Source organism: Melanaphis sacchari, unplaced genomic scaffold (genome assembly GCF_002803265.2).
Source record: "Melanaphis sacchari strain LSU unplaced genomic scaffold, SCAv2.0 Contig30_pilon_pilon, whole genome shotgun sequence".
NCBI lineage: Eukaryota > Metazoa > Arthropoda > Insecta > Hemiptera > Aphididae > Melanaphis > Melanaphis sacchari.
In genome coordinates, this window is record NW_020271183.1 from 73,096 (window position 1) to 188,914 (window position 115,819).

Below are 115,819 nucleotides of genomic sequence, written 5' to 3' on the forward strand. Positions count from 1 at the left end.
GTACGGCGGCGGCGGCGGCGGCGGCGGCGGCGGCGGCAGCTGCACCGTCAGGCTGCGGAGATCATAGAGCGACGCGCATTGCGATGCCGCCGACGGTCCTCGTCGAAGAGTGAGTGAGAGAGAGTGAGCGAGAGAGAGAGGAATTTTCGTCGTCGCCGTGTGATAATATTATTATTGTTGTCGTCGTCGTGCGACGGTCGCACGGCGGACGCGATCTCCGCGGCGAGCGATTGCCGCTGACAATAATTGTTGGCACGACGCGTCCGCGACCGAGAGACGAGAGATCGCCTTTTTTACGCGAAACGCTTGTTAGATAATATTATTTCATGAAATTTTCGTTATCGTCTACGGCGGCATCGTATTGTTTACCGAGCACTGCAAAGCACAATATTTTATTGCACAACACGCCAACCATGAATGATATTATTACGCCACACACTTCTTGTGTATAGGTGCTTTTATTGGTTTTAAGTAGGTACGAGCCCACAAGGCATTGTTGTGCACAAAAATCGTAAACGCACGATAATATAAATTATAATACGTAATTGTTGTATAGGTTTTAAATAAATATTTTTATCGAGAAAAAAAATCGAGTATCCACTTATGGAAATGTGCATGTAATATTACCTATGTATATGATATAGACGACAATAACCACCATGACCTAAAGATCGAAAGAAAATTGATTTTTTTCCCCGTTGCAAATTAAACGAGAACGAAATAACGTATAAATTATTATGATTACGCGTTATTGTATCGAATTTTTTGTTTTTCGAAACGAATTGACCGAAATTACATCATCGATGATCACGAAACAGAAATGCTAACTACGAAACGATTTGCGTTAGCTAAATAAATAGTGGTATCTAACGATAAATAAATAACGTTTTTTTTTTTTACTGATTGTTTAGTGTTTATACATATACACGTTGGTATTTGCATTGTTAATTAGTTCAGTTTATTTTTTATCGTTTAGAGATTGGATCCGGCGTAAATAAAAATAATATATTCACCGATATGCCCTATAGTAAAAACTTATTTTTCACCGATGGTAGAAAAATCAAAGAACATACCTAAGAAACTCATTTGCATGCGTGAGTGCGTGACCATACTGACCAGTGTAAGATCTTATAGGTAGGTACTATTTGTTATAGTGTATAACTGTAATTACTATAGGTAGGTATTTAAATGCTTGTAAATGTATGCATATTCGTAACCATGAAAAAATTACCTACTTGACTCTTAAGTTTCTAAATATTGAATATACTAATTAACCATAATATATATATATTTAATATTTATATGAAACCAAATGTAAACATTAAATAAAACCTAAAACATTTAAGTGATTTTTTCTATATGTTTTCTATAATTTATTCTATCAATAAGTTTTTTCACAAAAATGTTATCATTTTATGTAGTTCTGTCACAGTGTTACTTTCATAATAGATAAGGTACTTATATAACTTGTTTAATATATTTTTTACGATCTATGGCGTAAACGTAGGTTTGCTAAACACACATTTCCCTCAATAATTTACTACATATTATAACACGTTACTTATTACTATAACGAATGGAAAATTTCTTATTGGTATTTCGAAGCAGAAATAATTTAAAACAGTAATATTTTTACTGAGCAATAGTTTCATAGCGACTATTGAAATCACAAGAATAGAAAATATTATAATTTAAATATTGTTGATTCGTAAACGTTTGTATATGTTTAATCTATAGATATAGACTCTATATCATATCTAACGGTGAAAAGTTGAACGCACGTTGTTAATGCGTAGGTATATATAGTACTGAAAGTGAATAATAATACCTACTATTGCAATATTAACCGTTATCAATAAGACATCCGCAAAAAAAAATAAAATTCAAAAATAATTTTGAATCATTTACAATTTTTTTGATATATTTAAATTTAAAAATACATCGTTATTTTAAATATTAATTTCCATATAATCGTGTATATTATATCTATTAACATTTTTCAAAACTATTCAAACACAGAGATCGCCGCTTACTGGTGTCTGGTAACACCCCACCATCTAATATTAATGTCAGTCTTCCATCAACATCCAATAGAGAAAATGTTTTTCTCTAGATGATTTCAAATCTATCATCAACCCACTTCTAACACTCTTAATCTCCATCATATTAAATCTACTAAATGGTACAAATATGACAAATCGTTTATATTTTCATATTCCTCTTCACTCCTCATTTTATCGTGATATATAAACAGTGTACTAACTTATCTAATGACTAATTATATATAAATAAACTTAAAAGTACAATGAATAAAAAATATGTATTAACAAAGCTTTTATTTTTAATTAATAAATATGTATAGATAAACTTATTTTTATGTTTTTCGTTAATGATTTCTCTGCACTGATCATTTATGTTCGCATGTCTAGTAAAATGTTGAATAATCATGTCATATATGTATAATTTATGTATAGATTATAAATTTCAAGAAATTAACTTTAATTATATAAAAATGATGTCAGTGCTCAGAGTATATATTTTATTTGAGTAAAAAATATCACTATGTTGGTACCTGCAGTATAAGTTATTTTCTAACTGTTATGTTTTTTTTTTAAACTAATTTCACTTTAATAGCGGTTTGTCCACGTACGAATGAGATTTATAATCACTGCGAATAAAAACGCTTAGGTAAATTTGTTTACACTATAGCTAAATAACTATTATGGGTATTCGATCTCGTCTGTGTTTTCTACTAAAATATACCTATTTTATTCCAATTATTTTAGTCATGCATTCTTGCCAACTATCTTATAGTTATTGAATAAAACCTCTGAAATCATATTTTGTTTTCTCGTAAAGTTAATTTGAAAATTTTTTTTTTTTTATTTATTATAATTATTTTATTTTTTTTTTTTGAATTAAAATCCTTAAAGGTTCATAATTTAATTTTTAAATTTTAAATACGAAGAATTTAAAAATGTTAGTGATTTTGAAATAAAAAATATTAAGGTCCTCGATATGGCTTTATAAGGCACTAAGAAAATTGCCTATGTTATACTCATTAAAACCCAAAGTTAATATAATATAATGTAAGTGAGTTGTTTATCTATGGCTCACATTAAGAAATTATATAAACACGGAGTTGCGCGAAAGTTAGAGTTATTTTACCAAAATAAATGAAATTATATATGAAATTTTAATATTATAAAATAAATGTTTAAAATAACAATTATTTATAATTAAAATATTTGTGTGAAAAAAAAAATTATTATTCGCATTACTTTTATAAAATATTGTACCTACAATTTTAGAGAATAAACAGTTTTTTAATCTATAGAAAATATCTGATTAGGTACGTTATTTTATCATGGAGACTAAAATTTTCATTAACTCATGTCACTTATACTATGGAAAATAATACTTGTTGCTTTAACTAAATTTAAAATTACTTCAATTTAAAATGGTAGTAATAATTGTTTGATATAACTCAACAATAGCTATTATCGTAGTTACTAAGCTTATAATATAATATAAGAAAAAAATTGAATTGATTAAACGAAATGAATACCTATGTACTATAATATACAATCTACTATTTCAGTATAATTTAATTAAATAATTTTCCTATTCATTGTATTTTCCATGAATTCAACTTAAGCTAGGTATGATTTTTAATCAAATAAATAATTATATAGTATATATACGTATATAAAATATTAAAACATCAAATATAATATTAATTTTTAGATAGGTAAAAGTATAAATATTAAATTTTATTTAAAATAAATAATCAAGTATACCTAAATAGGTATAATATAAAAATCATATAACCAAAAACATTAATGTAGCATTCTACATAAATCTACGAGTCAATACAACTAATACATCATTATATTATGTATATTTTTTTTTTATCGTGTTTAATGATTTGTTTGTTTATCACTTAATATCTTCTTTAGGAGTGATTGAGTAAGAACCATTATTTTGGTCTTTAAGTGTGTATTTGGTGATTGTATGAATGGCGTATTCATATTTTCTGTATCGATGAACATTTAAATCTTATTGGATATACTTATATTTGTATAACTTAAAATTAATTTTTATTACTTAACTCACAATAGTCAGTAGGTACCTACCCGGCTACCCATAACCACGTAGAAAAAACTAGATACCATGTATTATTATGTTTGGATCATTAAATATCATAAATACTTTCATATTTTTTCTGATTTTAATTGGGAAATATACGAGCAATTTTTAACGTCCTGTCGACTGTCATCGTATAGCCGCAAGCCGTCAATGACTACTTAATTATATTTATTGTTCAGCCGGAAATATCAGTTTGAGTGATATTATTTCTCAGATTATCTCTATACACTCATTACTTACCTAATATGTTATGAACAATGTTATTAGTTCTTGTTATACTATAATTTTTATACAGTTATATATATATAATAGTGCAATGTGTAAATAATTTTTTTTTTAAAGAACATTTAGTTTCATGTTTCCTATTTATTTTTATAAAAGCTTTCTTACTGTAAAAATGCTATAAAACTTTTATTGTTTTTGTTGAAATTTAATTTATTAAACATTTCCTATTACTAATTTTCCAATTACTGTTGCATAAGCCTAAAAATATTTAATTAATCATGTTAGTAGTACTAATATTATAGTGGTATGTATATAATTTTAAAATTATTAGTGATCAATTAAGACAATAGTTACGCAAACTATGTCTAATGTCTAAAAATAGATACGCATACCTACAGTTAATATACAATATAGCACATTTGTTTTGTAAAAGTTAGATACCTTTATTTAAATTAGCTACAATAATAAGACCAATATTTTATTTGATTACGGTCTTTCATCAATTTCCATAAATCTATACCTAATTTATATTATATATACATAGGCGCAACTAGACCTCTAAAATGTGGGGTGCTTAAACTGTTAATACCTCCAGAGCCATGGTATTTCACTGAGACAATAACAGTTAGGTATATAAGAATTAGGGGTGCTAAAGACTCTTTTGCGCCCCCTTAGTTAATCTACTGGTTTTAACTGAAGTTCTGCAGTAGCAGTTATCAGCGACGTGTCCGTAATAGAAGGATAAGATGGTACTATAACTTATGGTGTTTCACCCGGAATAAATTTTTTTTTTTTTTTTAATATATAGGTCAGGATCTTTTTTTCCGTTTGAAACCGACAACGCCGCGGAGCTGCTTATTCGCTTGCCTCCGCAACACCGCCATCGCTTATTTGAAGTTAAATAATAAATACAGTATTAGAATAGGGTCAGACGGGGACAATCCTTCCGGCTTGCTCCCTTATAGTAATGTGTATATGATTAATTCGTTGATTGTGTTGACCGATGTCGGGATGGGTCGACCGGAGTTCGCCGCCCTGGTGGTCGTCTCGTGTCTGTTCCTGTGTTTTGGCAGGCCGGCCGGAGTCCGCCACTCCGGTAGTATTCAGTACCTAAAATACTATTATATTTAGAATCTATAATTATTGGTTTTTTAGTTAAACAAAAAAAAAAAAAATCGATTTTACATAACACGTATTAATTTCGTATTTTATATACCTCATTGGCCATAACTAGAGCTAGGATTTTAATGACTTGCATTTCATTTCTTCAAGTGTTATACGAGTACAGTTCTAACCAAAAACTAAATTTGTTTCTTTTTATAAAAATTTAGAATGTGTAATTTTTATTTTGCAATTTTTATATTTTTAAGGTCATTTTTACAAATATTACGTTACTTTTGTGTATTTAAACTCATTTTTGTTAATTTTAAGCTTTTTTTTAAATATTTGTAGTATAGGTAATCCCAATTTATCTACTCCAGTTCATTGATATTGTAAAAGTAGTATAATTAATTGTCAACTCAAAAGTCAAATTTGAATTTATTTGTTTCATTTACTTCTTAAAACAAATTTTTAGTATATTATGCGCCAAAGTAACTTCTATGATTTCTAGAGTCTTTTAAAAACAAAGTATTATCAATTATAATATGTGGAAATATACACTCGGACAGAAATTTTTATTTCAAAAAGTAAAATGATTACGGTACATAAAAGGAAAAAATCCCATTTTCTACAAGACTTCCTCAAAGGAAGATGCTATCTTTAAAAGGTTGAATTTATCTTGTACCAAAATGAATTAAACTATGAATGATATTATTTTATTAATGGCTTATAAATTATAATGATACTCTATCAATTACAAATTAAAAAAAAAGATCTATTAACACTATAACCATTAATACCTGAAGTTTTTCATGAATATTACCAAACTTTTAAAGCAAAGAAAGATATCACAGATCCACTTATTTCAGATGAGGAATTTGACTGGAGTATAATGATTGATTTTTTTATTACATAATGAAAAGTTTTATAATTTGTTATTTAAATTTAATTAATATTATTAAAAAGATTTTATAAGTGTTGTTAATGTTATTTTATTTTTATAAATGAATTATTAATCTAAGTAAAATAATTTAACTTTTTAATATTTTATTTTATTTTGCCTAAGTACATAATATTTTATATTGTATGATTTGATTTTAAAGGTTCATATTTTTATCAAGTTTATTAATTTAATGTTTAACATACTCTTTGTTACGTATCGATTATCGATATAGATTATTTAATTCGTAATCTCGATATTGTTATCGGCCTAGTTAAGGTGTCGACGCGCTCAAAATATGTAGTGATAAAGGCGTTTAATAAACTTCACAATTACTTATAAATAAAATCGAATATTATTTTACAACAACAAAATTGATAATTAATGAGTTAATACAGTCCACTCAAAAATTAAATGTTAGAAAACCGGTGTATTTAATCGCGGTTACAGTACTATTCTTAAACTTTATTATTTTATTTTACAGAAATATGTTACAATATTTACAATGTGTAAAATGTATATAATATTCATGTTTTTCAAATAAATAAATAAATAATATTGTAATAATGTTTTATGAAAAAGGGCATAAGTCTTCTAAAATTACCTACATGCAATAAGCCTTAAATCATGATGCGAAAGGGCTCAAGTCGAAACAAGTATATGCTAAACGGCATAAGTCATTATAATTTGAAGAAAATAAATAAAAACTAAAATATATTTAATAGTAAAATAATGAAATACATTAAACATGATAATGAATGCAAATTTTAAAAACATTAAATATTTACATAGTTATAAGTAAAGATCGGATTTATATGTATTTTAAATTGTAAAACATGCATTAAAAGTCAAAATATACAAGAAAAAATGCATAACATGCAAAATAAAATTTTTGTTTTTATTAAATTTTATATTTGATTTTAATTTTGCAGTGATAATTATTGTTTATTAATTTTATTTAAATTTTCATAAACAAAAAATATAAGGTGTATAATATTATAACAAATATGCAATACAAAATTGGAATTTGTTAAATTGTAATTAAATTTTTAATCGCTAGGAAATACATTGTAAAAAATAATTTATTAAAATTAAATAGTAGATACATTGGTGATAAAAATAGGAAAAAAGTGCGATTTAATGTAGTATGCTAATTGGAAAAACAATAAGTTGTCAAAGGATAACAAAATTAGATAAAATAGGTAAAACCACGTCTCTGCTATAAAACTCGAACAACCAACCTTTATAAAAGTTTAATAACTTATTTTTAGCGTCCAAATATTCTTTGAGTCATAAAATATTTGATATTGCCTTTACAAATTATAAACATACCTATAATCTGTTTTTTTTTGCTTAACACCTTTTTGGATCGTTTGGTGTATATTTGCACGGTTTTTTGTTAAAATATGCAAAATATGCAGTATAAAATTTTGATATTTAATCAATCAATTAATAATTTGTGGACACTCATTGAATGCATGCATATGATGTTGAAAATAGCAACATGCATTTTATGCAAAATCCGGTCTTTAGTTATAAGGTATTATGTGTTTCTTGAAAAATATCAATTTTTGACTTCAGCCCTTTCTCTTAAAATCCATCCATATATTTCTGAATTATAATACAGATAGAGCAATTTTTTTTTAATTTAATTAAACAGAGCATTTTTTTTTTTTTACTAATATCTTTAACTATAAATTAATAAATTAGTATATTCAATGGACATTACTATTTTCTACGATTTTATTCTTGAACTAGGTACTGCAGCGTCCGCCGAATCGTTTTCATAAAAATAATACAAATGTATACATTATTATTAAGGATAATATTACTACATGATATTAGGAATACACTGATATTTGGATAACTCAATGTTTTGAAATTACTGATTGTTATTTCAAATTTAAATTAACACAGAAATATTGATGTTTATAATGAGTTGCCATGCGATATATATATATTAGTTGAGCCATGGACTTTATGAGTAACTAAATAAAAGAATAGAATATTTTAATCATATATTTTTAATTGTAGCATGCATATATTAAATTTAAATTAATTAAGATATTTATAATAACACGATACATAATAATATAAACACCAAAAACACTTCGTTATAATTCCGTGTAATAAAAGCAAAATTAAAAAAAATTAAAATAAGTAATGATTAAATCTTTAAAAGACGTGAAAAAATATGGAAACTAAGTAAAATGCTATTTCATAACATTATAATTTACAAATACCGAAGACGACAAAATAAGATCAATTGTAAAGTTAAATACTTAGTCAACATATTGTTTATAAATAATTAATTACGAAAAATACTATAGTGGTTATTTATTTGTGTTTATTTAAGTATTTAAGTATACATCTTACACGTTCTTTCAAGTAGTTAAACAATAAACAATTGTCGGTGGATTAACAAAAATACCACGGTATTTCAATGGTACAACACTAGGTTTCCTGTTACTATACGTTAGTGGCTACTGCGCTATTTTTTTTATGTTGGATGGATTTTATTAGGAAAAAGGCTATAACGGTATTATCACTAGTGAATCGTTTTCTTTGCCCGTGGTATGTTTTTATCATTTTGTGGGTGGTTATACACTATTCATAGAACTGTTTTATATAAAAATAAAAAATTATAATACAAATTTATTTTATCGTATAAATTATGTCAGAAATCGATCGACAGAGAAATGTTTAACCTATTTTAAGGATATTATATATCATAATTATAGCGGTAAATAATATATATTTTAAAGATTAACACTATTTCTAAAAAATATTTTTTTTTTAAACTGAATCTTAAATTACAAATCAAAGTAGTTAAAAAATGTACCTATATTATTTTTAAAATTTTTTTATTTATCGAACTACTCCAAACATTTAAGATTTTGTGCTAACCATAATAATATATGTACTACTGTACTTGAGCCCACATGAGACTTTATGCTAATTAATAAATAGGTATGTGTAATTGATCGTTATTGTATCAAATTTAAAATAATTGAATTAAAACTTTGTCTATTGGAAAAAATGTTTCTGTACATGGAATTAAATCGAAGAGAAACAATATAATATTTCAAAAAATAACTACCTAAAATTATATAACGGGTACAGCATAGAAATCGAAATTATCGTTAAAATATTATTATAAATCTAATATTAAATAATTAACAATGATGATCTTTGGAAAAACAAATGGCCCAAAGGTTATTTGGTACAATATGAACGTACCTATTTGTCGCTGGCTACTGGCAAGTAATAAATGATACTGTGTAGCAGTCGTCAGGGAGATTTTCAATCCTCTTGTTGTCGGAAAATATTCAAATTAAATTTCATTAACGATTCTGAGTTCAAACAAAAATTCACTATCCCTATACTCAGTACACAAAATACACACTTTAAATAGTAATACAACAAATTACAATGGCAGAGATCATCATCGACATCGACGCAGTTTTTAAGCAAGCTATCGATAAGACCTTAAAGCTATCAAAAATTTCTTCTAAATTTTTTTTACTTATAATAAAAAAATTTTTCAAAAGATTTTGAAGTTAAAATTACTTTTCTTAAAATGTATAATATGATACTCTGTAAAAATAATAATAAAAAAAAAAAATGAATAATTTAAGACATTTGGAATTTTCACCAAACACGAACATTTTAAGATTGTTTTGTAGTTGAAAATTTATAAAATAATTAATTTTTATAGATAAGGATTGATAATTGAATACAAAATTCTTTATAAGGAGTTCACATTGAAACCAAAGAATCAAAAAAATATGTAACCACAATTTTTCTATAGACATTTAAAATCCAAATTTGAACAAAATTTATACATTTAAATTTTAAACAATGCAATTAACAATATTAATTATTTTTTATGTTTCTAAGTTATTAGTCATAGAGATTGTTTTATTTTATTATACTCTTTTAAGTTTGATGTCGTAGATTTTATCATACATATACATTATATGTTTGTCATATAATTTCCAAATTATATAGATCTATTTTATGCTATTAAAGCTATTATACTATGGACCTATTTTACATTGTTTTATTTACATTTCATTCTTTCGCCTTATACATCTGTTTTCTGCTTTTTCAGGTGCATTCCCCAGCCACACAAAAGTGAAATAATACGATTTTCAAACTCATTTCTTATGCCAATACTAAATATTATTATAATATATATGAGAAATCTTATAGTTAGGCCTAACCTACATAATAAATTATCCACCCAAATCAAAACTCTGATGTACACACATGACACAACGCACGTTGCGCATAGAGCCTATATACCTATATAGTACGTGTGCATATAATATTTTAACTACGGATGAAAATGCTTAAAATATTGTGAGACATTTTTGGTTAAAATTTTTGTACCTCAAAATTAATGAATTATCAATTTAATGTTGCGACAAGTGTGAAGTGATCCCCTGTAATGATGACTAAATTGACTTATGTTTTGTAAAATGTACAACATAAATATGTCAATATAAAGGTGTTTCGTTTTAATGAAAAATTAAAGAAAATTAGTATTTTATATAAACTTAAAATTTCTTTAAAAATATAAAAGTTAGTTAATTTTTAAAATAGAAAAAAGTTTATCTATCAAAGTTGAAAAAATAAACTATTGAAATTAGTAAGTTGAGTGATAAAAATACAACTTTATATTTTATACACTCGCGTGTTGACAGGTGAAGTATTTTGAAAATTAGGTCAGGATTTTGTATTTTAGTATGTTCTATATTTTCCTTATAATTCCCATTTCGATCTAAGGTCATCAGGTTCAAATATTTCGTGTCACCATTTATAGGTGTAATATATATAAATAAATGTCTATATCATATATTATGTATATACACTATACATATATGATAATAGATATAAATATATCAACAAAAAATATTTATTTAAGAGGACGCCCACCGCACCCGCATGTGTTGTCTCTGTCTTACATACATACAACATGGCAAATTTTCGTTTAACAGAATCCATTTTATGTTGTTAGCTTTAACATTGGAGTAAATTTACTTATTATCAAATTTAAATGTAAGAATTTTACCAAGGCAATGACATAGACTTGTATTAATATTATAATTTTTAAGTGAGTTATGAGCATTTTAAAGTTTCATTATTTTATTTTGCTATAACTCAGCTTAAAATTAAAATATCAATAAAATCCTATGTTATTGTATAAATAAAATTCTTACCTTTAACTTTGATAATAGATAAATTTAGTTAAAGCTAACAACATGAAATGGATTCTGCTGATCGAAAATTGTCTATGTTGTATGTATGTAAGACAGAAATAACACATGCGGATGCGGCGTTCTCTTTATATCTTGTAAATTAATATTTTTGGTAATAATAGCCAATAGCGTAGAATAGCCTCATGATTCCAACAAAAATAATGAATAATTGATTTCACCTATTATCCTATTATCTGCACGAATTAGCAATTTAGTTAATTATCTGTATACATGTTTAATATAAGTCGCGTTTATACAGTAACAGTAAACCTTAGTCGCAGTCACGGACCAAGGCAATCGTTGTGCGCCCAGAATATTTTCGTGGGGAAGGAGGAAGGAGCTAAGTACAATTATTTTTAAGTAGAATATATTTTTAAATATGTATACAGAAATCTGAGAGCACACTTATGTATAGTTGTGTTTAAAATTTAATCACTTGTTTATAAAATAAACTTTATTTGTAACTCTGTTTTTGGTTCATAGTACGCAATTAAATTCACTTAATAAAATAATTACTAATTAGTAATAAAAAAAGAAACATTTAAATCGTGAATACGTAAGCAATGACGGAGACTGGTACAGTTATACTAAAAATATTGTTTAATATATTAAATAAGTGATAAGATGTAAGTTGATTTTTTTGACGCAATGATACCTATGAGCGGCGATAAACCAAATTTTATCGAAAAAAATGTAATTTTAAAAACGTGCATGTTATGTAAACATGTAAACGTGCAAATGTATATAATAAATAGTATAAATGTATAAAATGTATAAAATAATAAAATTGTAAACATGCAACGTATGCATGCTTAAGTACATACTTGTAGTTTCGACAAGCAACCTTATTGTGACGACAATATTAAAGAATAAATATGTATGTATAATATTTAATATGCTAGTTGATCTTTTATTTTTTTTAATACATTAATTTAAAGTCAATACTTATTTAAGTTTAAAAAAATGTTAAGGGTCTGATGTGCCTATATATATATATATATATATAAAAATAACCGAACAGATGTCAATTGTCAATTATGCTGCAGTGAGGACGTTTGCGATGATGATAGTTGACGTAAGACGCACCACATACCTAGCCATACAGTTCAATTAAACTCATTAAGTTTTTTAAATCATTCATTAAAGCAATAATAACTAACATTATTCCATTGTGCGGTTCGCCTAACAGACGGTGACACAACTACACAAGTCTACAGAAGTAGATATACTCGTAAACCTATAGTTACGACGTCATAAACTTACTGTACCCACACCGCAGTCCTCGCCAAATTTGTTTTTCCGGAGCATCATCCACAGGTGTTTCAAATCGCCACGAAAATACTAAATAATATTATAAATTATAATCGAAGTTGTTGTTTCGTACCGTATTGATCGATACGGAATAACACGATTTTTTCGTGTTCAGTACCTAAATTGTCAGTGAATCAGAGGCTTGTTTAGTATAATATTATACTGTATGGTACTCAAGTAAAAAAATGTTAAAATTGCTTGTAGGCGTGATTTGTACAGGTGAATCATAATTCATAACAAATTTTTGGTTTTTCTTCATAGATTAATTTTTTTTTAATTTTAAAAAAGGCAAACGAGTACAGTATTTTGAAGTGAGTAGAGTGGGTAATGTATGAGGCATGTGACAAATTTGAATTCAATGATAATGATATGTCATTAAATTATAATTGTGTATTACATTGTATTTGCATACAAATACATTATATACGATATTATATAGTTATTACTTATTACTTATTATCTTTCACGTAAATACCACCTTAACTTAAAACAGTATATACCGTATATTATAGCTATTAGTTTCATGGTATAAACAACTAATAAGTACTAACTTAAAATAATATTAATCTATATCTATATGCACATATTTGGAAAATTACATAGCATAATATAGTTAAATTTTTAATGTACGTACAATTTTCAAGACCCCCGAGAATAGGTAATGTTTTTCAATTACAATAAAATAATTGTATTTATACACTTTTTAAATCTTTTTGTTTCAAATTAAAGTATTTATAAGGAATCTTGTAATACTCATACGTTTTCAAATCTTAATCATAATAATTGAACATTTTATAAATTGTTAATTACAAATTCGAGTATCAAACGTTTAAAAAAAATATTATATCTATTTATCTTTAATGTTTTTAAATAGCTACACAATAACAATTAACAACTTACAAGAAATCTTATATTCAACTTTTAAACATGTCGATTCTATGAGAGGTTTTTTTATCAAAAACAATTAAAATTGCAAAAAAAATTTTCCAATTTCAAGCAATTTCCATTACTTACTATAATAATAGCTCAAAAAAGTTTAAATATTTTGGAAATTGCATCATGATGCATATAGAATATTGAAAATGTTAGGTATCTATCTATACAGTTATTCGTTATATAATTATTAATTACACACAAAAGTATTTTATTTTATTCGTTTTTTTCCGATTATTTTGATTAATACTGGATATAGTGGGTACAAATATATTTTTTGATAATTAAATAGTACAAATTATTTCCAATTTGCTATCAAAAACCATCCTCAAAGTTGAAGATGGAAGCAATTTTTTAAATTACACACTCTCATCGTTGTAAAATACATACATTCATTGTTTTGCTCAGAATCTAAAAATGAAGCTTTATCACAATAGTTTTTATTAGCCATAGAAAATTAAGTATTGACGTTCAAAGTTCAAACGTGAATAACGATTTATTTTCAACTGATTTTCATTATTTTGTTATTATTCAAAAAATATTTATCGTAAAAACTTGAAAGTTTCAATATTAGATACCAACTTAAATTTTCATTTTCTATCTACAGTAACATTTTCAAAATATTTAGATTAATAAATTATAAACCTGTTACGAATTTAAAATTTTTTATTTGTTTAAATTATTTGATTAGTATGAATAAAAACATTGAAGATAGTCAAAAAGATAAAAAAATTAATTTTAGATATCTCATATTATGTTTTTTTTTTTTATATATAGGAATTTAAAAATATTAAAATACATTTACAAAATATTTTTTGAGGACATTTGAAGTTTAAATATTGGCAATATTTAATACTAAAACTATGAATAGCAATTTTAGTTATTTGATTGTAATTCAAAAATATTATTTGTGTTACTATTTTTTTTCTGTACACAATTGTATTAAAAAAAAAAAAAAGAAATTGAAATCCATTTCCAGTTATTTCTTACATGGACAGCATGAACTTTTCACACCACTTTACTGTAAGTTGGAATTATCTCAAAATCTAATAATAATATAATACATTTTTTCGTCAAAAATTGTAGTAATTAATATATTTACCTGATAAAGTTTCTGGAAATGTATTTTTATTCAAAGTTATAAACTTATTGGCATTTTTAATTCAAGTAATAAATACTTATGAGGAATCTTGCATTTCATTTTCAAGTTTTATTACTTGGTGAAATTTTCTTACTGGTATTTACAAAAAAGTTTTAAAAAACAATTAAAAAAAATTTCAATGTTAATAAATAATTTAATGTGGAAATATTTTAAAAATTAAATAAGATAAGTAGAAATTGGGAATCGCTAATATAAGAATTTGATAAAATTTTCAAGTACCTACAGTTATATGTTTTATATTGGTTACAATAAATAAGATAATTGATAAATCGTTGTTTTACGCATGAATGTATATTATATTCTGGAGTTTTTGACGCTCATAAAAACAATTTATGAAATAACGTTCAATTACATTTTTAATTCTATAATTAATCAAATTTTTAACTTACATTAATATGTTAACATATTTTATATTCAAACTTACAAGAATAAAAAATTAAACTTTAAAATATATTAACTATTATTGTGTAAAAAATTTTCTATTTTGTAAAATATTATATTTCTTAAACTTATAAAAATATGTTTTTATATCGACAGTGGCAAAGTCTTACCTTGTTGTACTCAAATGAAACCACCAATGTATTGATACCTTTTAGTAATTATTACTAATGATTACTTATTATCTTACAATTATAAGGTAAACACTGACCAACCATGGCATCCTTGGGTGTTGAGCTTTATATTGGTATACATGTTATAATAATCATGTATTTTAGATTCTTCAATGTCATTCTAGTAAAATTACATACTTATAACTCATTTTAAGTAAGAAATATGGAAAAAATTCTATTGTAGACCTCTACAGCCTTGTTACAATTAGATTTGAGAAAAGGCTAAGTTATAAATAAGAAGCATGTGTAATTGATAGCTTAGTTAAGAATAATTTGAATAATTCTTTAAGCAATTATTAAATTGTATTAAACATATTACGTATTATGAATTGTGTAGTACTAATGGATAACAATAAGAATTTAAAGAAAGAGTTTTCAATTTAAAGAATAATAAATAACAAATTTTGGGGTGTTTATATAATTGTGGAATATATATTTTTATTGATATATAATTCACATAACTTTACTTCGTATACAGTATATAAATATAAATAATATGTGGTTAACATAGATACTAAATTATATAAAATATTAATACCATATTTGTCTATAACAAAAATGTCAACAAAATTAAACTTTGAAAGGTTTAAAGATTTTTTTTTAGAAAATTAACTACCCTGTTCTACCTAAAAAAAATGTCAGACTTTAAAATGTTTCATTTTTTTTAAATATATATATACTTTTAAATAACAATAATTAAACTATCTACCATTAAAACAATAATATTATTAATAAATGAATTCTAAGTACCCCGTGATTTAAGTATTTATCATCGCTAATTTCATTACAAAAGTTTTTGTGTGCGTATTGTATTGAATAATTTAAAAAAATTGTATGTATTTGTTTTTATAAGAGAGAATAGAGAATATTTAAGGTTGCCCTTGGCTTTTCACAATATGCCCATTTGATTCTGCTGACGCAAAACATTGACTCCACCACCTCCACCTATGCCATAATATGCACTGGTCGAATTTAACAATCCAATTCGTTGTCGCTGTTTTCGTTGTTCTGTCATCTAAATCATACATAAAAAAAAGGAATAAATAAAAAATAAAAAAACCATTATTGTTGTAGTATTTCAATTGTTATAGAAATAAACAAAGACATACCTGTTCTTTAAGTTCAGAAAGCTGTTGTGATAATAATGCCACTAAAGTCTGTGTAGTTTCTAACTGTGTTTGTAAACCTCTAAGCTCGACCTGCTCTCCTTCGCTATCCACTTGGGCAGCCATCAGCAGTGACATTGCTCTTAGACGTGGAAACCAGTCTAAATTACGGTCCTATTGGAGTGTTTAAATAAAACACCAGATGAAAAATTTGTGTAAGTTATAATTAGAAGTAAAATAAATTCAGCTTACTTTGACCATGGCGTACACATAACTTTCAGGACCTGTGAACTCAGTAGGGTCTTTTACTTTGACCAAAACGATAAAATACAAATAGTGCCACATGTTGTGTTCACATTTAATGTGCTCTTCAAAACTTACGGTTTTATTGTCAAATGCGGATCTATTGAGTCCTGAAACATATTTTTATATTAACAAATGTTAACATAATTATGATAAATTTTTGACCAAATATTGTAAATTGTATTTATAAACATCTATCATTATAAAATGCATAAATCAGTTAAATATAGTAGGTTACATATGTCTTTAAATAATAATAATACACATATATTATAAATGCATACATTGGAACCTCTATTTAACAAATTTGAAGGCTCTCTGAAAAAAATTTGATAAATAGAAATTTTGCTATAAAGAAATAATATTTTTTTTTTGCTCGAAAAAAAAATCATTTTTAGCGTACAAAAGGTATACAAATAATAATATAAAATATGTATGTATAATTTTAATTAATAAATTAAAATAAAATAAATACATTTAAATCTTTAAAGGATGTAAATTATAATTTTTTTTTTATTTTTTGTTATAAGAACTTTCTGATTGAATAACTTTTGTACTATTCTGAATATGAATTTGCTTATACTTATTTAAATAAGTCTGATTGAAGAATGTATACTTTGTAAATATGCAAAATACAAAAATAGTTTTTAAATTTCTTGAAAAAATAATATAATAAAACATTTATTCGTTTAATAGAAACGTTTTTGAATGAAAATTTAATAGTTCCATAAAATATTTTGTTATTTAGAGTTTTGTTAAACAGTAGTTTGTTATATAGAGGTTCTACTGTAAATCATAAGTGTTTTATAATTAAAGTATATTGGGTGATATTAAATACAAATTTTGTATACTATACATACCACACACAAAACACGTGTTTTTCAGTATCAGTTCTTTTTGTTGCTTTTCACTACGTAGGTCAGCAAATGTATCGATGATGACACCAAAAATTAAGTTCAAAACAATAATGATGACAATGAAGAAGAATAGTAGATCATAAACAACGCGAGCCACAAAAAGAGGTTCCTGTTTATTATAAAACAATACTTTAGCAATAGATTACGTGCAAAAACTTAACTATTCAAATCTAAGTTTAAAATGCTCATTTTGTTTTTTTATTACAAAATAATTTTATACAGGAGATAAATTTTGTAACATTGTTAAACTAGTTTATTACCCAATTCATATTATAATGTGTTAACTAAATAATAAGCTATTAATATCACACAATTAATTAAAGTTTTTTTTTTTATAAATATATACAACTGATATTGAAGTATTCAAAAATAATCAACAATAAAATTATAAACAGTTATCATATATACCTGACTACTGGGTGCTCGAAGTATGTCACCTATGCCACCGCCGTTCCTTAAACCCTGGTTTAATGTTGTTACTATGCACATGATCAATGAGTCACAAGCTCTTTCTTTCCGATCACCACCCCCCGTATCTACAGACAAAGAAGATCTTGTTAAGCTGCTATCTCTTCCATCGCAGTTAAAATCATCTCCTGTTGCTGCAGCTGCCGAACAGGATTGCTGGTCGTCACTGCCACTTGTGTCTAAAAAAGTAATCAAGACAAAATGTAAAATCGTAGCCAAATGATAACTATATAATATAGAATATATTACGATTAATATCACAAAAAAGAACTATAAAATTTCTTAAAGTTAATAATTGTAATTTTAATAATAACATTAAGAGAAGTGAAAACGACTTTTAACTTAAACCGTTTTATATATTACTAGCGGATTTTTTCGGAAGCTCGTTTTGGTTTTATATTATAAGATTAATAGGGCTGTGAATTTAATACACTAAAAAAACTTAAAAAATGCATTAAAAATTCCAAAAAAATGCAATAAAATATGCACTTAAAATGCAAAAAAAGGAATATAAAATGCCAAAAATTATTATATAAAATTAATTTAAAGTGGTTTTTAATTTAATTTTTATATTTATATTAATATTAGGTACAGGATATTAAATATTAGTACAAAAAAGTGTTTATTTAATAAAAAAGTTAAAAAATTTGACATAATATATACTATACAGCCTGTGTAAAATAAAAAAAGTTTTCAAACAAGTTAATTGACAGAATTTGGTTAAAAATACTAGAAAATGAACAAAAAAAAAAGCAAAATATGACCAAAAAATGCGAAATATGACCTAAAATTGCAAAAAATGACCTAAAAAATTAAAAACGTCAAAAAAATGCAAAATAAAAGTTTCATAGATGGATTCGTAATTACATAATTCAAATTATGTACTTACAAAGCTATGTTTTACAATCACCAAAAAAAAATGTACTTTTCTATAAATTCACAGCCCTGATTATTATTATTAGGTATACGATTTAATAATTATTGTCATAACTATAGGAAGTTAAAAATAATTTAGAGTATAACAAGTAACAAATAGTGTACTCACCAAATACGACGTCGTCGTCAACTTGTACCAGAAAATCGTCTTTGAAGAACATGTAGCCGATTATAGAGAATAAGTAGACCAATATGAGAGCTAGAACGGCGGTCAGTATTATAGACCGGCCATTGCGTGTGACCGACCGTATGACATTCAATAATGTTTCTTCACGATACACAACATCCAACAACTAAAATGCACGATAAATACGAATATACAATATGCAATCAGTATAATATATTATTTAAATTGATTTATTATAATTTACATAAAATTTTATAACCATTTATTATGATAAGTACCTAACTATAAATATTGATTAAGATATCACAATATTATTGTCGCAATAAAGTATAATGTTTATAGCTTACCAATACGCTATAGAAAAACGGATGCATGCACAAGCCGAGTATGCAAAACATAATGTACATCAGATGGTAGAGAATTTCGGCGGAAGCCAATATCTGACCCAGGCGCTTGGTAAAGGTACCCTGATTGCCCATGATACTGATAATGTGCACACTTTTCATTACAACCTGTAATGAAAAAAAAAAAAAGTCATATTTGTTACTTTGCTATAAAATGAGTGAGTTAGTTCCACTGTGTACTGTTTTCAAACGAATGAAAAGAAAATTATATTATTTAAGAAGCGAAGGCGGCGATGAGGTGAGTATAAAAACGTACCGTGATCGCGCCTAATAACCAAAGTGTGGGTTCCGGGCCAACAGATAATATTAACCGGAGGATGGCCGTGACGACCAAAGTGGTGCGTACTGCCGCAGTCCATCTTCGTCGGCTTGTCCGGGTCGTCAGCAATGTACGCCTTCGCCTGCGTCGACGCTGCTGTCTACGGCGGCGAGTCGTTTTCCGTTGTTGTTGTTGATCTCGATCACCACCTCCGCCGCCATCTTCATCTTCGTCATCGTCGTCGTCTTCGACATCGTCGACATCATCAGCGTTATCATCGTCTCTAGCCCACAACAAAAATGCAGCTGCGCAGATTGAAGCCAATAGTCCGAGCCAAACAGCCGCAGAAACATGGCCACCCAAAGCTGTAACAATACGATACAAAACGATTCAATTTTATACTATTATTTATTAGAAAAGATTCGAAACATGATTTTTGATATTGGATCACCTTAAAAACGTATACCTTTCGACTTTGACACAACGCAAGAACAAATTTCACATATTATTTACAATCATTGATTGTTTATCTAATGAATACTTACCAGATATCATACGACGGCGTTGCCCATCATCACTGTTGTTACTACTGCTACCACTACCACCATTGTCAAATGGATAGAAAAATGCTACGATAAGATTGATGATCACAGCGCAATTAAACAAAATGTTACTCCATAATGACATAAAGCTGCTAACCCAAAACAACGACGGCCGAGCTGTAACATAACGCCAATACGCATACTTAATATTTGTTGTATTAATAAACGTGTTTGAATGATTACCTCTCAGCTTTTTTTGCCACATCATCTCGTTGAACATGTCATCAGTCTTCTCGAAAAAGTCAGAAACTTTGGACCCTTGATCATCACGTTCAGCTGTATTGTAGATCTTGATTTTAGTGTCGCGGGTCAAGTATTCACAAATCTCGGGGATAGGAAACACAATTTGTTCTAGGGTTCTATCATGTCGGACAATCTGTAAAATAATGTAATACAGTTACCACAATATATTGATACCTTAAATTACTATTGGGGATGGAAAAATTTAAAATAACATTATTTCATATACCTAGTTGCTAATCCACACTATGATACACACTTGTATATGATTCAATCGATTTACTATACCTCTATTTGAGCTGTATGCGATGCATAATAAACTAAAGCTCGGTTGACACGGGGGTCGACTTGGTTTTGTTGTTGTAGTAGTTGTTGCTGTTGCTGCTGTTGTTGTTGTTGGTTTTGTCCACCTGTCGCTTGAACACCTTCAACTTCGCTACAGTACAAGCTATTAGGTTTTAGCAAACCAGCCAACTCTTTATTATGTTGCGCTAGCTGGTGACACAATATGTAAATGTTGTGGCCAACCTAAATATGTATAAAATATAATTAAAATTATAAGTAAAATGTTAAACTCTTAAAAATTAGATAAATAGAAATTTTATATTATACAATATACTGTTTACATAATACATGAATAGTATAAAACTTGTCTAATACATAATATAATTAAGTATAATAAGGATTCTCATGAAACTTTTTATGTTATTTGTAAACTTGTATTTATTTCGTACTTCTTTTGGCGAAACACCGCTATCTTCATCATCATCATCGTCACAATCACCGTCTATACCACCTGCGCCACTGGTACTACGACTGCGACCACTACTGATGGACGTCCCTTTGCCTAGTCTAACATCTTCAATATAGCAATCATCTTCATCACAGTCTTCTTGGTCATCGTCATCTTCTTCATCATCATCGTCGTCGTCGTCGTCGCAGTTATCATCATCGACGCCGTAATCCATGGCCAGCCTACCACCAAAACGTCGGCGCGTTAGCGAAGTCGTCACGTTGTATTGCTGTTGATAGTATGCCCGACATGCCACATCAACCTATATGGAAAAATGTAACAATTCGAAGAAACGAATGGATAATAAAACTAAAACGGTGCAACGATACTATAAGACTTATAGTATACTTAGTATACATTTATTGCTCGACGTTTAACTATTACAAGTGACATATAATTATCATTGAAAAATATTAATTACCAACTGCTTAGGATTCATATTGTAAAGAATGCGTTCAGCATTTTCACCATCCCCTCGGCTCTCCATAATAGCCAGCAACAATTTAGATGCATTGTTTTTCAGCTCCAGTACTAAATCCATGCGTGTTTTGCCTAGTGGGTTTATATCATTCAGTATAAGTGCTGTGATTATATCTAAACCGTTAGATTCATGCGTAGCGATACAATTTTGATTGTCATGGCAGGGCCCCTAAATAAAATGTTGTTAATTATATTATTTGTATTTATAAATAACTATATAAAACACTATTACTAATTGAGTCATGTGTCGGTTGCATAGCATTATAGTTGATATTAAATTTAAAAAACAAACCTGACAGTATTCAGTTAGCGTTTCTAGTGTTTGATTAATGAGTGATACATTGTTTTCGTTGATATATAGACCCAATAATCCTAAACCACCTGTTGTTGAACCACATATACAGTCCAAAAACATCAGAGTTTCGGATACTAGATTATAATTGACTTTGTTATTTTGATTTCGAAGTAAGTTCTACAAAATATAAAAATTGGTTTATATCATGATAGCATAGTTAAGACATTATTTTTTGTTAGATTTGTATTTATAGGAGCTTACTTCAATTAGTACAGTGTTAAGAGATAGAAAAATAGGTACAAGAAAAGTTAAATTATTAATAAAATTATTTTTTTTTTTTAATAAAAAACAATTTATAGTTAGGCATTTGTGAAACATCATAATACATCAACAAATCGTACGTTACTAATAAACCTTATAGACTTAAACCTTTTTGGCAATAATAGTTTTTCATGTTGTTAATAACAGATAAAAAATATTGATTTAATAAAAAGAGTTGAGGTCGATATTATATTATAGAATTGTAAGAAAAATGAATGAACAAAGTCATAATATCATAATACCTGTAGATCACGATTGTGATTTTCACACAAAAGTTGCAAAAAACGCAAAATAGGTTGCATAATCAGAATTTTAGGTGAAAGCAGCTGTTGTTGTTGTTGCTGCTGTTGCTGTAAGTACTGCTGCTGCTGTTCTTGTTGTCTGTGATAATAGTAGTAGTATGAATCGTCAGCTCGCTGAAGTCTATCAGCTGCAGTGCTGTTAACATCATCAGTTATTGATGATCCTTCAACGTTCTCATCATAGTCTAATTCACCTGTAATAATGTATTGGTTAATACGTTTTAATTTAAGAGTTATTTTTCATATTTATATAATTTGTACAGAGATATAACAGTAATAAATTTTAATTTGTAACCTTTATGATAAAATAATAAAATTGTATAGTACAATAAACATCATTAAAATTTATAGAAATTCAAATTTTCAAGTTTTATTCTAATACACGTTCTAAGTGAAATTGTAAAAAGCGATTCTTTAATTTTTAATGAAAATAAATATTGTTTTTAACATACCAGTAGCAGAATTAGTTGGAGACGTTACTGATAAATTTCGAGCACCAATCGCATACGCGTGGCTAGTAGCTGCTGCAGCTTGCGCCAGTTCTTCATGCAACTCATCTGTCATTATTACTTGACGCGTTCTGCCAACACCTCTAGATCTTGTAGTTTTACCACCTGTATGTATCCAAGTATAACAAAAACGAATATTTTTAAATTTTATGGCCATGATATCTTATTAAAAAATAGTTGTACTAAGTTTGATGACTATATTATATAACCATTATGTATTGTATAAGTTTTGTAAAACTGAAAATAAAATAACTATATGCGAACCTTTTTTACCGAGACTTCGATCAAAACCGTTGTTTTGTCGTCGCTGACCACTACGGTTTTGTTGACCATTGACAGATGGCATACGTCGTCCACTTGCAGCCATTTCAGCCTCTTGCTGTTGTTGAGCTGCCTGAGCTGCGGCTGTTGTGGCAGCTGTATTTACCGATACTATAACCGTCGACTTTATTTCGTTTTGAGCGTCACGCATTTTGTCATAAAATACTCGGAAAAATAGTTGGCAACAGTTCACCGATGGATCAGTCGGACTAGCACCACTACTTCGCCCACCACTAGCACCACCGCCGGCAGAAGCTGCAGCTGCTGCGGCAGCGGCTGTACCCGGCGGCAATGGCGACAATAGTTTATTGTAAACGCTACGCTGGACAACGGGGTTGCCACCTTCTAACAGGGCGACGCCCAGCTGCACAGCTTCGACAAATATTGAGTAAGACGGGGATGCAGAGAGGGCTGCAGCTGACGCTGAAGCCGATGGCCCAAAACCACTTGCTCCTGCACCACCACCAAAGTAGTAATTGTTGCCAAAAAAATTACCACCAACGCCACCCATTGAACCAAAGAATCCACCGACAGAACTACCAACACCACCATTTCCACTAGACATTGATGCCGCAGCTGCTGAAGCTGTAGCTGACTTTATGATGAGTTCGACAACTAAATCGGACGCTCCTTCTCTGTCTAGATGGGTCTGTACTTCATGTAAAGTAAGCCCAGCTCGCCGCAAGAATTTTGCTGCAAAAATATGTAAATATTATTATAATAAAGTTATCGATGTCATTAACACATAAAATATATTCAGGAATAGATCTAATACTCTAACAAACTAGTAGGCAAACTATATTTAACCCGTCGTATTAATTATCAACATTTTTATTTTTGCATCAGTGTGTAAACATCTCATATTTAGTTTAAGAAAGATAATAATTATTCACCACCAGGTCCATGAGTGACTCTGTGTTGTTGTTGTTGTTCAGATCTAAATGATATTGGTGGTGGAGGTGACCATGAAGTTGTTGATGGAGATGGAGGTAAATGTTGTTGATGATTGGTAGCCACATTTTTTGTCAAAGGATCTTCAGTAGCAGAAGAACCCATGAGATGGCTGCCAGAAGTCGTTGAAGCATCATCATTGTTACCTTCATCGTCATCAGTAGCGTTAGCAATACCGCCGTTGCTTTCTTGATCAGATGTGTCTATTCCACTATCACTTGAACCATCCATACCCATTAGGCCAGTGCCGATAGCGCCACCATTGAAGTACCTTACTAGTAAGCTTTGTCTCAGTGCATCACCCTATAACAACAAATACATAAGTAATACATTTCATAATAATTTTTCACAGTATTTTTAAGTTGGTCATTAAATTAATAATATATTAGTATATAGAATAATTAAGCATCACAACTATTTTTCAGAAATGTAAATTATGATAAACATTTTTATTTATATCAGCATAAATAAAAGTAGAAATATCACATTTTTAAATTAAATTGACTATTACATTTGAATAATATGGAATCGTATTCATTACGATAGTACACAACAATATGTGTAAAAAAAAAAAATAATAAATCCGCTTTTTATATAATATATTCAATGATGGAAGAATTGAGTCTTAGTAATAAATAATATATTTAGGAGTGATATACCTTGATGCCGTAATCCAAATCTATAGCCATCATTTCTTGCAAAGTTTTTAAGACTTTAACACATAATTTGTCTTCTTTTTCTTCTAACAATTGTTCAGTATGTTTAATTAACCTAGGAAAAAAATGGTTAGTATATAAATAAGATGAATATAAAACAAGAAAAATCGTTGGATGCAAAACAAAAAGAAAAGATTGTAGAAGACAAATGAGATATGAATTCTGTAATACCTGCTGATGAAACCAGTAACTCCACACGCTGCTGCAGCTACTGTAACGGAAGCCGTGTCACCAATAGCAGCGGCTGCAGCTACGGCAGGGAATAAGAGTTCCGGGCGATAGAGTATATCGACAAGTAGAGATAGCTCAGCTAGGACCAATGGCCTGAGCTGGTCTTCTAATACCAGAATTATGTCCTGCAGCCCTTCAACGATGCTCTTATCTAATCGTATCAACTAAAACAAATAGTTTAATATTTAAACATATGATGATAGGTAGTCAATATGAAGTCATAGTTTTAATAATACATAATAATTATAATGGATAATGGCTTATAATTATGATACCTGCGATTGTGATCTTTCGATCATTTTTTTAGGCGTTAACTTTGCCGCTTGCAACCATTTAGTTGTTTGTCTTCGAAGTAATAGCGCTGATGGAGATGAATTTCCACCAGATATCCCTCCACCGGTAGAGTTTTGTGATTGTCTGTTGAATATACCATTAATGTGAGTTTGTAATTGTGAAGGTAGATCAATTGACATATTCTTGGCTGTTCAAATAAAAACCAAAGCTTTAAAATGTTATTATATTATTCATGCTTTAAGATGCAGCAATTCAGTGTAATATATAATTTAAAATAAATAGATAGTATAATAGACAGAATTTCAAATGAAACTCACCATAATCTGAAAGTATGCGTATTGTGTTTTCTACGTTAAATCGCTGTTGAATTGTCAAATGACCAGCAGCAGTTAATTGCTGATGTACCCTAACTGCGGCTTGTAAGAGTTGAACAAATATTGGTTGTCTAGCCTGTAAAAACAATAGAACGAATACCAAATTAATATTTGGATATTGTCATTTCTATACCAAAATACAAATGAGTTAACTACAAACAATACCTGTACAACAGCAGCAGCATTAGTATTGACAGTCGAAGTAGGAGATGCTACTATGGTCGAAGATGAACCACTGCCACTTTCATCAGCACTAGTTTGCAATCGGTGGTGATGATGTTGATGGTCCGATGATGATGCAGTTGATACAGCTGCTGCTGCAGCAGCTGCTGCGGCTGTCGTTGAAAATGGACTGCCAAAAAATGAACCAATAACGGTGATCAGAGAATCACATACATATTTTACTAGCTTGCAGTGTGATTTTGTAAGGGTAACACTGGTAATGGTCGGCGGCGAAGTAGTCATAGCCGCAGCTGCCACTTGGTCTGCTACACGGTTCATATCAGGCAAGAAACTCTTTTCAAATACTGTCCACATATGATTTGATGCATATATTTCTTTCATCTCAACCTCAGTGTCAACATAACAGTGATTCAAAAAGTTGACATAAGCTTCTTTTACCTGATTCACAACAATTTATAAATAATAAGCTTGATGTCTCGTATGATTTATTCACAACTAATGAATGATTGAAAACCATTAATTACCTCTAATATGCAGTCTGGATGTGATACCATAGAGACAATATCATCTAATGATAATAAGCTGTGACATTTTATTTCTGTGTACACATTCTTACCCATAGTACAATAGGCCAGTAGTTTAACTAACTCAATGTGGTATCTGAAAATTCACCATTTCAAATGTTAATATTATTTAACATGTTTTGAATAGTATATTTCATAGAATTGTACAGCAATAACTAATAAGAATCACAACTTTCTAGACATCATTGGCGATAAATAATGTGTTCAGTACATTAAAAAAGCAGTTTAATAGATAAATGAACAAACCTTAGAGCATTATGATCATTATCATTTTCATATTCAGATTCTTCAATCATTGTCACTTCCTCTCTCAAAGAACAGTTTTCTGTAGATACTGTATCCCCAATATCTGTAGCTAACATGGGATTAAGATTGGCTTCCTGATGTTTATCAGATGCACTTCTACTATTGACTGCCGACACTACCAGCATTTGCACGTCTTCTCGATACTGTCGATCACGCTCTTTTCGCATCATTTCTACAAATTGTTGGAACGATGCCTTATTGTCATTATAAAACACCAATACGTCTTCACCAGCATTAAGTAGCTAATTAAAAATGTAGGATTCATTAATTTTATGTAAAATTATAGTTAAATATAAAATTGATATTGTAACTTGTAAATGAAATGGATATGTAATTTATTTATACTTTTGAATATCAAACAATTGTAATTTTAATTTATATCGTTATAATTCTTATATAAACATACTTCTTGCATAACCATGTCCTGTGATTTCCTGATAAACTGCTGTTTTTGTATGGCAGCAGCTGCGGCTGCAGCTGCACCATGACGCTGTTTCATACCACCACTACCATAGTAATAATTTTCAGGTTCCTGAGCTGAGGGATCTGACACTGAGGTGGATCCAAGTGTAGGCGAACAACAACCTACAATTGTCTGAAAAAACTCCAAGTATTCGACACGTTTTCCCTGTGACTCAATACAATGTATAAAATGTTGGACAACTTTATCACCACCGCCGCCACCGAAATCGTTACACAGCACAGGGTTGTCTTTAAATATAGCACAAACGGTACGTGCATCACGAATCTGATGAAACCATAAAATTAGATTGTTTATTTATTTATTTTGTAATGGTTAGCTATTATTTTTGACGATTATTATACCTCAGGGTTAAGAAATAGATCCAGGTGTGCATGTAGTAAATGTTGGTTTTGCGGGTTACCTAGGCAAAACGACTGAAGAAACTCATGTGCTAGTTCCATCAGACCATCCATACGCCGGTCTCCTTTTCGATCGTATGGCACCTGTAAAAGATCCAATACAACGGTATGTACGCCTACATTGCGTAATAGCCGTTGTTCGTGCTTTTTGGGTTTTTTTATCATTGTTGTGGCCAAGTTAGGTGTAGTTCTAACGGATAAATTCGATCTAGAAGATGATGACTTAAGTCCAGTACCCACTGCTATAGGTACACGATTAACGCACAGTTCATTCATTCTGATCAAAATCTATAAAAGCAAAAAAAAAAAAAAATTATCATTTCATTTATCAATAACAAAAACAATTGTTGATTAATCAATTACATAAATATTAACTATATATTTGTTTATACATTAAACAGGCTTGTTTCACTTTGTTGTACACATTGAAGCTTTTTCAAATTATTAATTTTTGAAATAAGATTGGTAAATTATAACAATATTATAATAGAGAGTGATATATTTATTGTAAGTTGCAATATTTTATGATTTGCAAAAATGTATTCTGTTCAACACAAAATAAAAATAAAAAAGTTGTTTTTGTGGTTTTCTTAGAAATCTTGGAAAATTATTCATATTTAATTATTTTAAAAGTTCAATTTGTAATAAACGTTAAGTATTCGAATATTAATATTGTATGCTTCAAAGTATGGATAGAGTGCATAGGTTAGGTTAATTATCATTACTTTTATCACAGGATATTGTTACCTTTTGTATTTTTTTGTATTCATCTTCTTCTTCTTCTTCTTCTTCTTCATTTCCAACATCATCACCGCCAATTGTAAAAGTGTCATAGGCTCCTTTTTCAGTGGTATTTGAAGGTTGACTTGGAGTTGTAACATGGTCATCATCTACTGTTATTGGTTGCGATGGTGTAGTTTCGATGGCGTTTGTAGATGGCGTAAAGGCCACTGGTGTGGTAGTATCTGTCATTGTTGTAGATACTTGGGTGATAGATGCAGATGTTTGTTGTTGGTGTTCATCACTATCATTATGTAATTGTTGGCTACTACCAGGAGCTACTGTAGTATTAGTTGGTTTATTTGACTTGTAAACCCACAACTCAGATTTCTCAACACTTTGCCGTAAAACATCTAAATCTGATTTTATCTGTTTATACGATTCAACATCAGCGTCTGACACAAGAAGTTGTACCTGTTAAAAAATGAATAAACAATCAGATTGTATTAAATAATAATAATAATATAGTATTATACATATTATTATACTAATAAATGATATTTGCTAAGAAAAATTGGTCACAATATATTAAATTTGTACTATTTATATTATATAACGTGTATATAATAATATGAACATTATCTTCAGAAATAATTTCGATTGATAAATCATTATTTAGATGACGTACCTGTTTGAACGCTTGTAACACTTCCTGCCGTTGGCTAAAATGCCGGAACAACAAGTGTAATGCTCCCGAGACTAGTGCAGGGTAATCATGCATGGTCAGGTGCAGGAGCACGCGCAAAAACATTCGGCCGCCGTTGTCGTCAAGATCCAAAGCAGCACCACCACACTCTTCGCTATTGTTAAATTAATCAAACACACACACACACACACACTCGAGTTAATCATAGTTAGTTATTGTGTTTGGGTTGAGGAACAACAATCAGAATGAAAAAATACTACTAAAAAATATCAAACCAAAAAATCAGAGGCGAGAATAAAGTAATAAGATAAATACCTTTCTCCAAATATTCCTTCAGCTTGAGCGCCGACCCGTTCCAAATCAATTGACTTATGGTAAAGATGATCGATAAACGCCGATGACGACACAGATGATGATGACGATGATGTTGTGGTATTGGAAGAAGTTGTTGGTGATCCCGTACCTGTAGTTGTCTGTTGCGATAAATTTGAAATGGATGGTGCAGCAGCCACTGCCGCAGCAGACTTTTCAATTTCATCAAATTCCCGTTTGAAAATAGAAAGCAAACATCCGATACGATAATCTAAGCGGACGTCCAATATAAACTGTATACACAAAATTTTCCACGTGAGTAATATTACAATCATAATAAATCTAATTTAGAAGGGAACATAATATTATAATTCAAATTATGCACGTATCATATAATGATTTTAGCAATAATAGTTAACATAATATTTGTCAAAAAAAAAAATAATAATAATAACAAACACACTCACCTGTAATATTTCAATAATTTTCAATTTTGTGTCCATGACTAGGGGATACGCTTCACCACTCACAATTGTTGAACCACTGCTACCAGAAGTTTGCTGGTGTAGTAGTGATGAGGACGATGAACCTGTCGTAGCTGTGGTAACCATACTCAACGCAGATTTCGACTTATTTAACAGTGGTGGTGGATGCCTGCGCCCATTACTTCCACCAAGCGTAAGTCCAGTAACTACAGCGCCAACGTCTCCGATGGCTGATCTCATAGCACCAATTCCTTCAGCTGTATAAACATTTATATGAAACCCAATTATAAAATTGTATGATAGATTTCGTTTTAAAACCATGTTATGTTTAAGTAAAATTGTAAGAACAAAAATTATCTTAAAATTGTATTTCTTCTTACCTTGTACATCTACTGATTTCGATGTTGTTGTTGTAGCTGCAACCGCTGCCGAAACACTGTTAACAATATCACTTCCATTTCCACGGCCAACAGCAGCAAAATCGTTTTCTGATACACAATCTAAAATGCTCAATAGTGTTTTTGTGAGTCTGAGCAAGTCACCAAAACTGTAGAATCCAAAATAAATCAAGTCTCTGGCCAGCTTGACCACCTATATAATAAAAAAATGATGAATTAACCAAAGACTTCAAAACTTGTTACACTAACAAAAACAGTAGAACAAGAAAGTATCTAAAACTTAGGTTTTAAAAATATTTGAAAACACAGTAACTGTCAATTAAAACTAATCTCAAATACTTGTCAATTAACAGCATTTTTTTTATATATATATAAATAAGATGATATTTAATTCTGTGTTTAATCAAATCTAAATTTTATATGGTAGTTTATTTTTTTATTTTTTGTTGACACTTTGTTAAATGATGATAGAAAGTAACATTTTAGAAATAAGTTTTGAGTAATATTTCTTAGATAAAGATATAATATACATTATAATAATTGATAATATTTTATTATCTTTTGTACAATATTTAGAATATTTATGAGTAATAATAATAAAGAAATAAGTTTAATAAAATATTTAGACAATTTTTTACACTAATCAGGATGAAAATGTAATTTATACCTAAGTTAATATATTATAGTCTAAAGCTCCATAAGCATGTCATGAATAATAATAAATAAATAAACTAATGATTAACCTCAAAAGTCAATTTGTTTTGTTGAGCATCTTGGAAATTCCACATCTTGGCCACTACATTAAACAAATAGTCTTCAACGAATGCTATTGTTGAGCTGAATCGGGTACGTACTTGTTGAGCGGCGGCTGTATCATTGTTTAATCTCCTATTATTATCATAGCTGAAACAAATTTATATCAATTAATTTATTCAATCATTATACATAATAAAATCAATCAATAGTTTTGTATTACTCACTCATCAATACTTATTTTCAGTGGAATCTCAGACCACAATCGAGCGTATTTGACAGGAGTAACAGGTTCCTGAGGGTCACGGTCTACATGCAGATGTAACATGAGCCGACAAAATGAAGCACGTAAATCATAACGAACATTTTCATCAGCCATACATCTGTATAAGTAAAATAATAAAAATAATCATTTAATTAATATTCATAATTACATAAAAAATACAAAATGGTATGACACATAATAAAAAAATAAACGTATTAAAGAATATTTTGATGAACTTTAAGTTAATAGCGGTTTTGAATGGATAAAAATAAATTTAGAATCAGTTATACAATTTTAACATGGTACATATATAAATTAACCTACATATTTATTATGATTTAAAAAGTATTAACTTATAATCAATGTTAGCAGCTTTAAAAAATTGTAAAATTTATAACATCGACATTAAAACTTGATTCACATAAAAATAATAATACTTGTATTTAAAATGCATATCAATTTCAATATAATAACATATATCAATATATGATTGGCAGTGTTGGGAAGTAACTTAAAATACAAGTCACTAAAATAAAAATACTTTAAATGTATTTTATAATAATTTGATTACATTTTATTTAAGTAGTTGATATGTGATTATAGTTACTTCAATAATAAATTGATAACATATACAAATATATTATAAGTATGACTTTGACAATAACATTTTTTTAATGAATAGCACTAAAGATATATTAAAAAAAAAATAAAATAAAAATAACTTTCAATTTTAATAATGTTGTATTTTTATTTAACTCAAAAGAAATGTATCTTGAAAAAAACTAATAAAAATAATATAATTACAATTTTGATGAGCAATTTATAATGTATTAGTGATATTTAATTACAAACAAAATTAACTTCTTCAATATTGAATTAATTGGTAATCAATCTTTTTAATCCTATATTTCGGAAGATAATATTTTATGTTAAAAACACATAACAACTAGGGTTTGTAAATTATAAGAGTAACATATTGTAGTAAATATATACCCTTGATTTATAACAGACCAAGCTAGAAATCTGAACATTCTGAACTATACAATGATAAGTTTCAAAATTTAAAATTTAAAATGCATAATATTTTGTATAATTTATTAACTTAAAGGAAAAAATATATGTTTCATTTATTTTCATACACATATTAACTGTAATTAATATTTTCTAAAAAAAAGTAGTTTTTTTTCTTACCCTGTGTATTTTAAATAATATTTAATATTAAACTCAATATTATTTTATTAAATATTTATTATCATCGTCGCAGTCAAATATTTATTTGACGACAACAATGTGATGTTGATTTTACTTATACTATGATAATATACTGAAATATTATCTTATCACCAATAAGCTATTGACTTATCATAAATCTATTTATTGTTTATTCATTAGTAAATTTATCGTATATGATTTTACAGTATTTATTCTATAATTAATATTTTTTCGTGTATATTTTACAATTTTTGTTCATATTTTGTCTATTTTAATGCCTACAAACTAAGCCCTATAAACTAACATAACCAAATAACTATTAAATTTAATTACTTGTGCTACATTAAGGACAAATAATAAAGGAATATCTTTTTGAGAAGTAAACTATATTTTGCCAGTGTTCAGAATTAACAGTGTACTAAAGTTGCTTTGAGAAATCAAAAGACAACAATGATTTAATATGTATTTAGTATGTATTATGTTTTATACATACTTCAGTATTAAGTCGATGTCTAGATGTGGTGAAAGATTGTTCAGTGCCAAGTATTGACGGTTTAAGCACATATTTGAGAACAGGTCCAATTGATGTCGATAGTATTCAAGCAGATGCCAATCATCATAACCATCACAATTTTTTGCTGCCGCAATTGCAGCAACACCAGCTTTGTTGTGTTGGTGTAAGTGCTGCAGTTGCTGTAGCTGCCAGCGACGAGCTTCTGCTGATAAGTCAACCAATGATTTGGAATTCTATTTTAATATAAATAATAAATATGTATAAAATAAATCTATTATTGTTATATGTTACTTATTTTTGCAGGTTTAAAAATTTACTAAGACAAACCTTTCCATTATTCCAAGATAACATGACTACTTGGTCATCATTTAAGTCAGAATTTGAAAAATCAGTGGAAGTCTGTTCGTGACTATTCAATGGAGAAGCTTTTCCACCTTTACTTTGTTGACGCTTCACCAATTGCTTCATCATTCTTTGATTTGAATAAATTTTAATACGCAATATAAATAAATGTTTATTAAACAGAAATAAACACAAAAAACTTCATTAAATATAAAAAATAAAAGTTAAGAAACAACTTACCGAGTTTCAATAAGAATATCTCGAGAACCACTTAACAGCACACTTTTACAGATTAGTTCCTGTGTGATGGCAATAGCCTTCTTATTCGATATGCATAAATCACTTAGATAATCAAGAAATCTGGGTGCTGACTGGCTGAATCCTCCACCACCACCATTTTTCAACCTTACTAAACCAACAAATGTTTCAATTTCAGCAGCTGTGATGTGTTTCTCAAGCAATTTTCGATTGTTATGCAATAGTGCTGTTATTGTGTCCTCGGCAAGGATGTCAAGACCTATTTGTTTTTGCATGAACCCAAAATGTTTGGCAATGTATTCCTATAAATTTTATATTACAATATTTATTTAAAAGTATTAAGACTTTATGATAATATTAAAATAACACTAAATAATAATTAATATTGATATATCATGTATAATAAGCAACACCTGATTTTTCCGATAATCATGCTGACTAAGCCGCAATATACGATAACATAGACGAAACATGTATTTATATGCAGTTGCATATTTTTGGTTATCTCCATCTGGAGATTCAGTTGTTGTTATTAATGTAGCAGCAGCTACTCCACCACAACCATCTCGCACACCATTACTTCCATTATTGTTTCCTCCACCATTAGAGTTTATGACATTATCCATGACAAATGGAGCTTGTAGTATCTTAAAAAGTTGCTTGAGAATGTCTTGTTCTCGAAGCAATTTTTGCCGGTCCCTATTTATAATAATAATTAAGAGTAATAACAGTATAGAACATCATTAAACAATTTAATAAAAACTTACCTGTTTGGATTGGCCACCACCAAATCCAACGCTTCTGATTTGTTTTGCTCATTTTCCATATCAGCCAAAAAGTACACAATATCTTGAAGCAGTGTTGTGACAGCCCTTTATTTAAAAAAAAAAACAAAAATGCAAGTACTGTTATGACAACAACATTTTTATAATTGACTGTTTTATTTTTTAAGTTACCGTCTCTCATTAGCTGATATTGAGCCGTGTTCTAATAACTTGGCACTGTTACATGCCAACACTTTACATGCATCATTGGCAAAATCCAAATCACGTACCTCAGACGGCGATACTGGTATTAGGGCAAATGCTTCCTTATCATCTTTGACTGGAGCACAGCCAACCTTTTTTTTAATTCATGCATAATATTTTAATCAGAGTTGCTATAAAAAATAACAATTAAAAAAAAATTAGGTACTTTAGACATGACTGGTTTATCTTCATCCTTATCGATAGGAATTGAAGTGCTGTGGACCCAAGTATTGGTACACAAATGATGGAGACGAACGTATGATGACTGTGGCACTATTGAATCTAAGTTGGCTGGTTGATGATGATGTTGAAATGCAGTACTATAACCTCCTCCATAACCTGAAATTGCAGGCGTTCCAGATGATCCACCATATGCTGGAGTGCCACCTGATTGTAACTGACGAGCAACCATCCTACTTTGACCACTTCGGCCTTGATACAACGTTGTAGGATCAAGTTCAAATAAAGAAGATATCTCGTTTGAATGCGGCACTGACACCAAATGATATACAGGTCCACCATGAACATCTATGTATATAAATTATTACAAAAAAGATTAAATATTTAACAAATAAATTAATAAAAATATCAACAAAATTGAAAAACCTCTGAGTTTTGATCGCATTTGATCCATAGTCTCATCGTCATCTATTTCAGCAGCTAGATAGTGACCGGTAGCAAGGTGTTTAAACCGAAATAAACAGTTCCAATGGCCAGCACCACCACGACAAGGGTCATGTTGTACTACCTATATATGATTAAAAAAAGAAAATATATAATTAATACTTAAACACAAGGATATCTGTTTATAATTTATTATATAATATGAAACAAAAAAATTGAATTTATTCAAAATATAAAGTAACTAAATATTTGTAAAAAATAAATCTAGGAAACAGTTATTTATGTAAAAACAACATATCGACAATTACTAAGTCTACAACTAATACCAGGGTCAGCATGATAAAAATTCTGCCAAGATGATAATAATTCCATCTATATTATTTTATACACACATATTATGATATAATATACAGACACACAATCGTGCATGAACCGAGTTATAGTGATTCATGTTAACAAATTACTATGACGTTTTTATGATAAAAAACTATATTAAGATAAATCATATTATGTAGAATGTAAATTATACATAGCCGCGTAATCGCAGAGACAAACAATAAACAGAAACATTTTAAAAGTAATTTTAATCACACGGAAACTAATTATGAACAAATTAGAACGAGTTTATTCAGGGTTTAATACGAGATAATTTTACAGTGTCTTTAAAATAGTAGAGATTTTGTTTGGAGAGTCAAAAAATAAAAATGTACGATAGACATAAATTTAGTATTTTTTTTATTGTATTTATTTATTTTATGACTTAAAATCAGTCAAATTTTCGAAGCGAGTCATAGTTTTCCTACCATTGATCTGTAATAAGCTTACAGTTAATATAAATCATAATACTGATAAGTTAAAATTAAAACAGTAATTAATATATAATGCATATACAATTAGTAGTAATATTTCATTTATTTAAGTCATTTTATCATAGAAAACATTAATATTGATTTATATAAAATACATAATGGTTACTTGGTTCATCATCAACGTTTTATAAGAGCAAAGTATATTAATGATCTCATTATAATTTGTTAAGTTGTTCCTTTAAATCAATGGTCCCAAACAGTATATTTTATAATATAAGCATAATTTATTGTTGTATTGAACTTCTAATTTTATAAAAAATGAACGGTTTAATTTTAAACATAAATAGTTGTAAAATGTTAAGAATCCTATTTTAAATCATTAAAAATAATATATACGTAATAAAATATATATTATTTCCTGCATGCACATACGAATCATACGTAATTTTTCTTGAGTTTTAAGAGAACGTCACACCCGCATGTGTTGTCTCCGTCTTATACACGTATAACATGGTAAATTTTCGTTCACAAGTTTTAATAGTGTGTTTTTAGTTTTGATATTAGAATTAATTAACCTACAATCAAACTTTTAGGTAAGAACATTATCTGTGTTCTCTCATTGGTTTTTTATGATGTTTCAATTTTTAAGTGAATTATGAGTATGAAAAATATAAATATTTGAAAATGCATATAGTTCACTTAAAAATTAAAATATCATAAAAAAACCAACGAGAGAACACAGATAATGTTTTTACCATAAAGTTTGATAATAGATCAATTCATTCTAATATCAAAACTAAAAGCATACTATTAAAACTGGTGAACGAAAATTTACCATGTTGTACGTGTGTAAGACGGAGACAATACATGCAGGTGTGACGTTTTCTTATATAGATATAAAAGTATTATATGCTTTAATTAGCTGTTAGGTACCTAAAACCCAGAGCTTATAACTATAGTACGTATGATATAAAAACCTAAATATGTGAATATATACCCTGTATAATAATACGATATTATTATTTATTATTTAAACATTGATTTACATGGAAATAAACTTTAATTTATTCACATTTAAAAATGTATTAATATACAGTTCAGAAACATATCTTAAACCTACTTACGTATATTTTGTTTTAAGATATGTTCAAAAGTATTATAGGGCAGGTATACACAAAAAAATCTATTATTTAATTTATAGATATAGATTGGTTTCAAACAAAAATCATACAAAGATGCACCAGGTCAACATTTATTATACTAGGATAGAAAAAAAAAAATGACCCAAAAACTACGTTAATATTGTTTATGATTGTCTAAAGATTTTGATGAAATAGGATATTCATGCGTAAAATAACGATTTCTTATCAAACAATTTTTTTATTTTATTATTGTTTAAAAACAAATAACAGTATATAGGTTCTTGAAATTTTCACAAAAAGTTGAAATTAGTAATTTATTTACATAATACAATATCAAAATATAATAACTCATTTTGATTTAATTTTAGACATTTTACATTTTTTTTTCTACAAATATCAAAAAGAATATTGTCGAAAAGCTTGAATAAAGTTTCTCATACGATAATTCTAAGACCAAAAACTCTAGAAAATATATAATTTCATTTAAAAAAAAGGATATTTATTTTGAAATTCAAATTTGAAAAACCTATTTAAAAAATAATTTCTTGAGATATAAACAGGGTAATTCTTTTATAGAAAAACACTCATTATTTCAAAATCTATAGAAATTATTAAAATATTTTTTTAATTTTTTACTTTTTTGAACAACAACATACATTTTTAATCTCATATTCTAAAACAAAATAATTTTCGAAGTATTTTGATGGACATAAGTCAAAATTCGGACCATTAGTTTATGAGTTATAAACATTGTAGTAAACCAACATTTTACAAAGTATTTCTATACCACTCCGCTCACCTAAACTTTAAATACTCCAAAAAATATTCTACTTAAAAAAAAAAAAAGTAAAAACTTAAAAATGTATAACAATAAAAATATTAATATGTATATATATTTTAAAAAAAATATTTTATTTCAACTGGAAATTATGTAAAAAATATATTTAAAAAACATTGATGGATTTTGTTCAATAAAAAATTATCCAGTTTAAATTCTTTAAGTTCTAAGTCCTTAAATATTGAAATATAAGAAATACTTAATTAATGGCCTTAAATTTTAGTAAATAGGAAAAATATACTTTTAATCTAATCTAAATATTCTTACAGCAGTGTAATTCTTTAGAAACTTATAGAAAAACTATAATTCATTGTAATATCTATAATTAATCAATTTATATTTTAGTAAATAGTGGCAATAACTATATTGAATTTGACATACCTCCACTTCCCAAAGTGCTTTGCTTGATGTGGCAGCCGTGGCTGAAGTCCGTCCAGTAGTTCGTAAGAATACATGTTGTTGTCTTTTATACTCGTCCATTGTAAGAAACTTTTCTTGTTCAGCATGAAATAACCTTAGAACATCTCCTCCTTTCAACACATCATCTTGATTGTCTCTGTGTTCCATAAATAAAGTGACCTTCCACGACTGCTGTTGATACTGTTGGATTTGTTGATTGTTTCCATGTTGAACATGATGATGGATGGATGAGCCTGTGGCAGCATTGACAACATTTACCTAAATTGCATAAAATTATAATATTGTGTGTATAATAATTGTACTATAAAAATATTGAAGTACTCTATTTTTTATACATATTATATTATATTACCACATAAATGATTTTTGTAATAGATAAGTGATCAGATAATTTTTTTTAACTGACTAGTATCAGAAAATGAAAATATTATAATATTTATTTTTTAGTTATTATTTACCTATAATTGATTTAACATATATAATACAAATATTTTTAAGCAATTGAGAATAAATAAAATAAAATTGAAAAAAAAATTTATAAAGCTTCATTATGTTTGACAAGTAATTAATTTATGAAAATTTAAAATGTATACTAACAACATAATCAAATTTATTTATTTTGATTGTTGAAAACTAATGCTTATTTCTCTAAGAATATTGATGACCAAACCTAGAGTTTTAAATAAAATAATAAGAATAAATGTATTTACTAAAAAGAATAATTTTTTTTTTATATAAACTTTTAACCATATTGGTTCATAAATAATAAAAAATCTATCATAAAAGTACACTTTTTAATACTTATTCAAATAAGTATTTATCTTAATATTATTTAAGTTAAACCCTAACCAAATATGTTGTGGTTTAAACAACAACAATTTTTTTAATTTTGATAACATTTATACATTCTAGTAATGGTTATTTTCTAAAAATGTTGATGGTTTAATTAATTTTATTTATTCTGATTATATTATTTGATATGAACAGAGTCACAACTAGCAGGAGTGAGGTGAATTGCATTCTCAAAAAGACCTTATAATTTTATAAGAAGGCCTCCAAGACTTGGACTTTAAATTATATTAATTTATTTAAAATTTGATCTGTACCTAGACCCTCGAAATCCTAGTTGAGGCACTGAGTATGATCATCTAAAGTTTAGTAAATTTATTTAAGATATTTTTAATTATAATTAAAAATTACATAGCTGTTTTATTTTCATGTTATGGTGTGAAAAATACCAAAAATAGCTTAAATACCTATTAATTATTATTTATTGTAATTCTATGTTTGAATTTATCAATCTAACTGTTGTGTTTTTATTGTAAATGAAGTAAAAAATATTTAATTATCTATAGATAATATTATGAATTTTATATTACACAAATAGCATACAATAATTGTTTAGGCTATCTTGTCGTATGCGTTCTACCGTAGATCGCGGTCTACCTGCAATTACGGCACGCTTGTTGTATACGCTCTACTACCCAATTTATCTTTACTATCGTGACTTAATGCTAATAAAGATTATCACTTTCTTTTACTGCATGATATAATTTTTGATTGTGTATTTAGTTATTGGCCGACAGTTCTTGAGTTTACACGGTTTTTATTTTCACTTTTCAATATGCTTGCAAAAGAATTTTATACCATAATTCAAACGAAGAATCAGCTACTAATTTTTTTAATTTCTAAAAATCTTTTAGTAAATGTAGAAAATATATTGTGCGATAAATGTATATATAATCTATAAATTGTAATCGTAATCCGTGCCGGCCCAGTTAATATTATCTTCAAAATTATCTAAACTGCGATGTTTGATGGAATAAAATAAATCTAAAAATACGGTTTCCAAATATTCCTATAGTTCGGCTTATTTGTATATAAAATTAATGCTTGTACCTATCACCTGTATATATATATATATATATATATATGGTGTAATAAAAATAATAATTACTTATATTACTTACAATTAGAGTGGTAAAAACGGTAGAGCGCATACTGCAGTTGTAATGTCGCCGGTAGAGCTCATACAAGATAGCCATTGTTTATAATAATAAAACATCATTTAACAACAATATTAAACATGTCATTACGTACACACATTAAGTGATATAATAACCGTTTAAATATGGAAATATAATATGAAGACAAAAATATAACTGACCTCTTTGCAGCCTGGATTGTCCGGAAGCTCATAATTTCCAGCAACGTGCAATGCAACTTGTTGTTGTTGATTATAGTAGCCACCACCTCCAAAGCCGCTACTGCCAAATGAACCAACACCACTGAATCCACCTCCTCCACTAAATCCACTGCTTCTGCCAAAGCCAAATCCCATTGTACTACCCATGGAATCTCCTAAAGCAGGTGTACCGAGTGACACGCCACTACCGCCCACACAGGCAGGCACCATGGTAACCTTATCTCCGAGAACAACATTATCACCAGTGGAACGCAGCTTATAAAATGGCATCACATACCACCATGAACCCTCATTACCATTTGCATCAAGGTAAACACGCATAGCGTTTTTTTCTAACAGGGCAGGTAGGCGTTTGTTCACAGTCAAGTATTTATTGGATTTCAAGTGTAATAGCTGTAATGATCAAAATGATTGTAAAAATAACTAAGTAAAAATTGAAATAAATTAATATTGTAATATTGTTGTAGTGTACCTGTACAACTGTGCCATACTGGATTACAGTCCCCAACAATTTACGGTTTTCTAACTCATTCTGACGCTTCTCAATCTCAGCAGCATGCTAAAAAGTGTGGCAGTAAAATTTAATGTTCAAAACAGAAAATAATATGTGTTTTAGCAAAATGTATAATTTTTGAATTTATATATTCTATGACACTATGTAAAAAAGTAAAATAATGTAACATTTCATAAAAATATATCTTATTTAAAAAAATAATTCTCAGATTTAATAACATGTAAAAATAATCTAATTTAAACATACTACATTTACAAATTTATTATTTAATGTTTCATATATCAGTAATTTGTATAAATGAACATTTAACCTGGATTTAACATCTAAAATATTATATTCATATCAATAAAACTCACTAAGAATTTAAATAAATAAAAATGCAACCATTATTCATTTTGTGCCAACATATACAGTAATCTATATATTAAAGTCTATTATTATGTATAGTTTAATAGTAATACCATAATCATACTCTTACTTACTAATAAACTTATTAAATGTGTAAAAGATACTTACATGTAGTCGTTTAATCAAGACAGTATCTGTAGCTATCGGAGGTCCTACTATTGTCGTTGATCCCAATGGTCCTATTCCAGGCGGAAATCCATTACCACCCAAACGCTGATGCTGTTGGAGCTGTTGTTGTTTAGCTGCTTTCCAAAATTGCTTTTGTGCTGAATACCGATTCATTGGACACATCATAAAAAGGCAATCTAGCGGAAAAATATTAAAAAAAAAACCTCATATAAATATCATTCATTAAGACACAAATATTATTGTATTATTATTATACTATATATTTATATATATACACACCACGGAACTTTTTAGGTGGATTATTTAGATCACCTGCTTCAGGACAAACAACAGCTCTATCATCCACCAAACTATTAATGAAAAAAAAAAAATTACTATAATGTACAGTAATATAAGTACTAAAATATAATATTTATAATTACCCTAAGGTGCTAAGAAAGCCTGATACACTGCCTTCTGAGTAAAGCGATACTACATCACCCAAGTGTAGAAAGCTACTGGCAGCTGAGGAGGATGAAGATGCAGCCGCTGCTGCTGCAGATGAAGCAGCAGCTGCAGCCGCAGCAGCCGCTGCAGCTGCAGCAGCGGCTGATGACTGGTGTCCGCCACCACCTCCTGGTGAAATCATCATCTTAGTGATTTGTTTATGTTATCTATAATTTTTGAACATGTGTTATGTGCTATCCACTTCTAATTGAACTGAAGATGAAATAATCCATGATAGTCTGCACTTGGTAATAGGCACTATATAATAAATAGAAAACACATAAATTATTGTTGTTTTCTTATCAAAACCATACACTATAACCCTAATCAATAGATCATTGTATACCAATCAGAGCAATTTAATCTATAATTGGTTGGGAGAAAAATGAGTATACAAAAATGGAGTGAAAGTTGGAAACACAACAGTGTATTATTAATAATTGAATTACACACTGAACATCAATGCAAACTAAGTCTGCAAACGCCCAAATTGAAAGTTAATTTTTCTTGTGACCATACGGGTCTTAAAATAATTGCATGGAGGATATATTACTATAATAGGAATATGATTAATTGCTTATGAATTTGTAGTTACCTGTGCGCGGAAAAATACAGATCAAAAAGGAAACCGTAAGGTATCGAAATCGAAGGGTATTTCGATTAATATTGTCGTACAAAGGCGACGTGTGACGAGTGATTTTCAGTATCGATAATATTCGCTTTGTTTTTTATTTCGTCGGAAGCGTAAGACCAGCACAAAAAGTCCGATCCAAAGTCCATAGACGAGCCAGCAAGCGCGCACGTGAGCACGGTGCTAAGACGAGCGACCGCGGCACCACCACCTGCGAACTCAAGACTGACCAACAAGACCGTCTGCAGCTGACGTCGACGTCGTAAGCAGTTATGGTCCGAAAAACTTCAATATTCGACGTGTGGAAAACGGACGCGAAAATCACCACGGGTGTTGTACAATTATTATTGTAACTGCCGCAGTCTTAATACGACTAAATTTAATTAAGACTCACGCACACACTCGAACAAAGTAACACACACACATACACGTACACACACACTCACACACAGACACACATGCACACATATAAACGAAGTAGTACGAATCCGACGTATTAAAATCACGTTGACGGTGAGCTTAATATGCGAGCCGTCAAAACCGACGACAGTATTAGTTATATTTTATATTAGGCGTTATTATTATTGTTATGATGCACGTAATAATTACATGTAAATAGTATATATATATTTATCTTTATTTGCATATGTGTGCGTGTATGTGATATCAGATGCCAATCGCTCGCCGACTTTATCAGGTCCGCGGTGGCCCTACGGTAAGCGGCTACCGCTGAGTCGGCGACGTGGTTATCAATAGCTACTGTTATCATTCACGATATTGACCTACATACCTTTACTAATATTATTATTATTATTATAATTCGTTACTCCGTTTTTATCACCGCCGACTGCCGAGCACGGATTGACGGACGGATGGACTGCAGCCGCAGATCGCAGGACGAGCACGGAGCGATCTATCTCGCGGTTCGGAGCGTAAAATTCAAAAAGAAACTCTCGTGACGGTCACGACCAAACACAATGATCTTGTACGTCGTTGCGGCTGTGGTAACAATGACATTGATGTTTGTTTATTTGCTATACGAGCAGCCGACAAGGACGATGACGGCGACGACGACGAGTCGTACAAACAAACCGGTCAACATAAGTCACGTTATGTAAGTGTAAACCGTGTGTGAGAGTGCGCGTAGCCCATCCAAAATTGAAAAACTAACATTTAGTGCGGGCTATTTGAGATAATCTGGGATTGGGTTTTGCGTAAGCGTGGCGTCTGTTTGTTTGTTCGCCTGTTAACGCGCGTTATCTGAAAAGTTAAAGGTCGACGAGTTATTTATGACGGCGCGATACGAGTTTGGGTACACACAGTGTCTCGTCCATTACCTACCGCCGCCGCCGCCTCTGCCTCCGACTCGATGTACACGAAAATAACAGAGCAGTAATCAGCTAACCACGACATTATGTACATGAGCGATAATGGCGTTATCTCTTGTCCTTTGTAACATCGCATTAATAGTGTATAATATAATAATAATGAGAAAAATTCGTCATAATAATATTATATAGGTGTAAAAGATATTATGTGTAATAATATATCACATTGTTATCATATTATATCAACACCGTTAACCTGTGGCGTGATAACGCCGTTGCAATCGCGGTTGTAGTGGTATCGAGCGGGGGTTATGCGTGGAGGTGATCACTGTTTGGTGGAGGTTGTAACGTCCGAGTTGGCGGCACCGCTGTACCGTACCGGCGCGGCGGTCACTATCGATCATTTTATCGTTTACTATCGAATACAATTCGATAATTTTCACGAACAATGTTGACGATTTTAATTAAACATTACCAGTGGCGCCAAACCTATACACGAATTAAAACGATCGCTTCATATAATAAAGAGGGTGGATAATTTTATTTGTATATGTGTTTTGGTTTTTACATGATACAAAACCTATACTAAATAATTAAATAAACAACTAAAGTTTTACCAAACCTATACACGAACTAAAGCGATCGCTTCATATAATAAAGAGGGTGTATAATTTTATTTGTATATGTGTTTTGGTTTTTACATGATACAATACCTGTACTAAATAATTAAATAAACAACTAAAGTTTTTAGTTATTAGAGGTAGACAACATATTATTTTTTAATCCAAATACCAAAATATTTTGATTTTGCTTCACTTAAATTTATGTAATTCGGCGCCACTGAACATTACGATTTGATTTTAAGTATCAGCGTTTACAGTGTTTAAGTGTCATCTAAATTTTTAAAAATTGACCATAGAAATTCGAATGCGTTAACATAGGTATATTATATGAATAGACTTTTTTTGATCGAAACACATTATTTATAATTAGAGTTACCAACGGATAAAAATAATAATAATAATAATAATAATAATAATAATACACTGATATCGTTCGTCGCTTTTAGACTATCGAATTTTTCTGTTTGTACTTCTTATCGAAATTTTCGATAGAACGATTCGATTGTGCCCATGTCATGTTGCTAGTCGGGTGAAAGTTTGCCGACAGCAGTCATTCGAATTTTGCACTCCGGTGTGATACGTCGTGCATTTCTTTTATTCTTTCCTCGTGTACGTAATTTTTCCCTCCGAAATTATTTACACGCTCTAACCATTTATTTTAAATTTTTCTCATAGTTTTTTGTTTTCATTCGTGTGATTGCTAATGCAGTCTTATAATTAATTTCTGTCCCGACCACAATCTACCCTGGAAAGTGTCGTATCACTCGATCGTATCGTAATTTTACGATTACACTTTGGTATCGTTTCTTTTCGTGGATTTTGGTCATCAATTTAAATTTTCCATATTTTTCCTCTGCCAGGGCGCTACTTCGCGCCATATTCAGTGGCTTGTTCTCGGACCACGCACGCCTTTCCCGATTATCCACCAACCGACGACGTCGCACAAATACCAGCTGTTCTTTTACGCAGGCACTCGTGTTGAAAATTTCATCGGACATCATTTTTAAACTTTGATACTAATTACTAAAAATATCACCACCGTCACCATCACTAATACCGATACTACACACTAAATATCACCAATAGGTAACTATTATTTAGATACCGAAATAAAACCGTTTCGTATTACTATAATAGGCACAAAATACCTAAAGACGGGATCTTTACCAAGGTTAGACAACGGCTATCGGTCGCCATCTGGGCTACACCGATCTTTGTTGCACAGACCTGTACCAGGGCTACTTCCGTTGCAGACAAGACCGGCAACGAATCGACCTCCACCCAGACTGTACCGGATATTACTACAGGAACCAGTACACCAAGAGTCACAAAGATCAGCACTTCGACCACCACCAGAACTACACCGGTTACCTCCTGGACTTTCACAAACATCTTCTCTACCGTTACAACCATCAACACAGTGAGTATGCCTAAACCGTTTAATCGCCGTATCAATGAATATTGGGTTGATAACGAATCGCGAGAACGTGGGCAGCACAGATTCTATTTATCATGTTTAGATAACTATATGCGAATGGATGAAAACGATTACCGCCGTCGATACGGCCTCCGTGTCGTACAAGGGCGACCTTGGTTACTTCAACGCATGGATCGAGGTCCGGTGACGTTATACGAAAGAGGGGAGGAAGAGTTTTTATTTACCGTTATATTGGTTCAGTCTGATCTCGATAATTCCACCGAAGAACTTAGGTTTTTGCGCAGCAATCCGCTTAATCTAAACCGTAGCCCAAAATTCAACTTTCATGCCGACAGCACTGTAGCAAGGTTGTACGAACGCATCTTCTATATGGAACGTTTGATAATCGACGACCCAATGTCTGTAGACGCGATAAAACGGTTGCGAGACACGCTGTCCTCGCAGGATTCTTACAATTGGATTTTATTGCTTGTGATAATTGCCACGATGCACCCGTATCCGAACGATCCATTCGTTATTCGGTCGAGCCCGGGCAAGCTGTCGATCAAACGTGCCGCGCGCATGTTGGTGGGTCCCCGTGGTATAGTACATGGTTGGGCCGGTAACATTCCGAACATAATTAACGCATTACAACAACACGGTGACATTTCATCGTTCTTGTGGTCACACGAATGTACTATTGACTCTGAAACGGATGGAAGCAGTTCGTACGACTCGGATTCCGTCGGTTACGAGAGTGACAGTTGGAAAAGTGGACCGCGAGGTGTGGCTCAAGGGCGTCCGCCGGTTACTGGTATGTCGTCGTTGAGCGACACATCCAGCGGTGCGAACAGTGATGAAGAACTCGTACGTAGTATGAGCATGATGGGGAACCCCGATAACGCTGATTTTAGACTTAAGAGATTTAAGGGCTACATGAAACGGTCGGCCACCGAACGACGTGAACGTCGAGCCATGAGGCGGGCAAGACGCGATATGCGTAAAAACTATAACTGGGAGCGCCGTCTAAAAGACTCTGCTTACGACATGGAGGCTAGGCGTGCCGAGATACTGGCTGCCGAAGGTTTGCGCAACGAGAGCCGTTCTCAAGAACTTTTAAATGCTGAACGGAAAACGGAACGCGTATTACACTGGTGCCGGTCCCAACAAGCCGTATTAGCTGGTATAGATGGCGAGTTGGCACCCAGTGAGCAAACAATGGACTGCCGACTGAAAGAATTGAGACAATCACTTTGTGATCAGGTCTCTCAGACTTGGAAGCAATTTTATGGAGACCAAACAACCGCTAAAATGACACCCGAAGAAATCGATGAAATGGTATTCTATTGCTGGGTAACGCCAATCCGGTGGATTCGACAAACTGGCCCCAAGTGAGTTTACTTATACATGCGATTTTATACCTTATTAGTTATTAGAAATTACTTGTAGTAGTAATACATAATAATTATAATAATAATAATAATAATAATAATATATTAATATCCAAGACTTTGCACTTAAATAATTAATTCGGGTTTCTGGTGTTGGATGTATTAAGATGTTCTAATAGTGTGATGAAATTATTAAACAAACGTTTGAGTACTTGTAACCGTTAATAGGTGTATACAATTGTTAGTAGTTCAAGTAAAATTTAATTTGATATCAAGTTAATACCAATTGTTTAGATTAAAAAGTGCTTCTAAGAATATTATTTTATATCATAAAATATTATTAAATTGTAGACGATAATACTGAATGTAAAGATGACATGAAGCATAATGTATACGTCATATTGACTGATTAATATCAATAATTTCTAATCTAATCGAACTTACTGAAAAAAATAAATACAAAATTACATATTATCAAATTAAATTTGTAAAATAATTAGACGTCCGAGATTTTAACTGAGGTAATCATCGTATAATCATACAAATTTCGAAATTCTTGAATATTTTTAAAACACAATCATTAGGGTTAGGTTATTCATTATAATTGTTTATGAATATAATGGGTTCCAGTTAATTGGAGTGCATGGTCCTGTAATATTTTTTTACGATTCATGTAGTTCAAAATTAAACTTTAGTGCGTATATTATTTTATGTTAATTTTGGTTGTCAAGTAGATAAGTTATATTAAATATACAAGATAGCTTATGGGTGATTGATGGTATTACATGTTGAAATGCGTGAAACACCTATTATAATAATTAAAATAAAATTTAAAAATATGTGTATTAATGTATTATGTATAATACATTGAATAAAATATTAAAAGTAATAATAGAAAATAATATTTGTTAATTTAATCTATATTAGTACGTAACATACAATTTTTTACTCAAAACATTACAAAAATAATATGGAAAAACGGAAATATTTATATATTATTAATATATACATCGGTTTTTGCAGTGATGTAAACTGAGTGGTGTAAATGTAACACTTGCACCACCACATCAAAATATGGTGGTGCAATGGTATGTTTTTGCACCACCAGAGAATCATTGAAATAAAATTTGTACACCTATGATACTAATTTGGATTTTGTAACTTTGTATAATATAAACATAAACCGGTACGAAATTGTAATTTTCGTGCATGTATTAGAGCTTATCAATTAAATTATTATCCCTATTTATATTCTAAAATTGTGTAACCATCATAGATAATTAGGTTATTATCAATGATAACCACATAATTAAATGGTTACTAAATAAATAATTATAAATAATTCAAAATTGATATATAATTTAAAGAAATTTATGGGAAAATATATACTATATAGTTTATTAGGAAAGATTTTACTTAAGAGGAGGCCGCACCCGTATGTGTTATCTCTGTATTACATACATAGAACATAGAAAATTTTTGTTCAGCAAAATTCATTTCATTTCATATTGTTAGCTTTAACATTAGAATAAATTTACCTATTATAAAACTTAAAGGTAAGAATTTTATCTAAGCAATGACATAGGATTTTATTGATATTTTAATTTTAAGCGGAGTTATAGCTATATAAAATATTAAAACTTTAAAATGCTCGTAACTCACTTTAAAATTATAATATTAATAAAAGCCTATGCCATTGCCTTGGCAAAATTCTTATATTTAAGTTTGATAATAGGTAAATTTTCTCCAATGTTAAAGCTAACAACATAAAATGGATTCTGTTGAACGAAAATTTTCCATGTTATATGTATGTAAGACAAAGACAACACATGTGAGTGCAGCATCCTCTTAAGAAATTGGATTATTGGTGTGTCGGAAATTATAGATTGGAAATATATGCCTCTGAACCGCCAGAAATTGGTTAAATTTACACCACTGGGTTTTTGCAAAACCAACTTAATTTTTTATAGAGTTTAGAAAGGTTTACCTGTACAAACATGACATATTTATTATATTTATAATCTTTCCAAGTTAATTAGATATACAAAATAAATGAAATAGAATGAAATAAAAAAAGATAAAAACAATATAATAAAATAGATATACGTTTATTCATAAGTTCTTTTATAAGTGGTTTTTTATACCTTTTAAGCTATTTATAGGTATTAGAAATAATTTTAAATTGATTTATCTTTTACTTGTTATTAAAAAAAAAAAACTTGAAAATGTTAATATAACAATAAAATTTTCATATAAGCTGTAAAATATACATATAATAGTTTTAAAATATAAATAATACGAGTACAGGGTATTAAATTATTTTATACATTTTTAAATTTTAAATTCTGAATAAATTAATAAAAAAAAATTCCGTTTTTATTTTATCAATTTGATTATTTAATTGTAATTAAAATTAAAAATAAAATACATTAATTGCATTGAGAATGGAGACTTTTCTTCGTCGCGAATACCGTTATTTTTTATACACAATGAATTTTCAAAACATTTAGATTAATAGTATATTAATTGTTATAATTTATGTATTTATTTTAGTATTCACTCCTAGTAGCGCAACTAAGACTTATTTTCGGTAGGTGTAATAAACAATGGTAATAAGCAATGAGGAGGAAGTTGATGTGTGGTGGTACTTTAGAGTTGCTAATATATTTTTAACAAACAAAAGAATGATCTAATTACACGTAGGTATAATTTCATATTTTACCATCGATAAAAAAGTATAAATCTGGCACTGTCATGTACTATCAATTGCTAACAGATAATATTCACACAGGACCGAAAGAAAAAATGAAATAACTTAAATATTGAATAATTAGGAACTTATATATCGTACTTTTATTGTATAAATTATAAGTCATGATATTAAAAAAAATAATAACAATAAACACTACATAATTTTTTTAAATGCATTATTAATATTATCATCCATAGGAGGTATATTTTATACTATCTATCATGGTAAACTAAATAAATTGGTGTGTGTATAGACCTAGAGTAAAGTCGATAGATCTATGATTAATGTCACTATTATTTCTACAAACGACGTGATCATACTATATCGTTTCAAAATAGATAACAAATGGTTATACATAAAACTTAACTGTACAAAATTATTGCGTTGAATGCTATATCTAAAAAAGAAATTTGAATTTAAAGACATTTTTCTGGTAAAGAGTATTACAAACTCCGGGTAAACTCACTATTTGTGTTATATTTTTGACAGTTATCATAACACCACCGAAAAAAAGTTGTATGATCTTTATAATTATTATTGTTTTGTTTTGGGCGTCGTAACTTAACCCCTCTAAATACAGACGCGTTACAATTGTGTATAGTCCTTTTTCACTTTTACGATTATATAAAATTATCCAGATTTATCCACAAGATTACCCTAATGTAGTATAAGGATGCCATTTTACACAATCGTAAAAATGTATAATATAATAATTTATTTTAGGAAATTATTGCTTATCTTTGTGAATGTTTTATAAACGTTACTGTGAATATTATTACCAGTGCAATACTTTTCGATAAACTAATTATCTAATGCTATAAAGTACAAGTAGATAAAAATAAATGCCGATTATTTTAACGGATTTTCTAGTGTATTGCAGTTTAACATCTTTATAATAATATACGATCAACTCCCATCAGATTAGTTTCTGGTATTTTTTTAAACAGTATTAATTAATATTTTAATTAATCACAGAGAATAATTTTAAGTATTTTTACTGATGTTAACAATTCCAGAGTATAAGGCATTCGGAAGCTAGAAAAATTGATCGTCAAGGTTTCTTAGAAAATTTCAAAAGTAAACCTTATCTTAAATTAATAATATGTAATTGTATATGTAAATATTGCATATTAAAAATGTGAACCTTTAAAACTCTATTATGCCAATCACCAATGGCCATAGTCGCCGAGATTTATGTATGAATAAAAAAATTCAATTTCAACTTGATCAAGCAAAGTTATACGAATAAAATTACCGAGAAATTTAAATACAAATATTGTGGGTATGAATATATTGTCTTCAGTACGAAAAGTCATTTAGGTATATGGTAAGGTGAAAAACTTTGCTTCTTATCTAAAATTTTTTAATAAATTATAGATAAAATTTAAAAAATGCAAAATAATAATGTTTTTAAAAGTAATAATTAATAATTCTTTCACATTCCGTTAAATAAATTATTTATTTATATTTAGTTGCGTTCAGTAGCTTATCCAGAATTTTTAAATGGGAGGTAGGGTTAAGGTTTAAGTATATACGTACCAAGGATGGATAACTCAAAATTGTATCGGGCCAAAACATAGAAAACAAAAAAAAAAAAAAAGGTCATTTAAAATTTCAAAATATGAATTTTAATTATAATTATTTTGCTTACAATGTAAATGTATTTGAATTTCATTACATTAACCATATTCTTTTTGTCTTGATTGCTAATTTACTGATTAATTAAAAATATTAAAATAATAAAATAAAATCAATGGGGAGGAGGGTACATCTCCTCCTCCGGCAAAGCCACTGGTTGTATTTAATTGACCATGTTTATATGAACATTAACTATATTGATAAACATGTATAAAAGATTTATATTTGTTGCTATTTATGCTTAATACTAATGGTAGCTATACACTTACATTCGTATGCAATCGTAATATTTTTACTACTAAAGGAGACATCGTACGCAATCGTTAATCACCATTAAATATGTATCAAAGTATCTCCATAATTTTATGAATTAAATGTATTCTAAATATGTACCCATTGAAATTTTAATTTTTTTAAAATAATTTTTGAATTTTATAGAAACTTATTTAAGCCCTCGTACTCATCCTAGAAAGACATTTTTTCGATTTTTTTTCTCCATAAGACCATAACAAATTTTTAAATATCATGCATATTTTTAATTATCTTTAAACGTAAAAAATTTCTAGTACATTTCTTGATAATTGATAAAAATAAAAAATATAATTAAGGAAAAATGAAAATTTTTATGCTAAACTAGTTTTTGAAAAAATAGATTTTTCCCCGTTTTAATAAAATTTTAAAACTTACAATTTTTCATATACCTAGATGGCATAATTTTTAAAATATTTAAAATATTTTTGAGCTATAAGTATTTATAAACTATTGAAACATTTGATTTTTTCCATAATTCTCAATAAAATATTTTCATACTTGCTGAAAAAAGAAAATTAAATATAAGTTTCCTCATCAAAAATATAGATGTGTTAAAAGTCAGTTAAAATCATAAAAATTAGCAAATTATTTTATGGTAACTAGTTAAAAATTCATAATATTTTTAATATTTTGGTATACTTAAAATTTTAAAATTTAATTAAAGGTTCTTAATAAGTTTTTCATCTTATATTAAACAAAAGTATTTTTAACAGAAAGTCAACTAGGTACATTTTTATGACCGTTTAAGTTTTTACGACATATTTACATATAAAATAACTATTTTTTTTCAAACGATTTTTGTTATTATGGTCCGTAAACCTATAACCGCGGATACGTGAAATTTTAAAATGTTTATTTTATCATTTTATTCACATTTTATAATTTTCTAAATATTTAATTAATTTTGAGCTATTTATATGCAAGACATTTTTGAATTAATAACATTTTTTTTTCTATAAAATTCCTAAGAAGATTATTCACCGAGTTAAATTTTTAAAAAATATAATATAAGATTCTTCATAAGTTATTTATGTACTAGTAAAAAATATATGATAAATAATAATTCAGGATTTTTTTTTCACAAGTATTTTTAGTTTAATATCCAATGAAATTCGTTTAAATCATGTATATTTGTTAATTATTTTCCCGTTTAGATTTATAAAAAGTTCAATTGTTATATTTAAGACTTGATAATTTAATTGAACGTCCAACATAAATAGTTTTTATTGAAACTAAATTGTTTAAAAAATATATAACCAGAATATTTTTTATAGCTATTTTAAATTAAAATTTGGACAAAAATATATGTTTAGACAAAGAATAAATACAACTTAATTTAATTTTATAAATATTAAAAAAAAATTTAAAAATATGTAAAAATTTTTGAAATAATGTAGTAGGTACAGAGTTTCTCATAAGTTAATTTATCAACAAATAATATCGAAAATGTATAACTAATATTTTTTTTTAATCATCAGTTAAAATTTTGATATACACCAAAATCATGAAAATGAACAAATTATTTTTGAGTTAGAAATTTATTAAAACAATTTATCGAAGATCATTTATAGATTTCTCATTAGTTTTTCTATTTGTGTAAAAAAAGTTTACTGGAAAGTCACATTAATAATTATAAGCAATATAAGAAATCATATTAATTATTATATATGATTACTTATATATTACCATTGATATTTACATTAATTTTTTATGCGTGATAAAGATATGGACACATATTTCGAATATTTTAAATTTTTTTATAAACTTTTGAAATTTGTTTGTTTTGTTTCTTTAAATGTCGATTACAATTTTCACTTGGTTAAAAGCTTGAACATTCAGTACAAGATCCTGCGTAAATGTTTTTAATATTACTAAATTATTTAAAATACATAGACACAATTTCATTTTATGAACATAATGAAGTTTAACTATGACAAAATTAAAATCATTTTTAGTATACAACATTATATTATTGAATTTAAATTTAGTACACCATCGTAGTGAGTTACTCGACATACGTATATCGTATAGCAGAGCGTATTTACTTACTTACCTTCTTAACGTTAAATTTTATACATAGGTATTAAATTTTTGAGTGAATTTTACAAAATATTATTTTTATTTATTTCTTTTTAGTTTTTCTTTGTCTATTATCACCTTTTAAAGAAGCGAAAAAACTTCGTTTTTCAATTTTGAGGAAGGTTTTTAATAGATCTAGTTTTAAAAGGTTAAAAGTAAAAATCCTTGTTATAAGTACTTTCTGAATAACCGGAGGATATAATGAAAAAAAAAAAGAAAAAGAAAAAATTGGAATTTTTTATACAAAATCAGCTTTTGAAATTTACTAAAAATGTTTTCATTAACATTTTTCTATACATGATAAAATTTTCTTTTAATTGCCTTTAATTTTTTTTTCTATTAATGTTGATAAAAAACGTTCAATTGGCCAATAACTTTGAGAATAATATTAGGTTTTTTATAATTTGTTTATTAACCAATTAAAAAATACCAAAAATCAATAGCCTTTAATTTTTTTATACGCGTTTTAATTTTAAGTTCAAATTTTGATGAAGTTCCTCATTCTGTACTTGTAAGGTTCATACTATAAGTTATAATACAATTGTTTTATGGTATTTGAAACTTTTAACGCATTTTATTATATTTTATATACCTACTCGCAATGATATTTTTAAATGCAATGTTTTTGTCAAATATAATTTAACCTACCGTATAACTAATAATTAGATAAATTAAACTTTAGTATCAATATATCAACATAAAATATTATAAAATAATTAAAATATACATAGTAATATACATCGACTGACCGTCTCCGCCCAGAATAATTTTTTATACACAATATTTTATCATTAAATTTAAAACATACATTACAATGATTTACTCAATGATGAGGTGTCGTGATACTTCGAATATTCAATAATCTCTGTATAGCAGAGTATACTTATCTACTTATTTCCTCCTTTTCATTACACTATATATACATTTTATTATAATGATAATAATAGTTGTCTATAGTTATATATAAATATAACCCATAAAAAAAAAAAATTTGTATTAACAATCAAAAAGTTTTAATTAGGTCCTTAGCGAAATTGTGTACCTACATTATTGTTTGTTTTTACATTACCTTTTACTTAAAACTATAAAATAAATCTCTAAATGTAATGCAAAACAGCTTTGTTAAGTTTTAGATTTGAAAATGATTGAAAGTCATTCATTATTTAAGATTACAATTTGAAGTTTAAAATTGCTTTTCTGTACAGTTTGATTTTTTTAAATAGCATATTTTGTTTTTTAGCCCTACAAATGTGACTTAAATATTGAAGTTCATTTACATAGACACACAGTTTTATTAACAATTTAAAATTATTCAAAATAAAGTAGATAATTAATTGTAAGGATAGATTTGTAATTACGTAATTTTTTCTCAGATTCATAATCACTTACTTTTTTAAAGTTGTTCCATGCTTTGTCTTTAATAATCTTGCTTACTTATTTAGTAAGTCTAATTATATATTTACATTATTTTAGTTTTATCTCTACTTATATTCTATTTGAAAATCGTGAAAAGTAAAATATGACGATCATAATAGAATAGTAATAATATTTTGATTCAAGAAAAACAGTTATTATAAAAACAACATTTATTAATTGATTTATTTTATTGTATTAATAGTGTTAATAATATTATCAATAAGGTAGAGATATTTATGAACAATATAAAAAAAAAATACAAACAAATATGTAAAAAAATGGCTTAAAAAGACCAAAATATAATATATTTAAGTAAATAATATTTTATAGAGTGCCTATCAGGTAACTCTATTCTTATTCTATTCTCTGTTCTATTCTTAAGTAAAATTTTAACAATGTTCAATGAAATAATTATATTACCTCGGCTTTATTAAAGTATGCATTTTAATAAATACAACAAGAAAATTTAACATTATAATGCAATATATATTTATCAAAACAAGTATAAGATTTCTTTTTTTTTTCAAATTTATACACATTGAAAATAGCATTAGTACCTAGTCCAAACTAAGTATGTTAATTGCTAATAATTTCCTAAGTAATTTATTTTATAGGTTGGATTTAATATTGTCATATTTGATTGTAATACAGAGTGTAAAAACGTTAGTAAATGTAAAATATCTGTGTGATATTTTATCACAGATACCAGTATGGTAGATATGAATAAGTTAGGTAGCTTTAAGTTGTATAGAATGTTCGTAATATAACTTTTTTTTCTATTAACAGTTGTGGATTGGCAGTTCTTGCTATGGCTGCACGTCCAATAATAACTTGTGAGGCTACGATGGGTGATGTTCATGAGGGTGGTAATAACTATAATGAAGACAGCGATCTAAATGAGGTGGTGGAAAAAGCCAATATTGAGTTGTCGGAAAAAGAGCTGCGAGATGCTGAATCCTCTACATCTAAAAGCAATACCACTAATCCGTCAGAAATTTTTGTACCAAATATAGCAGACTTTCAAAGGGAAGCTATAAGATGTGGGTACTCGGGTCGTGGTGAAATGTTTAGTGCCCAGGCTATGGTCAATTTGGCTAGGATGCATAAGGCCGGACGATATAATGTAACGTTGGTAAAGAATGATTTATTGGATATGACAGAAGAATCTAATGAAGAGGACGATACTGAACCTGAATTAATAAGATTGATGGCTGAAGGATATGAAGACGAATGTATTTGGTCACCTGACTTTTACAAGGATTTTGAAACTAACGAGTTTAAACAAAACATCAATACACATAATATGAGGATGTCTAATAGCGGAAATTTAAATTCCTCGTCATCTGCACTAACTGTGGTCGAGCGTCTGATGCGTGGTCACCTTATCGCTGTTTGGTAAGTATTATATTTTAGCTATTTATTCATTTTTACTTATTCATGGATATAGCTGGTAATAAGTAAGGACCGGATTTATATGCACAAAAAATCCTCAAAATATGCTTCTAAAAATGCAGTAATATGCTACAAAATATGTATATATTATTAAACATGCACTAAAAATTGAATCTAAAATATTTTATTTAAAATTATATAAAAAAATAAATATTAATTAATTATTAAAAAAGGTAGCAAAGGTTTCAAAAGTATAAAAAAATATTTTGTCATTTAACATTCTTTATATTCAATCTATAAAATATTAGGGCGTAGGTAAATTAAGTCCCAAACTAAATTACTGTTTTTCAAAAGTGGTGAATTAAGTCCCTTGTAAAAAAATTAAAGTGGTGAATTGAGTCTCTTGTGAAAAAATTATAGTGGTGAATTGAGTCTCTCGTATATTATTAGACTAGTTTTCAAAATTTCCTATACGTACAGTTGTGCATCATTATTTAGTTATTGCGAGCACACCAATGTCACGTATTAATATGATACTTATCTTATCGTATTTATCCACGATTACTGTAGATTATTATAATTTACAATATTACCTATACGCACAGTCGTGCACCATCAGTTATTGCGAGCATATTAGCACATCTATTTAAACATTATAATGGAAGTAATGAAAATTGAACGTAATAAAACAATTTTTATTTCTAATGGTTACAAATTTCGATATCATAAAATGCTATAAAAAATGAAATCCAGCGGTAGACTTGCTCCTTAAGTACGTGTAAGTACTATTTGAAAATCAATGATTCCAATACAGTTATTGATTGTTTTGAAGATCACAAACACAATAAACTAGATGAAAAAACTTTGAACCGACAAAAAATTAGCAATGGTTTCAAACGAAAAGCTATCGAAGATATTTCAAGTAAGCCAACTAAATTTTTACATACTGAATTACAAAGAGAAAACGTAAATACATTAACTTTGTCAGATACGACTCTTATTAAAAGAAATATACGAAATATTAGATCAACTGTTCACCCTAATTTACCAAAAACTGTAATTGAAACTCATGAAGTTTTTAATTAAATAATTATTAAAATAAATACGGACGAACCCTTTATAATGGTCAATGATCACGATAATAATATTATCGGATTTTTAACAACTTCTAACTTAATGGTTTTATGTGATTCAAATACAATATATGTTGACGGTACTTTTAAAAGTTGTCCCAAATATTTTTTATAAATCTTTACGATTCACACACTTGTGAATGAAATGTATGTTCCACTAGTTTTTTTTTATTGCCAAATAAGGAAATCAAATTTTATTTTTATTCTTTTAAGTATACGGTGGATCAGTGTACAATTGTTGGTTTAACATTTTCACCAAAATATATTTTTATTGACTTTGAAAAATCTATACATAATGCCGCGCAACAAGTTTGGCCAGAAATTTATATTAAAGGTTGTCGTTTTCACCTTGGCCAAAGTTAATGGAGAAAAATACAATCCCTTGACTGCTTAAGTTCAAATTATAAAATACGAAATTCGGAGGAAAGCAATTTTTAAAAAAATTCTTTGCTTTTCCATTTTTAAGTCCGAAAGATGTTTACGATTGTTTCATTGAAGATATTATGCCAAAGCTTCCTGCAAATAAAAATTTAAAATTATTTACCGATTATATTTTAAAAACATACATTGCATCAGATTCTACATTTCCGCTTAATATTTGGGCTGAATTTTCGACTATATCTAATCGTACAACGAATAGTTGTGAATCATTTCACGCGAAGCTGAATAGTTTATTTTATACTTCACATCCAAATATTTATATTTTTATTGATGCACTCAAAGAAATCCGATCTAATACATATATTCAAATAAGAAGTAAAGAACTATGCAAAAAATCAAAACACAATATAGAAAAGAAGAATATACTAAGAGAACAAATGACAAATACAAAAATAAAGAAATCAGTAGACTTGACTTTATTAAGCTCGTATCATTAAAATATTTGCCCATTTAATATTAAAAGTATTATTTATCTATTATTATTATTGAAAAAAAAATAATTATTATAAATAATTATATCATGTATTATTCATTCAAAATTTGATTACCTATTATTATTATTATTGGTAAAATTAATTATTCATTCACTAATTATAGTAATTAGGTACTAATTACTATAAGAATTATTAATTTACCAGGATAAATATTTACAATAAATATTTATATTTATAAGGGACTCAGTTTACCTCTTTCATTTTTTTACGAGGGACTTAATTTACCTATTACTTTTTTTTGGCGGGACTCAGTTTACCTAAAAATAATAATATGGGACTCAATTTACCAAATCCGAAATATTAGCCCACAATAATAAAAATTGAAAACAAAAATTTATCTATATTAATATATTATGTATGTTGCATATGAGTATGTCATCTTATCTTTAACAATAACGACCGGCCGTAATTTTATCGATATTATGTGGCTGTAAATGTGAAAATTCAACAAAAAACAAATATCTGTATGTGTTATAAATAATAATATGCACTATTAAACTACTAATATACATTTAACATGTAAAACCGTTGAAATATGCAAAATACAATTAATGTTATTTTAATAACAATGAATCGGAGACAATTCTCATCAGATTTCAAAAATCTTATTCCAATACATATATATATTTGCATATATGTAAATCCGGTCCCTAGACCAATAAGTAAAATAGTAAACTTATTATTTTTTGTATTGTGTTTTTTTTTTTTTGTAGTTTTGATTGCGATAGGAATATGATGCCGTCTACAACCAACGGTGGGAGCACCGCTCATTGGGCACTTTTATGCGGTGTTATCATTGGAAAGTCCCATAAAAAACAAAAAAAGAAAATTCAGCAATACGACTGTGAGGCTTCTAATTCGTTAAGATATGAATATGAATATGCATATAATTCGAGTGCGGCCGATCATATCTCAACTTGTTTCAATGATAAAAATATATTCGACATTAAAAATTATTATGGTAGAGAAATTGCCAGATCCAGTCGAAAGTTTATGCGTGACGTATATGTTAATGGTGCGGGTATAGCGGGAGAAGATTATTATGGCGAAAATCAAAATATCAACGAGGAAACTAGTTCTTTTGATATATCTGATCTGGATTTGAAACGGGATGCTGACCGTGTGTGGGTGGTAGCACGACATGGAAAAGTAGGTGATCGGTATTCTGTGTGGTCACTCAAAGAGCTTGCTAAAAGCAACTGCCAGTTACGTACACCTGCGAATAACATTTTGCGTACCATCCCGTACGAAATAAAAATGTTATGGAACAACGAACAACACCCCATCGATTACACTCCTGCCGAATCGAAATCTATTTTTACTGCTCATAATAGTAGTACTAACTATTGTGATTTGGATTCAACCGAGACTGACATGTTTCAACAACCAGAGAGCACTAATGTCGAGTTACCGGACAAAAATAAAAAAAAATCGGTTTTAGAACAGATACAAACGGAAAAACTATCACTACCACAATCGACTATACAAACACCACCAGAAATACAACTATCACCATCACCAGAACTTTCATCACTATCTCATCCTCCACCACCACCACCACCACCACCACCACCATCATCACCATCCACATTAGTAGTTATGGGCATAAGATCCCTGGATGATGACGACGATGAACCACCGTTCGTATTACCGGAAGGACCTAAACTCAACATTTGTTTGGCCCATCAGTTCATTTCATTTGAACCTATCCGAACACCAAACATAATAACTGACAAGAATGATCAAAAAACACTAAACGTGAGTAACTTGTACCAAATTATTGCCATAAATTAAAATATTGTTTATCGTCAAAATATAAATAAGTTTAGGTATACAGTCGACTCTCAATATAAGTTGGCGGGACTTTTGAAAAATTCGAATTACTGAGAGTTAAGAAGAAAATTTTGTTTGTTTATTATTGCACACACATAATTATTAAATATTTCAACAAATTAGGTGGTATTACAATTATTTATTGTTTTTTAAAATGTAAGTTAAACTATGTAAATTAAATTATTATTATTAGCAAACGATTAAGAAATAAAATGCTTACGATGATAATTCTAAAGTTATCGAAAATAATAAACTAAATATTTACACAATTATATTGTAAATTATCAATGAAAAGATTATAAGTAATATGTTTGGTGAATAATGAATATACTTCGAATTACCTAACGTTGACCGGATGTAACTTCAAATTGTCATATTTTAGTGGTTAGTTTTTTTTCAAAATTTAATTTCGAATTATTTAGTATACTTAAATGAATGGTTTTTATTCGAATTACCGTGAGATTTTCAAGAGAACAAGCAATTAATTCAAATTACCAAAAATTTCGAATTTCAGAAAATTTGAATTATCGAGAGTCGACTGTAGAATAATATTATAATGCAGTAGTGTTATGAAACAAAACTATTTTATAGTAAAAAATAGTTTACCAGTTAGTTAAAATTTAGGTGACTATAATAGTTGCGTTCTACAGTAAAAATTCTTACCAAATTTTTAAGGTATATAATAATTATAGCCTTAGTATTTTTTTTAGATACATACTAATAAAAAATAAAAAATATGAAATTGGGTATATAATTTTAATTTATTTGAATAACATACGTATACATACAGGTGAAACCTTTAAAAATATATTTACATATTATGAAATTATAATAAATAAATTATATTAAATTATAATAATAAATCCATAGTATTATATAATATAAGGTAGCATATACAGTGAAACCTCTGAATAGCGGACACTCGTCATCAAAATTACATCCACTATTCATAAGAATTACATATTTTTTAAAATGCATAAAGTGTAATTGTGTCAAAGGAAAAAATATGCGCTAGGTTAAATTAAATTATAATATTATATTATTCAATCTTTTAATGATATGATAATTTTAAAATTTTAACAATATTTATTTAAATAAACATAATAAAAGTAATGCATACATAAGTATTGTTTAATTTGGTGTAAAAATTATTTTTTGTCGTTTTTGAATGAGTTCGTTTTTGTTGTATATTATAGTGTAAGCGGGGATTTTTGTCGTTAGTTTTTTATTTTTAAATTAAGATTAAAATATATGTTTATTTTTCGGAGATTTTCTTTTTGAAAAATAGTAAAAAATTCTCTATTCTCAAATAAAAATCCGTTTTTTGGAAATATCTGTTAGGAGAGGTTTCAATGTAAACAGTAAATTAAAAATAAAAGATACTTAATGTATTAATTTTATAACAACTATGTTTATTGTATAACTTATATTGAATAGGTAAGTTAAAAAAAATAAATAAATAAATAAATAAATAAGGTAGTTGTTATAAAAAGAAAAATATGTTAATAGTTATTACGATAGGTTGATAAATAGTTGAAATATCTTATTTTATTTTTATTTAAATATTCATAATAATTTAGATTCCAAGTGAATTGATGAATATATTGATAATACAATATTACGAGTGTTGTTTTTCTATCTGTTCAGTAACTGGTAACAAATTATATATAGTTGCTACTTTGTGGTGATTAAAATTCAAAAAATTCTTGCATGTATTTTTCAAAATAATCAGGAGAAAAAATTATAGAAAAATAGTAATTTTCACAAAAAACTTAAATTGAGAAAGAAAACTTGTGTCATTATAATAATGTTTATTTTTAGCTTAAAATTTAAAAATAAAATTGGCCAAAAAATAATAATGGTAGAGTGAACGTTTATTTTAAAAGTTAAAAGTGATTAGTGCAATTCACAACATGTTTTTCGTGAATACAAAAATATCGTAAGAACTATTGGAATGTTTCATTTAAAAAAAAAATTCTAATTGGGAAAATTTAAAAACACCAGTTTAACCGGACTTGGAAATTTTAATCTGTGCGTGCTCACTCATGTAATGCATAAATATTAACTATAATTTTTCATTTTTTGTTTTGTATTCCTGTACAGCCATTGTCTACGTTTGTGTGTCACTTTTCATTTAAAATGAACCAGAACTTAAAAAAATTGAAAAAAATCAAAAAAACTTTAAGTTATTTACCAAGACGACACCATCGTCGGCGATCGGATTCATCTTCAGAAAGTAGTACATCTTTGGATCGGCAATCGACACGATCACACCTACGTCGGCGTCGTCATCGACTAGAGCGCAGCTCAAATATAGAAGAAATGCAATGGTCCCCAAAAGAGTATGCTGTTCAGTCAAAACCAGTAAAACAAATACCTTGTCCACAAATAAATAATAAATGGTTAACGGAACAAAACCAACAGCAGCCACAAAATGCGGTTCATTCTGAACAAATTGAATATGTAACCGAACCCGTAGATCCTAAATTATTCCAGCCGTTAAATATCCCTACAATGTCTAGAGTTTCAAATCCTGTGTGTTTGGTGACGCGGAGACAGGCGTTCCGTCGAACCAAAGAAACCAAAGAAAACACTAGAGCAAATCTTTGATGTGGCGATAATATGATAACACCTATCCCCTATGATCTACTCACAACTCTTACTCTTAACGTCACTAATTCTCACTTCATATTCTATATATGTAGTATCAACGAAACCAATCCCAATGACTTGAGTATTCCTCGTCTAAATTTTCTTGGTGCATTTGCTTACAACTTATTTGATGACCTGCTTACCAACACAAATTTGCCATATCATTTGCGATTTCGATGTTCATAGTAACTCCGATGGAATAATTATGAAAAACGACCTTTAGTAAGTAACATAATATAGTTCATGATTATTATTTATAATTTGTATGTGCGCCTAAATTATATATTAAATTTAAATGTTTGATTAATTTTAAATTTTCTGTATAATTATAGTAAAATTATGATAATCTATTATTATAGGAAAATATTATAGTATAGTATAATTTTAAATCGTAATATGGTTATGATCTGATAGTATTATCAGATGTGTGTGTGCGGGGGGGGGGGGTATAAGGGATGTTAAACTAAGTCAGCCGTATGTATGCATAAAATATATGTTACCTACTATATACTCGTAATTCAGATTTTCATAACATAATATTAAGTTGTCTTATGTTTCAAATTAGTTTCTACTTCATATTTGATATTTTTAATATGAAAATTAATCACTAAAATTAAGAGTGTATAAAGCCCCTCATATTTAAATATAAGAATAAAATCTTTTCTAAAACAAATGCTATTAGCTTGCGTGATACGTACATTGGTTAGTCTTGGAAAATACTGACGTAGGATTTGCTTTAGTAATATTCTAATATACGTTTTTTATCCGCCGGTGAGCAATCAATTATTAGAGTGATATATAATGTAGTTATAACACTTTGAGCCACTGACGTGTAAATGATGATTTCTTATAGTTATAAGAACAAAATCCGTGAGTTACTACAGGGTAAAATCAAGCAGGTAGTATAAAATGATATTAATCCAGAATTTGGATAATTAGTTTTAATATAGTATCGGCGTCATCCATCTGGTACAAAGTGTACTGAGCTCTAGCCTGAGTTCTTAATTGGAATAATAAAAAACTGTCATCATGTTAATTATATTAATTACGCGAATCTTGTCCAAAACTTAGGTATAATTTATTCGTTTGAAAACGCTAATAATTTTTCGTAAAATAAACTTAAGTTTTAATTAATTAATACGTGATTTCATCTAAGTGAAGTTATACACTTTTTTGAATTTTCATAGATGCATTAATGTACGATACTCTTAGATTTAAACCACGTGAATACTGTCAATACTATATTAGAATTATTTATACATTTTACTTTGTTTAACTATAGTAAATTAATAACATTAACTTTAATAATAGTAAATTAACTACTTTATAGGATTCAGTAGGTATATGTTTTATTTAATTATAATATAGTAAAAGGGAGTTTATCAGAAAATAAACATGCCAACAAATAATATTATTTCAGTATATTATACCACATTTAATATACTTTACATTATTTTAGATAAAGAATTTATAATTAAGTCGTCATATTATGCTGAAAATTTAAAATCTAAAAAAAAAAAATTAAAAAAATTAAAAAAACAAAAAAATCACACAAATACTAACCTAACCTATGTACAAGCTAAACTAATTTAAAGGGATTATAAGTAGACAATTTTTAAGGAGTTAAGTTTAAGAATTTTTTTAAGTGTATACATGCCGGTCTGGTAAATATATACGTAATCATTAGTATGTCTAATGTAAAAAAAATAACAGAGCGCTGGTGCAGATTTATAAATGTGAAATAGGAGAGGGGGCTATAATTCTTCAGAAAAATATAATTGTTAATTTATTACATAATAGATTATAAATAAAATTATAGATAAGTTTTGATAAAAAATATTAACAATTTTATTTATATTTTAAATTTATGGATTTAAAGATGTATTAACTATTTATTATGTAATATATAACATTTATAAACAAAGAGAATGGGGGGATAAACTATTTTCTGGGAAATCACTCCTATATGCGCACTTATAAGTCACCACTCCAGCCTCTCACACGCGAAAGAATATTTGCTCATTCATATGTACCTACATTTTGTCAATCTTACCGATCTAATCTTATTAATGAGATTTCTAAAAACTAATTTGATTTCTTTAATATGCCTATACTTGAGATCGATTTGGCCACATTTTAATATTTTTTATTTAAATTTCAAATTTCATAGATTTTAAATATTCAAAACGAATTTATAGGAATTGGGGAACAAAATTTGATATAGTAATTTGATCAATTTTAATTACCCATGATTTATAATTCATAACAGTTTCCAAAAGTATATTTACATCACTAGATCCATTAGTATGATTGATAAAAGATTGATAGGTACATATATTGTATTGATACCAATACAATTAAAATTTAGTAAAATAAATGTTAAGTTAATTTAGTGTGAGGATTTTTTTCATTAGAGATTATAGAGTATTAATAAATTATTGGGCGTTCATCAAAAAATAAAAATGTCATTTCATAAATGTTATTTTATAAATTACTAGTAAATATCGTTTAAGTTAAAAAAAAAAAAATTATTCTTAATTTTTTTTTAATCATACTGATTAATATGCTGTGCATTTTTATGAGAAATAATTTTCTAGTCAAATTATATTGTTTAAATAGTTGAAAATTTAAAAACAAATAATAAGAAAAAAAACATTTAAATTTATGTACGAGCAAGTATATAGGTATAATATAAAAGTTAAACCGATGTACTATTATTTCACCAATAACCTTATTTGTTAGAACATTGTATTTGATACCGACATGATTAAAAGTTTTATTTTAATATTCATTGATTTTGTGTAGGTATTAGGTTTTAACGACATGTTATTGTTTTATTACTTTCTTTTACTATCTCACGAACAAAAATGTGCGTCCTTTTATTGTGTAGGTATAATAATATGTGTATAAAGTAGTTATAATTTATAAATTGGTTTTTTATTCGTATAATAACGTAATAATATACACGCGTCACGATAATATTACGCGTGCGCGGATTGACATTTAGAAGCTCCATGAGAATAATCCTGATCGTTTTCGCATGGTAGCTTTAAGTGTACGTTTTTGAAATAGATCACACGATATTACGCTAATTACAATCTAACTATTGGCGTAGAATAAGTTTGTGATTGAGTTTTTGTTTTTGTCATTTGGAGGTGAAGGAAAGGGTTTTCTTTGTAAATTATGGAAAGAAAATATTCCAAAAGTTAAAAACTGAAAAAATAACACACTAATAAACCCATTTTCATAAATACGTGTTCGCGTAGTTGCGTATACAAACTAACTCATTTAATATGCCACTGAATCAGGCTTGATCTTTATCATTGTGTGTATTATTTTATTTATTAAGTATTTATAAATACTAGTTTTTAAGTGTGTATTTACACGCCTATAATTATATCTACTATAATATGAGAGTCTTGATAAAAATGTTAGTAACTTTTATCTACACGAAATCGTTTATGATTTTTTCATAAATTATCATACTTTTAAAAAACGTACTTCACGACTGTTTTATTATTTTGTGTGTGTGTGTTTGGTTTCATATAATTTTAGTAAATTCAAACACATATACTTACATAATATCATAAATTAATATTTAACCGTAATTCATAAATAATAATTATATATATAATTTTTTTTTATTAGAATATACCAATTCTAATATAACTATTTAAGCGAGTCCTAATTTAATCCTATTGAAGTAGTTGAAAATTAAAAATTTTTTTTGAATATGTTGTCTGCTTATGTGTGCCATAATTAATGTGTAAGTCTTGTAACTATAAACTTTTTGTTATAATATTACTTATTTATATTACATTATATTACATATTCGTAAAAAATAATAATTAACCTAAGTTAAGTTATAAATATATTCATAATTTAAATTACCTTCGTGCTGATATTCAATTGCACTGTTTTCCGTTTGTGTTTATATTATTACTATAGTTTTTAACGTAATAATATTAAACATTAAATATTACGCACTTTAGCACATAAATAAATCGTAAATATATATTTTTTGAATTTATATAAACTAATAGTTTATACCTACAATTGGTTCTATTTACTTTGTGGATGCCGATCTGAATTCAGAGGTGTATTAGTCCCGTGTATAGCAAAGCACGTCAATTTTTGAAAGGGTAAAACAGGAAATTTACTGTAGTACCAAAAGTTTAAATATGGCCCTGTGTTAGAGTCTTTATTATGAGTATAACTACCTTGTAGGAAAGTTTTATTTTTATTTTTTTAATTATCTTTACTACATTTTCATAATTATTATATTTATAATAATATAATTTTATTTGAGTTTAATAATAAATAATTTAAAATTATTACTCATGTAATTATACTTACATAGGATTTCTTTATGTCTCAATTTCCTATTATTATAATAGTTTAAATTATTTTTCGTAAATATTTAAACAGTTTATTGGTAACAATTTAATTTTAGTTAAATGATAAGTAAAATGTATTTAAATTTTAACTGCGTACTTAAATACGATTTAATTCTTTGTTTATGATAAATATTAGTACTTATAATTTATTCGTTTCAATTTCTAAATACGAATAATTGTGTATGATTCAAAATATATTCAAATTATTAAATTTCTAAAACCATTGTTTTTTTTTTTTTTCATTTTATTGAAACGAATCATTACTTAATTATCACTTAACGAACATTATGTTACTTATATATTTATATTATAACAATTTTTTTTTAAATATATTACTGAAAAATAATCAACCCAACGTAAACATTTGTATGTACCTACCTACAATTTATAAAAATTAAATATTTATCATTATTATTATTTGTGTTACTTTATGTATGATTTATAGAAATTGAAGTTTATCATTTTCATATGTTCAATATTATGGTTATTATTTTAATTTTATTATATAATTACGTGTTTTGACAAATATTTACATTATAATCATAAAAATAATTTATCTTCATAATAATATATTTGTCATGTTTACTTGGTACAAATACAAGATACCTACTTAAATATGCTATTTTTTTTTTCATTGTAATATTTATCATAACAGATAATATGTGTGTATGTTTGTGTTAAATAATTATAATCATTATTTGAAATCCATGTTTTATTTTATACTGAATTTTTTCAATATCTTCTATTTTTATGGATATTATTGCTATCTATATCACTATATAAAATTACCTATTTGAAGTGACTGCAAATGAGAAGGCTAATCTTTTCAGGACGTGGCTAAAGCCATGATGCAGGTAAGTTTCGATTTTCAAACATTATTTTTTGTTAAATATTTAGCATACAATTAGCTTGAGTTGGCGTGACTAATTTTGAAATTTGCTTGGCACCAGATCAACTTCAAAAATGAAAATAGGATGGTGGGGGGGGGGTTGTAGAAACGTTTTTACATTTTGAATGCAAAGGGTTTTTTTCCACCTTAATAATTAGCGTGCAATCGGCATGAATTTGCGTGGCCTATTTCGAAACCGTATGCCCAAAGTCCCAAGTACCAACCGCTATGCCCTCTTTTACTCATTTTGTCGGCCTCTCCCAAACGAAAAAAAAAACTTTTTTGCAATTTCTTTTAAATCAGTCTGTATTTGGTACTATATTACTAGGTATGTTTTTAATTAGCGTGCATTTACGTGATTTATTTACTCCGAAGCTCCAGGCATCATGCAAATCCCCTTTATTATATATATTATTGTTATAATATATTAATGTGCAAAAGTGAATTCTTAATATTTTATATTGATTATGATGCCTATTATAGGTACATCTTCGTTAAGTCAATGTCACGTTTAATTATTTATTGTATACGTGAATACTTTTCCACACTTAAAAAAGACTATTATTTATTACTATATATTTTTAATTAGATATAAAATGCTATGAGTTTTATACATTTATCTAACAACCAAGCTCTAATTATAAATTAGTGTAGTGATTGATGACATTCATTCCCAACACTCATTTCATAGTAGGTATACTTACTAACGTCAAAATTTTTGTTATAAACTTTAACATTTTTCAATTCAAATATACTTCTTTAAAATTTTTTTCTCAAATCAGAAAATTTAAGAAAAATAATAATTTTCTCGAAACATGCTTTAGCTTCATCCTTGGATCTTGCTTTAAAAATTATGTCTTTATTTGTGCATAAAAGTACCACATATAAACTCCGTGGTAATATACATTTTTATAAAGAAAAAAGTGGGCTAAGGAATTCTATAGGTCATTATATAGCTTATGTTAAAAGAGTTACGCAAAACTGGGAATTGTACGACGATCTAAAAAAACGACCAATTCCAATTAAAGAAAACAGCACAATATTATGTGAATTTTTGATTTATACTATATAAATTAAAAAATTTTAAAACGGTAAACACATATTTTAATATTTTAATTTTAATATGCAAATAATTTTAATGACTAATTTTTTTTTACCTTCTTCAAGCAATAACTTAAGTTAAATGATGAAAAACGTCGAGCTACAATGACATTTTTTTCAAAAAAGTGTATGGACGTATGGTAATTGGGCCACTAAAATTTTACAATTATATAAGTAGATTCGATGATAGGGCAAATATTAAAAAAAAAAAAACATAGGAACATTAAAAGTAAGAAAACAAATTTTAAATCGTAAAGTCTGCAAGTATTGCATTATTTAAAAATAAAATGAATAATTATTTGACTAATTATGTGTATCTAGTTTTGTTTTATTTACTTAATAAAAAAAAAATGTTAAAATTATATAGGTACTAAAATTAATAAAATGCATGTATTCATTTATTTTTATTAAACATTTGTGGCCCAATCTTCGATTGCCCTTTTTAGTATGGGCGTGCGCAGACTTCTAAGTTAGGTATGGTGCTTCATTCAATCGAACCCTCCCCTCCCCGTCACCGTGTCACGGTCACATAAGACATTATTATTATTAACTTCGAAGTGACCCTTTTATTGGTGACTGGAAAATATAAATAAACATTTTTCCATTATTTCACACACAATTCATCAATATTGATTTAAAATTTTAATCAAATAATATAATTTAACAAAAAAATTCAAAAACGTTCAAAACATAATATATAATATTAACAATATTGTCAATTAATATAAATATTTATTTATTATTATAAATTATTCACATTATATAATTTGTATGTATAGATATTACATACAATTATTATAGTAAACATAACTCCACGTGAAGCTCTAGTAAGTAGCTCCATAGCCAATTGATTAATCAGTGCAATTGTCAACTATTATAACATATCGATGGGTAACCAGTATATCTTTAATCGTGTTAATATTTATGATTTATATTTATTTTGTTATCAATTTTCTATGGCTATAACGCCTTATTACTTAATTAGTTACCAAATATCCACTCAAGTATAAAAAAAGGCTCAAGTGGGCCCAATTAGCTCTACACGTGCGCTCGCCTATGCTTTTAGGGAATTTTTTAGTCCTATACCCGGGTAATCAAACCTAAGCAAATATTATAAATGAAACAGGTAAATAAGATATTATAGCTTAATTACCATCCGCCCTTTATGAATAGACCTGATTTATAATAATTTACCTATTTTACTATATTCTACAAATCAATTAGTCATCAACAAAATTATACCCGGATTATACAGGTATACGTGTGTTTGGAGATATTATCCGTATAAGTCATTTAGTTTTTTTCAGAGTTCAAAGACCTTTTTACCGATGTGACTATTATAGATAATTTTACGTGCATTTTAAGTAATTTAAGTTATTTGCTCAAAAATTAAAGTTTCCGCGGCGTGTTTAAGGTTTGAATAAAATTTGTACACTTAACGTCAACCGTGGTATAATTCTAAAGCTAAAATATTTTCATCACTTGTTATACATTTTTCTAATAAAAAATAATAAACATCTCATATATTTCAAATTCATTAAGAGAAATACATTAAAAAATAATTCCACGCTGTCATAAAAAACAAAGTCACGTCACGTGTAAATCTAAAAATGTAATTTAATATTCATATAATAATTATAATAACTACCTATAAGTTACGTTTGACGAACACTAAAATTAGTAGTCTCTATTATTAAAGCTTTATTTTTGTTACTTTAACTTTATTGGTAGATTATTGTATTACTGAATTATTTCTATGGTTTTCTAAAAAGTAATCTATTAAAATTATTACTGTAATATTCTTTTTAATTGAATAATACGGTGTACCGTAATTATTGCTCACGCATCGTAGTCATTTTTATAATATATAACCTTAAATCCGCATACAAGGTTTTTTTAACACTCTAATTCCGTACATAAGTTTCTTTAACACCAAAACTTCATACACATTATATATTATATAAACATAATAGGTATTTATTATTGTATTAATTAATTTATTGTTTAAATAAAATTTATATTATTAAAGTTTATTGTAAATTAAAATTAAATTTTATTCAACGAAACTAAATTTTTCTTAAAATTATACCTATCAATTGTCGCTATTTCAATTTTTATTAACTTGGAAGAGCAATAATAAGTACCTAATATAATATTAAGTCTCTGTAAAAAATTATTATCAACGCCAATTATGTATAATTTTGTTTTACACGTCATTTGAATAAATTTCCATTCAATTTATCCGGATTTAAATTCTGTATACTTGGAATATTTATAATTATTTTATACTAAAGAGCACATTTTTTCGTTGATTGCAATACGTATACAAAACTTATCTCACTTGCCATATTTTAATAAAAATTAATTAAGAGGATTTCTGTGCACTGTTTGTTTTCTCTCTGGCCCACGCGTAACTTAGATAAAACGCATTTATGCATAATCATCCTTTTTTTTTGTTGATATTTTTGAGTAATTCCAGAGTAAAATCCACCCATAATAAAAGTTATAGATAATAATATTTTTGAGGGTATATTTGACATATCGATTTTTCTAAATATTGTCTCAAAACAATTTTAAACATCATTTCAATGTATATTATTTTTTATTTATTTTAAAAGTTAAATATTAAGTTAAATAATAATTAAATAAAAAATTAATATTTTAAACCCTCAGAAATATTATCCTACATAATTTTTGAAACATGTATTTTTACACTTTGGTTACTCAAAACCGTCAAAAATACAAATACGTTTGGACCATGTTACGTGTGGGCTAGAGCGAGAAAACAAACAGTGCGCTGACATCCTCTTATATTAGATATTATGTAATAATATTTAATCATTTTAAAGAATAATATTTTTAGCTACTATTAGTTAGAGAATGTGCATAGAACTAAATTCGTTTTGTAAAGGTCATACTCAGGTAAAATAAATATATTGATTATAATGTTATCAACTATATTAGTTTTATGTCGTGCGGACTTTTGGTGTTAAAATTATTTTTATACATGCGGAGCGTCCGATGACTCCGATGCGTCCGTATAATACGAATAGTATGTAATAGTTTATAACTTTACGACTTATAAAATGTAAAATGTATTATATTATTATTGAGTAATTATTATTTAATGTCACATATTAAAATGTATAAGTTGTTTTACATCAACCCAGTAGGTACCTACATTAAAAGATAGCAAACCTTGTCGCACACTAATTCTGACACGATTCCTTTTTAGGTCTACAATATGTTTTTTATAATGACGAGTCGTCGTAATTGAATTTTAAAAATCTGTATGATTTTTAGTTAGATACTATATTATACTAATTTTTCAAATCTTAACAATAATTATTATATTTATTTTAGATTTTGAGCGGTGTAATTAATAACATGTATTGATTTTATAATGATGTTTGTACTTATGTATATTTACACTCTACAGGAATTATAATAGAAAATATGCTTCAACTTTCAATTTTAATATCTTTTTCAATTAAAAGATAAATGTTATATTGGAAGTTTTGGGAAGTCGAAATGAAAAATTATTTAGCATAAATATGATAGAGTATATGTATAATGGAAGCCGTTTATATAATCGTAATCCAGTAATCGAATAGCTGTGATAGTATTTTGATGTGGATATTCATTTTTGAACATTTTTATTTTTTATATGTAAAAGTATAAAACAATGTGTTAATTAATCACGCATGTTAAATTATATCAAATAACTATCATCATTGTTAATCTTGCAGTAATATTATGCAAATCGATGTGTCACTCCACTTTTTTTTTAAGTCAGCGATTCGAGCGTGAAAATCGCATGACAAGCTGACAAGCTCATAAACGATGTGACATCTTGACTCGTATGAGAATTTTGTAAAAAATACAACTAGCGTGTTGATTTTTACATTAAAAATAATATTCTAAAACCCAGATTTTGAAGATAGAAAAAAAAATTTCAAAAAAATCTTCATTGGGTCATCACAGTGAGTACGCGTATACTAGCAACCTTATTCATTTTAGAAATTCCCTGTATATACTATATACGCGTACTATATATAGATGGTGTGGCAATATTAAAATACTTTAATAAAATGTTATATTGATTATTATTTCTCATTCTATTTATATAAATATATATATATAAACCGATAGCACCGAATAAGATGATTTTCCCATTTAAGATCGTTATCGACTATATTGTTTATTATCTAAATTATATATATATATATATATATATATATATATAATATGCGTTTTTGTAATATTTCGATAATAAACGTCGGAACAATGACCCCGAATTGTAGTTTTTGTCCGTCGTCGATACTGAATAGACTTTTAAATATTTTACAGTACAATTTATACGTAAAACTTGACTGCTTTTTTTTTAATATTCATTTACCACACACGTACCCAGGTTGTCTCCGTTCCGTATGTCTGTCTAATCTTATTAACCAACTTAATGAGGTTACTACAACGGTATCATAAGTTTTTTTAGATTTTAGGAATAGAAAATGAGAACAAACGTAAATTGCGCCCGGTATTTTTCAAATATAAATTGTTGTGTAGTAAATTGGACCCGATATTTTTCAGGTATACATTTCTATGCATAGTAAACTTAGCGTTACCCAGAGGAAATCAGCTACTATCACTGTCCTCCAAAATGTTGCTTGTTGCTTAGTTTGCTTGAAATAATTAAATTAGTAAATTTATTATTTTCGTAGATTATAATTTCATTTACTTTCTGACTAAATACAGTTCGTAAGAAAACGTAGTCGTAATATGTGTAAAGTCATTGTATCTCTAATATCATAACGTCTTTAAAACCGAACAATTAACGAATAAATGTACAAAAGTGTTTAAAACAGTTACAATGAGCGCAATTTATTTATACACAAATTTATACCTGAAAATACCGGGCGCAATTTACTGTACTATTTTTACTACCTGTGCATTGTAGGTGCAATTTACAATCGCCCGAAAATGACACGCGTAATTTGTCAAAATAGTTCATTATACTAGTTTGAAAGTTATGCCGAAATATTAATTGATGAAGAAAACAGTATTTTGAATTTTAAAAATACTCGTTATGCGTTTTGGACGTTTACATATTATGTCCGAAATTAAATATATTAAACGTGCTGGTGTGTTGGCGAAGGTGATGTTGATAATGTTATGGGATGATCAAGTCGGTGTTATAGAAATTAGATTATTTGTCGATGAAATAAACAGTGACAATATACATGCTTTCAATGCTTAATTATTGTAGATACTAAAAAAAAACTAAATTTGCAATAGTTGTACAAAAAGGGCTACGAGGAAGAACGATAACAATAAATATTCCTAAACTGTTTAGTGTTGTAATTTTAAAGCTAGGACTCTGATCTCTTTTTGCCGTCATGAGTATATTTAGACCAGTATAATATTATCATTGACGGTGGTCTTTTTTCCCTTACTCGATTCATGCGTCGATTCGTCCGGAAACAGTAATGACAAGATTTTTTTCCTTTTTTTGACTATTTTCGTTTTTCCCATAGCCCTTTTAAATTAATTAATATCTTGTTTACTTTTATTTATGAAATTACATATTATGTTTAATAGCCGATGGGTGACAGAAATAATTAGTATGAAGACGTATATTTTGTGTCGGTAAAAATGCAAATATTGTAATTTTTTTAAAACGATGTTTTCATATTTATAATTAATAAATATCGTTAAAATTGTAGGTTATACGAATAATATTGTAAAATAACTAAATAGAGCCAAAAATGACATTAAAAAAAAATAAAAAATAAATCATAAATGAATTTTTCTTCACATATAACAGGTAAATATAATTATTGAACAATACAGTGGAGTGGGAAAAAATGCACAAATGCAATAAATTCTCAACGTCAGAAATAATTTCGGTCATAAATAACACGCATTATTTGGAACTGTTTAAATTCGGTTTGAGATCGGTTATAGTATTTTATTGTACCTATTGATAAAGACGTATATCGTTATCACGGAGGAAGGAGTTATCGACGGTAGCGAAGTTGTTATCAATAGTGTTGGTAGGGTGGTTAAAGTGTGATGGTGGGGTTGACGGCGATAATGATAGTGGTATTTCAATGACGCTGGCACAGTATTAGTTAGTGACCTAGCCGCAGCGGAACTTACTTGACCCGCGTTAGTGGCGCTTTCGACGACGGCTGATTGTCGTTCTCCGTTCCCGAATTTTGAATCGCATTGGACTGGTTCATTCCGATCCAGTAAGATCGCAGTTGGTTATTTGCGCGCTACTCTTCGCGGTAAACTTTTGATTTTTGTAATAGTATTGATTAGTGTTTCGCGTTTGGCTTATTGATTTTTCTTTTTTTTTTTGTGAACAGTTTTTGTTTTGGTAGTCGTAATTTTTTTATAATTTTGTTTTAATTTTTTTTTTCTACTAATTTGTCTTTGTTCAGCCGTGATATCGTACCAGTTACTGAGATTTCCAATAAATCAACATTGTTCCAGTTTTGCACACGTGCACACATATTATACGGGGACGGTGCAGTTAGGTGTATTATTCGTGTTGTGGCGTATAGTGGATACCTCAGACTACTACCAATATCACAGCTAGTAAGTATGGATTTATCTCATGTATTTGATTGTAAGGCAGCAGGCCCATCTAATGAACAAGAAATAAACTGGAATCATCCAAAAAACTCATTTACCCCTATATCGGTTAAGGATTTACCAATAGATGATATACGCGAGACTATGTATTACAAAACCAGAGTGTCTGTACCAACGTTACTCGAGTTAGGATATAATATAGACAGCTGGACATCTACAGAATCAGAAACGCGGACGAAAAAATTTATTTTTACGTTGTTGATGCCCTACGAGGAAGCTTTTAAGTTCAATTCTAATTCTCATCCACTAGAGTATCTGACAAAAAGTTTTTATGATATGCCTCCTGATTGGAAAAGTTTTAAATTTTATACACCTGAAGTCAAAACGTTTGATGACCTAACAATTATGAGTGCAATTAAATGGTTATGGGCTAATCATCGTTCCAACTATGACGCTTGGATGAAGATGATAACAGCAATTTTATCGACTCATCGCCGCAAACGAGCGAATGTAGTAGAAAATAATTTCATTAATGAATGTGATTCAACAATGGTATCAGCATTGATCGGACCCCGAGGCCTCTGTCATGGTTTACGGGATCTCGAAGTACCGAAACTTCGGACCGACCTGAACACAGGAGTATACAATTGGCCTCCAAAATGGGTACATGATTTTGATATAGATGATAATAGTTCATTTCACTCGTCTTCGCCCAACAATAGTGGCTACGATTCGGACAGCGCTGATAGCGGGCCTATTGGTGTAGCGTACAATCGTCCCCGTATAACCGGATTTACATCTTTTACCGAAACTTCTGACGAAGAGGAAACGAGCAGACTGGATATTTTCATTAATGGCCGCAATGGTGACTACTGGGATCGGCGTTTACGAAAACGGTTCGATTTGTATATGCGAACATCGTGCAGCGAACGGCGTAATCGCCGAGTCATTCGGGAGGCAAGACGTTCGGCTCGTCTTCAATACGATACAATACGTCGATGTGCGGAGCCGGTTTTTAATGCGGAAGCAAAACGCGCGGAAGCGTTAGCCGCTGAGCGAGTACGTGTTGAGATCCGAGCCCAAGAAAATAAACAAATAGAAAAAAAAATTCTCATTGACCGGGCACCGAACAAACCTTTAACACATTATTTATATAGATTCAAACAATATAATCACGCATTAAGATCTCAACTAGAGCACGAGTGGAAATGGTACTATGGCGAGGTCCTGAAATCCCTTTATGTTAAATCATTGGAAAATCATATATCACTGAACTGTTGGATATCACCGGTTCAATGTGTTAGACAAACTGGACAAATGTAAGTTTATTGTATATTTTAAACCATTTTACAGTATTTTATTGTTTTTTTAATGAAGTAATCGTAAAAGTAATACCAAGTATGAAGTAATACAATTAATATTTTACAAACATTCAAAAAACTTCTTATAACAACTTAAATTATAAAATATTCATTCTTGGATATTATTTTTGGGTATCTTCAAAGTTTACGATGCATTAGCAAATGTTACGAAAATTTTGTAGAGCACCGATGTAAGTGGAGCTACTGGAGAACATAATTAAAAAATATGTATATACCTTTTTATGCTATTTATAGGTATTTTAAATTTTTTCAATTATTGTGAAATACAATTATTATTTATAGATAATGAGCTTGAAAATGAAATATGAGGTTACTCATTGATTGTTCATATACTAATTAAAAATATGCAAAATATAATATAAAACACATTGTTAAAAGACATTATTATAATAAAGTATTTTGATATATTTTATTCTTATTAATACGAAAAAAAAAAATTTAATATATTGCAGAATTAATTTTGTGATTTATATATCATATTATAATAATAACTTATTTAATAGACACAACTTGTTCCGATTTGAACGAAATATTTTATTTAAACAAAGAATAATGGTTTGAGTTATTTTGTTTTTTTTTTTCATAAATATTTTTTGTGAGGCTTAATATGTATACGTATTATTATTATATTTTATATACTCAATGATATTTTTATAACAATAAGATTAATTTAATGATATTACTTATTTATACATTATGATAACATGAACTTGGTAATATACGGACTATCAAAATCAATTTTCATATGCAATGATCTGTCATTGAATTCAAATTTAAAATATGGATTACAGTACATTCGACTTCAAACGTATGCTAATTATTTACTTGTCTACATTTTAAAAATAAACCATTAGTAAAATGCAAATACTATTAATAATTGGTGAAAAAATCAATTCTCTAAATATTTTATTTATTTTTGAATAAATTACAACAAAAAAAGCTATTAATTAAGGTTCCGTTTTGGTGTGAGGCAGGGGCGTATATCAGGTTGATTTAATATTTGTTAAAATAATGCTTTTTAATATTTAATATTTAATTACTATGTTAGTTTATAAATTATAATAAACTAATGTTATAGTATAGTACAGTGGTTTTCAACCTTTTTAACAATGTAGCACACTTCTTCTTCTACAAAATTTTTATAATAATTTTTATAATATTTTTATTAATTTATTTTATATATTTATATATATATATACAAAATTAACTCCATTAATAGATTTATCATGGCATACTTCAAAGGCGCTCGCGGCACACCAGTTAAAAACCACTGGTATAGTAGTTAAGTTTCTAGCTAATATACTGCAAGACAGTATGAATGTAAATAGCTAATAATTAAAAATTAATTTACTTTTTTTAAGTATCATAATGTATAGAAACATTCAGAATCTATCTAAAACTTTAAGTCTTAATGAATCATGAATAATGTTTTTAAATTATAACAAAATAAATAAGTAATATTGTTATTTTTTGTTTAAATATGAAATACGTCCAAATTTGAATCTCAGACGTGAATAAAAAAAAAAATTATGCTTATTTATTTTTAGATTTTGGTTCCAATATGAATTATGTATGAGCAACGAGGTATTAAAATTTTTAACTATAAAAATGGAACATTTTATAAATTTTTAACTACAAAAAAAATGTAAAAATTTTTGTGATTTTGGAAAAATTTTATTGAAATTGCATTCAGCGTCAAATGCTTATAAATTGCAATGATGTAAAATTGATTTTTTTTAAATATTTACAATAAAAATTTTAAGGAACATCGTATTAAATATTTAAATCTAAGAAAAAAAACAAGAAAACTCTATATACATTTTTAACTACTACATAACTTTCAAATTTTGATGAATTTTGTTAAAATTCTAAAATTAAAGCTTATAAATAAATGTTTTGACCATTTATTTTCAATATATTTTTTTATTAGTATATGAACTATTTATGAAGAATTTGTATAAACTTTTCTAGGTTAACAAAAACTTTTTTTACTAAAAATAATTGAAACAATTTTTATAAAGTTGAACAATTTTTCTTGACATTAAATATTGAAAAAAGTTAAGACAGATATAAATTCATGCCATGTGTAGGAAATGATAATAAATACATTTAGTGAAAATTTCACATGCTTATAGTTATTTGTTAAACGTTTTTAGTTACAAAATAATTTTTAAATTCTCTTAATTTTAACAATTGTTGTCAAAATTTATAATAAGTAGGTACTAAAATAAGCATTATGGGAAAATTTTAAAGTATCTACGATCATTTAATTTTTAACTACAATAAAATAAAAAAATCTATTTCGTCGAAAACTGATTCTGTTTGATTACTACTATTTTTCCTAATTTTTTCCGCAATCACCAAGAAAAGTACTTTAATGTTCAAAGTCTTATGGTTAAAGTTTGTGAGATTTAACTTAGTATTTTTTTTAGACATGAGCTAAAGTTTTAATGGACTTTGAATTGCCTTATTACTCAATCTGTCTTTCAAAAAATTAATTTGCTTGATACCCATGGCGCCTATATTTTCAAAAGGGATATATTATAGATAACATATTATATATTTCAAGTTATCAGTATTTAATATAAGTATAATAATATGTAAATGCGTATGTTCTATAGCTGTGATGGATTTTCATCTATGCTCCTCGCCATAACTCAACTGACAACATTCGAAATAATTATGGGACAACTTGAAGGAAGAGAATGTGATGAGCCAAGAGAGTTGTTGCGACAGTTTCCAAATGGTGCCCAATATTTGAGTAGTCGAAGTATGAGATATGGCATTCTCGGAGTTCATAAATCAGTATGGTATACTGAAGTTATGACACAAATTGTAATTGGTATCAGGGATTCCCGAATATCACATTGGAGTGATATGTTTAATTTAGAAATTTTGGTAACTGTGGCGACATTTTTTATGGGCGATCTATACAATATTCGATTGGTGAGACGTGATTTATTGGCCAACAACAGCAATGATACTTGCTCTAAAACAAAGAGAGTAAAGAGAAATCCAGGAACATCAAACGAAAGTGATACGTCGACATTATCTATCGTACAACATCTAATACGTGGCCACTTAGTTGCTGTTTGGTAAGTTTCTTATATATTTTATTTATATTACTTAATATATAAACCAGAGGTGGCAAAATATAAATAAGAAATTAATGCACCAATGCTTTTGAATTTCTTTAGCTAAAAATGCATGATATAAATTAAATTTCGTACTCCACACAATTTTAGGGGCTAAAATAGTCGTTAACTTTATATAATCACTTAGAGATAAATAAAAAATGATAACACTTCAAGTGGGCTACTAAAAAAAAATTAAATGGATAATATTACACAAATTAAATCAATTAAAAATTTTAATATTGGATGTATTTATGTATATCAATAAACTAACGATTGACTTCTAAACATTTTTATATTAAAATGTTATTTTTAAATCATCTGAATGTTATTTTTGTTTTAACACAACGACTGAATTTTTAAAATATTCTAAAAACAAAATATCCGTTTAAATGCTAACGCATGATGTATTTCAGGCAGTAAAAATAATATTTATACTTAAACATTTGGTATTAACGTTTTCATTTAATTTGCATATTGCCAATACTGTCGGCTTAATGTTAATTAAATCTTGATTTATTTTACCAATAAAGTTAAATTTTATTATGATTGTATTAATATTACTAAAATTTAAAGTCAAGTTACAATGTTCTTTATTAATTGTTAGAGCTTACGACATAACTCAAGTACAATGATATTCAAATATTTATTATAAAATAAAATAATAACATATATTACTAAGAAACACGTTTTATATTCAATCGTAATTGATAAATTCGAATTACCTACATTAAATAAATGCATTATTTATTTTAATAATTTACTGTTGTTGGTTTCTATAATTATAGTTATTTTCTGTACTAATGCAAAATTGATTTCATTATAGTTAATATATGTGTACGGTACCTAGTCAATGATATGATATATTAAATAATGTGATCCGTGATTAAAATAAATGTCAGAGATTAGCAACTTCACAGTTATTAATTTAAATTTATATCAATAAATCAATAAGTGTCTGTCGAATGTTCAACGGTTAATGAATTATTTGGGAAAAATAAATTGCGATAGAGGTGCAAAGCATTGTACGAAGTATCCACAAGTTCTCATTAAGACATATCAATGCACTATCGTTAGAAATCAGACATTTCTTTGAAATTTTCAATGCTTATTTCATGATGTTTTAAATCTTACGGCGCCGCCATAGACGTAGAAGATAGGTCAAGTTACTGTAAGAATTTGTGTTGATATTATACACAGAATGACGTGAAAAACAATTTTGTAAAACCTATGTTATAGATAATACAGTGTTATGGTAAATTTTGTGATCTTAAATTTTAGCCAAGTAATTTTGAGAGGGGGGAGAACTTTTCTCAGGGGATTCGTGTTAGTAATATATAATATCTTATTAAACATAACTTTCTGCAGTAGGCATACATATTATTATAGTATCATAAATCCATCATAGAGCAATTTTAATTCATCGATTAATTAGTGCAAATATGTAAAATATGTCCATCACCGCACACACACAAAGAATTAATAACAATCGAATAATTTACAACCATAGAATAATATACTATTACAATACGACGTTTTGTGCTCGGCCGCGTGTTTCAGTTTCGATGCCGACGACAAGCTGAGACCGACGAACAACGGCGGCCAGTCCGCGCATTGGACCATGCTGTGCGGCGTTATCGTGGGACGGCGTCCGCCAGTAAGAGGAATGTTCGATCCGGCGAACCCGCCGACGTCCGAGGATTTGGGTTACGAGTACGAGTACGACACCGACACCCACTTGCTGGCGCCATTGGGATTCCGCGACCAGGGGACCGGCCGCCCGGTGGACGTGGAGGAATTGAAGAGACGCGACGAGAAGCTGCAAGAGCAGTGGATCGACGATTGCTGTTGCCCGCGTCACGAAAACCGCCCCCACAAAGAGCGTCGCGAGTGCCAGGAGTGCACGGCCGCGTACGTGGACACGCGACTGGACCTGGAAAAGGACGGGGACACCGTGTGGGTGGTGTCCCGGGACTGCGGCCGGTACAGGGTGTGGTCGCTCCGGGAACTGGCCATCAGCAACAGGCAGCTGCGCAAGCCCAACAGGAATATAATAAACAACGGCCCGCAACGCAGCACCTTCGGTTGGCTGGCGAAAGTCATCGACGAACCAAGTAGCGGCCACGATTCGGCGGACGCGGCGATGAGGTCGGACCACGCCATTTCCGTGCAAAACCGTCGGAAGAACAAGAAAGACAAATTGCACCACAACCGTATCGTGTGCACCGCGCTGGCCAGTCAGATGAGGTCGCTGGCCCAAGAGTACCCATACCTAACACCGTCCGAGTTGATCGAAATGCTGGACCTGCGCGCGTGCACGGGGTCCAGAGAAACGGAAGATTCGGTAAAAATGTGGTTGTCCGCGGCAAAAGTCGTGTACAAGGCCGGTCCTCCGCCGACCGACGTCGCTTCCTCGTCGTCCGGTGCGGGCCCCTCGTCGGCGCCGACAATGCCGGCAATACAACAACGGGCAATTCAAATGCCAGAAGCGCCATCGCCGCCCCCGTTGCCGATGCCCACAACACCATCACCAATGACGCCGCCGTCATCGCCCGAAAATGTTTTCAGACCATCCGTTTTCCAAAGACCGGATTACGAACAATGTTTAGCTCGGTGTTACGTGTTGTTTGAGCCGAAGTTCAAAGTATTCAAAAACAATTCCATGGACTTCATTCCCGATGAAAGCAGTTTAAACGAAATTGTGAGTTATTCCTATTCGATTTATTATTATTATTATTATTGATTATGATCTTTTTAAATTTGGGGTGACTCATGTGTGGCCTATGACCAAAATATAATCTAAAATTATGCACAGAGCTAAACTTAATCTAACCGTCGAAAACATATTTTAAAAATTAAAATATGTTATAATAAATTATAAACAATAATTACTTAATGTGATAACTATTTAATAGTTATTAATTTTACGTTATGATTAATTAAATACTATGTCGTAGCAAAGGAGTAGCTTTTTAAAAGCAAAACAAAATTTGAGTTTGTTTTTTTTTTAATTTACATACATTTTTAGGAAAGCTTATATAAATTACATCTCGTATGACGTATGGTACAAGTTATCAATATAATTTTTACTCATAGTGTTAATGTATTCAGCAGGTGTAATACTAGCTAACGCAGTGTTTTTCAACCAATGTATCGCAAAATAAGTCCAAATATGTCACAAAGTATATTATAGTATGACATATAATTTACAAAGTTTTTTGATAGAATTTCCAAAAACTCACAAGTTATAGTAATGTATATTATATACATATTATTATTTTGATATAATTTTCACGATAAAATAAGTTATCTTTTATCGACATATTTTACATACTTTTTATTAAAAATAAAAATTAAATATTACCCATTATTTTTATAGTGAGTCGTAAAGTATGAAATATTTTAATTGTGTGTCACCATAATACGAAAGTTGAAAAACACTAAACAATATCCGCAATACTGAATCTAGGATATTTGACGCCCGGAGCTAATAAAAATGTAACACCCTTACATAGTATTAGCTACAGCGCAGGAGTGTGTTTAAGAGGGCATGCCCGCTTCCCCATTCACCTATTTTATACTTTTTTTATTATACATATACTTTTTCCATAATTACATAATTAAAGTAAGCTGGAAACAAAATAACCTTTAATTAATTATTTTAAAAATATTAAACCTATAAAATACTTTTATTATTTTTCTAATTTGAACAGACTTATTAAATTAACAAAAAAGTTTTAATGGACTGCTCAACTTTAAATCTTTTAAGTGTTCTTTTAATTTGAAAAAATAATTATTCTAATTCAGTTTACCGTCACCTCTCGTTATCTCAATTTTTACGTCGTACGTACCTATCTGTTTGAATAATTATAATCAAACATTGACAATACCTAATAAATATTTAATTAGATAAAAACCTTGTAGGCACGTTTTAAAGAAATTCTTTGATTAAAAATTTTAAAACACAGTTTTGAAAATATCATATTTTAGAGTTTGCTTAGCAAGATAAACCCTGAATTCTCTAAAAATGCAAAATTAAAACGTTTTATTCCGATTGGAAAATCAACGGTAAATGAATACAACGAACGTGTGTAGCTCTAGAAAAAAAAACATACACATCGAAATCTTGTCATATCTATAATTATTTTAAGTTACATATAAAATTATTAAATTAGCAGGCGTACATCCTTTGCGTTTTATTTAATTCAAGTAAAAAGCGAACAGGTTATAATATTATTGTGTCTGCGACCATTATATTAATTTAATAAATTATATTTATATATTAGTATGCCTAAAAGTCTTAATAAACCAATTCAGGTAAACCATTACTAATATATAATTATTTTTTTTTTTTTATCCGCGAAGTTGGCTGATAGAGTGCAATTCAGTTTTTTGATTGACGGCTTGTTGGCCAAAAGTAAGTATAAGCAGCCATTTTCATCATGTTTTAACATGTAATCAAGACATTGGCCGCGGTCATTGGAAAGGCGGCTGTCCAGTGGCCGGTAGTGGCGACGTCCGCGGCGCGGGTAGTAGCGGTTAGAGTGGCGGCGGATTAAGTGGCGCGAGCAGCACGCCTTCGTTTGCGGCAAAACCCGCAAACAGCGCGCGTGTCAAACCGTCGACGCCGCCGCCGTCTCCAACTGTCTGTCTCTGCCCTAGCCACGGCGCGTGCGCCCGAATAACAGCTACCCACCCTCAACCCACCAAACGTACAGCCTCTTCACCAGCACACCTACGTTTACCTTCGTTACGCAATTCTCATCTCAACGTCAAGCGCGCCGCACCTGCCGCACGATATCAATTACCGCCGTACTCAGCCACCGCCGTACTCAGCCACTGCCGGAGGACCGTTCCACGATGCACACCGTTCCGAGCCAGAAAACCGAACCGATCTCGATCGAAAAAAACGCTGCCGAACAGAACGAGACCGGACAAAGCTCGACCGGACAGAACGAGGACGGATGGAGTTGGACCGAACAGAACGCGACCGGACAGGGCGAGACCGAACAGGACGAGACCGGACAAAACGAGACCGGAAAGGACAAGAACGAACAGGACGAGACCGGACAGTACGAGACCGGACAAAACGAGACCGGAAAGGACGAGAACGAACAGGACGAGACCGGACAAAACGAGACCGAACAATACGAGAACGAACAGGACGAGAGCGGACAAAACGAGACCGGGCAGGACGAGACCGAAAGATACGATACTGAACAGAGGTACATCATCTTTGATTTGTTGGAAATGATGTTTGGCAACCATTGGTTCACAGTGATGGTCGTTTTAGTATTCTTAGCGTCAATTCCGATGATCTCCGTCTACTTTACTATGGTACGTGCAGCGGCCAATCAGCTCGAATTCCTGTACAACCTCGCCTACGACCAATGGTACGACGCGGTGCACTTTATATTATACCACTGCCACGTAATATTCATCTGCGTGTTCGTGTTTATCACGTTGACAATGCTCGCCTATGCCGTGGGGCTGACGACAAATAATAATTATGGTATCCAAATTCATATACATTTCAATAAAACAAATGAGTATCATAACGAGAATGAGGACGAGAATGTTAATGAAATCGAGAATATTGAGAATGTCGACGAGATTGAGAATGAGGACGAGAATGTTAATGAAATCGAGAATATTGAGAATGTCGACGAGATTGAGAATGAGGACGAGAATGTTAATGAAATCGAGAATATTGAGAATGTTAACGAGATTGAGAACGAGAATGAGAATGAAAATGAGGTTGAGAATAATGTGACCTAGTAAGCGTATTTTTGATTTTAATATTTTATTAATCTGTAGACGTAGATATTAGTAGGTGTGTAAAGCACGTCTCCGATCGACCGTCTCGCGACCCGCTGGACGTCAACATTTCATTTTGTTCGCACAGTTTTCGATCGGAGACAGCTTACCACAATAATTGCTTGTTATTAAATTGTGATATAATTCGACAGTAGCACTTTTTTAGCGTGACGTTTTTACCCGTTCGTTTAAGAATATACATATATAATATATATCTCGTAGGGAAGACAATTTTTTTTCTGAAAAGCTTTTGCTTACGGCACATTGATGGTTTTTACTAAGGTGTTTTACAAAAACAAACACAACATTTTTCAAAACCGCAATAACTATAGTTATTACAAAACTTATATTTTATTAATTATCTGATCACCCTCGCGCCCTATCATTTTAAATTACAAAAACGGTTATTAACGTCACGCCTAGTTATTTACAATGCCCGCTCAAAAAGGGGCGATTTTATTTTAATGACTTATTTACATAATATTATTATTATTATTATATCGAACATTTATAGTTATTTTCATATTAATTTATCCGTATTTAATCGGCCGTAGTACTGTACTTATGCTTCATTAAGTTTACATAAACATTATAATTTTTGTTCCACACCTATTGTTCACATATCTTAAGCCGTTAACTTTATATTAAACGCAAAAATGTATATATTAAAAATAATTTGAATTTATATTGTATACAAATTACAAATAGTTGAAGTTCAATATTAACAAATACTTAACTGTTTATTATACTTGATGTACAAATAATATTTCACTGTATATTAATAATTAAAAATTAATAATGTTAACAATATTTTTTTTTTTATCTGAAAAATTTGTTCAAAACTGTATATATGTCATCGCATGGTATTCTCGTTTAAAATTAATTCAATAATAATTTATAATTCATACCTATTTGAAAAAATTGTGTTTTCTCGTTCCTGTAATTCCTAATAATTTAATATTATACATGTATTTTACTTAATTACGTATTCTTATCAATAAATATTGTCTTTTAAAATAAATCATTTTTTTTTGTAATTTACGTCTGTGTGTGTGTGAGTCGTTACGACACTGTCGTATCTATATAATATCAGCTGATGTGTTTACATTTTTACGTATTACGAATAATATAAATGTATATTATTCGCATAGTGTTGGTCTCGTGGCTTGTGCTATGATAGCTGAACATATTGGTTGTGGAAGACACCGATGATCATTAAGTACTCGACGAACGGTAAGTATTATACAGCTAAAAATCAAGGGAACTTTTAGGGCTCAAATTTCGTACGTACATGAATATATTCATAAATTAGCTATAGACACAACATTGAACTCAAATTTTTTTCATTATACATTACAAATATTATACTAAATATATGTATAACATCATAATAAGTCTCAAAAACGAAATTATTTTAACAAAGAGTAAAATAATAAATTATAAAAAAAAAAATGAAATATTTTCATTTTTATGACTTGTAAACAATAATAACTTATTTTACTCGTCAAAATGATACCACATTAAGGTTTTTAACAGGTAAACACCAACAATTTTGGTACAGGTACCTGCCCACTGCTAGTGTACCGCAACTAGGTAGATACCATAAATATTAAATCGTTTTCGATTGTTGTGGTTACCTATAACGATCGTATTGAGATAATACATATATGTATTTCATTGTCAAGCCAAGTCGATCGTCGATAATTAAGGTGTGGTGGTCATAAATAAAATTAAAAGACATAAAATGTACGTAATAACAATTAAGGAGGTATTGTATATTATATAATATTGGATAACATACAATGACATATTATGTACAATATCTACTTTTAATATTCTCATTTAACGAAATAAAATCTGTTTTGAACCGATATAATGATGATAATTAATGTAAGTATGACATACATAAATACATTTCACAAGGATTAAGTATTATAAAATTATATACCTACAATTTAACGGGGTAAGTATTGAGGAAATTAAAACAAATTTTTTTGTTAAGAATTCACCATTGGTGAAGATTTTTTTATCATAAAACCGTATAACATGGTAAATTTACATTCAACAAAATCAATTTAATTGTATTAATTTTAATATTGGAGTGAGTCAAATTATGTATACGAGTATGTATGTATAAATATATAATTGTATATCAAATTTAAAAGTAAGAATATAATCTGTATTTTCCCACCGATAGTTTTTCAAAATTTCAATTTTAAAGAGTTAAAAGAATGTGAAATATTCAAATATTATTATATTTGATTTTTTTTTTTTCATTAAGTAGATACTTTAAAAAAAAAAAATATTTAATTTTAATTTTTTTTTAATCTCAACTACGAATCTTTAAAAAACAAAACTATTATGTGTTTCATATCATAAATATTACTCACAATCAAAACAATTCATAAAAAGATGTAAAAAAATATTAAGAAAAATTGCAAATTTTTAACTCCAAAATACCTCATTTTCTTGATCAAATAAATATTATAAAAAACTTATTTACATAGATATTACGGTAAACGAACAAAAAGTTCATAAAATTGATTAAAAAAATGCCATCACATAATGTCGTAAAGGGTCATGTAGGTACTCGTGTATATAATATGGTATAAATGAAGGGGCAATTTTAAAGATTTGGTTGGGGTGGGAGGGTAAAGCCATAATATTCATAATAACATTATATGATGGTATTATTATTATAGTTTATTAATATTCTATATTATAAATAAACACCCTAACCACACACTATTATGTGTATATAATAGCCAATGGAATATATTTTTTTTATTACTTAATTTTTAAAAATACGAGCTTAAAGGGGAGCAGGTCCTAGAGCCCCCCTCCCCCACCTCGAAATCGCTCTTGAGTAAATGTGTATTAGTTAAAAAAACAAAATGCATTTAAATTAAAAAATATATAAAAAATAAAACCATCAAAATATATGTTAATGTTTCCAATAATTTTATTCTTAACAAAACAATTGCTAAAAACAGAGGATTAAAAAAACTTAAAAAAAAACAACTGCCCAATTACATGACGTCAGTTCCGGTGCCATGGACCAGTCAAGCTACTACAGTAATTACCTACTATTATATGTTATCGCCGTCAATTAGTCAAAGGTTAGACGATAATATTTTTCTCGAATCACGCCGATGACAATTCCTATGTTGATTCCTAAATCTCACTTCTACTAATACAGTTGTCTCGTTCGTCATTGCATCCGAGATCACACTATAACTTCAATAGGAGACAGCGGTGGACACGATAGACACACTTCAGGTCAGTGATTATAATATATTTATAATATTCAAAAGTTTGCATAATCGTACTGTGTAAGTGTTTATTGTCATTTTTTTTTTTTTTTTGCTTTTTCGCGGTTTGATGAAGACACAAAGTTTAGTGTGATTTTAATATAATATATTTATCTATTATTTTTTTTTAGTTATATAGTTCTATAGTTTTTCTTATTATATAATGTGTACTACCAGTTTTAAGTTTGTAAAATGTGAACAAAAATATTTATTAATACTTTTTTTTTTTTTGACTAAATTGTGTATAAATTATAGAGTTCACGTGACAACTTTAAAACATCTAATTTTCTATCAGTAGGTACCTACATAAAATATTTTTTATATTAATCATCAATATTATCTTCTGCTCGAAAATAAAATATTTATTTCTATTTGCACCTACGAATTATCGACCCCGTATTAGTTATTACTGGTTATCCTAGATAGGTTTAACTTATGTATCTACCACATACGGTACGTAACGTATTGGACAAATTGGTCACCAGTGATTTGATTTTCTATGTAATACATTTTATTATTCTTTTTTTTTTTTGTACCAGTAGTGACAGCAGCCACTTGGCTGCATACAATCACAATACATACATTCAAAAAATTTTAAAATAAAATATCACTTTGCGTCGTTTACAAAAATAGTGTTTCAACAGTTGAGGCATATTTTTATGTAAGCCTAAATAGTGTAAGATAAGATACATTTTAATCGATTAGCAATTATATGTTAGACTAACTATATTTTTGCAGATTTATGAAATACTCCATTCTATCAGATTTTCCAATATTAATATACAATTATTAGTATAAATTATAATGGGGTATATTGTCTTAAATCCGTTGTTCAGGTAGTAATGTAGTATTGCAACGATATTTATGCAATATTTTGTAAGTCACAGGCTCTCATTTCATGAAGAAATGTTATATGTATGACATATTAATTTGCCTTTTAATAAAATAAATATTATATATATAATATGTACATAAATAAATAATTATAGATTATGTGTCGTAAGCGCGGACACATCATATTGTGACAGTTAAGAATACGTTCACAATGAATAAATTATAAAACTGTTTGCATGCTATAGATTGAACCCAATTAACATTAGTAAATCGATGTCTATCTATAAAAATAATTTATGATTTATAAATATATCAAATTTAAATAGATAAATGTGATTCAATGAAATCAATTTAATTATCGGTTAATAATCTTGCATGTAGTTAATAATTAAAAAAAAAACCTAAACTCATATAGATTATAATAATCTTTAAAAGTCAAAATTGAATTAACATTAACTCTGTTTTACTCACAATTATAAGCCTATGACTCACAAACCCATTTGTTATCGTATACTACATTTACTAACAAACCATTTCAAATAATATATTATACTTGCTATGATGTTTTTTTTTTTTTTTTATTACTAGAAACTATCGTTTCTTAATAAAAAAATGCTCGTTACACTCTTAAAGGTATAATTTGTAAAACGAATAAAGAATAATAATATGGTAATAACAGCATCGTTTATAATTATATTGATAAATAAAAGCCGCCAATCCGTCGACCATCCGAGTAAATTGTGTGCCGTGCCCACGCCACAGTGTCGAATAGCTTATGAGGCCGCAAAGCAAATCAAGTAAATAACTATTCATGTTGATATTATGATATATAATTATGTAGGTAGTACCTACGCGTGTATGATTTCTGATTTTCCACATTATTCAGTCCGCTGCCTTAGAAGTATTTCAATGTATTTTGTAAGTAGACAGTAACTAAGTTCGGTCACATAGCTTATTGGTATGAGCTTATTGGTATGAGCTTATTGGTATGATTTTGATTAAAGATTCGAGAAACGAACCAAACAGGAAATGTATACATAATTTGCTTTTAGACTTTGATAAGATAATAGGTATTGCCGAATGATTGTTCGATCTCATCGACTTATCTCATAAGCACGGTTTTTTAGCGGGCAAACAAAAACTCGTTGGACTCGTATAAAATGATTTACCACGTAATAATGACTGTACCATTCGATTTCGCTAAAATTACGAATTGCTTTGTTTTTAATAATCATTTATACACGATTCCGTGCGCGTGGTTTTAAATATAACGTTTCCAAATCGAAAAACATGATGTATAATTTAGTATAAACAAAATATTTCACCTCCATCACCACCCTCCCCCCCCACCAAATATACGCCACTGGCGATTACGGTATACTCGTAGATAAGGTATAAATAAAATAATGAGTATTGCTAGGGTGGACTAGGGGAGGGAGCAAGTGTCCCTTCACCGCTTTAAACTAAATTCTATTTCTTTACCAAACGTGTAAGTTATAAAATGGAAAAAACAAAAAAAAAAAAAAAGGTTATCAACTGCTATACCCTGTTTTAAAATTCTAGCTACGCTTATGGATAAAATTGTACATAATATTATAAGTCACACTCGTTACTCACGCAGACGCTGTAGAAACGAATCGGCGTAATCATAACATTTTATGTGTAAAAAATCATGAAGAAATTAAATACCTATAAAGTAGCATCTAATAAACGACTTATTTCAAAAATTAAATTGTTTGCAATTTTTGGGTAGACAGCGAGGCTATCCCTTAACGTGCCGCCACTCATTTGGAATGGCGACGGTTTGTTGGGCTACGGATTTCTAGTCAGAAACGGTCTCTAAAAAAAAATCGTTCGGGCGAATCCACTGTAATCGCAGTAGTGTAACAATAGTCGGGTAGGCCCGGGGCATTTCACGTAGACATATTCGACCCTCTGTAAGCGACAAAATATATAAATCAAACCGACGTATATCCCGATTGACGTAGGAAGCGCGCCTCAGTGCTGCATTTTTCAACAAACGGAAAAAGCGGTGTTTGAACCGTATAATATGATGTGCAATATAAACGTACATAATATTATTATTACGCACTGTCTTGTTATAACAGCTGTACGGGCGTCGTACGCATCGCAGTAAAATAATAATCAAAATGTCGCTGCTCAACCGCATTTAATTACATAGTATGGAATTTTCGGATCTCAGTTATCGACGAGTAGAATAACAAGCGAGCCGCGCAAACGACGTCCACGACTTGCCATAATATTAAGTCTTATCGGAAATTATCACCATTATTTTTTATTTAATGAACGCTATTATTCACAATATATGAATATATTAAACGCGTTTGTCGATTATAATAATAATACATTATAATTTCTGTTGATAATAATTAATAATTACGTAGGATTCTGGGTAATGTTGTTGACATTGGCATGCCATTAAAATATATTCTGAAACGATCTAAATTCTTACTAGAACAAATTGACCGCGTTTCGTTATAGGACTTCGGTAATAAAATAATAATAATTGCAAAAACTGATCAATTCAGTCGCACTGTTGATTCAAACAATATACTGATCGAATATATTCATTATAAATAATTATTATAATAATTAAAGAAAGTATAATATATATTATGTGTGTGATTAGAAAAATGAGCGATTATAAGTACAGTAATATTAATTGAACCGTTTGTCAAAATTCATCGAATACCTAACACACATTAATAATAATGTATTTTTTCCGAATCCCGTAAATGTTCGCTATAAATGCTATGATTTTAATATAATCTTTTGAAAATAAAAAATATAATCATTAATTCTTTTGAAACAAATGCACAAATTGATATTATATGTACTGATTTTACAAAGGCTTTTGACCAAATTAATCACATAATTTTTATTGAAAAGTTACAGCTATTTAGATTTTTTGGTTCTCTACTGAATTGGTTTCAACTATTTCTATACGAAGGTTACCAAATTGTTATTTCTTAAGTTAAGCTGTAAAAGTTTTATGTTCCATCACTTGTCATGCTACCCTCAAGGAATCCACCTGTCAACTCTACTTTTTAATAGATTTATAAATGATTTTCCTAATGTTATTAATAATTTTAATATTTTTCATCAGTACATAATGTAATAAATAATCTTAAAAAGTTGAAACGGCGTACAAATAAATAATAATATGTTCTATCAACAATAATTCAAATTATGATAATAATTCGAACATATTTTCCAATTGAATCAATAGTGTTGAAGAAAACGAAAATACTTTTTTGGTTTGAAGCAGTGGCGTGGTGAAAATAATTTTTTGAGGCATGTGCCTCAACATAAAAGGGTGGGTGGTGGGGTATACTGATGTGAGGCCAATGGCCATGAGATTATGAGAATAATATGAGACTGACTTGTCATAATAGATAATTAAATGTTAACAAATAACAAACCGTTGCAATTAATGCTTTTGGAAATTCGTCGGAAGTACTAAAAAAAAGCATTAATTTTCAAATAACGCATAGTCCCGTACATATTTATACAATATTACAATGTAATATAATACAAATAAATTTATAAACATAAATATATTACAACGTTTGTCTTGATTATATATTTATATATTGCTCGTAATTCGTATTGCTTTAAATACTTGGACACATCTTTAAAAATTATTCCTAAAAATATTTTATTACATTTTTAAAAGGAGGTACTATATTGGTTGAAACGGTGGTGGTAGTAGTAAAAATAAAAATGCATGGGGCCTCACACACAAAAAATGTTCTACACGCCACTGGTTAGAAGTTAAGTATAGTTTATATGGAATACATCTTTACATAAATCATTTGCAAAACGTCGAATGGGTAAACAGAATGTGTGTAATGTTGTATTTTATTCATTTTATACAAACTTTTTAATTTTGATTTTTCTCATGAATTATTCAAAATATTATAAGTTATGAATTATGCGATGTGACCCAACAAACATTTAAATGAAATCAAATAATGTGCACAAAATATGTTTAAACTTTAAATTCGGATAGAAAGAAATCACAACTGAACCGAATTTATAGATTTCATGAAAAATTTTGATTCCGAACAAAAGTATATAAATGTTAAGTTCTAGAGAATATATTAGCGTGTTATTTTTTTTTTATTAATATTACTCGATACATTAGCTCACGTCTAAAAACTAATTAACCTCTAGTTGGTGGATTTGAATTTTCACTCAATATTTACTTAATTAAAATTCGAATACATTATCCCGCGGTCGTCGTTCAAATCTACACACATTGTACATAATACATTATACATAAATCATGTACATACCATCGATTCCTCAAAATTTTTTCAAAATCAAACCATTCAATACTGCACACGCTGGTATGTACCAGTAACCCACACATTCATCTAAGATTACATTACCTATAATTTAGAATCCCGCCCTAGTTATAATATTTAATCAAATTCACAAAAACATTAGTAATGAAATGAATTTAATAAAATATTTGAAAACGCTAGGATGTTCATTTGTTCCAATCTAAGTATTATCTACTACACATACTTTATTTTATCTTATTATATACCTACCAAATTATTTTCAATTAGTATACAAATTATAAGGTTTCATGACTCATACATTGAATTTCTATTTTTAACAAAAAAAAAAAAAGTGTAATTATTCGATATTGATTGAACGGTCTAAAATGTATGGTTATGAATAGTAAGTTTGCGATTTTGAACGACATCCAAAACAAAACCTATGCCATTCAAACGAATAAATATTAACTAAAATACCGATGGTAATAATTATTAATCGCTACGATTAAATTGAATTTCGATCAGAATATTCTAACGGGGAGGGTTATGTATATGTTTCCCCTACCTATACTTAACGTGCATATAATGCATTATATTATATACATATAAGATTGTACCGAACATACGTGATTATTTGTTTCGATCTTGTAGGTATATGCAGATCGTAAGTCGTTCGTATTTATATTATTATATTGTTAAATTTTAACGTTGAAATTTTGTGTACCTATATCATTTTAAATTTGTATCGTGTATTGTATGCGTCTTGACCGTCTTGTTCATTTGTCATAACATCCAAATGTGCTTAAAATTATGAAGGTAAATCTTTACTATGTAAGCAACGAGTAGATAAAGTTGAAATTGACTTAAATAATAATTATCATAAACCTAATTTTATACTTATAGTGCTTTTTCTTCAAACATTGTACAAGATAAGTGGATTTAAGTTTCTCGGATCTAAACGTCTCGGGTAATTTTTCAAAATGACTTTTATACCGAACGCAAACAGTTTTATACTAATGATATTAGTTTGAGGCGCTCTAAAAAAATAAGTGACTCACTGTACAGTTCAAATATATATAAAAGAATACTTCTTAACAAGTAAAGATAATAATATTATTACTTATTAGTTTATTACATTTAAAATTGATAGTTCATTATAATATTATAATTTTAACGAATCTAATCATAGTTTTTTGAACGTAAATTGTTTTAAAAATGTTTTAAATAATCTGCGGATTGTCATATTGACGGCTATAGAATGTAGATAGTATTATGTCGTCATAGTACATTCAATAATTTATGACTCACATTTTATAGATGTAATGGTTTTACAATCGCAATAGTTTATACAGATACCACAGTAATGTATATTTAATGTAAAAATTACAATTATTATAAAATCTCTAATTTTAATTATACGTATCTTAAATTTAAATTATTATTAATTGTGGCGTGAGAATTTGGTCACAGCCATACAATTCTATAACTGCGATATCTGTCTCTCTTTATTATTTTTACAATACTAATTATAGTTTTATAATAACCAAGAAAAAATAAAATAGTTTTAAATAAAAAGGCCATTATAGTATGTAAGAATATTAAAAGCATTTTTGATAAATATCTAACGGAATTATAGAGTGATTAGTTGTTACGTAAGTAAAAAATTACAAAGATTTACCTTTATCTCGTCGACAGTTTCGTAAACTTCTTTTCTTGATGTCGGTAGTTTGGGAAAACAATGCATCCTTGCATTGTGAATATTGCTTGCTATGAGTTTTAAATCGGGTGAAATCAAATCTCCTTCGTTAGCATATTTAGATACTTCTTTTCGTATTATTTTTGACGGTTTTTCAACTATAGAGTTTACAGCTTTTCTTTTGCAAGAATTACTAATTTGTTGCCGTTTTAAAGTGCCATCACTTGCATGGCTGTGATCAAAACACGATTTATCTTTATTAATTAACTGGGTAATTTGACCCACAGTATAAACTTTTGCACTACACTTATTTACAACACAACGCCGCGTACTTTCATTTTTTTTAAATGTATAGTGTTTAAAAAATTTTAAATAATTTAAAACTAGCAGTAGTTTGACTTTTTCACTCAACATAAATGATACATTTTCGCTCATTGTGACGGATATTTACGGATATGTACGGACTACGGACACACGGATGTTTCGAACAATACTAACTAAATTTTCAAGAGAAATAACTAGATATACATTTTACAGTGTATAGATTATAAGATTATCAAACCAAAATCAAGTTCTGTATCATTTTTATCCGTAATGAAAAGTCGTAAATATTTTGTATGTCAAAAAATATAGATAATAAGATATTTTATCTTTCGCCATAATATGTCGAATCGGGATACTATTATCAGCTGTATTTTCCCGTAATTTCGTATACGTTTTGCTTTAAATGAAGTATAATATTTGAATGTATATTAGTTAGCTATACCAGCGTTTAAAGTTTCAGTAACAAATATATTTATACCTATATTATATTGATAGCGCCTGTTGGTGCTGTGGCACTTCAATGTATTTTAGTACAGAATGACTCAAGTTAGAACTATACGGTTTCGGTGGACTAATTTTTTGAATTGTTTTTACATTGTTTTTTGCTTATTTTATTTTTTTACATAATATATTTTTATTTTTGAAAATTCGTATATACATAATATGTACCTTTTTCCGCCGTGTAAGAATTAACATACGTACCTGATTTTTACCATGTAGGAACTTACATAATATTATGTCCGTGTAGGAACTAACATATGTAATTGTTTACCTGCTACTCTCGTGTAAGAACTTACTATTTCCCATTAAACACATTGCGGGAAATGTAGTATAAAGGTAGTTATTTTTTAGCTCTAACAAGGTGTGATTGTTACTCAACTATTCACATGTGATACAAACTTTACGCGCGTATTAATTAGTTTATGGGGAGTTCAACATACCCATGCCCTCGAACCAGTTCGAAGTAATAAGTAGACAGGCAGGTACCACTTGTATACATCTTTTTAACGTAATACAGTCTAGTCAAAATACATCAAACTTGAAAATATGATTAGCTTATTTCGAAATGTACACATTAAAATATTAGTTGAAAATGTGTATTGTATAAACATAGTTTTTTCTTAGTTTTTTATGTGAAGTAATAAAATTATAAGAGGACGCATCTTACGCATATAATTTTTATAGTAAAAATCGAATGCGCAAAAAAACCCGATATCCTAACACTAATACTTAATAAAGTTGTTAGCAATTGTGGGTTCGTAAATTTGTTATAGAAAATTGTTTAGGTGAGTTATCGAATTGCTAAAAACGCCAAGTCATATATAAATATTATAAATATAGGTATCTTATGTTCAAGATAAAAGTTTGGTAATTTTATTAGAAATACTCAAATACATATTGAGTGAAGTGAGGTATTAATATTTAAAAGAATATAAATATATTATAGTTTTATTAGTATAAGATTCTACAAGTTAATAGTGGTATTGATATTTAATAAAAACTAATTCTAGGGTATTTTGTCATATTATGGTGATTTTTGAATGCCTGCAACGTTTATCAATAATATTTTTTTATATTTTTTAGAATTATTGTGAGAGCATGGTTATAATTTCACAGTCTTGTCATCGTACATGTCCAATTTATTTGCACCGTTGTATAAATATTAAAAATCATCGGTAAATTAATTGGACACTTATGATGGTAATGATAAATTGACAAATTCCGCATCGGTGTTATACTAAATTTACTATTTTTAAAATTATAAACATTAAATAATTTTACGTTTTATGGTGTAATGTAATTATATCTATACCTTATAACAAGTCATGTTATGTTTTAAAATAATTGTACATAATTTTAAATTGTTTAATGTATTAGTTACGTGTGTCCACTCAGAAACAACAAAATTAAAACAAAACATTGTTTTTGTTTGTGAAAACAATTTTAGTTATGTACTGTAATTTATTAAATTTTAAGTTTTCTACTAGAATAGATATATCGTGTACAATTGTTAAATTAACTTATAATATATATATATATATATATATATATATATATTATCAGTTATATATTTTTAAATTACTTTTAATATTATAGAAACACAATTTGTAGGTACGATTACGTTACTTTTTTTTTTTTTGTAGTTTCATTGCATTTTTATCTTAGTCAATATACGTATAGTCGTGTGCTGTAGTTTTGAATGCGGAACTTAGGATTGATAATTTGATGATGAAATATTATCAGCCTACGTTTAGCAATCAAAAAGACGGTTATTAACTTATAAAACGACATCCATTATTGTTGAACTATACATAGGTAAACCTATTTTATAATAATATTGTACCTATGTGTAAATAACTAATAAGAATTCATATTTGTACGTATTATTTTGTTTGTAATTTTTATAATATTAATACAAACTTTTTATGTGTTTTACGAATATTTGTTAAATAATGTTAAGCAATATCTTCAAAATCGGAGCTGTAGTTGTAAAATCACAGTTATGCTAGAATGTTGATAATTATAAAATAACATTCTACATAACGTGATCCTATAATTACGGTTACATGTCTTCAATGTATATTATAAGTTTATGTATGTTTATATTATTATATACCAACTTTCTCGTATTACGCAAATGTACAAAGTGTGATGGACTGCTGGAGGGAAGTAACTGATCGGAGTTGTATGAAAACATATCTTAATTAAAGCCCTTTAAAAGATACAGTCTAAACAATATATGATCTTAAATAATATTTTTTGATTAGAATTTTTTTTTTTTTAAGAAATGTCTCATACCCATTGTGTAATATTTTTTATAAGTATTATCTTATTGATTGAAAAAAATTATTTTATTTAATTAATAAAATTAATAATAAATATTAATGTATTTAATATATATATTCTTATTTAATATTTTTCAAGTATACTGATATGAAAAATATTTTTTTAAATAATAACGAATTATACAAAAATTGAATTATTGCAAATAAACAAAATGAATAATAAAAGAAATGAACTACCCTTATTAAGGGCATTTATTTAAAAAAATGATGGGCTTATATAATTTTAGATAAATATTTTATTATTTTCATGTGAGTATGTGACGTCAGCCATTCACTTTCTTTCAATACAGTAATATCAATATGTGTGTACAATTAATACAGTGTGTAATCGGTTTTAACCTCATGATATCTTCTATATAGTGATATTTTTAGTACCTACTTTTAGGAAGGATCCTCTTTTCCTACAACAACTAATTTTTTAAAGTTTGTCTCCTTCGGCGTTAAAAAAAAAAAAAACCAATGTTAATTAATTGTATTTTTATTAGTTCAAAATTACATTTATTTATCATCTTATAAATTGTCCGAACTGCTCTGCATTATAATTTAAACATGCTTCTGTCCTCCGTAGAAATTCTTTATTTAGGGCAGATGAAATTTGCCCTTCAGTAAGTTGACTACACGCCGCAATTATTTTTTATTTCAAATTAATAAGATTAGTAGGTGGGTTTGCATAGACGACAGTTTTTAGATGTCCCCACAAAAAGTAATCTAGTGGTGTAAGATCTGGTGATCGAGATGGCCATTTTATTATACCATTAGTTCCTAATAATATCGTCTATGCTTGATATTATTTTTTTGACAAAGTCCATTTGATTTGCAAATAATCTTCAAGCATGTCAATTATATTTCTATTATTGGATATTTTAAATAACCATTACACGATAGGTACGGGTTTTCTCCATAATTTCACAACTGTTTTTATCTGAATATTTAGTAATTTAGATACGATCAAATGACTATTTTCATTTCAAATAGGTCAGTGCAACTAATTGTTTCGTATTTGCTTTACAGTCCCCAACTTGTATTAATTTTATTTTTATTTAATATATTTATATTGTATTTAATATTTAGTACCATGTAATAAACTTTAATCGTTTCAATATATTGTATTATTATTTATTATTATAATTGGACAATAACGATTAGGAATTCTTGTAAAATGTATTAGGTATATTGTCAATAAATATTTTGTGAAGAAAAAATTAACTTTATTTATTTATATTCTATTGCTTAATTTAACTTTATTTACATGAAATGTGCACAGTATTTTAAATGATAAACAATAATCATCAAATCGTTTTTAAAAGTTGTATTAAATTAATTTAATAAAATTTGTTACTAAGAATCAGCGTCGTAGCAATAGGATTAGTGACCTAGCTAGTGACTACTAAATGCGCAGAAATGTTTGGGATGCAAAATTGTAAAAAAAATTATTTTTAATAGGTATACGTAATTAACATGGTAACGAAATATTTTTAAACTGTTCAGAAAAACAATTGGTGTGTATATGCGAAACTTAGTATTTTATATTATATCATTTATATCTATATTTTTTAAAGGGAAATATTTATACTGGTGGAATTAGAATCGATGATTTTGCGATAAGGATTAACTTCTGTAACCTATCTAGGGATAATATTAAAGGCAAACATATTTTTGTCATGCCAAATACTGTACTAATTATAATCAATAAACTTAAGTTAAGTTCTAGTAAATAAATCTACAAAAATATAATAGAATTATCTGTGATATAGCTATTTGAAGATTATGTTATTTCATATAAAAATAAAAAAAATTGGTATAATATTATAATTATTATACAAATATTAATTTATAAAAAATACAAGCTTCATAATCGAATCAAATAAATGTGGTAATTTTTTATTTAATAAAGTAAATATAATTATAAGCTAAGCTAAAAATTTGTTTGAATTGACAAAAAAGCGCGTTTTAAAATAATTTCTTATTTTGTTTATATGCATTAAATACTTTATAATATATTATAGTAGAAATCGTTTATAATGACGTTCAAGGGACCAAAGAAAATAGATCATATTAGCAAATCGTCATTATACCTAACCAAAATGACGAAAAAAAAAAAAATTATAACTTTAATACATATAGAAAAAAAGTAAAGAACATATTTTAATTAATTAATTAAATTATTATTCAATAGTTAAATTTACAACATTGTGTTATAAAAATTAAACTTTGTTTGTAAAAAATCACGCTCTATTTTTTTTTCTATGATTTAGTCTCGAGTTTTCCATATCATGTTGGGAGTGACCTACGCCTAATTCATTAGCTCTACATGAATTTTTTTTAAACGAAAAATGACATTAGCTTTTCCTTCAATTGTGAACTGTATTAATTTGCTCATTTTACAATTTTACAATATTAAATATATTAACTCAAAACACAGTTAACTGCACTATAATAATTACCCATACAGTGTCAATAAAATAAAAATTAACTGACGACGAAACATAACGATGAAATTATCGCTATTATCGGTTGTAATAGTACCTTCGATTAAGTGAAATCATTATAGATGAAAGACTTTTCCAATATAACGAAAAATAATCGATAAAAAATTAGTATATATAATATAGGAGTTTTACGGGGACCTTCAATCTATGGTCATTACACCTGATATGTCACTACATCCGATGTCATTATAAACGGTTTCTAGTGTATACTTAAAGTAAAACTCTAATTTTTATTTTTTGAATTTTATGAAATAAAGCTCACATAATATCACTAAAACTTTATTACATGGCTTCTCCAGCAGTTTTATTGAATTTATTTAAAATAATATACAGTCGATTCCGTTTAATAGAGACACCGGTTAATAAGGACAACCGCTTAATCGGGACAATTCTACAATTATTACGAAAATAAATGTATACTTGTAATGTAAAAGTACGCCACTTATCTGGGCCGCGAATCCGAATAATTGGGACATTTTAATCGAGTATAATATTAAATATTAATAGATCAATAGTCCGACAATCGCGACTGACTCGTATAATCGCTTATTAGATTAATTTATATACATTTTATCTTATCGTATGTTCAAATATGATATGTGTTAAATGTTATTTAGTGCATTAGTCGTGTTTGTCGCGTGCAGTAACGATGTTTCGTATAATATGTAAAGATTTATCGCTTGCGCAAAAATTAGAAATTCCAGACAAAATTAAATTCAGCCACCAGGCTTGTTATTTTAAATAAGATAAAATAATAAAATATATATATATATATATATATATATATATATATGTGTGTGTGTACTTTTATAAATATTTAGGCTATAATACTATGTTTTTCTTTTTGTATAATTAAAAAATTTCTATAATTGGTTGTTGTAATAATAAAAACATAAAAATCAGTTTTTCATTAAATTTATGTTTTTTTTTTCATTTTATAAAACGGAATCGACTGTATTTAAATTAATAGGTATCATCAGAACACCTATAGTTATATATAAAGCATTGTGTTTCAAAAAATAAAACTTTGGACACGAAAATAAGTAATTGAATAATAAAGAATATGATGAAACGCCTACCTATTCCTTTTTAATTATTAAACTTTGAATTAAATGGATATACGTATTAGGTATCTATAAGATACGAGTATAGCTATAAATATATTGTACAAAAAGTTGATTCTTCGAAGCTACCCCCTAAAATCTAAACACAATATGTTCTTAATAACAATAGTAACAATAAAAGTTAAAATATCAATAACATAAGTAATATTATAGATACTAATAATAATATAATATTTGGCTGTCGTCGAGTGGCTTGCAGTTGTTGCGTGTGGTGCAGATGTCCATAATACATTTTGTTCAAAGTCGTAAGCTCGTTTAGTGGAACTGACAACTGAAAACATATAATCATAAAATATACACGTTAAAAACATATTAATAGAATGAAGAAAGTATTATATAAATTAGCGAATGGTTTTAAGCAATCTACATAAATAAACGGACATTTATATAGTTGTTTTTTATTATATACATTTGAATCTACATTTTGAGGATTATTATTTTATTTTTTACACACATTTTTTTTATACTTGATTAGTTTATTATGATTTTGACAGTTATAATCATATTAAAATATTAATTTTGTTTAATTACAATTACGATTTAATTTAATAAAGATATATATTTTTATTTGAGCGAGTGCTTATGGTCAATATATAAATGTATAATTGTAATTAACTCGAATTTTAACATTATCAAAACTCATTAATTATTGCACTTTAATTTTTTGTTACATCATTTGTTCATTGTTGTGCGAAATTAAGGTACGAAGTAAAATAATTAATAATATACTACGAGTATGTACTGTTTGTACAATATCCCAATAATCTTAACATCAAAATACAAGAATAATACTTTATTAGGTATTGAATAAATATTTTTCATCAATTAAATATCCAAAAAAAAAATTGTAATCTAATAGTTCGTTGTATACTCTTATACAACTACATATTATTATTTTATATGGTTTTTTATTTGCCTCGTAATGACGCAAACAGGATTTATTCAAGGAAGGGGGGGAGTTCTATTTATTAATTATTTAAAATTAAGATGAAAATGTCATTGTGTAGACGTAAATTTCTGAGCGCGTTTTTTTATTTAATTTTTACTTTATTCATTACTCGAATGCGTGTATACTTTATTTTATAATATTTATTTTTTAAATGTATATTTTTTTTAATTAATTATCAATTAATTATTTACTTGAACGTACAACAACTAAAATATTACGGTCTAACTGTGATTAAGTACAATACACGACCTTTGTGTTGATATATAAGCCCGGTGCGAATTTCGTGACCACAGCGAGCTTAGTTCGGTGTGTATTGAACCGATGTTGTGATAATATTCACGCTCGCTTGCATTTTCATCAGCGTGTCTGAAACCCTATAATAAATAATAGAAATTCGAGTGATCAAATACCGTTTGGTATGTAAGTACATAATCAAAATGAATTAATTCATTTCAGTGTTCAAAACCACAACCATTCGGGATGATTCGAGTCTGGTTGTAACCACGCGTAAATATTACATTGTAGGTACTTTTATGTGTAATAATATTACGTATAATAGTATGACATACCTTCATTAATTGCCACGCCACGCCGTAATAATGACCAACAGTGCCGGCGATATAATTGCAAACGCCTTGATATGCAAATTAAACAAATCATTAGTGAAAATCATAGACATTACAACAACTATAGATAACCGACTACTCGATTTTACTGAAATCTCCAACAAGACGCGATGTTTACAGTTGTATAGTATATGAGTATTGAGTATTATGTATTTTAAATTTATATTCTTATAATTTATAAATATACATAGGTATATTTTATAGTTTTAAATATGTCTACGCGATGAAGAATTTAAATTAAGACAAAAAGATATATTTAACCTGTCATTTTTGATTATTGTGTTATATCGACGTTATTGCCACGACAGAACAACAATAAAACACGAAAAGCAACCCCGTTGATAAAGTTGTACACAATCTACAAATACGACTTATTTTTGACTTTGATAAAAACAATTACAGCAAGGCCCTTACACGCCAGGTGAATAGTTCACGCGCTGATGCGATTTTATAAACCACCACGAATATTTGCCTAAAATTAAGCATGTGAGATCGATTGCGGACGATAGTGGATTTTATTCGCTCATTTTACTTAATGCGAATGATCTAATTTTATACAAGCTGTTTAATTTTAGATCTTAAAGTCACAAGTGCTACGTACTTAAATATAAAGTATAAATAAGAAATAGGTTCAACCCCTTTCACCTCTACTGCAATGGGCTTTTTCTGGATATTCATCATTCGTCGAAGTTCAATAGTGACAAAAATAATATTAACTAAAATGTTTAAACATAACTATATGGATCTGCATACACAGTGAACATAATTACGGTTTAAAAGTAAAAAACAAGCTTTTAATTATAACATGACACTATATTATAAACACGTATACGAAATGAAAAAATTTGTTTATTATTAGAAATCGAAGTATATATTAAAAATGCTTCAATTCAAGAATAAATATTAATCAAATGCTTTACATAATGAATAAACATTTGCACATCGTTTTTATTTAATAATTGGGTAAAGTTATTTTTATACATCTTGTAATAAATCATGGTTTTTACGTCAATCCCTGTTTCTTACGTGAGTGATTATAAGTAGTAAAAAACTCATTCACGCAAATCGATCAAAAATTATTGTTTAAATCTGAAAATCTGAAATACTTTTTAATTCTTGATATAGAAAAAAAAAAATGATGGATGCTTATGGTTTATATCTCGTTTGTCATTATTATAATTTCACAAACTTAAATAATATATACAGTGATTCACCAATAATTTTCATCCCATTTTTATTTAATAATGCTTTTATTGAAATTCTGATTTTTGTGACTTTTATATGTACTTCGTATGATGCCTTTATTTTCAAATATTTAAATTTTAACATAAACTTGGTTCATACTCAGTGTACGGATTGAGTTGTGATCCACTTATATAGTAACATCGTAAAAATGGTTACTATGTAGAACGGAAATCCGATGCAAGCGTATGACAGAATAGTGTTGATATTATGTTTAGTTGCCACTTTACACCCTCGCGCTCACAACTTTAATTAATACTCCTACACGACACACAGTACGGCACATTAAACGCGAGTCACACCACAAATTGATACCGCCGTCCATCACCCTTTACATAGTTATGTCTCTGACGACTAAAACATTACTGCAGTTATTGTAATCGGTTTGGGGTATGTTATAGTCAAGCCGTACGAAGTACACAATCGGCGAGTTGCACACTTCACGGAGTATATAGCGATGTAATGACACGTAATATTAGACGTAATTATCACAAATTGATTCGAATTAAATCAAATGTTATTCTCTATAAAACGATTAATTCGTACGTATAATATTATCACGATATGATTTGACACGGAAACATGCAAATATTGCAAATACGATCTGTTACGCGTCATAAAATTACAATATGTCACGAGTGTATGCCACGAGAGTATACGTAATATATTTAGAATGAGACAGGTGCAAACATATTCGTTTAAATGTTAAATCAAATATCTGTACTACAGTTTATTGCGTGTTTATAAATAAAAACAAAATAATATTTACCTTCGAGATTACATTTTTATAACAAAAACCACTGATGTAATTATGTTTATTGTTTAAAACTATATTTGTCTACCTACTCTTTATGGTGTATAGAGCGATTCACCGTCACCAAGCATGTTTACCCTCTTTATTTTCTTCAATAACGACGCAGCTGTTGTTCAAAATTTGATTTTTTTTTAATAAATTATTTATAGATATTTTTAAATTATTGAGATTGTTCTACTTAAAGAGTGTAGGCACAGTTGAGATACAAACTTTTGTTTTAAAATGAAAATATGCTTCTTTTGAACAGTGAATTTTTTTTGCAGATTTTTTTTTTTTAAATGTTGACCAATTCGAAATCAAAATTTAAACGAGTAGTTTTTAAATTATTTATAAGTTTATGCACTAAGGATTATAGTTCATAATAATATGTTCGGAAGATATCAAAGCTATTAAAATTTGAACATTTTAATAATTTATAATAATCTGTCAATATTTATAATTCATAAAAATGTTCCAAGTATAATAAATATTAAATTAGATATTAAATCCATTTTATATTTTTATATCATTTTTAAAGTATTTTATTCTCAGTAAACATATATCCTATATAAACATTTTAATAACTCTAGAACTTGTTTGAATTTTAAATTAGGTACATCATAAATTTATTTTTAAATTATAAAATATAAATTTATTAATATAAAAAAGAGGGCTTTTATCTGGAAAACATAAATTTTTAATCGTCACAGGATACTCCTTAAGTAATACGATCTTTAAATAAAATTAAAAATACTAAAATCAGAATTTAATTAAATATAAGGATGAAGATGCGCATGCCTGGTGAATCGCTCATTATGATGTAAGTGTCGAATAAAACTTTAAAAATGTGTTTAATTTCATACCAAAAAATAAAAACTACGCAAAATGTACCTTAATATATTTGTTCGTACTTCCGACCACCATAGTTTCTGTACATGGCATTTTATTGCAACAATTACAATTAATTTCCACCAATAATTTCTACTATTATATTAGGTAATATCTTAATATAATCGCAATGAACAGTACCTATTAGTACTATATCAGTACGTTTATTAGTTATAATATTTCTAATAATGCTACGAGTTGATATTTATACTTTACTCCCTTCAGCAATACACCTGTTCATGTCGTTCATTGTGATTTCGTACACGGTATAAACACCGACGGTCTAACATCTGCACCAATGATATTAAATAGGTAAGCCTTGTTGGAACGTGACTAGGTAAAAATCTCAACAGGAAAAATGAGTTTGGCAATACATTTTAAACGACTTTATCAATGCAAATTATAGGTCCCTACATTTTTATTTACTCATACTTATATAAAAAAATTGTTTAAATAATTTTAAATTTAAATTTAAATACTTGAATAAAAGAGGTAGGTACGGCTAATTATTCAAATATACTTTCCATTGCGAGTTTAAACACAAAATCAAATACTCTCAAGTATACGACTCAAGTGAGGTTTAAATATATTAATTAAGTTTATTTAATTATATTTGTACAATAATACTTATTTTATAATTATTAAATTTATTTATAATATTAGCGAACGTATTTAAAACTCTACGGTTTTGTCCTTACGATGAAAGTCAATATACGGTTTTGGCGGTTTTGCCCAAATTATGTTGGTCATCACTAGGTTTGCCCGGTCAAAAGCCGAAATATGACATTTTGCCCAAGGATTGTGGGTAATTCGCGTTTTGCCCGGGCGCATTTCTGAGGTTTGCCCGATTTCGGCTTTTGCCCGTAACATATATATCTAGTAAAATAGTGAGATATCAAAATATTTTTTATCTGAAACATAAAATTACTTTAAAATGGATAAGATTATTATGGGTTTAATATTTTACATACATTTAAATATTTATCAAGTATGCAACCATATTCACTTCCCTCCCTGAATCAGTATGCATAATATTACGAGTATTTGTGGTTCCAACGTATCGATTTTGACGGAACCACACTACGCCAGCAGCTATATAAAATAATATCTATACTGTATATTATGACACAAAATCTTCACTGCTTTACTCTCCATAATTTCCATTGCCGTGATCAATATTACCGACGTCGGTGGTTATTATGGAGAGTACACAACTGAAGTGATTTAATATACAGAATTCACCTTAATAAAATAACATTTTACACGCAACAGCTGTTAGCAAAACAGATATGATGTGAAGGTGTATAAACTAGAAACACAGTAAAACTCAAGTTAACGCTATTTATAAAAATATGTCGAACGCTGCAGGTAATATAGGTATGCAGAATAATATTTTAAAATTTATTTACGAGTATACATGTAGAATATCGAATATAATGGTTATTTTTTTAAAATAATTTATACATTTTAAATGCGCTGAAGACTGCATCAAAATATTCAGACGTATCTTTTACCCGCATAGATTTATACTTAAGTTAAATAACCATGTTTGTATTATGGTTTTCGCTTATTATGTTGTCTGATATTAGCCACTAATTGTCATGTACAAAGAAGGAAGTGTTTACATTTTGTGTATACTTATATTTATACATAATAATATATATGTTACGTTGCAGTTTTTTCGTGAAATCTATCTTTTCATGAAAAATTGTTTATTTTATAAAATTAAAACGTCGTTTTCCCACTTAATGAAATATTTTCATATTTTAAGAAACAGTCATTTATTTGTGATTTATGATTTCATAAATGGTCACTTCAGTTTAACATCGTGTAATTTTTTTCACAAATACGTCGTTCACTTCATGAAATAAAACAATTATCGTACAAAATTAATCTTATTATTTATTTATGTTATTTATTAACATGCAATTTTGTGTAGATTTTAAATTTTGGTCTAAATATTTCAGAGTTAAAGTTAAACATTTTTCACTAAGATTCATTCACATATTTACTTTTATCTTTTTATTTTTGAATAAATCATGAATTTTAATATTTTTGTTGTTTTAATGTTTCATTTTTATTAATCATTTCACTTGTACACTTAATAGTGGAAAAAGAGATATATGAATATATTATTAAAAATATATTATCTAGTCGAGTTCCATAAAAAAAAAATGTATACATATGTAACATATTAAGGCAGATAATATGAAAATATAAATATACTCGTAGTTGCGGTATTGCCTGTTTAATAAAATAAAATTTAAAAAATATTTACCTGATATAAGTTAGGTAATACGTTGATACGAATTAAAGGAGAAGAAGCTTAAACTCAATTATTAAATTAATGTATGCGATAAGAAATTCAATATTTTAGATATTAAGAACACGTTGATAAATACATTTATAAGTATATATATTTATTTTTTATTAACATGGTTACAAAAAGTATTAATGTTAAAGTAAAATATTTATTATTTTTATTTGCATTATTACTACGAGTTGTGTTAAAATATTTTAATATTTCTATATAAGTTCAAATGTGCAAAAAAATAAAACTTTTGTTGGTCAAATATGAATCCTGATATTAAGGATCAGAATGATGAAAATGACGATTTTAAGGCTATTGAGACTCTATTAAAAACATGTAAGAACACAATTTAAAATTAAGTGTTATTAAGCTAAATATTACCTATATAATATGATTGTATGTTCGTTTACTAAACCGGTAGATAGATCACATAACTACATCGAAAAAAAAAAGGCCATAAAGAGCAATGCATTCCAACATCCCTATAATATTAAGAAGAGTTTAGGTGACACACTTGGAGATATAGTTATCAATTTGATACCTAAAGAAGATTTGATACAAATGAAGGAAATCGAAAAAGTACCACTACATTTCGAGGTTACGGCGAAAAATGTACTATCAAACAACATAAAACTGACGCCAGCCGTTACAGACGATGATACTACGGAATTAAACTTTAATACAATAATGCGTAAATATTGTGTACTCAATATGGTGGTAATAAATATCAACAGTATATACATACATATATTTATAGGCGTCGGTGATCGTCTCAAGAGACAAGCTGAAATTAAACTAAATGATGAACATGACAAAGCACTACAAAGACAAGTTGAACGTTTAATAGCAGACAAAAATAAGACTTTGAACGAGAAAATTAGACCCATGGAAAGATCAATATACGAAAAAAACTTATCTGTGATTATGGAAGAATTCGACAATAGCAAAATCGCTGTAACTCAATCTATTTCTATTGTTTAATTTTTTAGACATTCAACTGTAAATTTTCCGAATTTTTCTAGAAAGCCAAACAATGTATAAAAATGAAAATAATGAACAAATGTAAGAAAGAAATAGAAAATAATTCGAATACGATTGCGCGTAGTTTGAAAAACATTTTGAAAATGTCCGCAGAAAAACAAGAGAAAGAGATGAGAAATGAATTTTATTACCAAATGCAACTGGCTCGGAGTGAATTGTACGAAGAATTTTTGGACGAGAAACGTGAATGTGAACTTTATTGGGAAAAAGAACTGAAAACGATTAAAGAAAAAAACGATAGAGCACTCAAACATTTGAAGGTATCATTGGAGGCGGAGCACATACAAAACTTAACTGAACTAGAACATTGGTATGAAATGCAAAAGCAAAAGAAAATGTTAGAACAATTAAACACAAATGGAACTAAAAAACTTAAAAAAAAAAATATGGAAATTCTCCTATATTGATTACCTAGAATAAATACAACACAATTTCAACAGAAGAATTTAATTTATGAGTATTACATACTTTTGTATATTAATTACAATTAAATATCAATTACACAGACTTTGACCGTTATTAATTTATTGGTCACACACAAATATTTACCCACACATATATTTTCATAAATTTTGATTATACTAAAATGTTGTGTATTCTTTTTAACCAATTTTTAATATTATTGAATAAAATATAAATATATATATATATATAAGTGTACAATATATACTTTTAACATTTATATTAAAAAATGTTCATGGTAACTAATTATTTATTAATGATTAATGAACTGCTATTTAACTAAGTTGTGTTTTATATTTTTAATTTCTCGTTAACCATCATCTTATTGAAATCTCGTTTTTTACAGTAAAAATTATTAAGTAGTTTGTTAACAATTTATTAAAAATCACAACTTTTTAATAGTATGTTCAAAATGTACCTATGAATTATGATACTGTGTATAAGCCATAAGGTAAATATTTTTATATGATCAGTAAATAAGCAAAACAGTATGTTTCATTATATTATGTTTTATGATATTAATATTAAAATAATTTACTTCACTAATCTTCACTTCGTAGGACGAATGGTTGATTAAATTTGTAATGAAAGTGTTGTATTTATTAAATTATTATAATAGGTATATTATATTATAAAAGTTTATATGATATACCTTATACAATTATTGTTATTAACTTTTAAGTCCACACAACTTTACCAGAAAACAGTACAAATGTGCTTCACCTTAAACATCTTTTAAGTATTTCATTTCATACGTTTTTTACTATTTATAACGTAAAAGTTGTTAAGTCCCCCTAAATAATGTTTTTAAATTATAACAAAGTAACCAACATCATATTAATCGTTTAAATATAAAATGTTTTCTAAATTTGATCTTCAAATATTTATAAAAAAAATTGTCAATATATTTTATTAGATTTTTTGTATTTTGTACGAACTATTTATGAGTAATCTTTTGTTAAATTTTAAAATCTTGAATATAAAAATTGAAGATTTATATAACTGTTAAATACAAAATAATTTGCAAAGTTCCGTGATTTTAACGGACTGCAAATGCTTATAAAGTTATGTATATTATATATTAAAATATTTTTAATATTTTTGAATATTTATAATAAAAACTTTTTATATTATAATTTATGTATTACATTTTCAAACATTTTGGCTTAGTGAAAAAATCTAATTGTAATAATGCATAGTGATTCAGCTAACTAATGCAACTTTTATTTGTGTAAAAATCAAAAACTAGTATAATATATATATATATACATTATAGTGTTATTCGTTTATATAAAAATTTAAAAAAACTATTCAATTTTCGTGAACTAAAAAAAAATAATTAATAAGCTACACTAAAGCGATCATTAAGTGTTAACAAATCTTCAGTCTTAAGGAATCTATTGATATAATTTTTATTGAAATCGACCAAATAGTTTTTGAGATTGCTAGTTAGTAAAAATGAATTTACTTATATTATACACTACAAAATTAAAAATAAATATATATTGTGCTAAGTTAAATATATCTATTTTATTTTACTATTGCATTATAATTTATATAACAACAATGGATTATAATAATATATTTAACGAATTTATTAGATAGTTTTATTATATTACAAACTAAGTAGATACTCGTATACCATTTAAAGCAATTTAAATTGGTTCTAAATATGTCTTGATTGATAATATACATTTTACTACCTGGGTATAATACTATTTATTTTAAAGTACCTTATAATAGCTTATTTATTGTTAATTTCTATACACTTCAACATCCTGTCTAGTGTGACTGACTGTTCCCTTTATATTGTTACAAATTTACTCATTTAACTAAAGACTACCTACACCTTTAATTTAACTTACATTACTTATATTTTATCTATAACAACTTAAGTATTTTATTTTTGATTTATAACATAAATTTTCAATTTCATATTCTAAAGAAATGTTTTGGAGTACCTATTTTATACACAAATAGAAAATTCGGACGAATAATTTATAAGTTATAAGTATTTAAAGTTTATATGAACGGAGTGGAGGTACGGGGATATCTCGCAAAATATTGGTCTACTTCTTCGCTTACCAAACTTTAAATACTTATAACTAAAGGTCGGATTTATAATCTCTTGAATTCTTTTAAATAAATATGATGTTTTATGTTATTAAAATATATTATTCTCTTTATATTTTTAAATATCAGATAAATGATATTTTATATTTTATCTCTTTAAAATTCTAAATATTCTTTAATATTCTATAAAAATTTATAAAATTATTATGCAGTATAACTCTTTCTGTCATTTTTATTTAAAAATGTTCTACTATTTTGAATTATAATTAATTTTTAAAGTTTTAAGTTGGTTCAGAACGTTGGATAACATGATCCTGAGTATAATATATCTCTCAAGAGCAACATGAGAAGGACTAAACTAAAAATATAAACAAGATATGTTCTTATACTATTAGTTTTTACATAACATAGATACAAGTAAACATTTAAGCTGTTTTTACTTGAACGAAAGTAACACGTAACTGAAACTACATACCGAT

At 28.1% G+C, this 115,819-nt stretch overlaps 5 protein-coding genes across 5 annotated transcripts; 4 read left to right on the forward strand and 1 right to left on the reverse strand.

Annotated features, from left to right (window-relative positions):
- Positions 1-16,403: 16,403 nt before the first annotated feature.
- LOC112596204 (inositol 1,4,5-trisphosphate receptor) lies at positions 16,404-44,175 on the reverse strand. The gene is made up of 49 exons (XM_025341695.1): positions 43,765-44,175; positions 43,106-43,427; positions 42,963-43,033; positions 42,663-42,859; positions 42,105-42,191; positions 41,594-42,025; positions 39,388-39,684; positions 36,200-36,341; positions 35,760-36,121; positions 35,522-35,685; positions 35,333-35,437; positions 34,979-35,264; positions 34,548-34,867; positions 34,293-34,437; positions 33,945-34,198; positions 32,202-32,357; positions 31,965-32,124; positions 31,204-31,414; positions 30,806-31,080; positions 30,342-30,631; positions 30,009-30,180; positions 29,348-29,794; positions 28,544-28,888; positions 28,125-28,466; positions 27,659-27,960; positions 27,353-27,488; positions 26,811-27,266; positions 26,589-26,721; positions 26,253-26,458; positions 25,918-26,141; positions 25,690-25,801; positions 24,973-25,333; positions 24,023-24,772; positions 23,702-23,863; positions 23,190-23,443; positions 22,624-22,803; positions 22,273-22,500; positions 21,793-22,113; positions 21,347-21,586; positions 21,002-21,194; positions 20,762-20,935; positions 20,214-20,581; positions 19,901-20,065; positions 19,536-19,719; positions 18,431-18,669; positions 17,966-18,131; positions 17,055-17,215; positions 16,806-16,976; positions 16,404-16,711 (listed from the first exon to the last, which is right to left on the reverse strand). The coding sequence occupies exons 2-49, from the start codon at positions 43,312-43,314 to the stop codon at positions 16,586-16,588; spliced, it is 11,481 nt and encodes a 3,826-aa protein (XP_025197480.1). The 5' UTR covers positions 43,315-43,427; positions 43,765-44,175; the 3' UTR covers positions 16,404-16,585.
- Positions 44,176-44,447: 272 nt separating this feature from the next.
- LOC112596205 lies at positions 44,448-64,969 on the forward strand. The gene is made up of 5 exons (XM_025341696.1): positions 44,448-44,914; positions 46,889-48,559; positions 57,543-58,151; positions 60,930-61,974; positions 64,153-64,969. The coding sequence occupies exons 1-5, from the start codon at positions 44,778-44,780 to the stop codon at positions 64,657-64,659; spliced, it is 3,969 nt and encodes a 1,322-aa protein (XP_025197481.1). The 5' UTR covers positions 44,448-44,777; the 3' UTR covers positions 64,660-64,969.
- Positions 64,970-77,697: 12,728 nt separating this feature from the next.
- On the forward strand, positions 77,698-86,674 carry LOC112596201. Its single transcript, XM_025341693.1, has 4 exons — positions 77,698-79,007; positions 81,692-82,165; positions 83,765-84,905; positions 86,570-86,674. The coding sequence occupies exons 1-4, from the start codon at positions 77,698-77,700 to the stop codon at positions 86,660-86,662; spliced, it is 3,018 nt and encodes a 1,005-aa protein (XP_025197478.1). The 3' UTR covers positions 86,663-86,674.
- Positions 86,675-86,847: 173 nt separating this feature from the next.
- On the forward strand, positions 86,848-88,453 carry LOC112596199 (component of gems protein 5-like). The gene has a single exon (XM_025341691.1). The coding sequence runs from the start codon at positions 87,065-87,067 to the stop codon at positions 87,980-87,982; it is 918 nt and encodes a 305-aa protein (XP_025197476.1). The 5' UTR covers positions 86,848-87,064; the 3' UTR covers positions 87,983-88,453.
- A 23,574-nt stretch (positions 88,454-112,027) lies between these two features.
- Positions 112,028-112,745, forward strand: LOC112596202. The gene is made up of 3 exons (XM_025341694.1): positions 112,028-112,100; positions 112,186-112,455; positions 112,522-112,745. The coding sequence occupies exons 1-3, from the start codon at positions 112,028-112,030 to the stop codon at positions 112,743-112,745; spliced, it is 567 nt and encodes a 188-aa protein (XP_025197479.1).
- The last annotated feature ends 3,074 nt before the right edge of the window (positions 112,746-115,819 follow it).

Excerpts from the sequence above, each read along its gene's own strand:
- LOC112596201 (XM_025341693.1), top strand. The coding sequence starts at position 77,698 with ATGGATTTATCTCATGTATTTGATTGTAAGGCAGCAGGCCCATCTAAT. Across the intron at positions 82,166-83,764 it reads GGCCACTTAGTTGCTGTTTG|TTTCGATGCCGACGACAAGC; the intron begins GTAAGTTTCTTA and ends CGCGTGTTTCAG. Across the intron at positions 84,906-86,569 it reads AAAGCAGTTTAAACGAAATT|TTGGCTGATAGAGTGCAATT; the intron begins GTGAGTTATTCC and ends TTATCCGCGAAG.
- LOC112596199 (XM_025341691.1), top strand. The coding sequence starts at position 87,065 with ATGCACACCGTTCCGAGCCAGAAAACCGAACCGATCTCGATCGAAAAA.
- LOC112596204 (XM_025341695.1), bottom strand. The coding sequence starts at position 43,314 with ATGATGATTTCACCAGGAGGTGGTGGCGGACACCAGTCATCAGCCGCT. Across the intron at positions 36,122-36,199 it reads AATGCGATCAAAACTCAGAG|ATGTTCATGGTGGACCTGTA; the intron begins GTTTTTCAATTT and ends TTATATACATAG. Across the intron at positions 18,132-18,430 it reads TTCGAGCACCCAGTAGTCAG|GAACCTCTTTTTGTGGCTCG; the intron begins GTATATATGATA and ends TATAATAAACAG.
- LOC112596205 (XM_025341696.1), top strand. The coding sequence starts at position 44,778 with ATGATCTTGTACGTCGTTGCGGCTGTGGTAACAATGACATTGATGTTT. Across the intron at positions 48,560-57,542 it reads ATTCGACAAACTGGCCCCAA|TTGTGGATTGGCAGTTCTTG; the intron begins GTGAGTTTACTT and ends TTCTATTAACAG. Across the intron at positions 61,975-64,152 it reads ATGATCAAAAAACACTAAAC|CCATTGTCTACGTTTGTGTG; the intron begins GTGAGTAACTTG and ends ATTCCTGTACAG.
- LOC112596202 (XM_025341694.1), top strand. The coding sequence starts at position 112,028 with ATGAATCCTGATATTAAGGATCAGAATGATGAAAATGACGATTTTAAG. Across the intron at positions 112,101-112,185 it reads TGAGACTCTATTAAAAACAT|ATAGATCACATAACTACATC; the intron begins GTAAGAACACAA and ends CTAAACCGGTAG. Across the intron at positions 112,456-112,521 it reads AAACTTTAATACAATAATGC|GCGTCGGTGATCGTCTCAAG; the intron begins GTAAATATTGTG and ends ATATATTTATAG.